The following is a 139,552-nucleotide window of genomic DNA, read 5'->3' as shown; positions in this document are numbered from 1 at the left end:
TATGTCCTTTACCCCCCCCCCCCCCAACACACACACATGAAAAAACATTGGAATTTGGGCGTTCGGGTGGCGTGGCGGTCTATTCTATTGCCTACCCAATACAGGGATCGCCGGTTCGAATCCCCATGTTACCTCCGGCTTGGTCGGACGTCCCTACAGACACAATTTGCCGTGTCTGCGGGTAAGAAGCTGGACGTGGGTATGTATCCTGTTCGCTGCACTAGCACCTCCTCTGGTTGGTTGGGGTGCCTGTTCGGGGGGGGGGGGGGGACTGTGGGGAATAGTGTGATCCTCCCACGCACTACGTCCCCCTGGTGAAACTCCTCACTGTCACGTGAAAAGAAGTGGCTGGCGACTCCACATGTATCAGAGGAGGCATGTGGTAGTCTGCAGCCCCCCCCCCCCCCGGATCGGCAGCGGGGGTGGAGCAGTGACCGGGACAGCTCGGAAAATACGGTTATTAGCCAAGTACAACTGGGGAGGAAAAAGAGGGGAAATGAAAAAAAAACAAAAAACATTGTAATTTAATATTTCCAGACAAAATGCAAAAATGTACAGAACCACCAACTGACTCACTGAATTTAGATGTTGTAAAACTACACTATGAAAGTTTTGCACAGTCACTGCACATTCTTGCTGCGAGCAGTACTTCTTCGATGCTTGCAATACACAATACACTGCAAGGCTGCAGTGGCATTCAGTAATAAGGCTTGTCTGAAATTATATATTTCCTTGAGATAATAAAGTATTATGTTGAATAAAAACTTAAAGAAGAGGCCAGAGCAAAGTTTGTAGCAAAACCATTTCAATATATTGATCAAGCGTGAGTACAACCCAAGGACTCCTGATCTAAAAGTTCTGGAAGTGTTTGCTATTAAATATCCTTAAGGATCAAACACAAATGTAAATTTGAGGGTTTTTCATTTTGTACGTGCTTCCGCTGCTTCGGCCTCATTTTCGTTGGTGGGTTTTCATTTTAACGTTTTTCTTAATCCTTGTGAATATCACCAGATTGTAGCAATTTATTTAGCCTAACGGTAGCTAGCAGCAGACCGGCGGCAACTGACGGTGTGTGTATGTGTGTGTGTGTATGTGTGTGTGTGTAGGAGCTTAGCACAGCCCGCCGTGAAACCCCGACACACACACAGCAGAGGACAGAAGCTGCAGCATGAGCTGCCTGCAGCAGCGCACCCTAACACCAAAACACAGTCGATTCTCAGCAGTTTTTTATTACGTGACTATTTTTGTACAAACATTTGCCGGCCATGTGGCAGATAGCCTTCCGAGATTTACTCGCCAAACCGAAAATCTACCGGCATTTGTAAGTGTTAATTTGGAGCCTTGCTGAAACGTCTATTTTTTTGTGTACCGCTATGAATCATTCATTATACATTGCAGAAGGCACATTAGTGCTTGTCCTTGCTCTCTCCCCCGCCCCTTTTCTCCCCAATTGTTCCTGGCCAATCACCCCGCTCTCCGAGCCATCCTGGTCACTGCTCCACCCCCCTTTGCCGATCCAGGGAGGGCTGCAGACTACCACATGCCTGCTCCGATACATGTGGAGTTGCCAGCCGCTTCTTTTCACCTGACAGTGAGGAGTTTCACCAGGGGAACGTAGCACATGGGAGGGATCATGCTATTCCCCCCCCCATTTCACCCTCCCCCCTGAACAGGCGCCCTGACTGACCAGAGGAGGCGCTAGTGTGGCGACCAGGACACATACCCACATCCGGCTTCCCACCCGCAGGCACGGCCAACTGTATCTGTAGGGACGCCCGCCCAATCTGGAGGTAACACAGGGATTCAAACAGGCGATCCCCGTGTTGGTAGGCAACAGAACAGACCGCCACGCCACCCAGATGCCCGTGCTTGTCCTTTCTCAGTGTGCGAGAGCCCTCGTCGTTTGTTATGGACAATATTGCGAGACCAAACATATATTCAATATGCCAGAGGGCTGAGAGAAGGCTGGTTGCACCAGACCAATCAAGGCTCCAGCAACAAAACTACTTTTGGTATTCAACTATCAGTGTGTGCAAAACGTTCTGTATAAACTCAAGAACAGTTTATTATAAAATAAATTGCATAGTGTGGCTTTAACGCAGGAAACTTACATACATTCAACCGAAACCTGGGACTTGGAAACCAAAGCAGGAAAAACATGTAACGGCCTCTAACCTTAAACCTCTTGTCCTGCAGGACCTTCTTGATGGCCACCAGCTCGCCGGAGTCACAGAGCTTTGCCTGGTACACCACGCCGAATGAGCCGTTGCCGATCACCTTGGTGTCTGTGTAGCTCACCTCCTGTGGCCTGTCGGGGCCTTGGCCTGGGGTGGCCATGACCGTCGTTACCTTGCTGCCATCCTTATCCCCTAGAAAGAAAGAGGAAAAGCCTTAGTGCATGGCTGGCTGTGTTTAAACTCGGCACTGTGCCGTACAGAAAAACACATCGTGGTAGAGCAGCAGTACGCTGGTTAATAAAGACAACGAGGGGAAGACAGAGAGAGAACTCGTTTCGCTGACACGAGCTTGACTAATTCTGACTCAGTCAGCTAGAGTAGGTAAGCCACAGAGATTTCAAATGTGATATGCCTATGACACACTAGGCATCATGCTGTCATTTAAACCACACTTCCACAGCTCATCAACATCTACTTGTGTCTTGCGAGTTACGGTGTACTGAAGCACAAAGCCCTCAATACGTCTAACGCTGCAAAATAAGCTTTGATGAAACTGGGAGCCGTGGCGACCTGCTCGCTAGATATACATCCTATTTAACGGAGGGCTGACGGTTCAAAACCTCATGGGAAAAAAATCTGGGCAGGGGTTAATGAGATCAGTTAGCAACCTCCGCTTCAGCCCCCGAATGCCCTGCTCGTCCAATTACCCCCACTCTTCCGAGCCGTCCTGGTTGCTGCTCCACTCCCTCTGCTGATCCGGGGAGGGCTGCAGACTACCACATGCCTCCTCCAATACGTGTGGAGTCGCCAGCCACTTCTTTTCACCTGACAGTGAGGAGTTTCACTAGGGGGAAGTAGCGCATGGGAGGATCACGCTATTCCCCCCACCCCCCCGAACAGGCGCCCCAACCGACCAAAGGAGGCACTAGTGCAGCAACCGGGACACATACCCACATCCGGCTTCCCCCCCGCAGACACAGTCAATTGTGTCCATAGTGACGCCCGACCAAGCCAGAGGTAACACGGGGATTCGAACTGGCGATCCCCGTGTCGGTAGGCAACGGAATAGACCGCCACGCTAACCGGACGCCCCCAAATGCTCTGTTGAAGCTGCTCAGTGGTCAGCAGCAGAGGACTGGTTGTACTGGGCAGCTCCCAATTGTGCATGTGCAGAGCTTGGCGAGTGGAAAGCAGAGCCTCTATACTTAACCAATAAATGAAAGGTTATAAAAACAAAACCGATTACGTTTCTTAGGTTAAAAACATTTTGACATTTTATATTGATTGTTGATCTATAAAAACCAGGTTAGGGACTTTTCACATGAGATACAGCTTTAGGGAGTTGTCGGAGGGCTCAGGAGACAAATGTTTGCCGTTGGTATTTGAGAGAGTTTTACTACAGGTAGCAGCATTAAAAATCTATCAGGATGTACTTGATTGTGCCTCCTTTCTTGGAGATTTGCTTATGGTAAAACGACATTTTATCATTACATCAAGGTACACAACACCTGTACACATCTAAAATGTGACCGTTTTGCTGATAACTAGGCTGATTATATCTTAAATCTGAACGTGTACGCCATTAACCAAGGCAATGGACCGAACTGTGGAGTTGAAGGTCTCAATCTCTGACACTGTCCCCCAATGGAAAATGAGACCTGACCTTGTAATGACAATTATCAAATAATTATCAAAGGTAATTACATATAACACCCAATATTATGACCAGGGAAAACCCCAGCATGCCCATGCCAAGACTGTATCTGAGATGCTAATGTAATTACAATAGATCTGAATCTCCTTTCACATGACTACCCCCCGGCTCTCACACACACACACACACACACACACACACACACACACACACACACACACACACACACACACACACACACACACACACACACACACACACACACACACACACACACACACACACCTCCTTTCAATCCTGTCAATCTAGAGCTAGGTCCTTTCTCTCACAGGATTATGGGGAGGCCTTCATCTATTTAAAAGGTCTCTCTCTCTCTCTCTCTCTCTCTCTCTCTCTCACACACACACACACACACATACAGCCTCGGGGGTTGGTTAAAGTCCATGTTACCTCGTGGTTAAAGGATAACCGGGCCACTGTGTGTGTGTCGCGTGCCACTGCCAGATACTGCCCGCATGCCTCCAGTCCCAAAACTTCTGAACCAACTCCGAAAGTCGTAACCAGACACATTCTTGCACAGAGTATCACAATTGCCGCCCACAATTATGGGCAAAAACCCTATGTGTTGCAAGGCTCCGGCTCTCTCCCAAACAGACCACGCCTCATTAGCATATCCCGCCCTTACACAAGTCATGGAGGAAGTGTTTTGTTGGTCAAAATGAGCAGCACCTGTCTTACTTACAGTATCTAGGTCTAAATCCGGTCGTAAAGCGGGCATTGGCAGAGTGGCAAAACACATTTTCCTGGAGTCCGCTCAAGTGGGTTCAGATTTTCATGAATGGAATAGTGTTGACTAAAAACCATGTTGGCTGGCTGGTATCGGCCATGGTACTATTACACCACGTACCGTCCCGACGTACCGCCCAGCTGAGCGCCGTATTGACAGACCGCAGCCGTCTGGACCTCGTCGGACGGGCCACGGTAACCCCATCTATCTAGAGGTGGGACGCATAATTCCATGCCGACTTGGCACACTGTGCACCTGCCTGTGACTTAGTACATGTGTGTGTGTGTGTGTGGGGGGGGTGTGTGTGTGGGAGTGATGATTCTCAACACAGCTAAAGTAGTGTTATCTCCAATATGTCGACATTTTTGTTGCACCAGAGAGACCTTATGGAGCAGTTCGCTGGTTTCTGTGCGCGCGGCGCACACACACACACACGCACACACACACAGACACAGACACACACACACGGACTGGTTTTCCAGCAGGGCTATTGATTACATTGCAAATTGTGTCAGCGTATGTGTTTGGGCACCCTGCATACGCATATGCTCATTCCCACACAGGCGCAAGAAATAAATTCAATCTAGCCCTGCTGTGTGTGTGTGTGTGTGTGTGTGTTGTGCCCCCCCACACACACACACACACACACACAAAACATGAAAACATGCATCCCCCCATGCATGTTTTCACACGCCAGTGTGTCACCGACATGTGACCTATTTGCTGTCAGATGCAACTGCCTGCCGAGTTGAAAGAGACGATAAGTACATTTAAAAAAAAAATTAAAATGAATTATACAGGGAGGCGGCGGAGGGAAGCCCAAGACACCCACAGTTCTCTCTCTTTTTTATCTCTCCGAGACACAGCTGTTAGGCGACTGCCACAGAAATAGACTTCCATGAAAAGGAGACGGAGCGGAAAAAAGGGAGACAAAGAGAAAGAGAGAGACGGACAGTCACAGAGAGAGAGAGACACGGACAGTCGGAGAGAGAGAGAGAGAGAGAGAGAGAGAGCGAGAGACAGACAGACACGGACAGTCGGACAGAGAGAGAGAGAGAGAGACACGGACAGTCGGGGAGAGAGAGAGAGAGAGACAGACAGACAGACAGACAGACACAGACAGTCGGGGAGAGAGAGAGACAGACAGACAGACAGACACGGACAGTCGGAGAGAGAGAGAGACAGACAGACAGACACGGACAGTCGGGGGGGGGGAGAGAGAGAGAGAGAGAGAGAGAGAGAGAGAGAGAGAGAGAGAGAGAGAGAGAGAGAGAGAGAGAGAGACGGACAGTCGGGGAGAGAGAGAGAGAGAGAGAGAGAGAGAGAGAGAGAGAGAGAGAGAGAGACGGACAGTCGGGGAGAGAGAGAGGGAGAGGGAGAGAGAGAGAGAGAGAGAGAGAGAGAGAGAGAGACGGACAGTCGGGGAGAGAGAGAGAGAGAGAGACAGACAGACACGGACATCCGGAGAGAGAGAGAGAGAGAGACAGACAGACAGACACGGACAGTCGGAGAGAGAGAGAGACAGACAGACAGACACGGACAGTCGGGGAGAGAGAGAGAGAGAGAGAGAGAGAGAGAGAGAGAGAGAGAGAGAGAGAGAGAGAGAGAGAGAGAGAGAGAGAGAGACGGACAGTCGGGGAGAGAGAGAGAGAGACGGACAGTCGGGGAGAGAGAGAGAGACAGACAGACAGACACGGACAGACGGACAGTCGGGGGGGGGGAGAGAGAGAGACGGACAGTCGGGGAGAGAGAGAGAGACAGACAGACAGACACGGACAGTCGGGGGGAGAGAGAGAGAGAGAGAGACAGACAGACACGGACAGTCCGGGGGAGAGAGAGAGAGAGAAAGAGAGAGAGAGAGAGACGGACAGTCGGGGAAAAAGAGAGAGAGAGAGAGACAGACAGACACGGACAGTCGGGGAGAGAGAGAGAGAGAGAGAGAGACAGACAGACACGGACAGTTCGGGGGAGAGAGAGAGAGAGAGAGACAGACAGACAGACAGACAGACAGACACGGACAGTCGGAGAGAGAGACAGACAGACAGACAGACAGACAGACACGGACAGTCGGGGGAGAGAGAGAGAGAGAGACAGACAGACAGACAGACAGACAGACACGGACAGTCGGAGAGAGAGAGAGACAGACAGACAGACAGACAGACAGACAGACAGACAGACAGACAGACACGGACAGTCGGGGAGAGAGAGAGAGAGACGGACAGTCGGGGAGAGAGAGAGAGAGACGGACAGTCGGGGAGAGAGAGAGAGAGAGAAATGGGACTCTGCCCACGTATTCCAGCAGGAGTGCTTGTGACGCCTCTGCACTTCCTCAAAGCGTGAGAAATGTTCACGCACGCACGCACGCACGCACACACACACACCGCATGCACACACCACACACACACACACACAGAGCAAGAAGTGACGCTACAAGTGTTGGAAATGAAATTATTTTCATTCGCGCTAATTGAATGAACCGCGATCTGTCAGCCGGACCTGGACAAGACAGACGCTGATCTGAACCAGCAGTAAAACCATCCAGCAGCGTGCTGTCACACAACTTTCCCCTCCCTTTTACTACTGATGAGAAAGAATCACCTTTGTGGTCGTTTTTGTTATTTACACGTTACATTCTCGCTAATTAACAGCTTGTTTGCGGTCACGTGATTCTGATGACGCGCAAGATTCAGATGGAGGGCAGGAATTGAAAAGCAGAATGGACGAGATGGAGCTAGTTTAGCCCAAACTGTGCTCGTTTAGACCAGTGTTTCTCAACCCAGTCCTCAAGGACCCCCTATCCTGCATATTTTCTTTGCAACCCTGAACAGGTGCCTGTTTGTAGTTATTCAACCACTCAGCAATGAATTTTGTCTGACGTCGCACACCTTGCATAATTAAGTGCTGCGAGATGATTGGTCGAGTAAGTACAAGCAGGGCTACCTATGCAGGGTTACAATGAAAATCTGCAGGATAGGGGGTCCTTGAGGACTGGGTTGAGAAACACTGGTTTAGACGATATTATGAGAGGAAGGGTATAAACAGGAAGTAAGACATGTTGGATGTGATCTTATGTTGGACATGTTGGACGTGATCTTATGTTGGACATGTTGGACGTGATCTTATGTTATGAAGAGTGTTTTTTTTGAGGAAGTGGTCGCGAGCCATTTTTCCGGCATTTTCGGTCAATTTCTTGCACCCCCCCCCCCCCCATGAACAACAACTTTGGTACTCAATAAAAACTCCTTGTGGTTTCTCAGTTAATGACGCCAAACATAGGCATTTCGAAAGTTTGTGATGGGCTTCCTATGTAGAAAATCACTTCCTGCTCTCCAGCTGTAGTTCGTGACGTCATATGCAACCATTAAGAGACACAGGCTCGAGCTTCTTTCACCTTGCTCATGGGACACTGGGACAGAAGACGGAGCAGTTCAGTGGGTCAGACCAGAGACCCTCTCTACTACAGCACGATGGTGTCTCTGAAAGCTAGACCCTGTCATCCAGTATTATTCACATATGTATAATAATGAAATAATCGTTTTGTAGTTTGCGTCTTTGTAAAAGAAAACTCGACCAAAGAAACTGTCTCGATCGTAATACCTTGGTGATGACCGATGTTCATTTGGAATAAATAGAAATAAAATGTAACGATCATGAATGAGTAGACTCGCTAGCCGGTTGGCTAACGCAGTGGTTCTCAACCTTTTTGGGGTCCTGGACCCCCTGCGTATTTTTGATCTACCCTGAGGACCCCCTCCACCTGATCTTGGGGGAGGGGGGTTGCAATTTGATAGAAACAGTAGAAACTGCATTTTAAATTGCATTATAGCATTTATTCACTCTTTGGGGCAAAAATAAGAGCTTTCAGTTGTAACTTAGATATAGTTAACAAAACAGAATTCTTATGCAGTAACTTTCAGATATATGTAACAACACAGAATATGTATTCAGTAACGTTCAGATATATGTAACAAAACAGAATATGTATTCAGTAACTTTCAGATATATGTAACAAGACAGAATATGTATTCAGTAACTTTCAGATATATATGTAACAACGGAATTTTTATGCAGTAACTTTTAACAATGCAAACGGGAGCGAGATCTCTTATTAAAATACAATAAATGACACTTGTGAAACAGATGTAATTAGAGAAAAAAGTCCTGTTACCCTTTATAGTTTAGGTAGGTAAAGGTCTCAGTCACATTTGAGTAAAATAATCCTATTTCTATAAATGTCATAGAATCTTTTTTTTAAAGATATTTTATTTTCACGGACCCCTTGCAATTACACCACGGACCACTTGGGGTCCGCGGACCCCCGGTTGAGAAACACTGGGCTAACGGATAGGACCCTTTAGTCGACTAGTTAACGTAGTCGCCCGTGGTGCGGGAGACCCGGGTTCGCGTCCCGGCTGCCCCCTGAATTCGCGACATTGGTGTCAGAAGTGGGATGGTGAGACCGCGAGGCCACCGGAAGCGTGTGCGCCCGGAGGTGTGAGAGGGAGGTGGTGTGCTGAAGCGCGGGGACACGCTTCCCGAAGGAGGGGGGGTACTGTGACGACCATTCGCTAGCCCTTGGCTAACGGGTCGGACCCCCAAATGTAACGAATTCAGGGGGCAGCCGGGACGCGAACCCGGGTCTCCCGCACCACAGGCGACTACGTTAACCAGTCGACTAAAGGGTCCGACCCGTTAGCCAACCGGCTAGCGAGTCTACTCATTCATGATCGTTACAAAAACAACAATCCAAATCAAACCATCCCTACATGACGGAGGAAGTCTTTGGCCTGATGCTCGGTTCGCCTGTAATAATATGTGCCAGTGGGGTTGCCTTGGTAAATATAAAGTCACATTAGACCACTGCAGTACTGACATACTAGATATCACGAATTCATTTACATATACTGCATATAGGGCTGGGCAATATTGACGCAATCAAATAGCACATTATTTTTGACTGAATACAACGATATTGATAATGTGACCTTATTTTGGGAAAACGATCATAAGATTTGTCGATATGATGATCAAGCAGGTGGAGGCATTTATCGTTCACTTTACTCAAGAAACCGCACTATAATGCAGCCTTTAAGACCAGGAAATGACAAACAATTAAGTTATATCATGATATTACGATAACCAAAAGCCCAGACGATAACTAGTCTCATATCATGATAGCAATATTATAATTGATATATTGCCCAGCTTTTACTACACGATTCAGCAGCAGCACACTGAGTTCAGCCATGGCGAGAGAGAAAAACCACAACCTGTGAAAGTTCAAAGTTCGGCTGTTCTCTGCACTCGATAACCTGTGGATTTACCAACATTCGTCAGAAGAATTTGAAAAGAACAGGCACACCGGGTTTTATGTTGGCCGAGCAATTTTGACAATTTGAAGCATTTTGGAATGAGAACAATTTTTCATCCGCTGGGTACATTCGATTTTTTTAATCCCAAGCCAAGAACAGTGACCCTGTAATGATGATGTAGGCTACGCCTGAGGGACAGAATGAGCCATTTTAAAAAGGGTGTGTACCCCACTTACGTTGACTGGCAATGAGATGAATTTTAAAAAATTCATTTCTAATCATATTTGTAATAACTCACTTTGCAGGATGACCCAGTCAGCATTGCAACTGCTAGAGGGTAAAGGCTCTCTTTCCAGTTATACCATCTACTACCGTCCCAATCAACCCCAATTTGGCGGCATGGTGTTGCAGTGGTTAGCGCGGTCACCTCAAAGCAAGAAGGTCCTGGGTTCGAACCCCGGGTTTGTCTAACCTTGGGGGTCAGCCCAGGTCATCCTCTGTGTGAAGTTTGCATGTTATCCCCTTGTCTGTGGTGGGTTTTCTCCAGGTGCTCCGGTTTCCCCCACCATCATCAAAAAAGACATGCATGGGGCGTCCGGGTAGCGTAGCGGTCTATTCCGTTACCTACTAACACGGGGATCGCCGGTTCCCGTGTTACCTCCGGCTTGGTCGGGCGTCCCTACAGACACAACTGGCCGTGTCTGCCAGTGGGAAGCCAGATGTGGGTGTGTCCTGGTCACTGCATTAGGACCTCCTCTGGTCGGTCGGGGCGCTTGTTCGGGGGGGAGGGGGAACTGGGGGGAATAGAGTGATCCTCCCAAGTGCTATGTCCCCCTGGCGAAACTCCTCACTGTCAGGTGAAAAGAAGTGGCTGGTGACTCCACATGTATGGGAGGAGGCATGTGGTAGTCTGCAGCCCTCCCCGCATCGGCAGAGGGGGTGGAGCAGCGACTGGGATGCCTCGGAAGAGTGGGGTAATTGGCCAAAAGGCAATTGGGGAGAAAAAGCCAGAACCCCCCCCCCCCCCCCCCCCACCAAAAAAAGACATGCACGTTAGAACGTTAGAGTTAATACTCCTGTCTGTGCCCTTGACCGAGGCATGGCAAGATGAACTGGAGTTGGTCCCCGGGTGCTGCACGGCAGTTGCCCACTGCTCCTAGCTACACAGCTAGGATGGGTTAAATGCAGAGAAGAATATTCCCACGGGGATCAATAAAGCATATATATATATAGATAGATAGATAGATAGATATATAAAAATCAAACTATGGAGCCATGGTATCTTCTCCTTCACTACCTGATATTTCAGCAGATGCTTGCACACAGGCGTTTATACACGGCGTCTCATAATTGTTAGATTATCACTGTGTGATTGGTAACCTGTCGCACAGCCAAACTGTAAAATCAAACACCGAGGCTCGTTATATTGTCACTCTGAACTGTGTTTGTCTTTTCAAACCATCAAATAGAGCATTGTTACTTGAGTTATTGCGGCAATATCAACATGGGGAAATCAATAGTTCATACAGCAGACAATGTAGACAGAATGTTAATGACACGGCTTTCAACGCGTGGCGACAACAGGCTGCAGCGCAGAGATGACTACGTGAGGAATGTGAGGAGAGATTTCCTTGACTAAATGGTGACACGGACGGCAAACGGGTACTCTGCCAGGTGCAAACACATGCAGGTGCACACGTCAATGTACTAATGTACACACACACACACACACACACACACACACACACACACACACACACACACACACACACGTACACAAGGTAAAGTGTTCAACTGTTGACGAGAGAATATGCTACTATACTGGAACATCTACTCACAGGAATGTCACCGCAGGCAGATACAGAGAGAAGGTGACAATGGCGAACCATAGGTCTTGCATACGTCAACTCAAAAACCTTCAGACAACGTTAACGGTTCCTTCTAAGTAATCGACCTATTCAAATAACACCATCAGCGAGATTAAAGACTGCAAATGCTAGGCTACCGGGTGGTGTGGCGGTCTATTCCGTTGCCTACCAACACGGGGATCGCCGGTTCGAATCCCCATGTCGCCTCCGGCTTGGTCAGGCGTCCCTACAGATACAATTGGCCATGTCTGCGGGTGGGTGCGGGTGAAACTCCTCGCTGTCAGGTGAAAAGAAGCAGCTGGCGACTCCACATGTATTCGGAGGAGGCATGTGGTAGTCTGCAGCCCTCCCCGGATTGGCAGAGGGGGTGGAGCAGCGACCGGGACGGCTCGGAAGTGGGGTAATTGGCTGGATACAAGTGGGGAGAAAAAGGGGGGCCCAGTTTAGCAACTTCCTCTGATGTACACATATCTAACCCCTCTTGTTTCTGACTGTGCCATATACTGAATGAAAATCATCACCTTTGTTCGATTTACTGACACCTATGGTGATACACAGTTAACTGCATTGGTGTTTGATCACTCCAAATCCCACTGATCCATTCAAAATGAAACAGATTCGTCAGTGCTGTTGCATCAGCAGGAGCACCCCCCCCCCCCACTGCCAAACAAAAACATGGTGGAACTGGATTTTAGCTATTGATGTTGTGGTACATCTTAGTCAAGGTTTTCTATGAACTTTGGTCAACCGCTTGTCAGCAACAACACCTCTTTTGTCTTCAAAACTCGCCACTACCTGCCTTATTCTTCCACATTTGGATGTCATGTGTCATTTTTCTGACAATACCCACTGAGCTACAGTGAAGATGTTTGTGGTTCGTTTCTCGAGTTCAATACAATATCATAAATACACCAGCAATAGAAAATAGCAAAATGGAAATTTGTAGGCCTGTTAATCATCAGGGTCATAGCGTTCAGTGTGCACGGCTTACTTTTTCCGTGTACGGTTCAACTAAGCCCAGCATCTTCCCTGAACGCACTTGTAACAATCTTCTCCCCTACATCCATAGATACCATGCATAATACGACTATTGGCTTCAGTGTGCCGAACCACAGCTGCCCAGTCATGTTAAAATGCCAACCACAGCGAGTCCCAAGGACCCCCCCCCCCCTTCTGTAAACCTGACCTTCTCCCAATCGCCGTGTGATTCTGTCCGCCCCTCTGCTGCTGGTTCATTTGCAACTGCTGATACACGTTAGATTAGTTCATTTCGTTCCCCCCCCATCATTAGTGTGATAAAAGTGTGTGTGTGTGTGTGTGTGTGTGTGTGTGTGTGTGGTGGACAGGAGAAGGTGGGGTGGGGTTGTTGTCAAGGCTTGGCATGGCGGGACTTTTGAAATGTTAAACAAAACGCCCATTGTTTTTGGTCAGCTGCCTCACTAAAAAAAAAAGAAGAAAAAAAGATAGGTGTCCAGGAGTGTGTGTGTGTGTGTGTGTGTGTGTGTGTGTGTGAATGTACATGTTGTGTACATATCTGTGTGTCTGTCTGACTGTGTAGGAGGGACAGCAGTGTTCGCTCAAGGATCATACACGTTGGCTACAGCTGCTTCAGATCATCTGCCAAGTCATTCACAAACGCATGAGTACGTGTGTGTGCGCGTGTCAGAGTGAGAGAGAGAGACAGAGAGAGAGACAGAGAGAGAGAGAGACACACAGAGAGAGACAGAATATGCGCTGGGACAGTGAAGTGGGGGTAATAGTTAAGTTACATGGGGAAGAGGAAGAGAAAAACAACCGAACAGTTCTCAGTAGATTCCCAAAATGCAGCTTGGTTTATTCATCTGCAAAGAAACTTCTAAACAACCTCAAGATTTACGGCCCAGAACCCACTCCCAAACGCCTCCCAAAAGCCACGTTACAAGTACGATCAAGTTTAAAAACAAAACACAAAAAAAAAGCTGCCATAGCCACTTCTTTAATGGGTATACCGCTCTTTCCCAACAGCTAGTCCCTGTGCTGCGGTTGTCACTGAAACTAGCACAGGGCCCACGGCGGCACCTCGCTGGGCTTCTACCAAGACTTCCAGGATGGTCGGCGGTCGGTCATGCCACCGACCATGCCAAATCACAAGCCTTGGTCACACAACCGACTGACCACTTCATGTTTCTTCGGTTTAGTAAGTTCAGTGTCTTGTGCCCTGCCGTAACCTCCCACTCGATGCAACTCAACACAACACGTGAATCTCCTGGTGGAGTTTGGCTTAACGTGTAAGCCAGTACACAGTATCAATGTCAAAGGTGTCATTTGTGCAAACAAAAACTAAGTCTTACCGGGGGGGGGGGGGGGGCCACAAAATGCTTCAGTTCTAAAATCTGATTATTCAGTAACCGATAAAGTAAGGCCATTCCATTCTGAGATATACAATTTAGGATACGAGTATCAACCTCAGCACATTTTTCGGGGCATTCTCTGGTTGGGAAACCAAAGAGACACTGTTGTAAAGCACATGCCGTGCTGACTACACTAAAGTCCACAAGGTTAGCTTCCCAGTCAGCGCTAATGGGAGCTGCTCTTATCTATAGGAAAGAGAAAAAGAGTAAGACTCCAAGCTGGGAGACTCGGTGGTAAAACCAGAGACAATTCCAAATCCACGTGGTTTTTCACTTTAACTGTCATATAGTAGCCACAAATAAACCACACATTGACAAGAACACACAAATAGCTACTACAACCAATATATCTGGGGCATGAGAAGTTTTGTTAAGGGTGTGTGTGTGTGTGTGTCTCCCCTAATCGAGTGGTTTCTAAATGCTGAGGCCCAGAGGAGAGCTTCAGCTCCAGGCCTCGCCCCACTAACACACATCAGAATTTAGAACCAGGAGATGTTCAGCTGCAAAGCTCGCAGGTCTGAGCACATTAATGTCACAGCTCACATTCTCCCTTGCTCCCCCCCCCCGCCTCTCACACCATTAACATAGACACACCTTTTCATTTAGTGATCAAGTCAAGCGAGTGTGGAAACTTGCATTAAAATAGTGTGGGACTTAGCACACAGGCACGCTTGCACATTACAAACCATAAGGCCGTGAGCATCAGTTTGCAAAATAAATTAAGCTGGGCACACCACCACCACCACCACCGCCAGCTGGGGTGGCGGTGGTGGTGGTGGTGTGCCCAGCTTAATTTATTTTCTTTGGGGGGGGGTGCTGTGCTATGAAATGGTACGTCTGCGTAGAGAAACGATTTAAACTTCTAACACACGTGGAGCTACAAGTGCAGAAGCGCAGCCAGAACTGTCGCTGGCGAATCAACGCAGGCCTGGCCGCGCTAATAACGCCCGCCAGTCAGCCGCATGGCCCGGCCCACATCCCCGCGTTGCAGCCAAGTCGCCAACGGCTCCGACAACTCTAAGCGCGATGATCCGCTGGTAAGTGTGTGACACGCTGTCCCGAGTCGTCACGACGTCCGACTTCCATACGTCAACTCCACATTTTTTTTTTAAGACGGCCCACAGAAAGAAAAACAAAAAAAACCTACAGCCGCTCCACAGCCAACCAACCACCGGCGTTTCTGGGCTCGGTTTTCGCCCCAGTCACGTTCTGAGCATGGGCGCACCTTTCCTCTGACAGTTGCGTAATAGGCCGATTTTGGTCGCTTCCACGCAATTAGCGTTTCGTCGCTCGGGAGGCGACATGGCCGTTAATATTCTCCACCATGAAGTAACAAGGGGGGGGTATATTGGGGCAGGATTGTTCGCTATAGTGAAGGTAAGGATGTTGACATGGTTCTGAAGCTAGCCCTTAGCCCCCCCCCCCACCCACCTTCCTCACCCTCCTCCTCTTCCTCCCCTCTGGCCCGGCGCGGCCTGCTAACCCTGGCGGCGGACCAGCACCGAGACACGCGTCACGGCGCAGCGGTCCCTCCTAGCGGAAAGCAGGGTGCCGCTCAACGCCGGCGACACAGACGCGACACGCCGCCGCCGTCCACATCGGCGCTCATTTGACGGACTCAATGTATCCAATGAGGACGCACAGCGCGTCGGGCCTAACGCAAACGCAAACGGCGCGTCACCGCTGGCCGGCAGACATGACGGTCGCGGTTGCGGGGTCTGTATACTTACTGCTGACTTTCATGCTGCCGAACGCCGATGGCTGCGGCACTGGTTTGCAGCTCTCCGCGAAGGAGGTGGTTCTGGGCCGACCCGACATCATCCAATCCCCTCGGGTTCTCTCGGTTAAGAGACCGTAACTCGCTAAAGTGGCAAGGCTGGAAAATCTCGCCGAACCTTTTCATCCAAAGCGGATGACAGTCCTGGGATTCGGTGTAATTCACCGGGAAGAAAACGGCTCCCTCGTATCCACGGTCTCTAACGGCGGATCGTCCCACCCGTCTACACACACACACACACACACACGACTACCCTTTCTTTTGCCAGCGGCGCTCCGATCAGAGCATCGTTTCTCCTTTACGTTCCTCGTTTTCTCTCAGCAGGCCTTCGGAGACGCGTCTTGGACTAAAATAGTCATGGATCTGGACTCTCCCCTCGGCTCCCCCGGAATAAAACCGCTGGCGATTGCTGCCTCGACGCGGATGGTGGGCACAATTGTGAGACCGGCGTGAGATACACAATTAAAACAAACCGATCCTGCGTGGGTCAGATTTCTGTGTGCGGGGGGGTTTTGGTTTTTTTCTTCCCTCAAGGATTCGGGGCTGTGCGGTTCCTCTTCATATCCCGATGTGGAGGCTCAGCGATCCGACTGCCATGGCGGCTCCCTCGCTATACCCTAGCCTGCTGACGATTCAGGGGGAAAAATCTGCCAATTGCTCAATCCTCAGCCGCCGACGATTTCCAGGTTCTCTCGGCACGGCTGAAATCCCGCTCTCGCCGCCGTCGAATTCCGCTCTTCCAGAAAGGGGGGCCCTCGGCGAGCTAAGGCGCGCTTCGAGAAATGACGGTCTTTGGGACGGGTGCGACGATTCTGAATTTCCTTTTTATTCCTTCCCCATAGGTCTTCGGCTCGCCGTCTTTGTCGCTACGCACGTTTGTTACGCCGCCCGCGTAAGCAGTCGGCCGCGGCTCCGTTCCCCTCGTCGCCCGGCGGCCGAGTTACGCCGCAACACTAGCCGCGCGTCGAGAATAGGACAGCTGTGGACGCGCAGGGGTGAATCCGGGATGGCCGAGTCAGCCAATCCGAACGCACGTCGTCTAAAAGTAGGCGTAGCGACGGGTGCCATGGACCAATCGGGCCACCGGGTCGTGAAGAACACATGGCATAATTTCGCTCGACCCCGCCCCAAAGTACTTCAAAGGGCTTTTTCTGCGCTGGCGACGGGGGAAGTGGGCGGAGCGGCCTTATGATTGATTACTCAGTTGACCAACTGGGCTCCGACTCAGACTGCCGGTTCAAAGGCGACCAGCTGTCACACAGAGCACCGGCGGTCATTCAACGCTGTTGCTATGTTAGTTAAAGCTGTATAATTTTACATTATTGTACAATTTATATTTGATTGTTTTTCCATTTCTTTTCTTTTTTGTTTTGTTTGGTACTCTGTTGACCTGTTTCGCAGTCACCTGCTTTGGCAACATTGTAATTAATGCAGTCACGCCAATAAAGCATTATTGAGTTGAATTAATTGGTTGTATCACTGCTGCAGAATGGAATAAAGTTTTTGAATTGGAAGAAAAAGTAAATCGTAAGACCCATAAAAACGAGTGCTATTGACCCATCCAGCTGCAGGCGCGCCCCCATCCCTCTTACATATTTGTTCATCGTGTGTGTGTGTGTGGGGGGGGGGGCTCAAGAGTTAGGGGTGTAGCGTGTTTAAAGACCATTGCTGGCTTGCCACAATTAGTGCTTTATAACCAATTACGTGTATAATCTGGTCCTGTACGTTCTTATAATTTATACTGTTCAAATTCACGCTATCTCTAATCCAGCGCCCACTTTCAGTTTAAATTTAAGGTCTTTCAGTACAAACCCCGATCCATCATTTTCTTCAGAGATGAAGGTCTTTAATCTCGCTAGGATGGAAATTGAGAATAAAATGAAAATTCTTTGATTTCTGTTTGATTGATACAGATTGCCTCGTACATTGTTAGTGTGTAAATATTTTGTTGCTTTTTTTTTTTAGTTTAGCACAATGCAGCAGCCATTCCATGTATGTGAAAATATACTTGGCAAAATGATAAAGAATTCTGATCTGCATCAGCAATCACTCAGTTGCTGATACTATTCAAGGATGTGCACGGTGAGTGGCTTGGAAACAGGCCATTTGGCCGTGAAGCCCAAAGGCATTGCAAGAATCCTAAACAGCAAACCTGTACCTATGTGAAGGCCATCATATGTGTAGTTGGTTATTACCTTACTCGCACGTGGGGGGAACCAAAGCTAATAAGCTTCTGTGGCCTTCTGTCACACCACTCATTCATCTCAGACTCGGGTTATGATAGTCATGCTGGTTTTTCATCTTGTACGCATTGATGTGGGCATTTTGTGGGGTTTTTTTTTGTGGGTTTTTTGTTTGTTTGTTTATTTGTACTCTTGTCTGTTATGCTGTGTATCAAAAGGAGATTCGGCCGGGCTGCCCTTCAACAGCTCTGATGCAGAATAAAGACCAGTAACATCTTTAAACACAAGCAGCGGAGCAGAAGTAACACCCAACCCTGCTTTCCCTTCACATCAACACATCCCTCCGGCCAGCAGGCATTGTGCCATTAGCCAAAATAAATAAATAAACAAACATTGTAATAAATGGGTAAAAATAGAAATAAAAGTAAAGCAATGGAGTGAAAGAAACAGTGGGAAAGGGTTCAGAGAGAGGAGACAGGGGAAGGGATTAGCATAAAGAAAGTGTTCCACTATTCTGGTGAGTGCTGTGGGATTACTCAACCACATTAAAATGGGTTCCATGTTTATGAATTATCTTGGTTTGCCCAAAAGTATTTTTAACTTGTGCATACATGACCAAATGAGTCATAAATACTCTTTCTTTTAAGAAACCTACACCGATCAGCCAAAACATTAAAACTACCTGCCTTATATTGTGTAGGCCCCCCTCGTGCCACCAAAACAGCTCTGACCCGTCGAGGCATGGACTCCACAAGACCTCTGAAGGTGTCCTCTGGGACCGGGACCAGGACATTATCAGCAGATCCTTTAAGTCCTGTAGGTTGAAAGGTGGGGCCTCCATGGATCGGACTTGTTTTTCCAGCACATCCCACGTGTGCTCGATCAGATTGAGATCTGGGGAATTTGGCAACACCTTGAACTCTTTGTCAAGTTCCTCAAACCCTTCCTGAATCCTTTTTGTAGCGTGACGGGGCGCATTATCCTGCTGAAAGAGGCCACTGACATCAGGGAATACCGTTGCCATGAAAGGGGGTGTACCTGGTCTGCAGTGATGTTTAGGTAGGTGGTACGTAGCAAAGCAACATCTGCATGAATATCAGGACCCAAGGTTTCCCAGCAGAGCATCACACTGCCTCCACCGGCCTGCCTTCTTCCCATGGTGCATCCTGGTGCCATCTCTTCCCCAGGTAAATGAGGCATAAGCACCCAGCCGTCCACATGATATAAAAGAAAACGTGATTCAGCAGACCAGGCCACCTTCTTCCATTGCTTTATGGTCCAGTTCTGATGCTCACGTGCCCATTGTAGGTGCTTTCGGTGGTGGACAGGGGTCATCATGGGCACCCTGACCGGTCTGTGGCTACGCAGCCCCATACACAGCAAGCTGTGATGCACTGTGTTCTGACACCTGTCTGTCACAGCCAGCATTAACTTTTTCAGCAATCTGAGCTACAATAGCTCTTCTGTGGGATTGGAGCCGACGGACTAACCTTTGTTCCCCATGCGCATCAATGAGCCTCGGGCGCCCATGACCCTGTCACCGGTTCACCACTTGTCCTTCCTTGGACCACTTTTAGTAGGTATTGACCACTGCATAGCGGGAACACCCCTACAAGACCTGCCGTTTTGGAGGTGCTCTGACCCAGTCGTCTAGCCATCACAATGTGGCCCTTGTCAAAGTCGCTCAGATCCTTATGGTTGCCCATTTTTCCTGCTTCCAACACGTCAACTTCAAGAACCGACTGTTCACTTGCTGCCCAATATATCCCACCCCTGACAGGTGACATTGAAATTAGATCCATCCATCCATTATCCAAACCGCTTATCCTGCTCTCAGGGCCGCAGGGATGCTGGAGCCTATCCCAGCAGTCATTGGGTGGCAGGTGGGGAGACACCCTGGACACGCCGCCAGGCCATCACAGGGCCTTGTAATGAGATAATCACTGTTATTCACTTCATTTAAAAGTTTTGACTGATCGGTGTATCTTGCTCATGGTGTTTTAAAAGCTGTCAAATTAGATAAATGTTTGCATTTGACATCAAAATAAGGGGTACCGTGCCCACCGTGATGTAAAACTAGCCAAAAATAAAAATACGTGTTTGCAGGGCAAAAAGTGATGCAATTGAAAAGGTAGGCGGTATACTTTTAAAAGGAGAGGGATGAGGGCTTACAGAGCAAAGGGATGTAGAGAGAGAGAGAGAGACAGAGAGAATGAATGAGCAGTTAGTAACTAAGACATGTAGTAACACAATACCGTTGTTGAGGTGACACATTGTAATGAGACAGAGAACATAACCAAGTGAACAGAAAACGAATCCGTCTTTTCTGGAGTGAACTGTTCCCACCAAATGTCGACTTGTTCCGACAGAGTCTTTGTAAGATCACCCAAACCACGTGCACTGGCTGAGTTTGTGATAAGAAATCCAGAACTTGCTCAGTCACCAGGATCCTACCAACACAACGTGTAGTACTTTGCATTTCTAGAAACAGAGTATGCCATCAAAAAAAAAAAAAAAAGACATTAAACTTGATCAAATTTCAAACAGAACGTCGAATGAATCAACGGGAACACCTAACAGGATGTGTGTAATCACATTTGACACAAAAAAGGAGAATAAAACATTTACAAATAAATATTCAAATAAATACGTGTGACGAAGGCTCTTTAGTGTGTGCTGATGTTGTCGTGTGGAAACCTTACGACTTGGCTCTCTTGAGTGTTTGTTTTTAAAAAGGGGACTGGAAAAGGGCGTCCGGGTAGCACAGCGGTCTGTTCCGTTGCCTACCAACATGGGGCTCGCCGGTTCGAATCCCCGTGTTGCCTCCGGCTTGATCAGGCATCCCTACAGACACAATTGGCCGAGTCTGCGGGTAGGAAGCTGGATGTGGGTTGTGTGTCCTGGTCGCTGCACTAGCGCCTCCTCTGGTCTGTCAAGGTGCCTGTTCAAGGGGGAGAGGGAACTGGGGGGAATAGCGTGATCCTTCCCCCTGGTGAAACTCCTCACTGTCAGGTGAAAAGAAGCGGCTGGTGACTCCTCATGTATCGGAGGAGGCATGTGGTAGTCTGCAGCCCTCCCCGGATGGGCAGAGGGGGTGGAGCAGAGACTGGGCTCGGAAGAGTGGGGTAATTGGCTGGATACAACTGGGGAGAAAAAGGGGGGGAGAAAATCCCACCCCCCCAAAAAAAACAAGGGGAGATGGGAAGTCTATTTTGTTCTGGTATTTTTTAGACAGTCGGGGAAAGCAGAGAGGAAAACCAGGCAGAGGAGACCCGAGAGAGACGAGGAGTCGGTATTAAACCCTAGGCCTGCACTTCATAGAAGTGTTTCCACGGGCCGAGCTCTTGACAACTTCATTACTTAAATTAAACATTCCCTAACTATTCAGCAAATCTAATGACCCCGGCCTTGCTCCACATCCCAGGATTCCCCGCCTTTTCAATAATGCATACGTACGCGCCAATTGGGAAATAAATTATTTGGCTCAATTCCTGTAAAGTAGGCTTTTAGTAGATATGAGATTTTCAACTGGCGGTAAAATATGCAACATTTTACAGCGTTATGTTTTGTTTTGTTAATGGAGGATAGTAAACAGCATGAGCGCTTGTGAGATAGTTTGGTTTTCACGATTCTAACAGTCGCATTAATAAAATGCCCCCTCCTTTTTTGGGGGGGATTTGTTTCCCCCTTTTTCTCCCCAATTGTACTTGGTCAATTACCCCACTCTTCCGAGCCGTCCCGCTCGCTGCTCCACCCCCTCTGCCGATCCGGGGAGGGCTGCAGACTACCACACGCCTCCTCCCATACATGTGGAGTCGCCAGCCGCTTCTTTTCACCTGACAGTGAGGAGTTTCACCAGGGGGACGTAGCGCATGGGGGGCGCCCCGACTGACCAGAGGAGGCGCTAGTGCAGCGACCAGGACACACACCCACATCCGGCTTCCCACCCGCAGACACGGCCAATTGTGTCTGCAGGGACGCCCGACCAAGCCAAAGGCAACACGGGGATTCGAACAGGCGACCTCCGTGTTGGTAGGCAACGGAATAGACCGCCATGCTACCCGGATGCCCTAAAATCAATCAATCAATCAATCCCCCTTTGTCTCATTTGTGTCCTTATGGTGCAAATGTAAAAATACAAGACAGTAAACTCTCTTCATATAGAATGCAAGAAAAACGACAACACATGAATATTGAAAGCTACGGACCATTTCCCTTCCAGCCTGCCATGATGGAAGCAGATTAGTATAGTCATCATGTATACGAGATTTTATTCCACTTCATGCCAACTCTGCACGGTTTTTTCCCCCCAGGACATACATATAAATTCAGTCAGTGGAAATATTCTGGCCACCTAAAGTCAAGTCAAGTTTATTTGTATAACCCAAAATCACAAGGCAGTCCCGAAGGGCTTTACAATCAGTGCAATATACGACAAAGTGCACTTACTGAAGAAACAACTGGGTTTACACATGATTTAGCCTCGTAGTCCTTAAACAACGCACATCCCGCTCACACAAAGGTGGGTTTGAGGTCCTCTTTGAAGACCACTGGGTGCGGGGAGCGGTAGAGGCCAGGGAGGTCTCCGTACTCGCTGTCGGAGGAGTCGGAGGAGCTGTCTGAGGACAGGAGGGAGCCCCGCTGCAGACAGGAGTCGCAGTAGGGGCGGTGGTAGTAGCAATAGTCTGTCGAGCTGCTGGAGTCGGAGTCCCAGGAACCGCAGGAGTCTCGAGCGGGCCTGCAAAATGGCCCGCGCTCCCCGGACGCTCCCGCATCTGATGGAGCCGCGGGGCTGCGCCTTGAGCACCTGCGAGGCCCTGAAACGCACCTCCTGCACCTCCTCATTGCTGGATGCTCCGCTGCGCCATCTTCCTCCTCCCCACTGTCTTCTTCCTCCTCTTTTATGTCAGCGTGGTCAAGGTGGAGGGGGGCGGCGGCGACCCTGTCAGGTTGTGGAGGCATTTTAGAAGGATGCTTGTCCGTCTTCTGGACTTCACCATTGCTCCTCCTCTCCACGCAGCTCAGGGTATCCGAACCCAGATAGAAGCAAGCCGAGGGGCCTCCTCTTGGTGAGTGGAAGGGGGGCCGCCGTTTCCTCATGGCGTAGGGGGAGATGCTGGGGTACTGGAAGAAGAGAGGTAGATGAGGGGAGCGTGGCGCACGGAGGGAGAGGGGTGAAATGGGGGAGGTGTCGGTGATGTTTAGTTGGGAGGGTCTCTGGGACACCCAGACCTGACCGGGAGAGCGGAGCGTCGATTCCACAGCGGCATCCACACTCAGCTCCTGCAGAATCTCCTGCAGCTGCTCACTGCTGACGAACCGCCGGTTGTTACGACAACCCAGTGTTTCCGCTGGCAGTTTGTTTCCGACATAGTTCGACGGGGATGTGGGGATGGTCTCTCCTGCTGCCATATACCCCGTCTTGGGTAAACCAGAGGACTGCGAGGACATGGGACGCAGGAAGCCGTGCTCCACCTCCCCGCACTCTCCCACATCAGGGCACATTGCGCTGCTGCCTGGGAGAGGAGGAGAGGAAGTGGGGATGGTGAATGTGGAGATCGGGGTGGGAGCAGGGGGAGGCTCGGGGATTGGTGGAGCAGTGGATCGAGTGGTAGCATCAGTGGGGTCGGGGGAGAGAAGAGGAGATGAGGCCAAGGAGGAGAGGAAAGATTGGGCTTCTCGCTGATGGAGAGGTGTTGAGGAGCCCTCGGACTGCACCGCTGTGGTCTGCGTGGAGCAGGAGTTGAGGTTGGTGGCAGAGGAGTCCGTCTCCTGGTCCTCGCTGGGTTGCATGGCTGACATGAGGTGCAGCAGCTTATCCTTGGCATTGTTCACCTGCTCCTGAAGACTGTCGATAACGGCGTTCTTCTAAGTAATGAAACAAACAAAAAACATGCACGCAAAAAAAACACACACCACGCATTAACACTTATGGATAGACAGAAAAATACTTAGATGTGGAGAAATTCTTTTGTCCTGTGGATTTATTTCTGTATTTATTTCCATCCACCCATCCATCCATTATCCAAACCGCTTATCCTGCTCTCAGGGTTGCGGGGATGCTGGAGCCTATCCCAGCAGTCATTGGTCGGCAGGCGAGGAGACACCCTGGACAGGCCGCCAGGCCAGCACAAGCCCCCCCCCCCCCCCCCCACACACACACACGTTCACACCTAAGGACAATTTAGTATGGTGTATTTATTTCATCTTTCGATTTGAGAATTCTTCTTTTTTGGGGGGGGGGGTTCTCCCCCTTTATCTCCCCAATTGTATCCGGCCAATTACTCCACTCTTCCTGAGCCATCCCGGTTGCTTCTCAACCCCCTCTTGTTGATCCGGGGAGGGCTGCAGACTACCACATGCTTCCTCCGATACATGTGGAGTCGCCAGCCGCTTATTTTCACCTGACAGTGAGGAGTTTCACCAGGGGGATGTAGCACGTGGGAGGATCACGCTGTTCCCCTCAGTTCCCCCCTCCCCCTTGAACAGGCGCCCCGATTGACCAGAGGAAGCGTTAGTGCAGCGACCAGGACACATACCCACATCCGGCTTTCCACCCGCAGACACAGCCAGTTGTGTCTGTAGGGATGCCCGACCAAGCCGGAGGTAACACAGGGATTCGAACCGGCGATCCCCGTGTTGGTAGGCAACAGAATAGACCGCTACGCTACCCGGACGCCCAATTTCATATTTCTGTGTGGAGCTCATTCTGCAGTTGTTCATGATTATGTTCACCTGATGACTTTGGAGGGTTGAATCTGGATTTACACAAACACACTCGCCCCCAGTGCTACAGATTAAATCATGTTTGGGAGAAAGCCGAACACGGCAATAATATTCACCAAACTTTTAAGACTAATCGACAACCCACAAATAACCTCTACATCTAGGAGAATGGGAACAGTGCATGAAAGGATTTCTCTTTACTGGCTATGCTGTGCAGCATAAAGGGGATGATACGAGTACAGGTTCATGATAGAGGGCAAATTTGGGGTATAGAATATTCTGGCAATGAAAATAATGTATCAGCTTGATATCTGGCCAGGATTGATCAGAGGGCAAGCTCTGTCAGCAAGGTCCTCGACATCAACCAAGCTGAGACAAGAAAATGGACCAGGTGACCTGTCCTCAGCCCAAAGTGCTTCGGAAGCGACTGCGGCTGGAGTGAGGTGGGTGACGGGAAACCACAATAATAATTTTTGACAGCTGTTAAATAGAAAACACAGCTAAGAAATCCTGCACATACTGGCTAGCTAGCCAACTGTTGGATGCAAGTAGCTTAGACTGTTGTTTTTGTTAGTGGACCACTTTCACCAAATGATTAAATCACCACCTTTTCAGCAAGCGGCCAAGGTGACGGTGATGGAAGAAGTATATGTTAGTCTATGTGTGTGTGTGTGTGTGTGTGTTCTTGTCCACAATTCAACTCTGTGTGTGGCTGCCCACAGGGTGTTGTGATGCGTCTAGTGCAGCAGTGAGTAGCTGGAGCCAAGGTGCATGTGTTATTCCAACCTGCTTGCAACCCTCCTGCTTTTAGCCCTCTGCTGCTGGCTAGCCCTTGTGGCGAATAGAGAAGCATCCTAGCGTGTAAGCCTTCCCTTGCCAGTACATAGGCTCTCCTTCACCAAGACCCCTGCCAGGCCTCCCCGCGGCCACACATGGTAACTGGGGTATTGCGGCCCCGAGCTAACTGGGCAGGGGCTCTTGGAGCAGCAGTGGGCCCCACAGATATGGTGTACAGGCCCACCCTGGTGGACGTGCCCTGGCACCTATCAACCACTGCCCTGCTGCCTTGTGGGTGAGTCTGGGGAGACGAAAGGCTAAGGGAGCTCACCCCAACAGAAAAGCAAGCTGTGGCGGCACGCTTTGAGGCAGTTTCTGAAAAACTGGATTTCCGGCAGCCTCCTGCGGTTGTGCGGAGGTGTCAGTCGTCCAGGGGTCCCCCTTGCCATCGGAACCATCTCCTCTACAATCAAGTCGGTGGCGTTGGGAGAAGCACGCCCCCCATGCCACTTTAAAAACCATCTCTGCACAAGTATCTTCTTCTGCCACCTGAGTCCTAAGTCCTCTATGTTAGTGATGTTTTTTTCATCCATTTTCAACCCTTCAACTGAAAAATGTGTCGGCTACAATTGCCCCCTTGTCGAATTGCCCTTACTTATTGCTCATTGCTGGCAGATTTTGCCCCAGATTTGCCCCCCGTGTATCATCTGCCCCTAAGGGCTGGGCAGTACCTCGGTGAGGAGCTTCTTCATGGAGTTGTTCTCCCCCAGCAGGTAGTAGATCTCATCCTGGCTGTAGATGGAGGGCTGGCTCTTACTGGGGCTGCTGAAATACTTGGCCATCTGACTGGGGTTGTTGTGCTCCTCCTCAAACTGCCTCCACTGGGTCAGCTGCGTGTGTGTGTGTGTGTGTAAAGGAAATTCAAGAAGTTTAATGGTGGTTAAGTTTTAATGGCGAACCCAACATTTGAAATATCACATGAACCCCCCCCCCCGCATCAATGTACCCAACAGCAGCCCTGGGTCGTATTCAAGTGCCATAATGTGACCCTCAAATTAGACCACAAACTTCTAGATCAACACGTGAGAACTGTGAGGAAAATGAGATCTACGATCAAAATGATCAAGTTAATACTAAAGTGAAAATACTTTATAGGTCCATCTGTACAAAAAGAAATTGCATCTTTTGGCACGCCTACATTGCCCAATTGGGCAACGCACAGAATAAATAGAATAAAAGAGCAGAGCATAATCACCCGGGGTAGTTGGGGGTGGAAGTGCCTTGCTCAAAAGCTGCATCTGGGACCAGCCACAAATGACCAAAGAAAGCTTGTGTGTGTGTGTGTGTGTGTGTGTGTGTGTGTGTGTGTGTGTGTGTGTGTGTGTGTGTGTGTGTGTGTGTGTGTGTGTGTGTGTGTGTGTGTGTGTGTGAGAAAGGGGAGCATGTTTGAACATGTTTTGTAAGTGGGTGGATGAGATGGGAAATGAAAGTCCTGCTACTAATGAGAAATACAGGAAATATATAATATACCATGTAATACTGTACAATGACAATAATACTGATATACTGTATCATCATACAATATATACTCCTCTCACCCTGGAGAGTATAGTGTGATACTGTATACTCTATCATATATCTTATGATAGAGTATACAGTATAGATAGATAGATAGATAGATAGATAGATAGATAGATAGATAGATAGATAGATAGATAGATAGATAGATAGATAGATAGATAGATAGATAGATAGATAGATAGTGGTTTTTTTTCCCGGAAACCTGTCAATGGTGTTGATAAGAGTGCTCAACTAATGAGGAGCGGAATGTCAATATAGATGTAGGAAAAAATTTTTTTAATACATGTATTAAAATTTTTTTCCTACATATATATATATATACTGTATATATATATACTCTATCATAAAAGTCTATATATACTCTCTCTCTCTCTCTCTCTCTCTCTCTCTCTCTCTATATATATGTATATATACTCTTTAAAAGTTTGTGTGTGTGTGTATATATATATATATATATATACACACACACATACATATAAATGGTAACAATACACCATACGATAGAATAACCTTGATTTCTAAGACCTTGGCGCAGGGAGCATATCGCCAGATGTGTGTTTCAGGGTGTTAATCATTGTCAAAATATTTCCCTCCCTCTATTCTAACCACGCTCACCAACCACTCACTTACATAGTCATTAAATGTTTGGCACAGCCTTTACTGTGTTGACTCACAAACCACCTATGCGTGAGTCACACTCCACCGTTAGATGAGAGACTCCCATACAGGCAGCGCTGCAGAAGAGTCACCAGGGGCAATATAGGTCGTAGACTTGACAAAACAGTGAGGAAAACTGATACGGCTGTATATCTGTCAAACATCTGCCTATCTGCGGTTCCTGTCCAGTAAATTAAACTCACGTCTGTTTATGGAATGCTGGCTGCCCGGCATAGTGGGGTCTTAATGAGTTGGCATGTGGCTGCAGCAGTTGCAGTAGACAGTGTCTCTGTTTCATGTAAAGATTGGCTCAATGTGAGAAATAAAATCCCTTTCGTCAGAGTTCCCAGCTCAAGGAACATAAAAAAAAACAAGGGCACATAGTGTAATAGATGTGAAACACAACCCTTTTTGCAAAATTGTGTGTACTGCTAGTAAAGAGTTGGAGATTTTGAGAGCTTTCCCGTGCATTCGCTGCCAGTTGTGTCATGCACACACATACATACACACCTAACACAATCCCAAACAGTGGCCTTGAGACGTTCTTGTGAACAGAGCGATAGAGGGTCACTGTCTTGAGTTTGTAATTGGAAGTGGGACTAGTATGACTGCACATTTTCCATTGAGTAGTTAACGTTCCATATTATTTACATCATATCCTGACTGGACTCTTAGCACTGACCCTGTCAGATAGATGCTTTTGCAGCGGTTCAACAGAGCTAAAGCTAGCTCATCTGAACTGTGTTTTTAGCGGGCTGACAAATCAGAAATGCTTAGAAATGTTTATCGAAAGATTAGTTTGTGTAAGCAGGTTAAAGGGGATAGAGCATGTCACCCACCCCCCACCAAATCTTTTTAAAAAAAATCCAGCCAGATGCTAAAGCTAAATGTGAGACTAAACGTGAGTCCGTTTGCGGGTGACTGGATTAGAGGCCAGCTTCTTAGGCATAAATGTAGTTGCTGGAAATATGAAGATATCAGGTGTCCCCCCCCCCCGCTTTTCTCTCCCAAATTGCGGGAGAGAAATCACCCCACTCTCACCCCATTCTTAAGAGCCATCCCGGTCACTGCTCCACCCCCTCCGCTGATCCGGGGAGGGATGCAGACTACCACATGCCTCCCCCCATACATGTAGTCACCAGCCGCTTCTTTTCACCTGAGAATGAGGAGTTTTGCCAGGGGGACGTAGCACGTAGGAGGATCATGCTATTCCCCCCAGTTCCCCCTCCCCCCTGAACAGGCACCCTGACTGACCAGAGGAGACGCTAGTGCAGTGACCAGGACACATACCCATATCCGGCTTCCCACCCGCAGACACGGCCAATTGTGTTTGTACGGATGCCCAACCAAGCCGGAGGTAACACGGGGATTCAAACCAGCAATCCCCATGTTTGTAGGCAACCGAATAGACCACCACGCCACCCGGACGCCCCAGCTGTCTTGTGCTTTAAATTTTTTCACTCACCTGAGGCACAAACAGCAAGCAGTTTGTGGCCAGTGTGCATATGAAGATGGCTCCGGCCACAGAGCTGTACACCAGGTTGGGCCAGGCCTGCAGGAAGACAGACACGGGGACGGCCACCGCCGTGGACAGAGTGACCAGACTGACTGCCGATATGATAGTGGGTGACTGGTTGACAGGAGGGTGGCTGACGTTACTCGTCAGCCCAGCTAAATAGGTCCCATAAAGGAGAAGACAGCCCTGTAAAGAGATGCAAGGACAGAAGAGACGCACAGGAGAAAACATTAAAGCCGGACAAAAACAGTAATCAGATTCAACTTTCCATGTCTAAAAACTTGGAACATGGCATACATAATAAACTATTCAACAACAATTTTTCACATGTAATCAGGTCATCAAAAAGCTAAAATTTACAGTTATACAGTTGAAGTTGAACTGTTGAATATTGAAAATGAATTCGAAATGACTTGCCTTTAATACGGCAATAAGGATAACCCACAAGTTTGAGTATACTGAAGAACAGGAGTCCAGCTGAGACAAAGAGTAGGAAACTTCTTTTCCCACCACCTAAATCAATTGAAACCACACAGTCAATAAGTGGCAAAGATTCCTATTCATATATGGACCAACAGTCACTTCCTGTAAAGGTCTTCACAATACCGAAGACTGTCAGTCCCTCAAGGAGTTTAGGGCTTTGCAATTCCAAGCTTTTGGACCAAATTAAATGTACAACCTTTTGATGCTCTCTATCGCTGGTGTTATTTAACATAATAATTAATCGATGAATATCTAAACCATGAGCACTTTTGAAATTGCCTTCAATGTTTACTGTCACTAAGAAACCAGCCGCTGAGGATGCACAAGCCAGTGCATTCTTAGTGCTGGTCCCAAGCACAGATGAATGGGGAGGGTTGCGTAAGGAAGGGCATCCGGCGCATCATAAATCAGATTTCCATACTGGATCGGTCGAGGCCCAAGTTACAAACGACTGCCACCGGAACTGTTGGCCAGCAGGGTGCCGGTGGAAACTATGCTACTGTTGAGCGAAGGAGAAGGAGAGGGGGAAAGCACGCCCAGAGGCAGTGGAAGAGGAGGAAGGGTAGGAGTGTGGAGGTGAGAGTCGGAACTTTGAATGTTGGCACTATAACTGGTAAAGGGGGAGAGCTGGCTGATATGATGGAGAGAAGGAAGGTAGATATGCTGTGTGTGCAAGAGACCAGGTGGAAGGGGAGTAAGGCCAGGAGCATCAGAGGTGGGTTCAAACCCTTCTACCATGGTGCGGATGGGAGGAGAAATAAGGTAGGGGTAATTCTCAAGGAAGAGTATGTCAAGAATGTGTTGGAGGTAAAGAGTGTCAGACAGAGTGATGACTATGAAGCTGGAAATCGAAGGTCTGTTGATGAATATTATCCGTGCATATGCCACGCAAGTTGGGTGTGAGATGGAAGATAAAGAAGAATTCTGGAGTGAGTTAGATGAAGTGGTGGAGAGTCTACCCAAGGAGGAGAGAGTGGTGATTGGAATGGACTTCAGTCGGCATGTTGGTGAAGGGAACAGAGGTGATGGGTAAGTATAGTGTCAAGGAGAGGAATGTGGAAGGACAAATGGTGGATTTTGTATAAAGGATGGAAATGGCTGCGGGGGATACATATTTCAAGAAGAGGGAGGAACACAGGGTGACGTATAAGAGTGGAGAAAAGTGCACACAGGTGGACTATATCTTATGTAGGGGGCGCGATCTGAAAGGGCTTGAAGACTTCGAGGTGGTAACAGGGGAGAACGTAGCTAGGCAGCATCGGTTGGTAGTGTGTAGGATGACTTTGGAGATCAAGAAGAGTGAAGGCAGAGCCAAGGATCAAATGGTGGAAGTTGGAAAAGGCAGACTGTTGTGTGGAGTTCATGGAGGAATTAAAACAGCCACTGGGTGGTAGTGAAGAGTTGCCGGTTGGCTGGGCAAGCACTGCAGGAATAGTGAGGGAGACAGCTAGGAAGGTACTTGGTGTGTCATCTGGACAGAGGAAGGAAGACAAGGAGACTTGGTGGTGGAATGAAGCACAGCAAAGTATACAGAGGAAGAGGTTGGCAAAGAAGAAGTGGGATAGTCAGAGAGATGAAGAAAGTAGACAGGAGTACAAGGAGATGCGGTGTAAAGCGAAGAGAGAGGTGGTGAAGGCAAAGGAAAAGGCGTATGGTGAGTTGTATGAGAGGTTAGACACTAAGGAAGGAGAAAAGGACTTGTACCGATTGGCTAGACAGAGGGGCCGAACTGGTAAGTGTGCAGCAGGTAAGGGCGATCAAGGATTTATGTAGATGGAAATGTGTTGACAAGCAAGGAGAGTCTGTTGAGAAGGTGGAAGGAGTACTTCGAAGGGCTGATGAGTGATGAAAATGAGAGAGAGAGCTGACTGGATGATGTGGGGACAGGGAATCGGGAAGTGCAGCGGATTAGCAAGGAGGAAGTGAGGGCAGCTATAAAGAGGATGAAGAGCGGAAAGGCGGTTGGTCTAAATGACATACCTGTGGAGGCATGGAGATGTTTAGGAGAGATGGCAGTGGAGTATTTAACTAAATTGTTTAACACAATCTTGGAAAGTGAGAGGATGCCTGAGGAGTGGAGAAGAAGCATACTGGTACCAATTTTCATGAATAAGGGTGGTGTGCAGAGCTGTAGTAACTACAGAGGTACAAAGTTGATCAGCCACAGCATGAAGATATGGGAAAGAGTAATAGAAGCTAGGTTAAGAGGAGTGGTGATGAGTAGCGAGCTGCAATATGGTTTCATGCGATGAAAGAGCGCCACAGATGTGATTTTTGCTCTGAGAATATTGATGGAGAAGTATAGAGAAGGTCAGAAAGAGTTACATTGTGTCTTTGTGGATTTAAAGAAAGCATATGACACGGTGCCAAGAGAGGAGGTGTGGTATTGTATGACAAAGTCGGGAGTGGCAGAGAAGTATGTAGGAGTGGTGCAGGATATGTACGAGGGCACTGTTACAGTGGTGAGGTGTGTAGTTGGAATGGCGGAGGGGTTTAAGGTGGAGGCAAAATTACATCAAGGATCGGCTCTGAGCCCTTTCTTGCTGCAATGGTGGTTGACAAGTTGAGAGACGAGATCAGGCAAGAGTCTCCTTGGACTATGATGTTCACGGATGATATTGTGATCTGTAGTGAGAGTAGGGTGCAGGTTGAGGAGAGCCTGGAGAGGTGGAGGAATGCACTGGAGAGAAGAGGAATGAAAGTAAGTAGGAACAAAATGGAATACCTATGCATGAATGAGAGGGAAAACAGCGGACTGATGAGGATGCAAGGAGTAGTGGTGACAAGGCATATGAGTTTAAATACTTGGGGTCAACTGTTAAAAGTAACGGGGAGTGCGCAAGAGAGGTGAAGTAGAGAGTGCGGGCAGGGTGGAGTAGGTGGAGAAGAGTGTCAGGAGTGATTTGTGACAGAAGGGTACCAGCAAGAGTTAAAGGGAAGGTTTACAAGATGGTCATGAGACCAGCTATGTTATATGGTTTGGAGACATTGGCACTGACAAAAAACAGGGGGTGGAGCTGGAGGTGGCAGAGATGAAGATGTTAAGATTTTCATTGGGAGTGATGAAGAAGGACACGATTAGGAATGAGTATATTAGAGGGACAGCTCAAGTTGGACGGTTTGGAGACAAAGCAAGAGAGACAAGACTGAGATGGTTTGGACATGTGTGGAGGAGAGATGCTGGGTATATAGGGAGAAGGATGGAGCTGCCAGGGAAGAGGAGAAGAGGAAGACCAAAGAGGAGGTTTATGCATGTGGTGAGGGAGGACATGCAGGTGGCTGGTGTGACAGAGGAAGATGCAGAGGACAGGAAGAGATGGAAATGGATGATCGACTGTGGCAACCCCTAACGGGAGCAGCCGAAGGTAGTAGTAGTAGTAGTAATAATAGTTTTCTGTCAGTAAGGAATTTAGCGTGAAAATTTATGCAGCACACAGCATTTTGTATCATCGGCATAGTGCTGAATGAATTTTACACAATATCAATATCAATATATATATATATATATATATATATATATATATATATATATATATCATGATATTTTCTTACATATGCAAAAAATACCATGTTGGAGAATCCAAATGAGGTTCATCACATTGAACTGTTTGGTAATGTTAAGTATAATATCAAACCAAAACTAGTTTTCGAATAATACTCCCTTAAATATTTCAGACCTCATTTTGGGAGAAATTTAGGTCGTAAATGATGATGATAGTAATCATGCCGTCATGAATTTAGACAGCAAAATTGTGGATCGTGATGCGACAATGTCTGAATTTCACCTTGACAACAGCTCCAATGGATCGGGAGCATCGGATCGGGTCGGTGAGGTTCCAGGCTGCGAGGAGCAACATGTCCACTGAGATCAGCAGGCCCACCATGCCCATCAGCTGGATATCTCTGATGATCTACACATAAACAGAGGACCGAGTCACACATTACAGATGTGTATATACCCAGACAAACACAACTCTTAGTGCCTCACATGTAACAGAGTCTGTATACTAGAAACTAGAGCTGGGAGTCAACAGGAACCTCTTGATTCGATATTATAATGATATTTCAGTGCTGATTCGATAGAATTGCTATTTCACAAAAATCGCATTATGAGGAATATTAAGATTATTTCCCCCCCCCACAAATTGTACCCAGCCAATTACCCTACTCTTCCAAGCCGTCCCGGTCACTGCTCCAACCCCTCTGCCGATCCGGGGAGGGCTGCAGACTACCACACGCCTCCTCTGATACATGTGGAGTCACCAGTCGCTTTTCACCTGACAGTGAGGAGTTTCGCCAGGGGGACGTAGCGCGTGGGAGGATCACGCTATTGTCCCCAGTTCCTCCTGCTCCCACACAGGCGCCCTAACTGACCAGAGGAGGCACTAGTGCAGCAACCGGGGCACATACCCACATCCAGCTTCCCACCCGCAGACAGGGCCAATGTGCTTTGTGCATAATTGTAGTCCACTGACTTCCGGGTCTACTGCAGCGGTTATACCAGTTTCCTGTTTGTTGGCATGCGCTATTGACAATGGCATATTTTCACGATGCCTGCAAGATTTACCATGGATAAATGTCAACGACATGCACAGAATTGTCGACAAACTTTCACCTGCACCTACCAGCAAACGGGTGAAAAGTTTCAAGTTGTACATATCAAGTTACGTCCTCAATTATGAGGGAAACTCGCATGACCGCTGCAGTAGACCCGGAAGTCAGTGGACTACAGTTATGCACAGAGTCGATTGTGTCTGTCGAGACGCCCGACCAAGCCGAAGGTAACACTGGGGTTCGAACCGGTGATCCCCGTGTTGGTAGGCAACGGAATAGACCGCCACGCTACCCGGACGTCCGGAATATTAAAATTTGATATTACGACTTCTTTTAAGGGTCCATCCCTTCTCATCAACAGTACATTGTAAAAACTGCAATAATCCAGAGAAAAATGTACAATAAAATGCATTGTGCAAAAGCCTAAAACACGAGCATGCACCCCTGAGTAAAACATGCAAACAGTTCAAATTCAAACATCCAGAGATATAGAAATCGTTACATCCACCAAACCTCTTCGTACCATCTGTTCATTGCATGTCAGATGCTACAGTATTAAAGTAATTTCGGTTTACCATCGTGATGGTGCACTGAATTCCTTTTTAAGGTTTTAAGTCTATGGGAGTCTGCCTACCACTCTCTTGTCAGGGACACGTTGTGTGAACACCCTGTACAGTCTCCACGTCTTCCCCAAGATGGGACCAAACACCAGCGTACTGCCAATACACAGAGTCCACATCCGAGCCTGGGACAAACCATCACAAAACATAGAATCAGAAATCAGAAACACTTTATCATAACATTGTCTACCCCAGCCCACGGCAGTGCAACACAAAGACAAAAACACATATCCAAAAACTACAAGAACACATATGTCCAAGTTAACACATATATCTAAACTAAGATAAACAAATTAATAAAATAAATCACTGTCCAGGAGAACGAACGCCAGCCAGGTGACTGTCAGAACTGCCGGTCTGCATGGGCTAGCAGTTAGCTTAGCCTGCCCGCTTCCGTGTCCTGTTAGACCGCCCTCGGTGTTTCCTCTTCAGGGCACAGCTCCAGGCAGGGCCGTGGTCCCTGGGCCGACAGGGCACAGCAGACCAAGCTCTCCCAGCCATCAAACGAAGACGGGACAAAGACTGCATGGACGGTACTGGGTGAGGCCGCTGCAAACGTGAATTCGCGCCGCCGTCTCCCCTCACCGTCTTCTCACAGACAATTTTTTTTTTCAATTTAATTTTTAAGTTTCCTTTGTTAATTCCCATGGGGAAATTCAATTACTGCAAATTAACCCATCCTAGCCGGGCTCTGTGTAGCTAGGAGCAGTGGGCTGCCGCCTTCATGCCGCGCCCGGGGACCAACTCCAGTTCTTCTTTCCATTGCCTTGTTTCAGGGGGACAGACAGGCGTATAATCCTGCATGTCTTTTTGATGGTGGAGGAAACTGGAGTATCCGCAGAAAACCCACCGCAGACGCGGGGAGAACATGCAAACTCCGATGACCTGGAGTGACCCCCAAGGTTGGAGAACTACTAACCACTGGGCCACCGTGACACACAATGCTAATTTCCCATTCAGTGCGTTTACATGACCAGATAAGTTGAGCTACGGTTACAGCTCGATTAGGCCATGTAATTTGACTACTGTCGTTGTCCCAGTATACAAGAACCGGAGGAGAATCGATTTATTAACGGACGTATGTCCAACCCCTGTACAGTAGGTGGCGATATGCAACCTTTCAACTGGTTGCTATTGGACCTTCTTCCAGTTGACCCATTGCATGACATACCAATCCATACATGTACTTCAGGATATTCAACTCCTTTAGCTGACGCAACACAAAGTTTGTCTCCTCGTCTGTCCAGAAATGCATGGTTTTCGCTCTAGCACTCGACTTCCGGATGAAAGACCGCCATGAGAACTATGGATCATGTGCAGGACGCCAAGGCCAGTTCGAGGCCGATTGAAGCGTATACATGCCAGAGTAAATCGATCCCCAACCGCATTGACTCGGTGTGTTAGTCCGACTCCGACAAATTCGATGTAGTACGATTTCAGTCAGACTAACACATTTACATGTATTTTAAAAGTCCAGTTTTAGTCGGACTAACACGGTAATCGACTTTCTCTAACATCATGTAAAGGCAGTCAGTGTGACGGTGGTTGCAGGGCGGAGGGGGCTGGTTACCTGTAGCACGGCCCTCGATTCGCCACCTTGTGAAAACGTTCGTTCGTCGATGGCGAAAAGGAAGCCGCTGCTGTACGTCAGTACACTTCCACAGAGAGTTAGCACGTTCAGGTTTGGACTGGACATCTTAACTATCCTGATACAGGACACACGCACACAGCAAGAGAGAGACACACACACACACACACACAAACATACAAGAACTTGATGCATTTTAAAGTATAGTGTCAACTGCGGGATATCAAGTCACTGCAGCATTACCAATATGAGCAGCATACACTGTCAGATTGTTGCTTGTTTAGTTTGATGTTTGTCATGATGATAAATGAGTTCACGTAACGGTTTGTTCTGATTTGGGGTACTTTAAATCTCGCTGGTCTGTCTCTAGCTGTTAGACTGGCTATGTTAGTATATGGTTTGGAGACAGTGGCACTGAAGAAAAGAGAGGAGGCCGAGCTGGAGGTGGCAGAGTTGAAGATGCTAAGATTTCCCCCCCCTCCTCCCTTTTCTCCCCGATTGTACCCGGCCAATTACCCCACTCTTCCGAGCCGTCCCGGTCGCTGCTCCACCCCCTCTGCCGTTCCGGGGAGGGCTGCAGACTACCACATGTCTCCTCCAATACACTCTCAGAAACTGAGGTACAGAAGAGGTACACTTCTGTGCTCATAGGTACATTACAGCAACAGAGCTACAATATTGTACTTTGCAGGATCAGATATGTATCGTTCCATAAGCTGAAAGGTAACAAAGGTACTTAAAAGACAATGAAGTACAATTACGTGGGTACATTATTGTACTTCAAAAAGGAACTGCCCCAGCGACAAGCATTTGTACCCACTTAAGTACACACTGGTACTTGTTTTTCTTAGTGTGTACATGTGGAGTCGCCAGCCGCTTCTTTTCGCCTGACAGTGAGGAGTTTCTCCAGGGGGGCATAGCGTATGGGAGGATCACGCTATTCCCCCCAGTCCCCCCCCCCGAACAGGTGCCCCGATCGACCTGAGGAGGCGCTAGTGCAGCGACCAGGACACATACCCACATCTGGCTTCCCACCCGCAGACACGGCCAATTTTGTCTGTAGGGACGCCCGACCAAGCCGGAGGTAGATGCTAAGATTTTCATTGGGAGTGATGAAGAAGGACAGGATTAGGAACGAGTACATTAGAGGGACAGCTCAGGTTGGACGGTTTGGAGGCAAAGCAAGAGAGGCAAGATTGAGATGGTTTGGACATGTGTGGAGGAGAGATACTGGGTATATTGGGAGAAGGATGCTGAATATGGAGCTGCCAGGGAAGAGGAGAAGAGGAAGAGCAAAGAGGAGGTTTATGGATGTGGTGAGAGAGGACATGCAGGTGGCTGGTGTGACAGAGGAAGATGCAGAGGACGGGAAGAGACAGAAACGGATGATCCGCTGTGGCGACCCCTAACGGGAGCAGCCAAAAGTCGTAGTCGTAGTAGTAGTAGTAGTAGTCATAGTAGTCGTAGTAAATCTTCTTGCTGGTGAGAGAAGCTGGACTTCTCCTGACACTGGATGTGAGTTTTCTCTACAAACCTTGCCTGCCTTACAGGATAGGAAATAGAGGTACGATATATATAAAGATCATTTCACCAAATAATCTTAACTGCAAAATTTCAATACTTTGCCCAACTTATTTCTCTGTGTGCATTTTGAATTTCCAATTGAACATGCAATACAGTAGTAGGACAGTATGCTCTCTATGAAGGATTAATAAACACCTTGGTAAAATGAGGTAAAAACAGCTTGGTAAAAAAAAAAAAAAAAATCAGTGAAATAAAAACCCAACAAAACACTGGCTTGCCACAGATCGCCACAGTACAGCATCTATTACCAAATAACATTCCCAGACAGCATCCGGATGTGAGCCACTTCAGGCGATGATGCGGCACTGTTGGCCTTCTTCTGGCCCTGACAAAATGGATGTGAGCCTGAAGTGGCCCACATGTATAATACCAAATATGGCCCAAATATGCCAAATCAAATGTGGGCCTTTTTTGGCAAAGATGCGGTGCTCTCGGCAACATGTGATCTGGATGTGACCCTGAAGTGGCCCGTGTGGTAAATGGTGAATATGGCCCAAATATCACAAAACAAATATGGGCCACCTTTGGCAAATATGTGGCACATGCGGCATTGCTATGGCTTGGTTCTGGCCCAGATCTGGCAAACAGGAGCGGACCGCTCAAGTGCCATCATTCCACACAGTATGTGGGCTGGATGAAAGTGTCAGGTGTGGGACGGGTTTGTATTTTTAATAAAAACATTTGTTTTCATTTGTTTCAGTCTGTTGGTGTGTGTGTGTGTGTGTGTGTGTGTGTGTGTATGTGTGTGTGTGTGTGTGTGTGTGTGTGTGTGTGTGTGTCACAGATGACGGTATCTCTTTGCACTCTACCTGTTGTTTTTGAAGCGTAGGGTAAAGAGGAGGAAGCACAATGCCAGGAGGATCCCACAGGACAGCAGAGTCCAGACCACTGCACACAACACGGGGGAGAGAGACCGCTTTGGTAGCTCCATTCTCATCTGCGCACACACACACACACACACACACACACACACACAATTATTACTCGAAAACTTTCGAATATGCCTTACAGCTTTACTCCAGGATTTTTCTCCGTTAATAAACAGTTATTTTATCTTTCTGGGCCATGGAGTCAGGTTACATAATATTAACTGGCATGGCTTTTCCATGGTTGGAGACACTCTATATACTGCTAATGGGATTTTTTGACCTGGCAGGTGAACGCTGGTGCAAAGGCAAACACGTTCCTACTCAAACAAGAAAAAGGATTGAAATATGATGAGTATGTGTTAGGCGGCACGGTGGTGCAGTGGTTAGTGCGGTCGCCTCACAGCAGGAAGGTCCTGGCTTCAAGCCCCGGGGTAGTCCAACCTTGGGGGTCGTCCCAGATCATCCTCTGTGTGGAGTTTGCATGTTCTCCCCGTGTCTGCGTGGGTTTGCTCCGGGTGCTCCAGTTTCCTCCCACAGTCCAAAGACATGTAGGTCAGGTGAATCGGCCGTACTAAACTGCCCGTAGGTATGAATTTGTGTGTGTGTGTGTGTGTGTGTGTGTGTGTGTGTGTGTGTATGTATGTCGACCCTGTGTGATGGCCTGGTGGCCTGTCCAGGGTGTCTCCCCACCTGCTGGCCAGTGACTGCTGGGATAGGCTCCAGCATCCCCGCCACCCTGAGAGCAGGATAAGCGGTTCAGATAATGGATGGATGGACTATGTGGCGATGTTTCTGTTGGGCATGTAATCCAGCTATTATGCAACCAACACTGCAGTACAACAGCGTTCCCGTATCGTTTCATGTAGTTCTGTTTTAGCTTTGGTCCCAGGATCCATTTTTACAAGGGTGGGAGCTGTTTACTGCTGAGCCGACAGCACACGAGCGGCAATGACAGCTACACCTTGTTGGTAGTTCTTTGTGCCGGAGTGAGGGATAGATCGCGGAAATTCGCGGATTTCAGCTTTGAGGTTGAAAGATTTACTTTTCCAATGGTGTGCTCAGGCAGAAATTAACATTTCGTGGCTACTGTCATTAATTGTAAAGCAGTTTTTCTGGACAGCAGTCTTGTTAACACTTGAGTACTACCAAATACTTGGTATCACCTGACGCTTAATGGGAAAACTTGTCAAACATCTCTACCAGCCCTGGCACAAATTCGCAGTATGTGATTCTGCCTAGAATGAATCTGAAGTTTTCTCTTACATATTTTGTCGTGAAACATTTTGCAAATGAAACGTTAAGTGTAAGTCATGTGGAAGAAGTGATCAGACTCCTTTTACATAAATGAAACTTTATTATGGAAATCACAGTAGACTACATCACAAAAGTATTTTCTAGCACTCATGTTAAATGGAAAATATGCCACTGACAACCAAATCAGTATAACGGGGGATTCAAACGACGAGTAGAGAGAAACTCGGACGTTAGATGCAGACAGGGGGGATAATGAGAGGTGTTGAGTTTATCCCGCCGTGGTTACGTCGGGGGTTGAAGTATGGAAACAGTCTTTCGCCGAATGAGCACCCCGTGAATGAGTAGATATGAGAACGAGCGTCCACGTTGTAAAAAGAGACCTGCCCGGCCTCCGTGTCCACATACACCCCTACTCTCTGGGGCTTCTCTTGCAGTGGCAGGGCGATCGGAGGGTTGGCGAGGGCCCAGTACTCCTTCCCACTCCTCATCCCCAACGTCCAGTATCCTCCCTCGGGGCTCAGTGTGTTCCCACCTTTCCGGTTGACAGATTGGCGTCCCACCCCGATATCCCACTCCGTCTTCCCTTTAACCTGAACCTCATAATAGAACCTGCCAGTAGAGAACCCTTCCTTTCCCAGGACGCTGATGCCGGGGTAAAATCTCTCCGGTTTGTCAGAGGGTCGGAGACAGACGTCGCCATGATGGACCTCTTTCCTGTTTTTCGACAGCACCAGTTTTGGGTGAGCTGTATCCGGGTCGAGAGTCACGTCCACAGTGCACCGACGAGCCCTCTCTAGCTCCATTTCACACAACCTCTTCACTTCAGATTTGAGTTTCTCCTCCAGATGAGAGCCCGTCCTCCTCACAGCTCTCCTCACTGTCCCCACGTACAAGATGCTTTCTGCACTGGTCCCAGACCAGTCCTTGGTGGCTGGTGGTTTGGGGTAGGACATAAAACTCTTTAAGAGGTGGAGGTGGTCCTCAGTGTGAGACAACTGCTCCAACTCGCGGCTTCTCTGCCTCAGCTTGGTGATCTCCTGCTCCAACTCCTCAATAACCTCCTTAACCCTCCTCTCATCCTCCTGTTGCCTCCCTTCGATGGCCTCAACCACTTCGGCTTGGCCTCTCTGGATTAAACGCAGAAAGGCAGCAAAGATTTGCAAGCTTTCCTCGATTTCTTGCTCCGTGTTTCTTCTGCTGAGTAGCATTGCGTGTGTCATCTCATCCACTTTCTGCATTCGGTCCTGTATCATCTGTTGTACCTCGGCCTCCATTCTGGTGATCAGCGTTCTCTTAACTTGACTCTCAGTCTCTATAGACACGGTACGGTGGCCGCGGTGGTGTCTCTTAAGACAGACCTGGCACACAAACTTCTGGTCCGTGTTGCAGAACGACTCCAGCAGCCTCTCGTGTCTCTTACATACTCTGTCCTGCATGCTCATCACAGGGTTGATGAGACGGTGTTTCTTAAAGGTGCCAAGGATCTGGTGGGGCTCGAGGTGAGTATGGCAGTACGAAGCCAGACAGTCGAGGCAGGATTTGAAAGCCCTGACTGTCTTTCCGCTGCACACGTCACACGGCACCTCGCCCAAATGCGACAAGGGTTGGTCCACGGTGGAACTGGAGGCTCCCTCATTTTCAGGTTTCATTTCCAGTGATCTCCTGAACTGCGCGGCCACCTCGGATATGAAGGTGTTGACTTTGAGCTCAGGTCTTTGGTAGAATGTGTGCTTGCACATGGGGCACTGGGTTAGTTCACTGCTTTCCCAGTAGCCTTTTATGCAGTCCCTGCAAAAGTTGTGACCGCAGGGAGTCGACACTGGTTGGGTGAACACATCCAGACAGATGGGGCACAGGAACTGGTCCTCAGAGAGCAGACTGCCAGCCGAGGCCATATCTGGGAACATATCCAGAAATAAAACAGATGGGATTTTATGGAATAAGTTGGCCCTTGTCCTTTTAAAATGGATATTTTCTTCCTTCCCAGGAAGTCATTAAGTGAAAAGTAATGCCTTGTGAACTGTCTACTTCTATGAATAGTAACACATATGGTATTAGATTTCATCAAAGGATGTAGCACTCTAGCAAACGAGAAATGGTTTGCATGACCGCTAACCAAATTTGACACACTAATAATAAAAAGGCGTCGGTGGGGATGTTTAGCAGCTGTCTCACTTCATCACTCATTCTCTACGCAGTCTTGCCCACACAGCGTATTAGCATTAGCGTGCTATAAAGAAGTCATCAATCTGAAACACAGTGCATGTCACTTTTTCCCCTCCCCTTGAAAGCTACTACATCTGAACTTTGGAAGGTGTGGATATATGAACACGCAAAACATGAGAGAAATCAAAGCATATCAACTCACCTTTAACCTACTTGGCGTAGCGTAGAGAGATATGGACAGTGTAGGAAGTTCTGTGAGAGATGGTGATTGTGTTCCCCCCACACCGTGCTGAGTTCTTCACTACTTTAGTTTCTATTTAGAAAGTGACATTAGACGGTTTGTCCCTGCCTGATATTTCTGGACTTGTTGCTAGCCCTTCTCTTAAAGGGAACTGCGACAGTGATGGGCCTATACATAGCGTAACCAGCCTTTACCTTTAACCCTTCGCTATCTCTAAAATTCAGCGGGTCCCTCATGGTGCAATCAAAGGTTGTTTTTTTTTTTGTAGTTTTGGTTTGGCGTACATGCTTAATGTGTTACTTTAAATTGCACAAGACCGATATGACCTTCACGTTGATGTTTACCGTCCAAAGTTTCAGAGGTTTTCAAACAGTGGCCAATAAAATGCACTGATGATTTCGAAACATACCTAGCCATGTCTGATTTGATTTTTTAAAACAACACAGATGAAAAATCCTATCCTCTCACCCTCCAATTCATTTAGAGGAACAAAAATATTTATGCTGTTGGTTTGGCCAACACCAGTTTGGCCGGACACCGATGCTGCAAGGAATTTTTACTTCAAAACTATATTACAGATACTCTTGGCCAAGTACCACTTGAGCCCCTAAAAAAATTGATGTGGAAACGTCCATTCCAGAGGAAACTTGGGATCTAGTAATTAAGATGATACAAAATAGGTATGCACGAGGCATGGTGTAATCCAGTTTAAAGTGGTACACCACCTTCACTGGTTGAAAGAGAAACTGGCTAAAATTAATCCAGATATAGACCCAACATTTGACAGGTGCAAACAAGACACTGCCAGTCTCTTACATACGTTCTGGGCCTGCCCGAAACTGACCCAGTTCTGGCGATCTGTTTTTGAAGCCTTAGCCACTGTTTTGCATTACCCACCTGAACCTTCACCTCTGAGTGCCATTTTTGGGGTGGTTCCAGCTGGTGCACACTAATAGCCCTTTTTCACCAACGCGGTGCCGGTGCCTAATCTAGAACCGGTTCCATGCATTTCCACCGAAAAAAGACTGGTTCTGGTGCCAAAAAGCTGGCACCGGCACGGCTCCACAAAATTGCTGGTCCAGAAGTTGGAACGTCTGATGCGAGTGGCTGTGGGAAGGGGCTACCGCAACAAACTCACTGCCGCTTTGACAAATCCTGAGCGAGAGCAGCAGCAGAAAGAGGCTTCTAGAAAGCAGTGAAATAAAAGTAAATTTATTTAAAAAAAAAAAAAAGGAAAGCAGATGCGTTCTGGCCATCATGATCTTTTTTCCCCCACGGAAATTACCCCAACTCCCACTATGTAACGTTCTCTTCTCAAATCTGTTGAAATGCGGGCCAGTTCTAAAAGGCACCAAGGCAGAACTGGCTCTGCACCGGCACCGGCGCCGGCACTGGCACTGGCACCGGCACCAGCACTGTCCTGGTGGAAAAGAGATGGTACTGCCCAGGCAAACTTGTTGGCCTACTCCACTTTACTACCTAGGAGATTGATCCTGTTTCAATGGAAGGAGGCTTCCCCTCCTACTTTTGCACGTTGGATTACAGCGGTGATGCAGTCGCTGAACCTAGAAAAGATCAGATACACCACGAGAGGATCTACACCCAAATTCCACTCTCCACAGAAGCCCTCTTCAGACTTTGTGGAGGAATTGGACGCTCGCTTAGTAGCCGAAATTGATCAACTTACAATCTAGATTTCAATCTTCTCTCTTCTATCCTCTTTCCTCTCTTTATTAAATTTTTTGTCCCTGTTCTTTCGTCCACTTAATTTACACTCATTTACTTCATTACTTTATCAATTTTATCATGGTTTGGTTTAATTCAACCTAATTGACATTATCTTGAATAGCATGCCCAACAGGGTGGGAATATGGTGGGGGATTTCGGAGGGGGTCTGTGGGGAGCGGTAGGGGTGTTGGAGTTGCGAGTTCATTATTCACTCCAGGGACTGCATTGTTTGTATCTTAAAACTTAAAAAAACTATATTACAGAACAGTGTGTCTGCTAACACATGTTAGCACGGTGTGCATGCAGTGCATGGGCACATGTACGTGTACATCAGAGATATATGTCTCTATATTGTAAACTTGTAAGTGTGCAAATGAGTGTGCATGTGTGTGTGTATGTGTGTGTGTGTTTACCGTGCTGACAGTGCATAATCTCTGCAGTATGTCCAGGCCTTCCTGCTTGTTGACTCCCGAGTGGACGAAGCAGAGTTGGGAGTCACATTGGGAGCTGCAGTTGAGTTCAGACTCCATTGTCATCCCTCCAAGTCTGCCCTCTCTCACACACGCATCCTAAGCAACAAATCAGTGAAATATATATATATATTAAACAGTATGAAACACACAACTCCTTGGTAAAGAAAGCTATGACAATCATATAATCTAAAGAACAATAGTCAACAAATGCCTTTAAGATTTCATCGATATAGATTTATCCCAAAGGGAATTGGTTATATATGTGGAGTCTGTCTAGGGCGAGGCAATAATCCAGTATTATCTTTTAACGGTGTTGTATCGGGTGGAAATTCCGTTATTGCCACATTGTGATACATAGTTCTGTTGCCTAAATTAATGATAATGACACTCTATAATGTAAAATTTCTGATAAAATGAAGTCGACTATTCCAGGGAGCATTCTTTGAAAACTAGATTTGGTTCGATATCACGCCTCACATTCACGAATAGTTCAGCGTGATGAACCTGAGCTGGATTTTTAGATGATGGTGTTTTTGTGTAAAAATTTCCACCGAGCATCATGTCCTGATGCTTTTTTTCCAGGTCTAAACTTGATTGAATATTTTGACGTGCAATGCTCGTTTCCACCACTGTGTGGCGCTGTTATAAATGTTCCAGCGAGGAGACGCTTGTGGAGGGCCTTATCTCGTATCACAGTGGTGATAATAACGCACAGAACAAAATAACATTCATATTTTACGTTGGACAAAATAATAAATAAATAAAGACACATTCCAGGAAACAGCAGACACCAGGTTAAAGTGAAACTTCCTAACTCAACGGCCCAGTCAGTCTGTTATTGTGTCAAGTGTGGCTCAACACAATGCAAAATGGGAGGCCAGGACTCGGACTGTGAGACAGGAAGCCTGTGTGCCTCTGCTTATCCTCAATTTCCACGAGAATGACATCACAGAGGCGAACCGGCCAACACATGATCACACTGTAGGGAGGCATATATCTGAGTCCGCTAATGGGACACAGAGAGAGAGAGAGAGAGAGAGAGAGAGAGAGAGAGAGAGAGAGAGAGAGAGAGAGAGAATAAAGCTAGTGGTTTTCACTGAGGGTCTTGGAATATCAGGAATCAGGAACACTTTATTTGCCATTTCACCTCATGTACTTGTGCACATGAAGTGAGAGGAAATGCCGTTTCGCCCAGCCCACAGCAGTGCAACATACAGACAAAAACACATTCAAGAGCTGCAAGAACACACATATCCAAACTGACACATATATCCGAACCAAATACGTAAATAAATCACTGTCCGAGGGAACAAACGCCAGCCAGGATGACTGTCGGACCCGCCGGTCTGCATGGGCTAGCAGTTAGCCTAGCCTGCCCCGCTTCCGCATCCTGTCAGACCGCCCTCTGTGTCTCCTCCTCGGACGCAGCTCCTGGCAGGGGCTGTGGTCCCTGTGGCAACCGGACGAAGCAGACCAAGCCCTCCCAGCCAGACACCCTTGACACGCCTCCCCGCACTCCACACGACGACGTCAAAAACACCAGTCAACGCCAGGCGAGGCCGCCGCCAGACCGCCCTCGGTGTTATCGGAACCGCCGGTCTGCATGCGCTAGCAGTTAGCTTAGCCTGCCCCGCTTCCGCGTCCTGTCAGACCGCCCTCGGCGTTACCTCCTCGGGTGCAGCTCCGGGCAAGGCCGCAGCCACTGGGCCCACAGCGCAGCAGACCGAGCTGTCGCAGCCGATCCAGCGCCAGCTCTCCCAGCCATCAAGCGAAGACGAAAATTTGGACGCAGACGCGGACAAAGACGCTGCACTGACGGTAGGCGAGGCCGCTGAGAACGGGAATCCGCGCTGCCATCTTCCCACACTGGAAGCGGCTCTGTATGTAATAAGTCATCCAAGACTAGACACTTGGTTTTTCAACAGCATCGCTAAACATCACTCGACACTCTCGCCGTAGACCCATGAAGAATTTTTATAAGGATGCGCGCGGTGTGCCGTGACATGTTGCTCGTTTAATTATCCACAATCCCATAGCATTATACTCCATTACTGTGTCCTCCACAGTCCCCAAGGGTCTGATTGCTTTGCACGATGTGCAGTGATTCATCCATGTGCTGCTGAGAGCGTGTAAGGCCTACATGAGCGTAGTCTGCATGGGGTTTCGATGCTGCTTTCCACACAGGTGTGTGTTTACACGAGTGGCGTGGCACTCGGCACCACACGCCTCGTCATTTTCTATGACTAAGACTAAAACTCCCTTAGGGCTTTGGGGTACATTGATGACTGAATCCATCAAATTAGTGGGAATCGTCAGCTGTGTCAGAATTACACAGGGCAAAATGAATGACCTTGGTAAATGCGGTTTCGGCCCCAGCTAGGAAATATATATTCCTCTAAACCTAAACATGAGACACAGCTGGTTCCCGTGTCGAGCCTCTCGGGGGGGGGGGGGGGCTGAGATCATCCAGGATCAGTTTGTACAGCCTTAGAGATGTAGGCAATGAAGTAAAGTGTATGACCTATTTCTCAAAATTCATTGCCTGATGGTGTCGATAGAACAATGAGAGCTTCTGGGCAGCATATATGGGAAATGTCTGGAGTTCCTGCCTCATGTCACTTACCAAGTTTAGATCACAGTTCGGCTGCTTCCCGCAGGAAAAAGAAACGGCGCAGAGAGGCATTTCCGCCTCCCCCCCCCCCCCTCCCCCCGAGGATCCTGTGTACATAGATTTCAACTTGAAAGAAATGCCCGCCACCCTGCAGAGGTCAACAAAGGTTGGCCTACAGGCAGCCGTGTGTGTGTGTGTGGGGGGGGGGGCACTTTGTGAGCGCAGTGTGAAGGCCTATGCCCGGCCCTGACTGTTTTACCGACATGTTTTGACGGTTCAGAAGAGTGATGAGGAGTGTCTCCGTCCTTTGAAGTCGAAACCACGAAGTAATTCCTGAGCCACGTACCCGTGGCCATGGGAGAAGACTGCAAACGGCCTGCACCTTAAGCCAGGGGCGGACGTAGAGCCAGCGTGGCCTTCACTCGCTGACGTGCCTGAGGGAACGAGTCAGGGTGGGGGAGCGAGTCATGGTGGGGAGGTGGTGGTGGTGGTGGTGGGGGGGGATGCTCTCTGGGGTCTCATTTCTACTTAAGTTCATTGAAATATCACGAGTATAGTGGCTATTACTGTCAGGCCCCGGGGCTTAAAGAGTCAGACTTTTGATCCACATGGTCTTTTCAAGACGTCTTTCATATGAAATGGAGTTTAATCCACTCATTGTCCTGTCAATCTCTCGCTCCCTCTTTCAAGATTAGAGCGGTGCAACGCCGGGCGCCGGCTCAACTGCACACCGAGGGCGAATGCGAAAGGGTCGGGGGGCCAATATTGAAACATTCCTCCTCAGCCAATAATCCCTTTAGCAGTTTATTCGATAAGCTGATCAGCAGTGAGAATGTTGGTTTTTTTTTAGGCCCTGGGCAACGCGTAGCCGCCGGTCTTCCCGCCCACATGGCACCCTGGTTACAAAATGTTCCTCGCTGACGTCACTGCCCTGTATATCCATTTGTATCGTTTTATCCATCGTTCGCTCGTCTGTATCTACTTCTGCCCACGTGTGAAGCACAATGTAACTTTTTGTTGTTGTCGTTATTGTTGTTATTGCAACAAAGACAACACCACCTGCAGTGTAGCGCAAAAGATGTTTTCTGCCCCCCCGTTCGAGTCTAAAATGCATCAGTGTGAAGAAACTGTCATTTAAACACGCGTCAAACAGGAGAAAGGTTGACACCGGAGAACGTTTTACGCTATGCCAGTCTTAGAAGAGAGGCTGGTACACAATAGATAATCCCGCTTCTCGTCTCGTGTCTGTTTAAAAATCTACTGAAGTTCTCTGCTGGTTCCTACCGAAACCAGCTCCGCGGAGAATCCGCTGGAACCGCTGCGCGTCTGACTCGACTAGGAAGCGCTTCGCAAATACAGCCGAAGCAGACCAGCAGAAGTTGACTGAAATCCCACTCGAGACGACGAAAAGCTGGAGGGGAACGTGGGAGGGGGGAGAGGGGGGGGGAGAAAGAAGGTAAAAAACGACAAACCTCGATCTCCGCTGCGCGCGGAGTGTCCCGACGCCTCCGCGTTCTCGCGCCATGGCGCAGACCTCCGGCGCGCTCAGCACGGAGCGAGCTGACCGCGTCCCGTGTCGTTCGCGCCGTCCGTAAGAAGTCCGGCAGGTGTCTGTCCTGTCCTGTCCTGTCCTATCTGTCCTGTCCTGTCCTATCTGTCCTGTCCTATCTGTCCTGTCCTATCTGTCCTGTCCTGTCCTATCTGTCCTGTCCTATCTGTCCTATCTGTCCTATCTGTGCTGTCTGTCCTGCGGCGTTCTGGTTTCTCCTCACGCGCAGGAGCCAGCTGTGCCGCCGCACTTTTCATACGTATGACGCGAGAGACACGGAGCCCGCGTGGAGGAGGAGGGAGGTGTGTGTCCGTGTGTGTGTGTGTGTGTGTGTGTGTGTGTGTGTGTGTGTCCGTGTGTGTGTGTGCGCGCGCGCGCGCGTGTCATCGACGGAAGGTGTTTTGTGTGTGTTCTCGTTTATTCCTATTTGTGAGGACCAATTACAGTTTTTAATGAGGACATTTTTACAAAGTGAGGGACATTCTGGCCGGTCCTCACTTCCAGGCTCTTTTCCAGGGTTCGGGTTTGTAGGCAACCCTATAATAACCACCCAAATGAAGCACTCGTTACGTATTAGTAACTACAGAATCCGTCGTCTGTAAAGCAAGACGTGCACCACTGGCTAGTGAGTGTGTTAATAGATGTTTATAAATACTTATTAATACCGCAACTCGTGATTAATTCAGGTAGTTACTAGTTGTTAGTGGAGTATTTTGTGGGACCTCATCTAAAGTGAGGACCAATGTGCCTTACAAAGCTTTACACGCGAGACTGAAGGACCAGCAGCACCCTGAGACTCACAAAAGTGTACAGCATCATCAGACCCTTTAGAAAGGGTAAGTACACGATTAACAAACCATTTAGATGTAGAGTTGTGCATGAATTAATCACGAATTACAGCATTAATAAGTATATATAAAACATCTATTAACACACTCAGATGCTTTACCAATGCTGAAGTCAGTAGTTACTGATACCTAGCTGACGCTTCGTTTGTGTGGTTATAACGTGTTACCGGGTTTGCGTTATGTTGAAAATGAGGATTAAAGTGGGGGTAGGGGTTAAGGTTAGGGGGGGGCTTCTGATCAGGCTGGTTTGGGCGGTCCGGAGGATGGATGCTGAAGCACCGGGTCCCAGTGGACAGGGTGGCGTATGGGACAGTGCGCCACCCAAGGGGGCGTCTGCCCTCGCTGTATAAATAAAACAGCAGTGAACAACAGAAAACATTTCAGTGGAAAGAGAAACATGTCCATTTTTTTTGTTTTTCAGCTTCGGGCTTCCATCGCGCCAGGCCCGAAAACACAGCAGGCCCGAAAACACAGCAGGCCCGAAAACACAGCAGGCCCGAAAACACAGCAGGCCCGAAAACACAGCAGGCCCGAAAACACAGCAGGCCTGAAAAGACAAAGAAGGGACCGCAGTCGAGTTTCCAGGTGCTGCGCACAATATGCCAACATACGTATTTCTGTCTTTATTCCATCGGGCATAAAGGTGTTATTAAAACGTCACGGGGATTTACGACGTGAGCCTACACACACGGTCATTCCTGACAAGGGAGTGTCACCGGTACTGACAGCTGCACATGGGGATAGAGAGGAGCAGTCTGCAACAGCAGGAAACCAGAAAATCATTTCTAACAAAAAAAACACAGAAATCAGTGATCAGGTCACTGGCCCAGACAGCATCCGGATGTGGGCCACTTCAGGCAACGATGCGGCACTGGTGGCCTTCTTCTGGCCCTGACCAAATGGATGTGAGCCTGAAGTGGCCCACATGTATAATAGCAGATATGGCCCAAATATGCCAAATCAAATGTGGGCCTTTTTTGGCAAAGATGCGGTGCTCTGGGCAACATGTGATCCGGATGTGACCCTGAAGTGGCCCGTGTGGTACATGGTGAATATGGCCCGAATATCACAGAACAATTATGGGCCAAAATATATGTGGCACATGCGGCATTGCTATGGCTTGGTTCTGGCCCAGATATGGCAGACAGGAGCGGACCGCCCAAGTGCCATCATTCCATGTGGGATGTGGGCCGGATGACTTGTCGGGTGTGGGACGGGTCCGGGCCACAGCAGTTTTGCTCTCTGGGGACGTCCCCAATCCACATATACATGCACACTCAGGCAAATATACAAATATAGGCTATCCTATATGTGCCACTGGTGGCCTAAAGGAATGTAGAGTAAGTGTGTGTGTGGGGGGTGGGGGGGGGTTGCAGAATCTACACACAGTCTCAATTAAGTGGACGTCGTGTAACTGTATCGTTGTGGTTTTTCAGTGGCTCAGAATGGGTTTGGCAACGTGTGCACGCTGGCGTGCTTCCTGTCGTTTCTTCAACCCGGAGCTTCGGCTGTTTTTCTAGCTGGAGAACAAAGGGGGGCACTGTGCAACCACTTGAACTCAGCTCCTCAGAGAGCAGGGCGGTGTGAGGTTATCCACCAGACGCAAGGAATTGGGCTCCTATTAGTAAAAAAAACAACTATTTTTTTAAGGGGAGGGGGGGGGGCAATTTTTTATTGAGCGCACAATGGACATAAGGACATAATGACCTAATGGCTGTTAGTCAACCGTGTCTTTCGCGTGTCCTTACCAGCCGAATGGATTCCCAAGTCACGTTTGGCAAGTGATTTTCAGGTCAGAGATCACAAATGATTGCTGATTTGTCTCAGGAGTAAGAAGACACTTTATTTTGTCTTTGTATTCTTACCATGAATGTGTTCTCTGTATTTAACCCATCCTATGGCACAGGAGAAGTGGGCAGCTGCAGCGTCCGGCCCAGAGAGCAAAATTGCTGTGGCCCGGACCCGTCCCACACCCGACACGTCATCCGGCCCACATACCCCGTGTAATGGTGGCACTTGGGCGGTCCGCTCCTATTTGCCAGATCTGGGCCAGAACCAAGCCATAGCAATACCGCATGTGCCACGTATTTGTCAAAGGTGGCCCATTTTTGTTCTGTGATATTCGGGCCATATTCACCATGTACCACACGGGCCACTTCAGGGTCACATCCAGATCACATGTTGCTCAGAGCACCACATCTTTACCAAAAAAGGCCCACATTTGATTTGGCATATTTGGGCCATATTTGATATTATACATGTGGGCCACTTCAGGCTCACATCCATTTTGTCAGGGCCAGAAGAAGGCCATCAGTGCCGCATCACTGCCTGAAGTGGCCCACACCCGGATGCTCTCTGGGGGGGTGGGGGGGTGGGTACCAACTCCAGTTCTTCTTCCCATTGCCTTGCTCAGGGGCACAGACAGATTCACAGATATTAACCCTAACATGCATGTCTCCCCCCCTTTTCTCCCCAATTGTACTCGACCAATTACCCCACTCTTCCGAGCCGCCCCGGTCGCTGCTCCTACACCCTCTGCCTATCTGGGGAGGGCTGCAGACTACCACATGCCTCCTCCCATACATGTGGAGTCGCCAGCCTCTTCTTTTCACCTGACAGTGAGGGGTTTCACCAGGGGGATGTAGCGCGTGGGAGGATCACTGTATTCCCCCCAGTTCCCCCTCCTCCCTGAACAGGCGCCCCGATCGACCAGAGGAGGCGCGATTGCAGCAACCAGGACACATACCCACATCCGGCTTCCCATCCGCGGACACGGCCAATTGTGTTTGTAGGGACGCCCGACCAAGCCGGAAGTAACACGGGGATTTGAACCGACGATCCCCATGTTGCTAGGCAACGGAATAGACCACTACGCTACTCGGACCCCCCCCCCCCCCCCCATGCATGTCTTTTTGATGTTGGGAGAAAACCGAAGCGCCTGGAGGAAACCCACGCAGACATGGGGAAAGCATGCAAACTCCACACGGAAATGACCTGGGACGGCATGGGGTTCGAACCCAGGACCGTCTTGCTGTGAGGCAACGGTGCTGATGGATAGACAATACCCCAGCACCCAGTTGTCCGTGTATCAAAGATATGAAATATTGATGCAGAGCTAGAGTACCATGCAATACAGCGCGTGAGCTCATCATTTGTTTTCTGGACTCTGATCAGATGTCACCATGTTTGCATCCTGTTGAAGTACTGAAGCTTTATTGTCAGCTCTGTTAGCGCCCAAAGCGTGTCGGTGGCTATCATGTTTCCTTAAGATCGGGTTCATGTCAGACTGATCCAAAGGCAGGGGGACTGCACCGATGCTCCTGTTACAAGAAGCCTAAATATTTCATGTGAGGACACAAGGAGGCCACTTAAAGAGCTGGAGTCAAAGATGAGCAGGTGGGAGCGAAAGAAAGGGGACACGTCGTTCTGCAGAGGTTACCACAGGTCAGCCTGGACCAGCACCACGGTAAAGTCGGTCAACAAGGTCAGTCAGTCAATCTTGGTTTACTGCAGTGTGTCACCACACAGTGCACTAATACACTGTGTGGTGTCGTGAAGGCTGTTGCTGCTTTTCCATACTTTTGTGTATTGTCGTAATTATGTAGTGATTTTTTTTTTTTGCTGTTGCTTTTGTTTTTGATGGATTTGTTGAACCCAGATAGCAAAATTGCTGTGGCCCGGTCCCATCCCACACTGACACTTTCATCTGGCCCACATACCGCGTGGAATGATGGCACTTAGGCGGTCCACTCCTGTTTGCCAGATCTGGGCCAGAACCAAGCCATAGCAATGCCGCATGAGCCACATATTTACCAAAGGTGGCCCATATTCGTTTTGTGATATTTGGGCCATATTCACCATTTACCACACGGGCCACTTCAGGGTCACATCCAGATTACATGTTACCGAGAGGACCGCATCTTTGCCAAAAAAAGGCCCACATTTGATTTGGCATATTTGGGCCACTTCAGGCTCACATCCATTTTGTCAGGGCCAGAAGAAGGCCATTAGTGCCGCATCATTGCCTGAAGTGGCCCACATCTGGATGCTATCTGGGGCTTCTTACCTTCCTTTTAAGCTCTGTACATCCCAATTTCAATTTACTGAACATGCAAATAAACACAAACTGAAATGTGCTGCTGCATACGATTCACATGCAAAAAGTGAGCCAGACCTAAAAGTTACTTTTACACCATTTACTATGTAGTTGTAATGGTAGCTGCTGTATAAATCACCACTGAAAGAGGCACAATTTCCTGCCCTGGCAGCTTAACTTCCTGTGGTTGGATCACAGATAAAAAAACTGCAGGCGAGTCTCGTTATTCTGTATATTATGAACTCTTGCGGGTAGAAACGGATTTTTTTCTTCTCTGTGCAAAGCATCATCGGCTATTTCCAACCCGGCCTTCTGCCACACCCGGTCCTTGCCAGAGCCTGGACTCTCCCTTAAGACATGCCCAGGGTTGCCCTGCTAATAAACCCAACCTTAAATCCCTCACTGAAACCCTGCAGCTCTTCCACTGGTGTTGCTATGGACCTGGATTAACTGTGCTGTGAAATTTCCCTTGTGGCCAGAAGCCACGGCGCTTCTGCCGGGGGCACATGTAAATCGTGGGAGGGAATAACCAAGGTGAATGAAGTGGAAAAGCAGCATCAGACTCGGACGACTTGTAAGTAAGTGGCAAGAGAAGAAAGGTAGGAGTGAGAAATCAAGGTTCATCCGGGATATTTCACCGCTTGTATCGGCTTCATCGTCATGGCAACCAAACCGAGCTACATGGGCGTATATAATTGACCATTTGCAAAAATAGTGACACAGCGATTCACCAATCAGAGCTCAGCATCTGTCCCGCCTTCCTCTGGCATTGAGCTGTGATACCACACAGAGCAACAGAGAGCAAGTTTGATGCTACACACAATAGATTATGCCAGATTATTGAACAGGTACATGGTAAAAACATATTGCTGGGGAAATATGAAAGGTATTGATGTTATCAGGAGCTATTGTGGGGCATCGTATTTATAACTCCTCTCTCCAAGTCTGACCTTCATGGGTATCTTCGACAGATTGAATTTGTGTAATACCACACTTTTTTACTTAATAAAGAAACCATTAACAGTAACATCAGCATCTGCTAATAGTCATCTACCATCAGATTAGTCTACGCATGGTGCTGAGTCTGCATGGTGCTGAGTCTATGCATGGTGCTGAGTCTGTGCATGGTGTTGAGTCAATGCATGGTGTTGAGTCTATGCATGGTGCTGAGTCTATGCATGGTGCTGAGTCTATGCATAGTGTTGAGTCTATGCATGGTGCTGAGTCTATGCATGGTGTTGAGTCTATGCATGGTGTTGAGTCTATGCATGGTGCTGAGTTTATGCATGGTGCTGAGTCTGTGCATGGTGTTGAGTCTATGCATGGTGCTGAGTCTATGCATGGTGCTGAGTCTATGCATGGTGCTGAGTTTATGCATGGTGTTGAGTCTGTGCATGGTGTTGAGTTTATGCATGGTGTTGAGTCTGTGCATGGTGTTGAGTCTATGCATGGTGCTGAGTTTATGCATGGTGTTGAGTCTATGCATGGTGCTGAGTCTATGCATGGTGTTGAGTCTATGCATGGTGCTGAGTCTATGCATGGTGCTGAGTCTATGCATGGTGCTGAGTCTATGCATGGTGCCGAGTCTATGCATGGTGCCGAGTCTATGCATGGTGTTGAGTCTGTGCATGGTGTTGAGTCCAGAGGAGGTTTCTATAAGACAACATGTGAAGCAGTGCTTCACCAAAAAACAAACAAAAAAACAAACATAACACACATATCACATAAAACGTCTTTAGAGGCCAACATTTCATTAGAATGACTTTCCTCTGTGAAGCAAACAAAAAAGTGTCACTGTTATAAAAAAAAAAGGTGTCGTGGGTACACAGCGTCCTCTTCAGGTGACACAGGGGAGTGTTCTGCTTCACCAACCCAGTGTAAGTTCAATTCAGTTGACGTAGTGCTTTACACGTTGTTGATTGGACAGTTATGGTTTATGTGAAAATGATTAACACCAGTCTAACCAACCAGAGAACACCGGTTCAGCCTTTCCGAGCCTATATTGATTTGTTCTCCAATCTTCGTCATACCTTGTGAAAGACAAGATAAGAAAGATAAGAAAAAGAGATTAACCCGAGACAAATTAGTGATTACTATAGTAGTTTCTGATTCTTATTATTTATTACTTAATCATCTAATTAATGTAACGTTGCCTTGGGCTAGCTGTGGACATTGCTGTCATGGTGGCACGGTCAGCGGAGGCACTCAACCGGAAACAGAAAACCGGCAAGCGGAAGTAGTCGCCTGTCATGTCGGCACCCGGTGGCTTCTTGAGAAACAAGTGGACGATGCATCAAAGCTCATACTTCATACCGGGTACTTACAAGATGGCGTCTCGGTGGGGAGTGGGCGAGGAAATTTTGACCGCTTACAATACGGATTGTTTTTTTTTTTTTGGCGGATACACGAGACGAGGTAATTAACACCTTCTATGAAATATTGGCTCGTGTGGCAGTGAGCTGTTACTTGTTTGGCCTTGAGTTCGTGTCTGTGAGCAAGAACAAGTGACACGTGGATACGGCCGCGGTGTAATCGGTAGATCTGGGAGAAACAACCAGTCGCGTTGTTGAGGTTAATACTCATCCCGCGTCTTTTGGTACCAGAAAGTCAAGCAGTTATGACTTATATAGTTGTAAAGTCGCGCTGATGGTAGCACGTGCCGGTCTACAACACTGCTGCAGTAGCGGCTCACTAGTCAGCGACGTCATCCATTCGTCAGTCTGCTGAGTGACAACCGATTTTTATGCACGCGGTTCGCCTGGCGTGCGCTGACGTGATTGAATCTATCCGATCAGTTACCATGGAGACCTAGTCGGCCGTGTTGATGTGCAAAGCCTGTGTGCTGTTCAGAGGCTCTGATTCGTTCCCGTGGGGTAATAGTGGACATGGGCACGTTAGGTGCAGGGAAATAGCTGAAGTTTCTGGTGACCATTCCGCTGCTGTCGACAGTCCATTAGCTGCATACCGACGAATGGGTCTGTCACCGGTCTGCTTAATGTCAGTAGTCTCCTATGGCACATCACATGTCAAATCTTTTTGTGGTACACGTGTGAGTAAGTTAATCGTTGTAAATCACATTTCGGTGGCCTTACGCATACGAAATAGGCAGCGACTGTGCAGAAAAACGGCCTGTGTTCTGTTATAACACGTGTCTGAAAGTCAGATTTGACCAGAAATGTAAAGCGCTATATAAAATGCAACTTGATTGAGTGATTGATTGATTCTTGTATATATATATATATATATATATATATATATATATATATTGGAAATTATATAATAATTAATCTGTTCAGATCTTTATTGTTCAACTTTATTGTTCATCTTTGTATTCGCAGCTTTGATCTTGACCTTGTGTAGTAGCCCTGTATTGTAGGCTAACGTTAGTTGTTCTAACTAGCTTAGCTTAGCTTGCTCCTGTCCTGTCTTTCACAGTTTTTGCAAAGAAGAATAATGGTGGATGCAAACATCGTGGACCGGATCCTACGGGAATCTTTTCACACTGTCTCCTATGAGGAAAAACTTGGGAGTGAAGACAGGGGAGACCAAAGCGCCCCCCCATCAAGCTGGTGCAGAGAGTGGGCTCGGTAAGTCGGAGTTTTAAGTGTTCTGACAAGGTTGCTAATGGGGAGTGTGCTATCAAACCACTTGTATGGCTGGCCTTGCATGATGTTTAAGTGTGCTGCTGCAGGAGATGGGTGTTCTTAAAAGTTTGCAAGAGACGGATTTGAGGATCTACGAAATTTTGACAGACCTGTTAAGCTTCATGAAAAATCAAAGGAGCATGTCATTGCAGACGTGCAATTATGTCTGTTGGGAAATGTGAGGATTGATACTCTGATTGATGAAGGCAAGCGTCTCCAGTTGGCAAAACGTGACGACACGGATTGATTGGGTGTTGTTATTGGGTCGTCAGGAGCAGGCATTTAGGGGGCATGATGAGAGTGAAAAATCCGATTATAAAGGGAACTACTGAAAGACAGTACAAGTGTTTTCCCGCTATGATGGTGTTCTGGCTGCTCATTTGAAATCAGTGAAGGATGTTTTAAAAAATATAATGGGGGGGGTTGGGTGGGTGGTTGCATCACCAAAAATTTTGGTCAGCAGCCACCACTGGTTGAGTCTGCATGGTGTTGAGTCTATGCATGGTGTTGAGTCTGCATGGTGTTGAGTCTGCGTAGTGTCTATTAATCTATGCATGGTGTTTATTAGTCTATCCATGGTGTTGAGTGTATGCATGGTGCTGAGTCTATGCATGGTGTTGAGTCTATGCATGGTGTTGATTAGTCTATGCATGGTATTGAGTCTATGCATGGTGTTGCACCTGCATGTTGAGTCCATGCATGGTGTTGAGTCTGCATGGTGTTGAGTCTCTGCATGGTTTTTAGTCTATGCATGGTGTTGAGTCTATGCAGGGTGTTGAGTCTGCGTGGTGTTGAGTCTCTGCATGGTTTTGAGTCTATGCATAGTGTTGAGTCTATGCATGGTTTTGAGTCTATGCAGGGTGTTGAGTCTGCGTGGTGTTGAGTCTCTGCATGGTTTTGAGTCTATGCATAGTGTTGAGTCTATGCATGGTTTTGAGTCTATGCATGGTGTTGAGTCTATGCATGGTGTTGAGTCTGCATGGTGTTGAGTCTATGCAGTGTTGAGTCTGCATGTTGAGTCTATGCATAGTGTTTAGTCTATGCATGGTGTTGATGCAAGTTTAAGCCATGGTAGCACTACTTATTTTAGAAGTTTGTTCGCCATTGCAATGGTAAACTGATGAAGGCTGGACTTGAGGAGGTGATTGATTTTTTTTTTTGTTGCTCATGTTGACCACTTCTGCTTTTATCCAGACTGACGTACAAAGGTTGTCCCGTATGCACATCTATGATTTCTGGCCTGTTAAAGGCCACATGGCTGGGCTCAAACTTCAAACTCTCTGCTTCTGGTGCAGCTTCTAACGCTGTCCTGTGTGGCCCTGGACCCCCTCCCCTCATCCCCTGGGCGGCTGGGCCCCAGCCAGACTCAGCGCTGGGGAGATTAGCGGCCTTACTTTGAGGTGGAGAACGTTTAATTGTTACGAGGGGGTCCGCAGTCTGTGTCTGTCGTGTGTTTAGGCTACGTTAAGCGAGTTGAGCGAGTGTAAATTTGAAGCTTGTCATGAGTGGCGCTGGGAATTGAGACACACTGAGCTTAGCGTGAGCTGATGAAGGGCCGATACGGTTGAATAGCCACGACGGAGAGTGAAAAAGAGGCTTACAGTATCAAAAACCCTGGCTGTAAAAGCACACTGCGCTGCTGCACTTCTGATTCGCTGATCTTGATCCATAGCACGCATTGTTCACCGTCACTGCTGAGGTCAGAGATTGGTGACCTCATGAAATTTAGCGAACAGAAAAACCGTTGAGATGGAATTAATCCTCAATCATTGTGTGCAGACGTATGTAGCGGGCACATTGTAAGAATATGACCACACACACACACACACACACACACACACACACACACACACACACACACATACATTTGTTTTTCTATACTTATGAGGACCATCTGTGACAACATTCATTCCTAACCGTAACCTAATTCTGATCTTAACCTCGTCCTAGCCCTAAAATAAAACCTTGAAGAAATGACATCCGGCTAAAATGGAAGGAGTCTCTGTCTGGTTGTATGTCTGTCCTTCGATTTACTCGACAACCGTTCATCCGATTGACTTGACACTTGGCGGGTGTATTGCTGAGGACCCAAGGAAGTGCAGTGTCGAGTGTTAAGTTGTCTGGATGAGCGGTTCTCGAGAAAGCTGCATGCAGCAATACCGGAGGCCAAGCAATCGGCCCATTCTGAACAGGCACCTTTTGAATGGGCACTGCACCAGTGTCCTTAAACTTGCAAAAAATGTCCTCACTTTTATGGTCAAGAGCTCAAATTGGTCCTCCAGCTGAATAAGAATACACACACACACACACATACGTACCTTGCACAGACGGTTGTATAAGGCTCACAAGGGGAAAGCTTTGTGGATGCAGCATCGATCGTGAGTCTCAGCCGGGCTCAGCCTATATGGATCCTGGCTTTTTTAGTTCAATATCACAAAGCTCAACAGTTCTCTGTTTGAATTTCTCAGTAAAGAAAATGTACGTTTTACGCCCGTAAGCATAACCCTCCGCGTTGGCGTTTTGACTCCACTAACTGTGACGGACTGCTCTCCTCGTCCGTCAGTCACAACTCACCGCCGGCTCCATTTCAACACGGATGCATCTCAGGTTGCAGCTGACGGCATCCTTTTGCTCCGTCATACAAAGCACGCCATATGTGTGTGAGGGTGCACACGCCGGCGTGAAACAATTCTGTACAGGCGACTGACGTGACGCACAGCACAGGTCCCCAGATACTGTCTGTTGGTGGGCCTATTCCTTATCCTTATTCTGTGTGTGTTTGGAAGAGAAAGTGCAGAGTGTGAAAAGAGAAACAGTGCAGCAGACAGGAACACAGCTTTACGCTTGAACATGGTCAAACAAACCACTAAAAAAGCAAACAAAAAAAGCACCTGAACCTCAAAAGAGCTGGGGGTCGCCAGCCCGCTTTGGCTGGAGACTGAAAAAAGTTGCTGAGGTAGGGGGAGAGAAGCTTTGAAAAGCGAGGAGCGAGGAGGGAAAGTGGTCATTGGTCCCTGGCTGCTGATGTAAAGAGATTAGCAGATTGAGAGACGCAGAATGCACTCACCCCGACATCTCTTAGTTCTGGTTAAAGAAGCGGCCTCGCTGCACCGGGCCTGGGGGGAATGAAATCACCTTCATATGCAAATTTAATCAGGACACATTCAAACTGCACAATGGCTTAGACTGGTCCCTGCCAACAGATACACACACACACACACACACACACACACACACACACCTCAAGCTCTCCAACAGTTTCAGAGTAACACATTGTCACTCACAAGTGCAATTTAAAAATCTTCCCAATTTTTCTTCAAGTATCTCCCACATCATTTACAGAAACAGTAAGGGGGGCGTCCGGGTAGCGTAGCAATGTATTCCGTTGCCTACCAACACAGGGATCGCCGATTCAAATCCCTGTGTTACCTCCGGCTTGGTCAGGCGTCCTTACAGACACAAATGGCCGTGTGTGCGGGTGGAAAGCCGGATGTGGGTATGTGTCCTGGTCGCTGCACTAGCCACTAGCGCCTCCTCTGGTCGGGAAACCTGTTTCGGGGGGGAGGGGGAACTGCGTGATCCTCCTACGCGTTATGTCCCCCCTGGCGAAACTCCTCACTGTCAGGTGAAAAGAAGCGGCTGGCGACTCCACACGTATCGGAGGAGGCATGTGGTAGTCTGCACCCAACTCCGATCAGCAGAGGGGGCGGCGCAGCGACCGGGGTGGCTCGGACGAGTGGGGTAATTGGATGGGTGCAATTGGGGGGGTGGGGGGGGCAATTTTGTTTTTGTTTTTTACATTTTTCCCCCTTTTTAATCCCAATTGTATCCGGCCAATTACCCCACTCTTCCAAGCCGCCCCGGTCACTGCTCCACCCCCTCTGCCAATACGGGGAGGGCTGCAGACTACCACATGCCTCCTCCGATACATGTGGACTTGCAGCTGCTTCTTTTCACCTGACAGTGAGGAGTTTCGCCAGGAGAACGTAGCACATGGGAGGATCACGCTATCCCCCCCCCCCCGAACAGGCGCCCCTACCGACCAGAGGAGGTGCTAGTGCAGCGACCAGGACACATACCCACAGCCAGCCTCCCACTCATAGACGACACAGCCAGCCCAGTTAGCATCTGGATGTGGGCCACTTCAGGCAATGATGCAGCACTTGATGGCCTTCTTCTGGCCCTGACAAAATGGATGTGAGCCTGAAGTGGCCCACATGTATAATACCAAATATGGCCCAAATATGCCAAATCAAATGTGGGCCTTTTTTGGCAAAGATACGGTGCTCTCGGCAACATGTAATCTGGATGTGACCCTGAAGTGGCCCGTGTGGTAAATGGTGAATATGGCCCAAATATCACAAAACAAATATGGGCCACCTTTGGTAAATATGTGGCACATGCGGTATTACTATGGCTCGGTTCTGGCCCATATCTGGCAAACAGGAGTGGACTGCTCAAGTGCCACCATTCCACGCGGTATGTGGGTCGGATGAAAGTGTTGATGTGGGACGAGTCCGGGCCATGGCGATTTTGCTATCTGGGAGTTGTGTCTGTACAATACATATTTCAAGAAGAAGGAAGAACACAGGGTGACGTACAAGAGTGGAGGAAAGTACACACAGGCGGACTATATCTTATGTAGAAGGCGCGATCTGAAAGGGACTGGAGACTGCAAGGTGGTGGCAGGTGAGAACGTAGCTAGGCAGCATCAGATGGTGGTCTGTACGATGACTTTGGAGACCAAGAAGAGGGAGCGAGTGAAGGCAGAGCCGATGATCAAATGGTGGAAGCTGAAGAAGGAAGACTGTTGTGTGGAGTTCAGGCAGGAGTTAAGACAGGCACTGGGTGGTAGTGAAGAGTTGCTGGATGGCTGGGCAGGCACTGCAGTAATAGTTAGGAAGACAGCTAGGAAGGTACTTGGTGTGTCATCAGGACACAGGAAGGAAGACAAGGAGACTTGGTGGTGGAATGAGGAAGTACAGCAAATTATACCGAGGAATAGGTTGGCAAAGAAGAAGTGGGATAGTCAGAGGGATGAAGAAAGTAGACAGGCGTACAACGAGATGCAGCGTAAAGCGAAGAGAGAGGTGGCAAAGGAAACAGAAAATGCGTATGGTGAGTTGTATGACAGATTAGACACTAAGGAAGGAGAAAAGGACCTGTACCGATTGGCTTGACAGAAGGACCGAGGTGGTAAGGATGTGCAGCAAGTTAGCGTGATCAAGGATAGAGATGGAAATGTGCTGACAAGCGAGGAGAGTGTGCTGAGAAGGTGGAAGGAGTACTTTGAGGGGCTGATGAATGAAGAAAATAAGAGAGAGAGAGAAGGTTGGATGATGTGGGAATAGTGAATCAGGAAGTGTAGTGGATGAGCAAGAAGGAAGTGAGGGACGCTATGAAGAAGATGAAGAGTGAAAAGGCAGTTGGTCCTGATGACATACCTGTGGAGGCATGGAGATGTTTAGGAGAGATGGCAGTGGAGTTTTTAACTAGACTGTTTAACACAATCTTGGAAAGTGAGAGGATGCCTGAGGAGTGGAGAAGAAGCATACTGGTACCGATTTTCAAGAATAAGGGTGATGGTAGAACTGTAGCAACTACAGAGGTATAAAGTTGATCAGCCACAGCATGAAGATATGGGAAAGAGTAATAGAAGCTAGGTTAAGAGGAGAGGTGATGATCAGCAGCAGCAGTAAGATTTCATGCTATGAAAGAGCACCACAGATGTGATGTTTGCTCTAAAAATGTTGATTGAGAAGTATAGAGAAGGCCAGAAGGAGTTACATTGTGTCTTTGTAGATTTAGAGAAAGCATACCACAGGGTGCCGAGAGAGGAGGTGTGGTATTGTATGAGCAAGTCGGGAGTTGCAGAGAAGTATATAGGAATGGTGCAGGATATGTATGAGGGAAGTGGGATAATGGTGAGGTGTGCGGTTGGAATGACAGATGGGTTCAAGGTGGAGGTGGGATTACATCAAGGATCAGCTCCGAGCCCTTTCTTGTTTGCAGTGGTGATGGACAGGTTGACGGACGAGATCAGGCAGGAGTCTCCGTGGACAATGATGTTTGTGGATGACATTGTGATCAGTGGCGAGAGTAGGGTGCAGGTTGAGGAGGGCCTGGAGAGGTGGAGGTATGCCCAGGAGAGAAGAGGAATGAAAGTCAGCAGGAGCAAGATGGAATACATAAGTGTGAATGAGAGGGAGGACAGTGGAATGGTGAGGATGCAAGGAGTGGAGGTGAAGAAGGCGTATGAGTTTAAATACTTGGGGTCAACTGTCCAAAGTAACGGGGAGTGCAGAAGAGAGGTGAAGAAGAGAGTGCAGGCAGGGTGGAGTGGGTGGAGAAGAGTGTCAGGAGTGATTTATGACAGAAGGGTACCAGCAAGAGTTAAAGGGAAGGTTTACAAGATGGTTGTGAGACCAGCTCTGTTATATGGTTTGGAGACAGTGGCACTGACGAAAAGACAGGAGGTGGAGCTGGAGGTGGCAGAGTTGAAGATGCTAAAATTTTCATTGGGAGTGATGAAGGACAGGGTTAGGAATGATTATATTAGAGGGACCGCTCAGGTTGGACGGTTTAGAGACAAAGCAAGAGAGGCAAGATTGAGATGGTGTGGACGTGTGGAGGAGAGATGCTGAGTATATTGGGAGAAGGATGCTGAATATGGAGTTGCCAGGAAAGAGGAAAAGAAGAAGGCCAAAGAGGAGGTTTATGGATGTGGTGAGGGAGGACATGCAGGTGGCTGGTGTGACGGAGGAAGATGCAGAAGACCGGAAGAAATGGAAACGGATGATCCGTTGTGGCGACCCCTAACAGGAGCAGCCAAAAGTAGTAGGAGCTGTGTCTGTAGGGGCGCCCGACCAAGCCGGAGGTAACATGGGGATTTGAACCAGCGATCCCCGTGTTGGTGAGCAACAGAATTGACCGCCACGCTATCCAGACACCCCAGAAACAATAAAAATTTAACATGATGTCAAACTGACCTAACCTCCAAATCAGGGATAATGGATATATTGAGCAAGTTTCCTACATTGTCCGTTGTCCTGCTGGACATGGACCTTTTCACACTAAATTCTTAATCAGTTCTGACAGACAAACAAGACACAAATGTTTTCAAGATGTTAAAAATCAATCTTTATTAGTTTTATTATATACTATACATTCTAATTACATTGTATGGGGTAGGGTAGAAATACATTTGTTTTGTATGTACCAACATCGTTTCGATTCTCCCCATTCTTGATGCAATTATCTAATTGCTTGACTGTAGGATTTTGTATAAAAGCAGAATATTTTGCTACAAAACAGGTTACATCATCTTCATTGTGTTTAAGCTCAAGTAAGCAAAATTACTTTCAAAAAAAAATATAAAGATGTAAAGCACAATCGCTAATCTCGTCACATTTAAGGGTGCAAATATCACATTTCTTTACAGTCTATTTCTTCTGGTTAGAAAAATCAATTTTATCAGTAAGGCACTTAGCAGACACAAAAAAAAAACCTCTGTGATGGGTGCTACTGTAACATTTAGGAGCTCCGTCCTGATATCCATCTAGCCTGTAGGTCTACATGGCAAGCCATCCAGCACTCATTGTGTGCGCCATTGGAAATATACCGAGTGAGAGGGTATTGGCCTCAAAAAGGCCGCCAAGAGATTTGAATCGGGTATACCCGGAACAGAGAAAACCCCAGGATCAAACCTCGGGAGTCGTAGGTCCAATATACAGCTATACAGCGGCCTCGAGCAGTAATGACACACAAATAGGCACCTTTGTGTTTTGCAGGCCATGTGTTATTTCTGTGCGGATCTGATGGGCCGAGGTGTTCAGTGCAGAGGGAGGAGGATCTTCAACATGACCCTCTCCACATCCACCCCCCATGAGGGAGATGGAGCCAAAACCATCCCAGTATTTTACAATGAATTTGCCACTTCCACCGTAAGACAAGACTGCAGTGATAATTTGTCTGAGCATTGAAAACCATTTCAAGCTATTACAAGGAGTTGTGGATTTAATGTTCCCCCCCTTTTTTCCCAAATTGTACCAATCACCCCGCTCTCTGAGCCGTCCTGGTCGCTGCTCCACCCCCTCTGCCGATCCGGGGAGGGCTGCAGACTACCACATGCCTCCTCCGATACACGTGGAGTCACCAGCCGCTTCTTTTCACCTGACAGTGAGGAGTTTCACCAGGGGGACGTAGTGCATGGCAGGATCACGCTATTCCCCCTAGTTCCCCCTCCCCCTCCGAACAGGCAACCCGACCGACCAGAAGAGCCACTAGTGCAGCAACCAGGACACATGCCCACATCCAGCTTCCCACCCACAGACATGTCTGTAGGGATGCCCGACCATTTTGTTGACTATTTTGTGACGTTGTCGTGACAGACGCAGACAGAATCCATCTGAGGACGCTCGACCTGATGATGCTGATGTATTGACAGATGCGGTAGTGTTTCATTGGAGAACTTCATTGTGCTAAGATCCACTTTTAAATTCTACATGTCAGCTAGTGCACTTGTTTTAAAGAGAAGAGAGCGATGTAGCGCCATTTTGTAAAAATAGGTGTGCGATAGACATTCAGCGATGAGAGGATGTGTCTTTAAGTATCCCGTGTGTGTGCCGTAAATCGTTTAGTCAGATTTCGTGAGGAATCCCGCCCGGAGACAAGCATTTGGAAACATATAGCAACATCTGATCTTCTTGCTGATGGTACCATCTGATTGTCATTCATATAGAGGCATCAGAACTAAACTGAGACGGATAGATGATCAGTGAAAGGCTCGTCATAGCAGCTTTAAAATGGATTTTTAATTTGATCTTTGAAAATGCTGCAGGGCTGCCTGGTTTAAGTTTTAAAACCTTGGTTTGACCAAAGTTAGCACCAATTAGGACCATCTCATATAACATGAAGTCATACACAGATGTAGAAGGATGCAATGAAAAACTGAGCCGGGGGAAATATTTTGTTTTACCGACATCCTTTCTGAGTCTGCCGACTCTTAAGACTTGGATGGGATGGCTGCTCTATTGCTTAATCAGTCAGAAAAAAAATTTCTCGAGAAATTGTGCACTGTCTTCAACCTTTGGGAGACGGAGCCCTTCGTTAACAATAGGTAGCAGACTTTGTGTGTTCAGACACTTGAGAGAAATCCCACCCCGGTCATATCCTGGCTTTCAGGAAAAGCAGATTAATCTGCTGCAGCACATAAAACACTCAGTCCTTATGCATGAAGGCGTCATGAACAGCCCTATAAAAAAAAAAAAGAGAGAATTGAGTTGTTCAGTGACCATTATAGTCCAACCAAAAAGCTCTGCTGCCCTCCTATGTCCACTGATGAGACCAGCACTCTCAGAAGGAGGAGGTCTGTTGGACTGAATGGAGAACCAAAGGTCGAGTCACATCACCTGGTTGGAGCTGGAACACAAGGCAGAGTCCTTCAATAAACCTGCACATATCAGCCAAAATGCCAAGGGAAAAAAGGAACTTGAGGCCTTCTTCACCGGTCTTACATTCTGTGTTTCTGAAGATGCGTGTATGTGTTCATGTCCATCCATATGTGTGTAGAGATGAGTGTGCCCAGGTATGCCGGTGAGCTGAAAGTGTTCAAACGGGAGGGAAAGACCAAAAAAAGGGGTTTGGGCATAACCTGAGGTGCAGTTGATTTTTCCCACCCTTGCTCCTATCCCAGCAGAACCCTCTGGAGGCGGTCGGCAGGCACGCTGCTCTCATCCTCCGACTCGGCGTCGCTCTGCGGGTTGGAGCTGCAGGGGGAGGTGCATTCTGGGGAGCACAGGTAGTGCATGAGGGGCAGCCGGTATTTGCCACAGAAGTCCACAAACTTGATGTGGCGCACGCACGAGTCAAAGTAGACCCCTGGAAAAGACACAGAGAGAGGGGGACAGGAAGTGACCATGTCACATAAAAAAGAGAGAAACATTATCCGTTGCGTCTTCAATTTCCACCCTACAAAGCATAATTGTGTGTGCATGTGCATTTGTTATCATTGCGATAAACAGGAATGTAATCAAGAAACACACAAAGACAGAAAAACATCAGAAAAAAGAAAACCGCATCTTTAGCAATGTGTTCACATTCATTACTACAAAAAGAAAAGTGTCGCTCTTGTCTCCCAGAATCTGTCATTTGTGGGTATATCCATGCTTCACTGTTGTAGTACTCGAGTCCAGGACTCAGACTCGAGTCCTGACTCTCAGGACTCATGGACTCGACTTGGACTTGAGCACTGATGACTCAAGCATTGGACTCAACTTGGACTCCAGCGATGACTGCATTCGGACTCGGAATGCAGTCGGAGTCCGAATGCAGTCAACGCTCGAGTCCAAGTCAAGTCCGATGCTCATGTCATCAGTGCTCAAGTCCAAGTCGAGTCCATGAGTCCTGAGAGTCAGGACTCGAGTCTGAGTCCTGGACTCGAGTACTACAACATTGAAGCATGGATATACCCACAAATGACTGATTCTGAGCAAGGTAACACGAGGATTCGAACCAGTGATCCCCGTGTTGGTAGGCAACGGAATAGACCGCTACGCCACCCAGACTCCCGTTGCTTAGCTTTTTATGCCAAAAACATAGCAGCACTGATGAATTCTCCATCCAGTCACCTGACATATCGACAATACCTGATATTTTTTCCTGTGCATCATTTTTCTTTGTCAAGTCACTGTACTGTAAGACAAACACTATAAAGCACCAGGAACCCGGAGACCGAGGTGATCAACTTTACACCATTTGGAATGAAAGTTGAGTAGGAACCAACACTGTGCATCCATTTCTTGTGGGAGTCATGGACAAGCACTCTAATGATTGCTTCACTTGAGTTGTCGCACCTATGTGTCATAGGACATTTGCATAAAGTTGAAGATTTCTAAACTTTCTTGTCACCTAGTAGGTCGGTGTCGCCAATGTCTGCTCGTGGCGCCAGCTGCCATTGCAAATGACTAACTTCCTGACATGTAATTGATGTGAACACTGGATGTTTTCTGAAATGTGAGCGTTGTATTCGAAAATTATGGAATCCTCAGACAAAACAGAGATGCAAAATCAATAAATTCACTTCAGCCGACCAACACTAAACTGGTTCTTACCCGCACACTTGGGGTTGGGGCACTTGCTGGCCAGGTCCAGATAATGGAGCAGATTCGAGGGAAGGTCGCAGGGTTGGTACGGAACATTCCGGCTCTTGATGGTACGCCCGGCCAGCTCCAGCAGCGACGGGGGGTCGTAGGTCATCTCTTTGACGAAACGCACCACCAGTGGGTTGCCGCGGAGACTGAGCTCCTGCAGTTGTACCAGGCTGAGGATCTCCCGGGGCAGGTAGGTCAGCAGGTTGTTATGAAGACTCAGAGATCGCAGCGAATTGAGCCTGAGGAGAGAGGCGTGTTTTTACACCGATATTAACATGGCTGGCACTGCTTTATTTGGTCAACATACAGAAGGGTGATAAATTTAAGGAAAAACCAACATAAAGTGTGTTGGGCCACCACGAGCATCCAGAACAGCTTCAGTGTTCCTTGTCATAGATTCTACAAGTGTCTGAACTCTACAGGAGGAATGGACCACCATTCTTCTAGAAGATATGCCCTCATTTGGTTTTTTGATGATGGTGGTGAAGGAGAGCACCGTCTAATACATCGACCCAAAATCTCCCATAGGTGTTCAACTGGGTTGAGATCTGGTGACTGTGAAGGCCATAGCATATGATTTACATCATTTTCTTTTTTTTTTTAAATTTATTTCTAGTTTTTCCCCTTATCCCACCCGATTTACATCATTTTCATACTCATCGAAACCATCCAGTGACCCCCTCGTGCCCTGTGGATGGGGGCATTATCATCCTGGAAGAGACCCCTCCCATCAGGATAGAGATGTTTCATCATAGGATAAAGGTGATCACTCAGAATAACTTTGTATATATCTGCAGTGACCCGTCCCTCTAAGGAGACAAGTGGATCCAAACCATACCAGGAAAATGACCCCCACAGCATAACGGAGCCCCTGGATCCCCTCACTGTCGGGGTCAAGCATTCAGGTTTTTCCCTTTAATTTGTCAGAAGAGGAAGTTCCTCTTCTGACAATTGGGAGCATTTCAGTGTGCAGTATTGGGAGCGTTTCGGTGTGCAGACCTCACTCATCTGTATGTGGCAATGCAAAAAAACTAAACATCAAACTTATTATAGAGGCAAAATTCCTGAATCCCTGCAAGTCACTGATGCATAACATCAAATCTGCAACTTTTCTGTTTGTCCCTCCTGTGAATTACAATGCTTTTCACGATAACTGCATTTCCATCTGTTTTTGTGCCAATTTTGTCTCTTTGAATCAAAATCATTTAATGGAGGGGCGTCCGGCGTAGCATGGCGGTCTATTCTGTTGCCTATCAACATGAGAATCGCCGGTTCGAATCCCTGTGTTACCTACGGCTTAGTCGGGCGTCCCTACAGACACAGTTGGCCGTGTCTGCGGGTGGGAAGCCGAAGATGTGGGTATGTGCCCTGGTTGCTGTACTAGCGCCTCCTCTGGTTGGAGGCACCTGTTCGGGGGGGGGGGGACTGAGGGGACTAGCGTGATCCTCCCACTCGCTATGTCCCCCTGGTGAAACTCCTCACTGTCAGGTGAAAAGAAGTGGCTGACGACTCCACATGTATCGGAGGAGGTGTGTGGTAGTCTGCAGCCCTCCCCAGATCGGCAGAGGCGGTGGAGCAGCGACCGGGACGGCTCGGAAAAAAATAGGGTAATTGGCCAAGTACAATTGGGGAGAAAAGGAGTGGGGAAATTAAAGCAAACAAAAAAAAAAAGGCTTTGTGGAAATGGAAAATATCAAATAAAATCCCCAAAATTCACAAAAGCTTTTACGCCTGCTTGAGGTGGACAATTTTTTTTTTTTTAATTCAGTAAAAAAACGTGATCAGTTGCCATGGAACTGCATTTGCCGGATAAAAAAGGAAGTGCAAACAGAAGTGAATCACATGATCAGCAGTTTCCTCATCTTAAGTTGAAATGGGCCATAGAGGATGGTAGCAGATAGAGCTGGGCGGAAATAAGAACCTTCCTTTATCTCTCACACACACACACACACACACACACACACACACACACCTGTATATTGGTATATAAAACATAACAGCAATATTACATGGGAATCAGCAGTGTAATGCAGCTAATTACCAGGATTTGTTAAAAGATATGCTAAGCAGAGTTCATGACAAACCTTGAACTAATGTGGCCATCCGCTAAAGTAAAACAGCAAAAGACTTGTTTGGTATGAACCGCTTCTTGGTAGACTCTCCCCATACATACAATGTCAGATGCATAGGCCTACAGTCAGGTTTTATTTGTGTCATCAGATCTGACAGAAAACTTAACTGACAAGATTTTTTTTTTTTTGCCACATTTAATTATTCACTAGAAATGACTAATGTGGTTTATTTCTCTGTATATGGCTTATCTTTTCTGTCATGAGACAGACCGTGACTCAGACGTTCCTAGAACAACTTCCTTTCATATCTTGTGTAGTTACTCTTCCCGTTTTTCGCCCACGGTGTCTGCGGGTTTGTGTGGTACTCACCTGGTGAGCTGTGGAGGAACGCTCTGGATGCGGTTGTCACACAGGACCAGGTAGCTGAGGTAGGGCAGGTTGGCCAGCTCTGGAGGAATGGCCGAGATGAAGTTGCCACCCAGATACAGCAGCTCCAGACTGAGAGAGAGATATTTACATAGATATGAGAGAGAGAGAGAGAGAGACAGAGAGAGAGACAGAGAGAGAGAGAGAGAGAGACAGAGAGAGAGAGAGAGACAGAGAGAGAGACAGAGAGAGAGAGAGAGAGAGACAGAGAGAGAGAGAGACAGAGAGAGAGACAGAGACAGAGACAGAGAGAGACAGAGAGACCAAATTAAAATCTCCCAACAATTTATCGACATTATTATCGTCACGACAATCAGAGTGAACTTTAAACATCGTCGATATACTATGTCCCAATATCTGCTTACATGTACAAAAATATCATATTTAAGAATCCAACTGAGGTCAGTTGAGGTGTTTGGCAATGTAAAGTATGATATCAAAGGTGTCCAGGTAGCGTAGCATTCTATTCCATTGCCTACCAACATGGGGATCGCCGGTTCGAATCCCCGTGTTACCTCCGGCTTGGTCAGGCGTTCCTACAGACACCATTGGCCGTGTCTGCGGGTGGGATGTGGGTATGTGTCCTAGTCGTTGCACTAGCGCCTCCTCTGGTCTGTCGGTGCGCCTGTTCGGGGGTGAGGGGGAACTGAGGGGAATAGCGTGGTCCTCCCACGCGCTACGTCCCCCTGGTGAAACTCCTCACTGTCAGGTGAAAAGAAGCAGCTGGCGACTCCACATGTATGGGAGGAGGCATGTGGTAGTCTGCAGCCCTCCCCAGATCGGCAGAGGGGGTGGAGCAGCGACCGGGACAGCTCGGAAGAGTGGGGTAATTGGCCAAACACAATTGGGGAGAAGAAAAAAAAAGGGAGGGGGGAGTATAATATCAAAGCAAAACTAATTTTCAGATAGTACTCCTCCAAATATTTCAGACCTCATTTTGTTAGAAGTTTTAGATTGCAGACCCTAATTATAATTAATTTGCACAAGAAAAGTGTATCTATCACAGTATGGCAATATCCGAATGTCATCCCCATGCAATGTGAGAAGGCGAGCAATGATAATAGTGAATTATCGCCCAGCCCTTGTATAGCCAACTCCAAGAAAAGGTTCACAGTGTTATGTTAAAAGGACGTTATTTCAACAAAAACAAAAAAAGGTGTAGCCAATCTGCCAGTTATTCCTTATCAAAAGGCCCATCTTTTGGAACATTGGTGCTATGCAGCTTCCACAAGACACATACAACACACAAACATGACATACACCGACCAGCCAAAACATTAAAACCACTGACAGTTAAGTGAATAACATTGATTATCTCGTTACAATGGCACCTGTTAAGGGGTGGAATATAGTATTAAACAAGAAGTGAGCAGGCAGTTCTTGAAGATGATGTGTTGGAAGGAAAAATGGACAAGCATAAGGATCTGAGTGACTTTGACAAGGGCCAAATTGTGATGGCTAGATGACTGGGTCAAAGCATCTGCAAAACGGGAGGTCTTTTGGGGTGTTCCAGGTATGCAGTGGTCAGTACCTACCAAAAGTGGTCAGAGCGAAGGCTGGCCCGTCCGGTCCAATCCCACAGAAGAGCTACTGTAGCTCAAACTGCTGAAAAAGTTAATGCTGGCTATGACAGACAGGTTACCAGGACACATAGTGCATCACAGCCTGCTGCGTATGGGGCTGCGTAGCCACAGATTGGTCAGAGTGCCCATGATAAACCCTGTCCACCGAAAGCACCTAAAATGGACATGTGAGCATCTGAACTGGACCATGAAACAATGGAAGAACGTGGCCTGGTCCGATGAATCATGTTTTCGTTTACATCATGTGGACGGCCAAGTGTGAGTGTGTCATTTTCCTGGGAAAGGGATAGCACAAGAATGCACTATGGGAAGAAGGCAAGCCAGCAGAGGCAGTGAGATGCTCTGGCCAATGTTCTGCTGGGAAACCTTGGGTCCTGGCATTCATGTGGATGTTACTTTGACACATACCACCTACCTAAATATCATTGCAGACCAGGTACACCCCTTCATGGCAACGGTATTTCCTGAAGGCAGTGGCCTCTTTCAGCAGGATAATGCGCCCTGCCACACTGCAAAAATTGTTCGGGAATGGTTTGAGGAACTTGACAAAGAGTTCAAGGTGTTGCCTTGGCCTCCAAATTCTCCAGATCTCAAGCCGATCGAGCATCTGTGGGATGTGCTGGAAAAAGAAGTACGATCCATCTAGGCTCCACCTTGCAATTTACAGGACTTAAAGGATCTACTGCTAACATCTTGATACCAGAGGACACCTTCAGAGGTCTTGTGGAGTCCATGCCTTGATGGGTCAGAGTTGTTTTGGCGGCACGAGGGGGACCTACACAATATTAGGCAGGTGGTTTCAATGTTTTGGCTGATCGGTATACAGGATATCCCCAAAACTCGCTGGAGGGACTACATATCCAATCTGGCCTGGGAAAGCCTTGGGATCCCCCAGGAGGAGCCGGAGGACGTTGCTGGGGAGAGGGACATCTAGAGTGCCCTACTTAGCTTGCTGCCACCACGACCCGACGCCGGAGAAGCAGATGATGATGATGTGTACATGATACATCTTGTGACAGTTACGTTCTAACCAGTTATGATGGCCTCGTAAAAACAGAAAGTCACGTTGGTTGTAAAAATTTATATGTGAACTCTATAAAAAGGGAAATGCTGACTGACGGTCAGGACAGAGGACAAAACACTGTTGGCCCACGCCACAAGGGGGTGTCAAAAAAGCATGGTTACTAGTTTCTATGCATGTGTGGTAGGGGCAAAGGTGACCAAGTATCCTAAAAGAAAAAAACATAAGAGAAATAACATTGAAGACTCTTGCGTGAGTCTTCTCAACCAAGATCATCTATAATTTCAACAAGACGGCGTGAACGCCACCTAGCTGCTGCTGCACACGGCGGTAGACTCAACCTGGAAGCATCTGCCGTGTGCCCTGCTGACAACATCCGCAGAAAGACAAAAATGAGAGAGGGGACAATGGAGTAATGGAGGTTTAGAGCAAATCAGAGGGAATATAGGGAGATAGTCGGACAGGAAGCGAGACAGCGACGGACGGCCGGTCAGTGAAAGCAAGCTGTCAGACTGTCGGCCTACTGGAACTGATGACACAGCGACTGGCAGGGAGGAGGCCATCATATTGTCCTTGGTGCCTGAATAAGCTACCTCTGTCTCTGTTGGGAGAAAGAAGCCATGCAGGATCTTCTCTGTGCCTTAGCCAGCATAAATTTCTCACAAAAGAGAGGAAATAACAAAAGAGAGAGGAAGAGCATAGATATTGACGCATGTTTTAATGTTGTCCGGACTGATCATAGGTTACACTTCCTCGTTCTAGGAGGAAGCTCTTTTTTTTTTCTTTTTTTTTCTTGGCTGACATTGCATCAATATTCACATCGCTATTGAGACAGTCAGTCCACCACAGTAAACGGACAATAATGGTGCAATCTAAGTTGGCAATGGCAGTCAACTTCTTAAATGTAATATTGCGAAAGGTAATTATTGCATAACTGTTTTACATGACCCATTTAAATATCTGTAGAACAAAAGCAAGGTTGCTTTTAAGGTTGGTACCCGATACTGATACATAAGGTACCACTACCAAAGTGGGAGGTACTGACCAGACCGATAAGGTCATTACTAACGGTGCTTATTTCTGGTGCCACTGGTCACATAAACATAAATGAGCTGAGAGAGGTCACAGAAAAACTGTTAAACACCTGCGTCATCCTATGACTGTAGTGCTTCAAAGCTGTCAAGTGACTTTGTATGTTCCAGCACAATACCAGGATGCTACTGTTAGGTTCCAGTACATTACCAGTATGCTGCCAATAGCTTCCAGAAAATCACCAGGAAGCTGCCATTAGGTTCCAGAACGTTACCAGGATGCTGCTGTTATCCATATTTTGATGATGTCTGGTTAACAGATCATTCCCAGTTTAAGAGTGGCAGGGACCAGGGACAGACATTTTTACATAGAACATATTTCCCATTTAATTCAGATCAGTGCCCCGTTTTTAAGTAGAAAAGACAGACAGAAATATTTTCACGTACTCTGGAAGCCAACGAACCCCGTGACCCCGAACTGGATTAGGCAGGTATAGATAATGGACAGATGGATGGACGGATGCCAACAAACACAACCGAAGAGGAGATTTGTTGTGCAGAAGGGCAAACGTCTAAGAACTTGTGTTGAATTTAGCATGCAGTCACCGATATGGCGAGAGAAGGAGAGAAGAGGTTGACGTGTAGGTGATATTTGATGAGAGCAAAAGGAGCGAGACAGAAGATGGGTCAGATTTCAGGACACAGATTTGACAGTGTCCACTCTGTAGTTTTAGGATTCGGCTGAGCTGGCAAGCTGAAAACTCAGCTGTAGAAACTTGCTCTGAAGCTCACAGGGAGAAGGTACAGACAGCTTACAAAACCAGTTGTCATTACATAAACGACTAACCGAAGAGAGCCTTGCCGTGGCGGCCAAAGAAGAGAGAGAGGATAAAAATGATACGATTTATGACCATGAAGTCAACAAACAAAAAAACACTTTGCCGCTTTGATTTGTTGTCAGACTACCGGGTCATGTTGACTTAGTACTGATAAAACCAGGGCAATGATGAGGACATACATGAACTCAATAAAGATGCCCCTTTCTGGCCCGGGTCAAACGAGCACGACTCCCCAAAACCAGCCCTCACTTGTTTTCCTCACAGGCTGTTTGCACAAGAGACACAAAAATGTTAATTTTGAAGTATTTGGATCAGTGTGTGTGTGTGTGTGTGTGTGTGTGTGTGCGCGCGCGTCTTGCATGCAGCCAGTCATGGTAGGGCTACTCATTTACAACCATGGGTTGTAGTAATCTGCCTCCTGATTGCATCAGCGATAGCTGATAGCAATCCAGAATAAACATTTTGAACCAGGGCTATAAATAAACATGCATGGTAACCCAGAAAATCAAATGCAAGTTGGAGCCCTGTATCACTTGAAAACAGAAATGGCAACAATAAGGACTGCACGTTTGTCTATTGTATGTTTCCATAAGGCTACAGCTAACAAAGGAGTTGAACTATGATTCATGTCAGTGTGCAAAAGGAACAAAAATTACTGGAAGGAACAGAAGTCCAGTTTGCAGCACCGGGACTACGTTTTCATTTCAGTGTGCAAAGGAACAAAAAAAAATCACTGGAAGGAACAAAAATCCAGTTGGCAAGACTGGGATTACGTTTGCATTTGAATTTTGTCCATTATCAGCTTCCATAAAGCTGCAGCTGACAAAGGAGTTATGTCAGTGTGTGCAAAGAAAAAAAAATCAGTGGGATCATTTTGAAATTGTGCAAAAAAAATCTCCTAAAGTACACTCCGCCAATATCGGGGACTTTAACCTTTAAAGTATCGGCACCAGGTTGCAGATTGCACGGAAAGACGTGCAGCCATCGACCAGGGTCCGAATGCTTAACGCAGCTTTCCTGAAATGGCATGTTTCTAAATTAGCATATCCCTCTTTTGCAACCCCACCTGGTAAGGTTCTCGATCTCCGGAGGCACGCTCTTCAGCCGGTTGCCGCCGAGCGACAGTGACTGCAGACGGTGCAGCTTGGTGCACTGCAGCGGGATCTCCTCGAACCGGTTCCCGCTGAAGTTGAGCACCTCCAGCGGCATGGCGCCGAACTCCTTGGGCAGGGAGAACTCGTCCAGGCGGTTGTTCTTGGCTATCAGCGTTTTCAACTTGACCAGCCTGGTTACGTCCTCGCAGATGACGGATAGCTGGTTGTTGCTGATGTCCAGGAACTCCAGGTTCGAGAAGAGGCATATGGATGGAGACAGCGAGGCCAGCCGGTTGTTGTTCAGATACAGCTGTTTGGTCTCGTTCCTCCTCTCCTCGCCCACGCTGTCAACACTCAGACTGTTCAGACCCAAACGGGAAAAGTCCAGCACACCGTCCCCTGGTCCAGACCCTTCCTGAACATCCATTTCCCCCCACCCCCTCCGGCTGCTCTCGCGGTCTGGTGGCTGTGTGATCAGAATAAGAGTTGCGCTGGGAATTACGCAGGAGGCGCAAATGGCTCCGCAAAAAACGGCCCTCGAGTGGAGCTCCAACCCAAGCGCGCGTTGGCCCTCCGGTCCTTCGTGTTTCCGGCTGTGGCGTGAAAGTCCGACGAGGAGACGGGAACCCTGGAAACCCCTTCACGTCTGCGTTCAGCGTTGAACCTCATGTCAATGGTAGAAGAGAAAAAAGAGGAGGGAGAGGAAGAAAAAAAAAAGCACCAAACTGGGTCACTACGGTTTCGAGCGGGGTCCAACTGGTCGTGGTTGGTCGATCGTAGACTCCGCCCGGCTCGGCGCTTGATTGGTCGACTCTCCCCCCGCATTCACAATGCACACCTTTTGTTTCTACACGTTTTAGCCGAATGGGAAACCGCTTCGGGAGTTTACTGTTTTTTTTTTTTTTTCTTTCTCCTCACCCCGGGACGTCCGCGCCGGATTTCAGCTGTAGTCTTTTCGGGAGGACGGGGGGGGGGTCGCGTTTTGGGGGGCTTTGCTGATCAAGTCGTTGCTGGCTCCTGCTGGGTTTGTCGCATCGGCGCAGGCGCTTACGCAATACGAACGCTCCTCTCGCGCAGAGGCCCCTCTGCCGGCGCGTGTGGGAATTAGAAGCTCTGCGGTTCGTTTCCTCGGAACGCGCGTGTGCGCGCGCGCGCGCGCAACCTGACGTCGATCGCTGGCCTTTCTAGCGAAGTGCGGTGGTTTTATTTCCCGGGAAGAGTGTGTCATGGGCAACGGATGACGAAAACAAAACTTTTTTTGGCATTTGATATTCCGGATAGATGACATTTAAAAAAAAAAAAAAAAAAACCTTATGTTGGCCATATTGTTTGTACTTGAGTGAAAAGTCTCTCGGGGAACTCTTTTAAGTCACGGCGGCGATATGGGATGAATGCACCCAGAAGTGCACAAATGACAACGACAGACAATTGGAACACAAGATGACAAAAGTGTGTTGTGGTTTATTGGGTTTATTGGCATACGTACATATACCTTACAGTCTCTGCACTTCTATTTGAATATAAAAAGACTAGCTTGAACCTAGTTATGCAACACCCACACAAGCGTTTAACGAGAGTACAGCCACAAAGAACGGGTTTACCACTGAACGTCTGCCAAAGCACACTCATTCTTACGTCACATATGGTATAACACGTGCAGACTGGGGTAGAGAGAAACCTATATAAGTTTGCAGGTATAAGGCACTGACTATTATTGAAGGTTCTTCAGTTTTAGAATAAGGGATTGTGAAAAATACATAACATAAAATAGAACTTTTATCCTTTTAACCATGCAGATAGTACACATTCACACACACGCACGGACACACACGCACACACACACACACACACGCACACACACAGACTGCGTTTCCTTGCACTCACTAATTGATGTGTCTAAGCTACTTAAACTGACAGTGAGGCTAGTCCTTCTGTTAGAGTGATTGTGAAAGCACAGGTATAGTGTTGTTGCTGGGTCCAGAGTAATGCTTACCTGGAGGGGTTTGTACATCATTCAAACATTCTCATCGACAGGCTTTGGTTTCAGCTCTCTCTCCGCTGTATAATTCACATCAGCACTCACCTCGGTGCGATAAGTGCTACTCCCACATTCAATAGCTGGACCACTACATCTCTTGTGTCAGACAACTTTTGCTCCGAAAGACTTCTGGCACAGATTACAAGACAGAAAATCTTTTTGAGGTTTTCAAAGCACCAGTGAGAGCTAACTGAGTATCACACAGGAGCCATGTGAATTCCAAATCAAACAAATTAACTTTGTGAATACAGATGCCAACATTTATGCAGCAAAAAAAAAATAAAAAAATTGCGGTAGGATACCAACTAAATTTGGGGCAGTGCTAAACTAAAGCCCAAAAAGCTAGACTACGGAGAGGACGAGAGAAGTGCATTGGTCAAGTAGTAGACTTTTGACGGCGGGACCGAAATCCGACCATATCCAACTCCAGAGTGGACATACCATCCCGTCTCATCTCATCTCACATCTGAATAGCAGTTTGACAGACATGCCAGATCTAAACATCATAAAGTGAAGAAACACATGGATGGACAAGTTGTCAGGCTGTACTGCTGAATTCCACTGAATGATTCTCCAAGTTCACCTTCTCCTACGACGACTTTCGTTATGTCAAACCACCAACTGCTTGCCATTTTTTTCTCATATTAACTATAAAACCATTAAGTATACCAGTAAAAAAAAAATTACCCCATTTCTAGTGCAGGGGCGCTGTAATACAATCAAACCATATGACAGTACTGAACAAAAGTCAATCTTATAATAATACAATTTGATAGCCCCTGAATCTAACAAACATCAACGCAAAGACACAAACAATGTAAAACAAAAACAAGTATAATAATTAACATAGGAGAGAAACATGAATATGCCAATTCAGTGACAGCACAGGGCCCCAAGTTGAATCAAGTATGGAAGAAGAAGGGTGGTGGTGTCCTCTCCTTTATTGCAACATTTGTTTAGACCTCCTTTGTGCTGGCCTTCATCCTCTCGACCGTTTCCTGTTGGTTCAACAGAGGAAAGCAAGTTGTTAAATGTTTGAGAAACGAGTCAGATATAATGGATATCAAAAGGGAAAAACTAAACCGCAAATATGCAAACACAGCCTTTGGGAGAGAACTGTTCTGTTTGAATTAAAGGTCACCATGACTAACATTCAAATATGTCAAGGCAGTTAGAGCTTTAACACAACAGAGAGCTCTATATCTGTCTGTGTTGACAAGAGTGCAGAGTACACAACCTCACTGACTTGCCCGCAATACAGAGCCACATTGTCTCATCACCCATCTGCATAGGTACAGGTATGTACACATAAACAGACATGCACGTACGCGTTTACACACCACAAAAAAAAAAAAAAACCGTGACACCGATTGCCAAGGTTATTAGAACAGGTTTTGGGCGTGATACAGCATTATTGGTCCCTCCCCTCAAAGCTGGCAAACTCACCTCAACAAACCAGCGTAAACCTGCTTTGTATGTGTATCCGAAGGCCTTAAAGCTGCAACATCTGTCTGGGAAAAGCTGGTTGATATTAGCGTTAATTTCTCTCATTCTGCCTTCTATTTCATGCCATTGATTGATACCTCCCATAACATCGTATTGTTTTGAAACTTGACATCAAGGTGGCTTTATTTTAAACATTCAGAACATAATTTTCCATTCATACAAGAGCTTGTAAACCAACATTTGGGTCACTGAGCTGTGTCTGACTGGTAAGCCATGTGAGTTTAAACCATACGAGTCAAATAAAAGTTCACAGCCACCAATTCCACCAGAAACTGGGCTGATCCATCCATCCCTCCATTATCCAAGCTGATTATCCCAATTGGGGTCGTGGGATGCTGGAGCCTATCCCAGCAGTCATTGGGCGGCAGGCGGGGAGACGCCCTGGATAGGCCGCCATTCCATCACAGGGCCGACACATTCACACCTAGGGATAATTTAGTACGACCAATTCACCTGACCTACATGTCTTTGGACTGTGGGAGGAAATGGGAGCACCCGGAGGAAACCCACGTCGACACGGGGAGAATATGGAGACCCTACACAGAGGATGACCTGGGATGACCCCCAAGGTTGGACAGCCCCGGGGTTCGAACCCTGGGCCTTCTTGCTCTGAGGCGACCGCAGTAACCACTGGGCCACCGTGCCACCGAGTTTAAACCACATGAGTCAAATAAAAGTTCACAGCCACCAATTTCACCATGAACTGGGCTGATCTTGGCAACCTGACCCTGGAGCAACGCCCTCCAGCTCCTCCTGGGGGATCCCAAGTCATTCTCAGGCCAGATTGGACATGTAGTCCCTCCAGCACGTTATGGGTCTAACCCGGGGTCTCTTCCCAGTTGTATATGCCCGGAAAACCTCCAAAGGAAGGTGCCCAGGGGGCATCCTAATCAGATGCCCAAACCACCTCAACTGGCTCCTTTCGATGCGAAGGAGCAGCGACTCTATTTCGAGCTCCCTCTGGATGTCCGAGCTTCTCACCCTATCTCTAAGGCTGAGCCCAGACACCCTACAGAGGAAACTCATTTCAGCCGCTTGTCTCCACGATCTCATCCTTTCAGTCACTACCCAAAGCTCATGACCATAGGTGAGGGTTGGAATGAAGATTGACTGGTAAATTGAGAGCTTTGCCTTCCGGCTCAGCTCCCTTTCCATCACAACATTCCAGTACAACGTCTGCATTCCTGATGATGCTGCACCAATCTGCCTGTCCATCTCCCGCTTCATCCTACCCTCACTCGTGAACAAGACCCCGAGATACTTGAACTCCTTCACTTGAGACAACAATTCATCCCCAACCCGGAGGGAGCAATCCACCATTTTCCGGTAGAGAACCATGGACTCAGACTTGGAGGCGCTGGCTCTCATCCTGGCCATTTCCCAGTCAGCTGCAAACCGCCCCAGTGCGTGCTGGAGGTCCCATTACGTTGAAGCCAACAAAATCACATCATCTGCAAAGAGCAGAGATGCAATTCTGAGGTTCCCAAAACTGACACACCCCTCACCCTGGCTGTGCCTTGAGATCCTGGCCATGAATAGCTTGTTTGCAGTCACGTGATTCTGATGACGCACGAGATTCAGATAGAGGGCAGGAAGTGAAAAGCAGAATGGACGAAATGGAGCTAGTTTAGCCCGAACTGTGCTAGTTTAGACGATATTATGAGAGGAAGGTATAAACAGGAAGTAAGACATGTTGGACATGATCCTTATGTTATGAAGAGTGATTTTTTTTTTGATGAAGTTGTCACTGCACACACGCGTTATCCAACTCCGCCCCTCCCGACCGCAGATGACGGTTCGCAAGCCATTTTTCCAGCGTTTTCGGTCAACTTCTTGGATTTTTTTCCCCCTCATGAACAACAACAACTTTTGGTACGCAATAAAAACTCCTTGTGGTTTCTCAGTTAATGACGCCAAACATAGGCATTTCAAAAGTTTGTGATAGTGCGTCCTATGTAGAAAATCACTTCCTGCCCTCCATCTGTAGTTCGTGACATCATATGCAAACAACATATATCACAAACAGAATCGGAGACAAGGGACAACCTTGGCGGAGTCCGACACCCACCGAAAACGTGTTTGACTTTGTGCCAAGAATGCGGACACAGCTGTCACTTTGGTTATACAAAGACTGGATGGCTTGTAGCAACTACTCCTGCAGTACCCCCCTCAGAGTGCCCCAGGGTACATCGTCGTAAGCCTTCTCCAAGTCCACATATAGACTGGCTGGTCAAACTCTCATGCCTCCCTCAGCACTTCCGCAAGGGTAAAGACTTGATCCGTTGTTCCACGGCCAGGATAGAATCCGCATTGTTCCTGCTGGATCCGAGGTTCAACAGTCGGTCGGGGCCTCCTTTCCAGCACTCTAGAGTAGACTTTCTCAGGTAGGCTGAGCAATGTGATGCCCCGATAATTGGAGCACACCCTCCGGTCATCAGATTTACTACCTCAAAATAAAGTTAGATTTACTTTGCAGATTTGCTACCTCAAAAGAAAGTTATTACCTTGTAGAAAATGGGCTACTCTTAATGACAAGAATAAAATATGGCTCATGATCAACGAATATGTCACAGAATGTTTTGTGGGACTTTGATTGAATGGTATCTTATGAGCAGTGGACAGACATGCACCTTGGAAATCCACTTCATTAAGCTTGTGGCCAAGCCAGTATGTGTGTGTGTGTGTGTGTGTGTGTGTGTGTGTGTGTGTGTGTGTGTGTGTGTGTGTGTGTGTGAGTAAAACATTACCAGAGAATCACATCACACACCATCCGCCTCAGTAATGGTTGCCGAACAGCTGACGCACCCATATGCACGTTACATTGTTGTGTTATTGTTATTCTATATTGTTTATATAATATATGAATTCATGTGTACATAGTCTATATAGGTATGTTTTTTTTGGGGGGGGGTGTCCTTGTGTCCCTTGTTTTAAAGGCACAGAGAGCCTGAGCACAAGAATTTCATCGTATTCCAATACACATGACAATAAAGTTGAACTTGAAGGGTGTGGTAGTGGGGTGTGGTTTAGCATCGGCTGGAAGCGGAGAGAGGGAGCAGTAGTTCACAGGAGAGCAGACATAATAGGGAGGCTGATTAGCAATCAGCCTCAGGTGTGCCGAATTAACAAACTGTGCTTGTATACCGCAGTGATGCTGGGTCCTGGATGGACACTGACACGGGCGCAACACAGGACTGGAGAATCAGAGAGAGAAGGGAGGCACATGCTACTCTGAATGTGAATGAAGAGAGTGAGGCAGCAGCTCCAGCACCAGAGCACATCGGCCTGTGCAGAGTGAGAGAGACATTATTAAATAAAAAACCCATGTTACCGCCTAAACTGTGTCCTCCTTGATCTGAACCTCTCCAGTGGCAACAGCGTTGTCACAGCTGTGGCCCATACAGGTGCATTGGATGGAAGGAACTCAGCCTACAGAGTCTCCACTAGGGTGAGCCCAGCACCGGATTGCTGAACTCCAAGATAGCCAGGCCAGGAAGCAGTACCAGCAATTGCAGGCCCTCCATTACCATACCCAAGCCCTGCAGGGAACGGCCACTCAGCAGGCTGAAGACCATGCTCTCCTGAGGGAGCTGCTGTGCTCCCCTCCGGCTGCCCACGGGGATGATCTGGCTGCTCTACCTACCCATCATCCCCTCGAGGCTTGTCTTGATATATTTGAAAGGACGGCATCAGCATGTGGGTGGTCAGAGGAGGAATGGGCAGTGCGTGTGCTCCCCCTGCTCACCAACAAAGCACAAGCTGCCACACACAGCCTACCAGCATCAAAGGAAAGCTTTGGTGAAGGCATTGGCGGAGGCATCGTGGGTGGAAGTGGAAATTTGGTGTGTGCATGGGGATATTCACAAGTATCCAGTGATGATCATTGAGATCAGACAACATAGGGAAAAGGCATAAAGTCAAGGCTGTGGTTAGTTCCCGCCTGTCGCGGCCCCTTTTATTAAGCTTGGATTTGCCAGGGTTTCATAGAGTGGTTAGGGAGATGGCAGGGCTGCGACAGCCAGTAGGGTGTGAGTGGTGCATGGTACTAAGTGGTGACGCAAGCTCTTCTGAGCCAAACCAGGGGGAGTCTACAGTGGCTGCAGTGGTCTGTCCGACAGAGGACTTCCCCCTTGAACAGACTTGAGATGATACACTGCACTTTGCCTTCAACCATATAATGACCATTGATGGTCAACAGGTGCACCCGAACACCACACTCCCTCACCCTATTTTGCACTCATTAGAGACTGGCTATACTGAGTTGCGACACTCAAACCGGGGTCGAAAACACTCAACTGTTAGTGCTGAAAACCTGTTGGGAACTGATCTTCCAGGTGGCTCATCGCAACCCCATGACAGGTCACCTCGGATATACACAATCGACCAGATAGTGGCTCGATTCAACTGGCCCGAGATTCATGGCGACGTGTTGGTGGTGTGCATCTTGCAATGAATGTCAATTGGTGAACCTACTGGCCACCCAAAAGTGCCATTGCACCATTAGTTGAGGTCCCGTTCAAGCATATTGGCATGGACCTCATCGGGCCATTAGACCGGAGTGCACAGGGATACCACAGTGCTAGTTATAGTAGGACACGCAAAGTGCTATCCCGAAGCTGTGCCATCGTGCAACATCTCAGCTAAAGTGTTGCGCAGGCACTGTTTCGTTTAATCGCCCACATCGTAATCCCAAAGAAATTCTGATGGACTAGGGCACCTCATTTGTCACACACTACGCAAACTGTATGAATTATTGGACATAAAATCAATCTGCATGAGTATGTATCACCTCCAGACAGATGGACTCGTGGGGAGATTTAATAAAATGATAAAAAACATGATTTGTAAGTTCGTGCACGAAGATAGTCATGATTGCGATAAATGGTTGGATCCTCTGTTATTTGCAGTGTGGGAGGTGCCCCAGACCTCCACGGGGTTTTCTTCCTTCGAACTGCTGTTTAGCAGACCACCAAGAGGTGTGTTGGACCTAATTAAAGAAAGCTGAGAGAGTGGTCCAAGCACCAGTAAAAACGAAGTACAATACTTCCTGAATCTGAGAGCAAAACTCCATACACTAGGGCGGTTATCACCAGAATTTGCTCCAGGAATGGCAGCAATGCCTGTATAACAGAGGAGCGCAGCACAACTATGTCAGTTTGTACCAGGAGATAAAGTTCTCATATTATTTCCAACATCTAGCTCCAAATTACTTGCCAAGTGGCAAGGACCCTTCGTGGTCACACGGCAGGCGGGTGGGGTATGTCATGTTGACTATGAGGTTTGGTGTAATGACAGGGGAGGGGCAACACAGATTTGCCACCTCAATCTACTGAAAACATGGAGAGAGGCAGTCCCAGTTTCTTTGGTCATGTAGGTATCGGAGAGTGATGAGTTGGGGACAAAGGAACAAAAATCAAGCAATCCTGCCTCCCTCCATTGTGAGAACCATCACCTGCCCTGCCAGAAAGTCGAGCTTGGCTAATTTTGCTGCGGTTTGCTGATGTGTTCTCCCCCCCTGCCAGGACACACAAACATTATACAACACCACATAGCAACATCACCAGGCATGAAAGTGCACTGCCCAAACAAAATAGAAAACTGTTCAGGCAGAAATAAAGGCCATGCTGGAGATGGGGGTAATAGAGGAGTCTAGTAGTGACTGGTGTAGCACCATCATCCTCGTGCATAAGTCTGATGGCTCTATAAGGTTCTGCGTAGACTACTGTAAGGTGAACGATGTGTCAAAGTTCGATGCCTATCCAATGCTGCGGATCAACAAACTCCAGGATTGGTTCAGCCCTGCTCACTTTTTTACAACACTGGACCTGACCAAGGGCCTGGCAGATTCCCTTGTCACCAGAGTACAGGGAAAAATAACTTTCTCTATGCCGGATCGTTTGTGCCAGTTCATGACACTGCCGTTCAAGCTGTTTGGCGCTCCAGCCATGTTTCAATGCCGTATGGACCAGGTGCTGCCGCCACACGTTACATATGCTGCTGCCTACTTGGATGATGTCATCCACAGTTGCAGCTGGTGCCAGCATATGTGGCAGGTGGCAGCAGTCAACTCCTTGAGGCGGGCAGGGCTCACGGCCAACCTGAAGAAGTGCGCGGTCGGTCGGTGGAATGTACAGTATCTGTGGTACAACTTGGGCGGCAGGCTAGATCATCGCCAGATAGATAAGACGACAGCAATTGCGGCCAGCCCAAAGCCTGAGACAAAAAAATCAGGTGAGGGCATTCCTGGGATTGGCCAGTTACTACAGGCGGTTCATCCCTGCCTTTGCAGAGCTGACTAGTCCCCAGACCGATCTCATCCGACAAGGTGCCTCAGATTCGGTCCATTGGACGGAGCAGTGTCAGGTGGCATTCAAGAGCGTTAAGCCCTCTGTGGGGAGCCGCTGCTCTACACCCCTAACTTCTCTCTCCCTTTTGTCTTGTAGACCGACGCATCAGACAGATGGCTGGGGGACGTTTTGTCCCAGGAGGTGGAGGGAGTCGATCGCCTGGTGCTGTACATTAGTGAAAAGTTAGCAGAGAGGGAGAGAAAGTACAGCACCGTGGAGAAGGAGTGTCTGGCCCTCAGATGGGCGATCAGTGCCCTCCGCTTCTACCTCCTGGGGCGCTCATTCACCCTCTGTTCAGACCATGCCCTGCTTCAGTGGTTCCACCACATGAACCAATGCACGAATTAAGCCTTTAAGTTCAAGGTGATCCATTGGCCAGAGGCACAGATGGTGGTGATCGACTTCCTCTCTCACTCGAGGGCCGGTTATTGGCCGGTGGAGGTATGTGGTAGTGGGGTGTGGTTTAGCACCGCAGTGACACTGGGTCCTGAATGAACACCGACTGACACAGGTGGAACACAGAGTTGGAGAATCACAGAGAGAAGGGAGCCTCATGCCACTCTGAATGAAGAGAGCAAGGCAGTGGCTCCAGCGCTAGAGCGCACGGGTCCACGCAGAGTGCTAGACATTATTAAATAAAAAGCTTGTGTTACCGCCTAAACTGTGTTCTTCATCTGAACCTCTCCAGTGGCAACAGCGTTGTCACAAGGGATAATACCCCATCAAGCCATAATTCTGAGCAGTCTTCAATGATATCTGAAACACTGAAAAGTAAACGCGGTGCGAACTGAAACTACTACTTCCTGGTTTGTTGCTACCTTTGGTGAGCTACATCATTGGCAAACAATCTGTCTATTTCCATTTTAGGATTGCATCCGTCGGTATTCTGTACACCAGCTATATTTAGCCCTGTTATTCTCATTTGCTCATTCAAATGAAACGAGGGAGGACATGCAGGTGGCTGGTGTGACAGAGGAAGATGCAGAGAACAGGAAAAAATGGAAACGGATGAGCGGCTTTGGTGTCCCCTAACAGGAGCAGCCAAAAGCAGTAGTAGTAGATTCTCATTTGCTCATATAATGTGGCTTATTTTGATGTAGCCCACTGAAGGTAGCAGCAAACCAGGGAGTAACGGTTGTATTTCTGCATTCACAAATTGTCCATCAGTGATGTCACCGGTGCACATTTTTCCACGCGATTTTGGCATCGTGTCAGAGACCTTTAACAAGCAGGTTCTCAAAATGGTTCCGTTTCCATCAAGAGATTCTACAAATGTTCTGCTATCTGTGTGACCAGAGAACTTCTACAGTGGCTCTGTCTGTCTGGAGCAGTTCTGTCGCTATTTGACCTGCCTTCAGTTCAAGATTTATTTTCCTGAGCTATCTGTTTGCTGCGACCTTGTGATCGATTGGACAGGCTGACCTGGTGCTTGTTGAGCTCGGCTACACGGAGATTCCATTCCTCCTCAGTCATCTCTGCCCCAGCGTCTGCTGATTCGTCCACAACTGCTGTCTTGTCTGGATGGAAAAACAAAACGAGCAAGCAGGGTGAGTTTATTGAGGGGCTTGTGTTTATTTGCAGGATGATGGAGAAGTTAATCTAACATGGTTCTCCTTACCAGCGCAGGTCATAGCAGTGCAGACCCAGTTGCCACATGCACACACACAGCGGTTGCACTCCACCTGTGTTTCGGCCCCATCCTCATAGGTTTCGTCTTCCAGAGCACATTCTGCAGAAACACACAAACACACACAACACATTTTTGTAAAAAGAAGACCATAAAGCGACAATTAACTTTTTCCAAAGAGCACTGGAACTCAAGACATATTTCAACTTCTATTTGCGGTGCCATTTTAAATGCTGCAGTGTTTATTTACAGCCCGGTTTAAGCATCCCATACTGTACCTAGGCTTGGCTAGCCACAACTATAATGTGAGACATATATAAATGTGTGGTAATTTGGTTATTAATTTTAAAAAAATTTCAAAAATAGACTGAAGTGGGGGGGGGGGGAGAGAGTTTGAGAAAATGCCATGAAAATTTCCAAAATTTTTCCGGATATCGTTATGCATGCTCAATAATCCAGGTAAGAAAATCCAAGACGGTTGAATCAATTCATCTGAGTGATGAAACGTATCTGTCAATAAACGTTGTATCCAGATGAACTGATTTAACCTTCTTTGATTTTCTGGATATATATCATTCTCCGTAACCTTTGCAATCTTCGGTCTATTGTGTGTGTGCGTGTGCGTGTTCAGTCCTTCATTTTGCCGAAGCCCCAAAGTTTGCTTTTCTAACATTGAATGTAGTTTACTTTTCACAGAGCCAAAACTCCTGTCCCTGATGAACTTTCACCCACATGTTTACTTTGCATGAACTGAGCAGGTACAACGAAGGGAATACAGAAACGCTAACATGCGTACACACCAGATCAGAAACAACTTAAGGGGATTCTTTCCGTACCTTGGGTGGGTTTTGATAAATGTGACATCAGTGCGAACATGTACAAACCCAAGAAGCTTTGATGAACAAGAATTCTGAGAAAAGACGCTGTTATTGTTAATTTTTTGCCACAATGGCTGCTGTCCAGTATGCTGCTGGTGTGTCATGGCCTGGTGCTGTGTTTAGGTTACTAAACATGATTGCGGTGCATTTTCAGCTCACTCTTCTCTGGTGGATTGAAGTCCGGCTTGAGGCAGTTGAAGAACTCATTGAAGCTCAGCTTCCAGTCAGCATTCTCATCAGAGAGCTCAATGAGGGCATCAACACACAGGCTCCTGCACGCGCACACACACACACACACACACACACACACACACACACACACACACACACACACACACACACACACACACACACACACACAAATAGACACATACGCAGGTTAAATACAGGTTGTTTCACAGAGATGAGCCCACAGTACAGGACTTACTTATGCAAAAAATAGCATTCTGCAGAGAGAAGCCCACCGATAAGGTTGGTTTTATTGTGTTTGGCACAGGTGTTTATGCAAATACACTTCCACAGAAGGCCCTGTGCGGTTTTTACCGGGGCCAGATCGGGTTCAGTGACTGCCAGAGCATTCCTTAATATAGCGCTGGTGGACTACAGCAGAAGGATATTGATAAGGAGAAAAGTTTAACATTCAGAGCGAAACGGAGAGGAAAAACTTACATACACTTTGCTCTTTACTTAAGTGCACTCAACTGCACTCCACTAGTCCAGCCACACACACACACACTACACTGACCTCAGCAGCTTGTTGCTCTCCTGATCAGCATAGGACTGCATGTCCACAGCCGACTCATTGTGCTGGATGAATTTGAGCAGCTCTGAGGAGTCCAGCTGGGAGTCACCATTATCATAGGTCTGCAAAAACACAGACGGACATGTTGAGGGGACAGGGACCTCCGTGTAGGCCTTGTTTTGTCTTGTCCGATAAACGGGTGTACATGGCGAGAATAATCTTTCACACTGAACTTTGAGACTGTCTGTTGTCTTCACAGGCGATCATCAGTCAACTTGAAACTCAGTTTGGCACATATCAGCCCCCCCCCCCGCATCTGACCCTATTCCATTCACATACATATTCAACACACAGGTTCTCACTGATATCCTATCACTACAACTGTGGAGTCCCAAGATACATCCCCGTCCCCGATTTCCATTCTACCTGTGTGTCCCCCTATTTGTTCTTGGCCCTGGTTGATACCTGCTTAAACATATCTAAAGGAATAAGACGTACCAGGGAAAGAGCTGAGACAAATTTTCTAACTGCACTGTTTTCAGAAACACAATCTTTATGTGTGCATGACACCGTGGCAATCTTATCAACACACCCTGGACCTGTAAAGATTTTCTCCTAGATTACAACCTTGTGCATGTCCTGCATAGGTCGGTGGTATATGTTACCGTGGCAAAAAAAAAAAAATCCCTGCAATTTCTGATTGATGCGTCAGCACAGCATGACTGAGTGAACAATTAACTCCACCTAAAAGATCAACACCAAACCTGAGCCTTTTGCTATGGCAACCATCGCCTCATTGATTTAGCGAGGAGAGATACAGCGCCACGATTCGGCCCTGTGAGCATTTTCTATTGCTTGTTCCATTACTTTCTTTAAAATTTTGCTGTGGCAGAACCAGATTTCCACAAAAAGTGGCCTAAAAAGTTTCATTTTTTGAAGTTATATGTTTAGGGCACATTGTGAGCTGTAGAAATGTACATTCATATTTTCTTCCACCGCCAACAACACGGTGATAGAAAAATGCCATGACCTTGCTGGTACGAATGTTTTGGGATTTGGATGCAGATTACAGTTGGAGACCTTTAGGCTCTGTAATCCTCTATCAATAAAGAGCACACTCTATCACTATTTTGTCTTCCTGCAGAAGACCGAAGAGAGATATAAGATTTATTAGACGCCATTAGAAGACAAAGAGGGCAAAAACTTTAATGGCCGCCCTCAAAGTTTTATAACACACCATTTGCAAATGAAAGGACCAAACAAAGAGGACGACATGGCTCTCGGAGACTGTACTGGAAAACATGTTCTTTTCCCCCTTTAAAGGCCCTTCTTCACAGTCGGTGAGAGAGTGGAGGGCATCCATCGCTACAGGAGAGTTATCTTCATTAGGCTGAATTATGACCCTCAGCTGACATGCCTGAAAAGGCTGTCACACGGACCCCCAGACACAGTAGGAGGCAGCTTTGTGGATTTGCGGAGAGGAGGGGGGCAGAGGATGGTTTGGACAATACACACATGTGCACACATAAAACACAGGAGTTCTACTAGCTCTACACTGCCTAAACCTATGTGGTAAAGACAGCTGGAACGGGTGGTATGGGATGACTGAAAGGGATGCTGGAAGGGCAAAATTCAATAGCAGCAGTAGGACCTTGAGGTGTGGCCCACCTTGAAGTATCCGAGGAGGATGTCGGAGAAGTTGGACCCCTTGACAAACCAGCCGTCTGGAACCACCTCAGTCTGCAGCCACTGGATCACGCGACTCCTAAGCTCGTTACGGTCCGCAACATAGCACACCACTGGCGGAGGGGTGAATACAATTAGGTTAGCAACTTTATCAAAATGTTAAGAAGCATAAAAACCTGGCTGATACTCTGGGAGCTATCTTGGGAGTTATTTCAGGGTCTGTCCTGGCATGATTGCATCAGCATTTCCATTCACAGTATATGCTCTTGAATAGACGGTGAGTTGTAGCCAGCACAAACCCACAAAGGCAAACACACACTAGCACAAACATGTGCACTCGAACACTTGTGTACACACACACACGCACACGCACACACACGCACACTCTACCTGGGCTGGCGGCAACTTGCTCTGTTTTCTTTGCTGCGTTGACAAAAGAAAGAGAGGCAGAGAGGAGAGATGAAGGACACAGGGGAAAATTGAGTCAATTGAGGACATTCTTTAAGGACATTTGAAATGAACAGTTTTGACTTGTTTTTAGAATAATGGTATCCAATCCCTGCCCTCACATGGTTCTTCTGACCGAAAGTGTAAATCGGAGGATATCACAGAAAAAGGGATGTAATTTCCATCCCTGACTAGATCTTTTTACACGTTTGATAACCATTCAGTCCAACTAACAGAGAAAAACAACGTGTCGTTAACAACTGCCAGAAGTGAAAGGCAACTTTAGATAAGATGCACTAATATTAGATGCATTAACAGATAAACCAAGGCAAAGTGTGAAAGTAGAAATGATAAGACGATCATATACGAAGTTGGCTTTCAGCCTGGTCACCCAAAGTTCAGAGAGTGCGAAGAGAGAGCGAGATAGAGAGAGATATAGAGGGAGAGAGAGAGAGAACTGGTGATATCATTCTGACTTTGTTTTGTCACATCAGCTCTGAGATAATGAAGTTGATGTAAGATATAAGATCAAACGTCCAATTAATATATTATCATTGAACTCAGTGATACGCCGGCTCGTTATCGCAAATAACGGCAATACTGGCTCTAACCAGTATAAGTGAGGTCTGGCGGGTGGCACTATAACAATGTGATCCTCTTTTTTTTTTAATCTATATAAACATATTTTATTATGTTGTGATGTGATACGTTGGCTCATACCTTGACAATGTCCGTCATGGGCAACCTGGATCTTCAGGCCGGTCAGACAGGCGTCCCTGTGGAGTTCACAGTGGTTCCTGTAGGTTTTACTGTTGCTGCCACACACTGACCTCTTGTGTGGCTTACAGCTCTGGAGAACGAGGTCCAGGAGAGAGGGATAACATTGAGAGAGAGTATAAGAGACAGAGGTATACAGACAGTGACTAACAGGTAATAAGGGATGAGGTAATGTTGTTTCCAGACATGGTTGTTTTTGTTAAGCAGTAGTTCAGATGGTTGTTTGTCTAAGCACAGGCAGGGCCGCAGCCAGGGCAAAAACAATTAACGGCGGTCCAGAAGCACAAGTAGAGCGGGTTTATTTTACAGCTGTACAATTTGTACTTTTTCATTTGCTTGTTTTTCTCAGGAAATTTTGAGTTTCAGACGTAATTTCCTGCATTCTGGTGAATGTTTAATGCGTGTGAATCACAATATAACCTATGAACAGAAAATTGCCCTCATGGGACAAATAGCTGATAATATTCTGCAATTATTATTATTTTTTTAATCTTAGCTGTTTTCTAAAATAGAGAAGTAAATAAAATAAGTAACTACAACACAATCTGACTGCCTATGACTATTAATCTACATCATTATCATTATTTCCGTCACACGCGTCACTTGAGGCAAGTGTTCTGATTAATTAGATCGTTGGCCTAATTGGAACAAAGGTTATAGCCGGACAGTTGGGAAATGTGTGAAAATTCAGATTAATGAAAGAGCCCATGTGGGTAAGTCCATATGGACCAGTTCAACAGATATGTGAGCATGTGTACATGTGTACATAATCCACCATAATAGGTTCTGGTCGCTTTAAGAGCAAGTGTTTCCGGGTTGACAGGGCGAGCTGCGGTGATGATTGGCTGGAGCAGCGCCATGTCGCTGGGGGGGGGGGGTTGTTGGTTTGCAGAGGAAGTAGAAGACGCGTTCGTGTGCTCCGTCTCTTATTTTCCCGCACTTTCCACATGGGTGACCCCGGCGTCCGCTGACGTTTTCCCCACGGGCGGGTGACCATATTTGGGTTTTCACAAAAAGAGGCCACGAGTTAATAAACGCTAAGATGTTACTCACTGCCGGCAGGCTCTCGTCGTTTCTATCCCTCCGACGAACAGGTGTGACAGAAACACGGTCGCTTATCACCAAGGAGTCAGTTCTAATCGGCTGAAACGAGTCCGGTATGGCGGATCGATACGACCTTGAGGCCTACAGAGAATCCGCTCAGATTAGCTGACTGTTCCGCCTAGGCTATGCTGTCGCCATGTTAATCGATGCGTCGGCAGGGGGGTTGATGGCGATGTGAAAACGCTTCCGTTTCACAAAATGAAATCGTGGTCATGGCAACCAAGGGCGTCGGAGTTGCGGGGGGGGCGGAGGGGACATGGTCCGCTCAATGTGGGGGTGTGTGTGAAAAAGTCCCCCTCCAATAAACGAGGCCATCCACTACACAGTGTTTCTCAACCGGGGGTCCGCGGACCCCTAGTGGTCCGTGGTGTAATTGCAAGGGGTCCGTGAAAATAAAATATCTAAAAAAAAGATCCTATGACATTTATAGAAATAGGATTATTTTACTCAAATGTGACTGAGACCTTTATGTACCTAAACCAGTGTTTCTCAACCGGGGGTCCGCGGACCCCTAGTGGTCCGTGGTGTAATTGCAAGGGGTTCGTGAAAATAAAATATCTTTAAAAAAAAGATCCTATGACATTTATAGAAATAGGATTATTTTACTCAAATGTGACTGAGACCTTTATCTACCTAAACTATAAAGGGTGACAGGACTTTTTTCTCTAATTACATCTGTTTCACAAGTGTAATTTGTTGTATTTTAATAAGAGATCTCGCTCCCGTTTGCGTTGTTAAAAGTTACTGCATAAAAATTCTGTTGTTACATATATCTGAAAGTTACTGAATACATATTCTGTTTTGTTACATATATCTGAAAGTTACTGAATACATATTCTGTTTTGTTACATATATCTGAAAGTTACTGCATAAGAATTCTGTTTTGTTACATATATCTGAAAGTTACTGAATACATATTCTGTTTTGTTACATATATCTGAAAGTTACTGCATAAGAATTCTGTTTTGTTACATATATCTGAAAGTTACTGCATAAGAATTCTGTTTTGTTAACTATATCTAAGTTACAACTGAAAGCTCTTATTTTTGCCCCAAAGAGTGAATAAATGCTATAATGCAATTTAAAATGCAGTTTCTACTGTTTCTATCAAATTGCAACCCCCCCTCCCCCAAGATCAGGTGGAGGGGTCCTCAGGGTAGATCAAAAATACGCAGGGGGTCCAGGACCCCAAAAAGGTTGAGAACCACTGACCTACTAGATATATGTATAAATATATATAATATGAACTTATACTCCCTGTATATGCCAGCATTCATGTCATTCCCATCCCACAGTATGTGAAAGTATGACGTTATTAACAACACCCCCGCTCCTCCTCCTCACCCTCACGGCTGGTACTGGCGGCGGCCCGCTGAGGCGTCACTGCGGTGACGTGGCGGTGGCGCTCACACCTGTTTCAGGGCGGCCGCCATGGGAACTTTTAAAGTTCACAACGTCACAGAAAAACTCCGTGATTCGTCATCGCTCACAGGTTCGTAAATTCCCTCACAAACAACGTGTACAGACCCATTTTTAAAAGACAGACGTGTCGTTCTTATAACGAAACCCGAGGCTGAAACGTGTTTAATTAAGTAAATGTATTTTGTTTGCTAGCTCCTGTCGGCGCTGGTGAGTGAGCGGGAAGGCTAACTTTAGCTAGCAAATACATCCGAAAGGCTATAACGTTAATGCAGAACGACTTACATTAACCGTATTGTGAATACGGTGTTTTATATGGCGTTTTTATTCATTTCAGAGTGGGACTGTGTTTTGGTAGTTTGGTAATTTCGTAATGTGTTACCAAGCTGTTGGGTAACTGCTAGCTAGTTAAGCTTAATATGAGAAGTGAAAACGTTGCATACAGTTAAGCAACCTGGCCTGACAAGGCTGTGCAGCATTTGCAGTATACATTATAGGCGGGTTAAATGCATAGTTTGTTGCACATTGCTTTCTTGCACTGTTCTATATTATCAATACAATCTTCTGGGGGGGGGGGGCCTTATCATATGGCCATGAAACATGGTTTCCTTTGCTGAAAACTCTTGTAAAATGGCAGTTTAAAACCGTTTTTAAAAACATTTTCCAGGGGAGCATGCCCCCGGACCCCCCTACAGGTTTTTGTCCCCCCCCCCCCCCCAATATAGAACTCTCTCCTATGCCCTTGATTACAACACACATGTTGTAGAAAACATCAGCCTGAGAGGGGACATTTTTTTTTACCAAGGTCCAGACCTCGGCGATGTCATAGTTGATGACTTCAAGTAGTCATTCCTCTCTTTCTTTCTTTCTCACTCATGATTCTCAGCTGATCAGCTCGCAGATGTGTGAAACCATGTGACTCGCCTATGGGACAAGATGTGCTGCACCAGGTTAGTCACATTGAGTTGGCAACGCCACCACATGTCCATAACCCACCTCTATACACAGACAGCTGGGCTCTCCCTTCTCATTAACAGCACACTCTCTGCCGGCCCCACAGAATACATTGGCGCACACTTTGCTTTTGCTCTGGATCTCCTGAAAAAGAGCACACACACAAAAAAAGCGTATTTCATCAGCACTTGTCTTTGTACGCTAGATGGCGCTGCTGTGCTCTTGTTAATTTGGCTCATTTACCGGCTGAGTGCCTGTCAGTTGTTCTCAAGGTGGCACCAAGCATATTCACTCCCATTTAAACACATCATGCGTGTACAAACACACCGTGTTAACTATTTCGTGGACGGATCCTCATCCCAAACGTGCTCCCGTCTTAGTTACCTTGCACGGACCTCACAAGATTAATTTTCCTGGACATAATATTCTTTTCCTCCTTTACCAGACCCAGTGATAAAACCTCTACGTTTGACTGACCCTGTTTGTTCCCCCCACATTTCACCGTCACCATGACAGCTGCGGTCAGGCTTGGCACAGGTTTGATAGTATTAGGCACACGGAAGCAGAACGAGGCAAATGGCTCGAGGTTCGGCAAACCACTGTTAAAACAAGTCTTTTTAAAAACTATTTTTACCTCAGTGCAAGCGTGCATCACTTGCACCCTTTTCACTCCTGCACATTTATTCTATCAGTAATGACCCATGACTGCTTTTCTGCACAACTGCACTACTTCCTTTTATTATGTTCTGCTACCATGCAACAAAATGTCTGTTGACCTGAGCATTGTTTGGATTGTTGGGGCGAGGGGGGGGGTAGGATTTTTTTTATAATTCCTGTGACTGATTAATGTTTCATTTGCTATATCTTATATGTTGTGTGCCACATTACTATATATTGTGCTGTTGCAGTACCAAACAATTTCACCCCAAGGATCAATAGTATCTATCTATCTATCTATCTATCTATCTATCTATCTATCTATCTATCTATCTATCTATCTATCTATCTATCTATATCTATCTAACTATCTATCTATCTATCTATCTATCTATCTATCTATCTATCTATCTATCTATCTATCTATCTATCTATCTATCTATCTATCTATCTATCTATCTATCTATCAAAACCAGTAGTCATATGTGCTTGAGAGCTTGGGTCTGTTTTGAAAGAAATAAAGAAGAGAAGAGACTGAAGCAGTTTAACACAGTCAGGATATGACCTCACTTGAACAAACCAAGATGTGTGCTTCAAAATTCCTCTGTTTAAATCCAATGTCTTTCTTTCCCTCCCTCCCTCGCTCTCTCGTTTTCTCTCTCTCTCTCTATTCAACTTTATTTTCTGTTGCATCCATTATCTGTCTCGCTTCTCCTCTCCCGCTGTCACTCCAAACCCCCTTTGTTTCTTTTTCTCTTGCTGCCTTCGTCTGTTGCTGAACAAGGCCGATGGACTTGCCAAATAGTCAGCCAATCACGAGTCGCCAAGCGGAGCTCCAAGAGCTGCTTTATGACCCTCATTACCTCCTCCCTCGCCTGTGTGTGTGTGTGTGTGTGTGTGTGTGTGTGTGTGTGTGTGTGTGTGTGTGTGTGTGTGTGTGCATACAGGGTGTTTCCACATCTGGAGACTGAATTCTGTTTTCCTCTGGGCTCGTTCCCATGGTCTGTGAAATCTCTTTCTCCTACAGCTCCTCGACTCCCCCCCCCCTCCCTAATCCCCTCTTTCCTGTGCGAGTGAGACGGAGGGTGTCGGCAAGCTGAATGTGAGCACACGTGAGTTGGCTTTTCGCGTCAGTGTGTGTGCTTGTTGTTTGTGTTTGTGTGGAACGGGGAATTGGAATGTGGGTTAAAGTGTGTCGGCTCTCCTCCTCGACACCCTCACTTAAGAGAGAGGGAGCAACAGTGACAGACAGAGACTTGAGAGACAGAGAAATGTAATAATCTGTGATGTTGTCTTAAGAGTCTGGACCACAGTTTGAAGTATGAGGGAGTTAGAGAGAGAGAGAGAGAGAGAGAGAGAGGGAGAGAGAGACAGACAGACAGACAGACAGACAGACAGACAGACAGACAGACAGACAGACAGACAGACAGACAGACAGACAGACAGACAGAGAGAGAGAGAGACAGACAGGGCCAGAGAGAGAGAGAGAGAAATACAACAATACCCGTTGCTGTCTTAAGAATATAAAGACATTTTTAAGTGGGAGGACGAGAGAGAGAGAGCGAGAGATGGAAAGAGAGAGCGACAGAGAGAAAAAATAATAAGAGGGAGAACCAGAAAAAGAGTCCGCTAGCTAAAGAAAGAAAATTAGACACAATTACTGAGAGTAAAATACAGAGAGAGAGAGAGAGAGAGAGAGAGAGAGAGAGAGAGAGAGAGAGAGAGAGAGAGAGAGAGAGAGAGAGAGAGAGAGAGCATGAGGGGGAGTGAGAGGAGGCGAAATCTGCGGGGAATAAGAGGTAGACTGTCTACTTCAACACAAGATTAAAACACACACACACACACACAGCAAAGCTGAGGTCATGGAATGGCTTCAAAGCGATCCCCGGGGCCTCGAGTGGGTCGGGCCGTTCAGCCTGTTAGACACAGATGGGCCAAAGAAAGCTGGCTGGAGAGCCGGCCCGTTAAAACCTGTACAGGCCTCCAATAAGGTCCTGAATAATAGATGCCATTCCTCGCCAAAATGTTTTATAAACATCCGCGCGTCTCCCGTCTCCAGATAGAACAAGGACAAGGATCCCTGACATTTAACTAATGGATTCACAGAGACCGGTCCCGCGTTCACCTGATTCAGATGGGAGGGTTGCTATGGTGATGGGAAGTAAGGTTTCGTGTTGTGGTTAGATCACAGAGCTGCCAATCAAAGGGGCGAATAGAAGTGTGGCCCGCACACACACACACACACACACACACACACACACACACACACAAAGACACACGGTGGTGCTGGGCGATATGTAAAGTATTAATATCACGATCACCGAAGGGAACGTCACCTGATGTGGATATGTCTGCTTCCGGCTTGCCTACATGTAGAAACACCAACAACTCTCCAACCCATACGACCACACAGGTCGTTTGTCCTCTCATACGACCCACAGGAGCGTGTCCCAAATTAGCGCCCCCTACCGGCGGCAGGAGATATGCCACAGATACTTTGGGCCTCTGTGCATTGTGGGTTTTTAAAACAGTTTGAGAACAAGAGAATATGTAGTCAGCTCGTTTTGTGTTGCTTGGCCGTCAAGTATAGTAGCTAAGATTGCCATTGGCAGTATGTTTACCTATGAATGACGTTATAAGAGCTAACTTAACGTTAGCCGAAAGTTAGCAAGTCAGCTAGCGTGGACATTATAACCGCTGTGTGACATAAACTTCGCTTTTATTAATATTCGTTCTCACGAGAGCTTATGGAAGGGGATGCTTATTGTGACAGGGAAAGTAACGTGTTATAATTACGGAGGACCGTGAGGAAGTAGCTTAAAACGTAACTGTAGGTCGTAATAAGCTGCCTGTACAGACGACCTATAGGAGGAGCTCGGACATCCGGAGGGAGCTCGGAGTAGAGCCGCTGCACCTTCGCGTCGAAAGGAGCCAGTTGAGGTGGTTCGGGCATCTGATCAGGATCCCTCCTGGGCGCCTTCCTTTGGAGGTTTACCGGGTACGGCCAACTGGGAGGAGACTCCGGGGTAGACCCAGAACTCGCTGGAGGGACTATATGTCCAATCTGGCCTGGGAACACCTTGGGATCCCCCAGGAAGAGCTGGAGGACGTTGCTGGGGAGAGGGACGTCTGGAGTGCCCTACTTAGCTTGCTGCCACCGCGACCCGACCCCGGAGAAGCAGCTGAAGAAGAATGAATGAATGACCTGTGGGGTCGTTTTTTGGTGGAGGACAGTCTCAGAAATACCACGATCCAGCACCCAGCTGAGGTCCATCCTAGTGAACTGTTTGGCAACGTGTCTGTGTTCAGTAGTTTTCAGATAATACTCTCTCAAATATTTCAGGCCTCATTTTGTAATAAATGTTGGGTAGTAGATTCTTGTTAGCATCAATTCAGACGTCAAATCACATGCACATCAAGGTATGACGATATCTGAAAATTCATCCTGATACGATACCATTATATCAGGATGAAATCTCACACACACGTACATATATTACATACATCCATATATACAATAAAATATATTTTGCGGTAATTAAATAAAACTAACCTCCCATCCTTCACCTCAACCAAAACACAGCCATAAGCTATCTGAAATCGGTAAATCATAGCAGCTGAAGTTGGGCCAATCACAGAAACGCCCGTCTTCATCAGGTCGATGATTTGGTTGTAAATGCTCAAAAATTCTCAAAAATTTACATGAGCCCATATCCCTCTTTCTCTCTTCCTCTTTCTCTCTCTCCATTTCAAGAGTCGCAGAGTTCAAAGGTTAGAGTTAGGGTCAGGGTTGGGAATCGCACCTCTCTACCTCTGTGCCTGTCAATCTTGACCCCTCCACCGTGGTTTGATCTCCCCTCAGCTGTGATTCTCTGGCTTGCTGTATCATCTGCCGTGTCCTGCCCTTTTATGGCTGCAGGAGGCGTCCCGGGGAACTAAGACCAGACCTGCAGCAATGCCTGACACCCAGGGAGCAACGGAAAGAAGAGGAGGAGAGAGAGAGAGCAAGAAAGAAAATGTGGAGAAAGAAAATGAGGTGAGGAAGAGGGAGTCCAGCTAACAGGAACAGGAGAGACGGTGGTCGAAGGAAAGGAGGAAGAGGTAGAAAAGCAGGACGCGTATCTAAAGTCAATTTCTCTCCGGCCTCAGGTTGATTAGCCTCACGCTGGAGCAGCGCCGAGTTAAAAAGTAGTGCTCTCTCTCTCTGTCTTTAACTTCCCTGTCTCAGACGTTCCTCTTTCACTTCCTAATGCTGATAAGGGACCTCATCAGACGCAGGTGTCAGCTGTCACGTACCCAACTAATAAGAAGACATGGCCTTCCCTCCGGCTCTCTGCCTTCCTTCTGCCCTCCCTTCTTCTTACATGCGCATACACACACATGCACACACATGCACACACACTTGCAAAGAGGGCTGTGTATTGGCGAGAATCTGGCGGTACGATACGTATCATGATACAGGTGGTTACGAGTCAATATATCGCGATACATTGTGATACCGTAAGAAAGGCGATATATTGCGGCTTCGTCGGCCTGTGTTCTTTGCGCTTATGCTACTTCCTGTCTCAGTTTACGTTGTTGGGTTGGGGTGGAAGAGTCAAATGCTGGAGATAGATGACAACACTGTTATCTAGCGGTCGTGGGGTTACACACAACACAAAATGTTTGTCACGAACCTTTACATGCAAACAATTAAGAATCGATAGAGTAGTAGTTTTGAGAATCGATGCAGTATCACAAAAGATCATATCGTGATACCCGAGTGTATCGGTATTTTCTTGCACCCCTACTTACAAATGCATGCTTGCTGCCTGCTACTCTGTGCACAATAATAAACAGGTAGGCAAAGCAGTAAGGTGGATGAGCTTTTCCTTCCTGCGTGGACGCTAACAAGTACTAGATACAGTACGTAGTTCCTGTATGAGTGTGTGTGTGTGTGTGTGTGTGTGTGTGTGTGTTCGTTCGTTCATGTGAATCCCTGTATATCAGTGATGCTCCATTGACTCGGCGGGCCAATCAATGCCTGCCTGCTGAGTTGGTCACTTTACAAGCATCACAGGACCCTTTCCTTCCCACAATAAATTATGCAGCACATTAGCATAAATAACATTGATTTCGCGATCGTGCACAACCCCCCCCCCCCCCCGTGCGGATGTGTTAGCTGATAATTGCGTATGAGACGTGGCACGAGGGGGAAAGGAAACGCAGCATACATCAGCTATCCCCTTTTAATTAATTTTGCATGGCGACAGTGTTTCTCTGTGTAAAGTAAGACGCCGCATTATAACTGAAACGAGTTCCGAGTCGCACGAAATAGGTTGGCTGTCATGTCTGGTGGTGCAGATGACTTCATTCAGCAAAATGTGTTTTGTCATTCTGCTTCATTTTATTCAGGCCATGTCTGCATTTGCAAAGGAAACGATTAACCAAAGTGACACCTTAAAATATTATGAGGGAAAAAAAGTACCAGGAAGGTTGATGAGGGAGAAGGAATAATGTCGCACCAGCGCCTCATGAAAAGGCGCTGAGGTGGCTGTGTTAAATGCTTAGGAGCAAAGCCGGGTCTTTGTTTCTGCATTGTGAAAGGAGAGAGAGAGAAAAAAAAAGGAAAAAAAGAACTGGGAAGCGTTCAACTGGATCATACAGAAAGTGTTGGAAAGAAAATCCTTCAGCAGCCCTCAAAAGCTACAGATTTTCATTCCACGAATGTTAGGAAGATGATATACCGGATCTCCCGGACTATGAATCGCCCCCCCCCCAACACATCTGGCTGGTTCTGTGACTTTAATACAAATCGATTTATACAATGTTACAATGTCATTATGTCAGACGAATACGCTGCATTTCAACTGAGGCCACTAGATGGCACTGTTTGCCGTAGTCGTTTGAGTTTCTTTTTTTCCCTTTTTTTCTCTATTTAACAAATTGTATTTATAAATTGCAGGATTACTCAACACCAATGTATACAGACATATATGCCACGGGGTTATGAGGTAAATACAATATAAAATGAGAGAAAAGGGAATTAAAAAGGGACAAAAAATAAATAAAATGAGAGGTTCAGCAGTTCAGACAATCACATCGTTTACACACGTCAAGAGTATTTAAGGGTTTGGGGTTTGTAGAGTGCACCATGACAACAACGATCGCTATTTTCTTTTGAATAACTCAGATGACCACAACACATACAAACTATTCGGCGCCCTACGTCATTTGAGTTATTCATAAGAAAATAGCGATTGTTGTTGTCATGGTGACAGCACACGTCAGTGGAGCCGTAAATGTTCGTTCTACTACACTGCTGGTTTGGTCGCTACTGCAAAACCTCGCTTCGGTGAGTCAACGACTTAAAAAAAATAAGATGAAAGAGTCCGCGACTTGCACCAAGTGAGTTTATACTGTCACGTGCATGGATAAGTAGACACGTTGGCCCTTGACTAACGGGTCGGACCCTTTAGTCGACTCGTTAACGTTGTCAACGTTGTCGCTCGCGGAGCGGGAGACACGGGTTCGCGTCCCGGCTGTGGCGGTTCCCGGACTGCCCCCCCCCGAATTCGCTACAATACGTTAGTTTATGCGGAAGGTGGCCCACTACAATGGTCACAGTTCTGTGCGATGCCAGCGGTTCAAATAAAAATGGCCGCCACTCTGACCATCCTGCTTTATTAATTGGAATGTCCGTTCTACTGTCATTCAGTTTCTGTGATACCACCATATAAATGCGACTTTTAAACGTTTTTGTTTTTTCTCCTCACAACAATGCGTTTTTGGCTGAGTGCGACTTATACTCCAGAACGACTTGTAGTCTGGGAAATACGGTAAGCATTAACGTGATTTGGCATCAATGGTTTTTTTTGCCATATCTTCATTTTCTTATGAATGGTGATGACTTAATCCTGTGCCAGAGCTATTGCAGTCTACAACTGTGACCTGTGACCTTTTGGGTATTTATTTACTTCCTCATGTTATTTTAATACTACAAAAATTCCAGTTATATAAAAAAATGGCAAAATAGACACTATTATAACAGAGTACCTTATTCAGCCAGATACATGTTGACCCAAGTGTATATAGCTACTAGCAGGGAAGAACTATTCTTTTCAAAATCATTTTCTGGCCTTTTCAGCCTTTTCTTGACTGAAAAACAAGAATAGACGAGAAACGTAGAATGGCGAGAGAACAGTAAGCCGTGCTTAAATGAGAAAGATTTCAACCACAGGACGCTGTGACCCAAACCTGAGCCTTCACGGTATGTGCTCATCTGTCTCAGCCACCACGACACCCAGAAACATTATTCTAGAAATCACAGACGGTAATTAATTCCCCCCTGCATTGGTAATAACACTCGTAACATGTGAGGCAGTCAATTAAAGATGGGCAGTGAAGCTGCCAACTGTGGCGTCTATTAACTGGCATGCCTCCATCTGCAGCAGCCTCTCCAATCTCTCACGCTACACTTACTGAAAACGGCTTTTTATCAGTTAAAGCCAAACATTTGTGGATGTCCTGGTTAACACAGAGTGATCTGAATATGCTTCATAACTACACACATTCGATTTAACATTTTTAAAAAAGAGCACTAATGATATTATTTGCTCCAGCAGAAATTGAATCCTGCACGCCGGCCAGAATATTAGACATTGCATGAATGAGCACCTCATTACATTTCTAAGAGCCAGCAGCTTTGCACGAGGCATCAAATCAAAGAAAACTTATCACGATGATCTTTGTCCCGTATCCAAAAAATAAGGCGGTTTTCCCCAAACGGTGTTAGTTCTCACTCGCTCGACAGAGAGAGAGACACACAGACCGACAGATGGACAGACAAATAAGGCAGACAGCAGGATGACTTCACACTCACAAACTCAAATTGAAACCCCAGGCTCCATGAGTGTGTTCCTGATTAAGTTTGGAGAATGTGTGTGTGTGTTCTTGTACTGCTGTCTTCGTGAGGACCAATTTTAGTTCTTTCTTAACCGTCATAGTGAGGACATTTTTGCAAAGTGAGGACATTTTGGCCAGGCGTTCAGGTTAGAATTAGGTTATGGTTAGGGTAAGGCTTAAGGTTAAATACAAGAGTCAAGAAGCTGTATTTTCTTTCACAATATGGTAGAAATCCTTCTTTGACATTACGTTTAGGCATGTAGCTCTGGTGGTTAATGTTAGGGTGAAGTGCTCGGGAATGAGTGTAGTCAATGAGGGGTCCTCACAAAGGTAGAAGTATGAGAACGTGTCTGTGTGTGTGTGTGTGGGGGGGGGGGTTGCAGATCACGTGGAAGTTAGCAGAGAGAGTGAGACAGATTGAGGAAAATGAGAAAAGAGGGGAAACATTCCTTGTCGATGTTGTGCCTCAGCTGGGGTCTGACAAGGTTTTTGTTTTAAGCCAAAACCTCATTGGTATCTGGGTCAGTATACTGCCCTGTTACATACGAACACCCCCCCCCACACACACACAAAAAAAAAACCTCATTCCTTTCCAGCTTTCCGCCCTTCCCCTTATTACTGTGACTCACTCCAGCATCGAGCCGGGCCTTCCAAGTGGTCCATACACATCTCTCTGCTCGCTCTGCTCCTTCAGATGTGGACCCGGGCCAAGGAGAGAGGAGAGCCAGGGCCGGGCTCAAACCAAACAAGCGCTCTTCTCCTCCTTTCAGCCGTAATGACCCCTGGATTTTTGCTCGCCTCTCTCTGTCCTCCTTCCAGCGGGGTCAGCCCTAACCAGGCGAGCGGAGGTGAGAAACACAAGTAGGGCACAGCAACAAAGAGGCACGGGCACGGCTGCCGGTTTGTGCACGGTACCGTTAACTCTGAACCAGTTTCCTCCATTTTGTGATGTGCAGTAGAGACTTTGTACGAGCACACGACTCGTCCCAAAGTGCACCGGGGATTAGCTTCACAGAGAATGACTATGAATGGGAGCTCCCATACCCAACCATTTAAGAAAGCTGCTACATTAGCCCTTAATAATGCAAGTACCCTATTCTCAAATCTCTAACATCTTTTTTTCTCTTTGAGTCTATTCAACTGTATCTTCAAATCAAATCAGATTCGGTCTTACTGTATTCCCCGGTCCTCCGAGATCAGACTTGCCTGCTGAGCAAGCAGGAGATTGTAGAAATTACTTTTACATGAATTAACCCCCAAAATGACAGACTCTACTGACAGTCTCTGTCAGTGCTCCCTTTCTACAGCAGTGTCTGGTTGATATTCTGTGGATTATATCACGATGACAAGATAGAGAAGTTGGCAGGACGTGTCCTTGGTATGATGAGGGCATGTTTTATACAGATAGGAGCTCTGAGGTAAAATTCTACAGGCGGTTTGGCAAGATGGTTGATTGATGGATTTGGGTTCGACTGATTGCTTTAAGATATGATATGACCTAAGATGCCCAGCCCTCAATGACTTCTGTAAACGAAAGTAGACACCAGTATGTGTGGTACTCGCAGAAAAACAAAAACTCATGCAGCAGTACATGTCCACATCACTATAAATATATACAGAATCCTACTCACAGCCATACTCATCTGAACACATTACACCATCCTGCCCAACTGATTACATACTCACTGCAGGTCACATTCAGGAAGACTCACATACACCAAGGATAGATGGCCTTTCTTGTTTTCCTGCATCATCTAATAGATGACAATATCCAAGGAAATATGTGCAGATATAGTACAAACAATGTAAATGTAAATATGGAGACACCAATCTCAGAACAACAGCCAATATTTCAGAGCTTCCTGTGCAGCTTTTTTTGTTTAAGTCTTTGGGGAAGCGGTAGATTACTTTTTGGTATTTGCTTTCTACATTTGTTTATTTGTTTAACAACACACAAAGAGGTATACAGGTCGACTAGCCGCCGAGTGAGAAAGTGTAGTAAACAAGAACATCCCTTCAGATGGAGATTACCACAAATCACCACTTGTTCCAGTACATAGAGGTAAGAAATGTAAGGTATATCAAGGTTCATAGGAAAAAAGGCACTTAATCATGTGAACAAAGGATGGATTACATCAAGAAAAGGTATAAGAACTGTACAGTCACACACAGACCACGTATCCCAAGAGGGGTCAGGGCTAGATGACATGGTTAGCAATGGTAGTAATGTCATTGTCGGCCGGGGCAGGGACATTCGGGTAGGGGTTGTTGGCAGCCCCACGCTGTTGGATATAGGCAGCAAGCCGCTGGTCAATGATGGGGCGTGTTGGGACTGTAACATTGTCCAGGTCCTGGTATCACCGCATTGCCATGTTTCCACCCACTTGGATGGTTAGTTTGATTGCTGCGTACAGCATATTGGCGATCGCAGGGTTGCAATGATGCCCCTTAGCCTGTTGCCTCATCGCAGACTCCCACCCAGCCCAGTGTCCACCAGGAGCTTGGGCTGCAGGCTGGCCATGGGCTTCATGAGCAGGAGGTGCCAGATCGATGTAATTAGTGAAGTCCACAACGAGTGCTGCCTCGTCTATGCCTGTCACACGCCGGATTGTCTTGGCCAGGTCCTGCCAGGGAAAGTCTCTGAAGCCACTGACAGCCCTGATAATAGTGACTTCCTGTCAGCATCTTGAACTCCGTTTGAGTTCCCATGAGGGCAAGGCGCAGGCTGATGGGGCCAGCAGCACAAGACAATACATCAGACATAGCCTGGAAATCACCACCTTGGCGGGAAGGGTCAAATAGTCCCAGCCGCGGATGACCATGTCACGGGTGAAGTCGATGTCGTCAATCATGATCTCTTTGGCGACAGCCTGGATCACTCCCCTCAACTGAGCATTGGTGATATTTCCTCAGCTGGTCACAATTGTCACTCTGAGGACAAGGAGGTTCATGACATCATTCCTGCATCTAACCCCGGCCGGCATGTTAGCAGCCATCAGTACAATCAACTCAATGATTGCGGGATGGTCACTGACCTGAGCGTTTACAGGTTGTCCATTTGCAACATTCAGATTGATGTAGCCAGCAAGTCCCCAGGGGTGTATCTCTCTGACAGATGGGGCGGGTGCCGCAGCTGGAGGTGGGTTCCCTGGCTGGTTGTTATTCAGTCTCCAGTTGGCTTGGTTAACAATGCCATCATACCCCACGACCCAGAGAGCAGGGTTGAAGGTGACGTTCCCAGCCTGATCACCTTGAATTGTAAATCCTCCTGGCCAAGCATGACGCAAGTCGGCCACGGCTACCACTAAGGGTTGAGCATCTATGACAGCTTGCCCAGCCAGTTCATGAAGGAGGACAGTAATCTGGGCATGCGTTATCACTCTTGTTCGTTAACCTAGACCCAGTCCGGTTGAGATGACACTCAAAGCTGCCACTGCATGTTGCATATCTTGATCCGGCATTACTTCCTCTCCTGGCCTGGATTTACTTGTGTGCCATGAGAGGCCTCATGGCACACAAGCAAAAAAAAAAGAAATAGGATGGATTCTATCTCCAGTGTGTGGACTGGTAGGAGGGAGGTGTCACATCCATTGACTTCTGGCACCCCCTCGAAAATCTGCCAATTCAGCTAGGTTGAATGCGAATGCCATTGTTCCACAGTGGGTTTTCTGGGAAACAGAAGGTTTTGGGCCTAGGAAAGGAATGAAACAATCTAGAAAGAACTAGCTTTTAAAACAGTATAATTTAGATTCGCATTTTACCGCTTCCTGTGTAGCTGCTGGCTGCTTACTCTGTTTCCTATGAAGACTTCCTCTTCCATGTGTCCGTCATTGTTTACGGTCGGATTAGCAACTTGAGACACGAGAATGGAGTTGGACTTGACCGGATTGGTTCACAAGTAGTCGACACGGGTCGAACATTTCTGCTCGCAATACATAAACACCGATACTTTTTGTGGGTGTTTTAGGTCCAGAAGGCATTTTGGCCAATGCGTTCCACCTCTTTCGCTCCCCACACAGACTGTTACCGACATGCAACCAAAGCAGTTTCCTGTAGAAATCACCACCTACTCAAACCTGATTGGTCAATACTACTCGGACTAAAATAGAAGTGGAAACCAGAATGCTTCTGTAACATAAATCTTGTCCTGTGCCTAGGGACAAGACACAGCAGTTCTGCTGCATATCGCAATTCAGTCTTAATAAAATCTTTACAGTAGTGCGTATCATTTAGTTTGTTGTATATGGGTATAAGATACCTTCTCCGCCATGGTCTTAGCATAGACTTGTCTAGAATCCACTACTACTTTCGGCTGCTCCTGTTAGGGGTCGCCACAGCAGATCATCCATTTCCATCTCTTCCTGTCCTCTGCATCTTCCTCTGTCACACCAGCCACCTGCATGTCCTCTCTCACCACATCCATAAACCTCTTCTTTGGCCTTCCTCTTTTCCTGTTCCCTGGCAGCTCCATATTCAGCATCCTTCTCCCAATATACCCAGCATCTCTCCTGCACACATGTCCAAACCATCAATCTTGTCTCTCTTGTCTAGAGTAAAACCTGAATTTGTTCCTTAAAGAGCCATTTTAACACATTCTCCTTGGTGGAATAAATTCTTTCAGAATTATTCACTTGTATTTCTCTCAAGTTGCAATACAGTGCAACGAAATAATCTGCCAACCTCAGTTGCCAAAGGTAAGGTGCCGCTCCTGAGCTGTGCACATGAAGACATTTTGCTTCTATCAGAAACTTACAGGTAATGTAGGGTTCTGGTCGGTACTCTGAATTAATTTAAGCCTTACTTCTGAACTTTATGATATTCTAAACTTTTGTCTCCCACTGCTAATTTAATTATACTACTATTGAATTACATTCAGCCTACAGCGCAAATGTTAAATGTATTGCTAAAAATGTAGTGGATGTCTGAATGAATGAATATGGAAGTGATTTTCTGTGACCATATATCGTATTCGGACTAAGCACGTCACTTTGCAACACAAGTTTTAGGAGAAAACTTGTGTTCACCAAGAAAGCACCTTACAGCTTGGTGTTGAATGGAGCTGCTTTATTGTGAATCCTTAACCCCCCCCACCCCACCCCCACCCCTGAGACCTTAAATAAAATGAAATAAAACGGGGCTTCCTCTTGCAGTACAGAGCTGAGAATAGATTAAAAAACCCAATTTTTACACTTTCATTCTATCTACCATGCAGCCCAGTGCTGTCCTGGGTGGATGGGCTACAGTCTTCATACCTTCCTTAAAACAAATATTTCCATCCCAACTGACATGTATAGTCGCTCGGTAGGTCACATTGCTCTCTAAAATGCATAATAATAATAATAATAATAATAATAATGAGTTTCCTCATTATTTCTGGTATCATCTCCGTTTCTTGCACCATAAACTCGTGATATTGAAGATTTCAACCAGTCCTGTAGATTACTCTCACTTCGACCAATTAAAACAGTTTTCATCAGAGTACAAAAGAACACTGATGTGTAAAATCATCAGTTGTCACTCCTAAACTGGCTTGATTGATTTCTTGTGCTAGATCATTTACATAAAGAACAAAGGGGGGGCGCTTCTCCCCTTGTGGATGGGGCAAAAACTAGTGTGGGTGGCTTTAGGAGGAGTGGGGGGGTATCAATTTGCAGAAACAAAGGATCCTGGGTAAAAGACGAGGCTGTATTGATCTGCCTTTTGAATGCCTGTCTTTATTTCTATTTCTTTCTTCTTCTTTTTTTGGTCAGTATAAATGAAAAGTCTCAACAGCCGGGGTGATGTCATCCCATTCCACAGCCTCTAATTCCACACCCATGAGCTGAAAGTCAACAGCAAGTAGAATGCACTCAGACCCGAACCCAGAGAAACAAAGAGGAGGAGGGGGAGAAAGAAAGAATAGATGAAAAAGAAAGAGAGAATGGATTAGAGAGGAGAAGATTGGGAAAGAAACAGATAGAGAGAGAGAGACGGACAGACAGAAAAAGACACAGAGAGAGACCAAGTAAAGCAGGAAGTAAGTCATAGTTTGGGCTGAGCCACATCTGCTAGCAGTTAGTGTCACTCGAGAAAATAAAATCGTATAAAGAGAGAATCTCCCCCCATCCTCCCCTGCTGTCACGCCGGTGGGACAGTGTCAGCCCCGTCCTATGTACTGCCAGGTGACCCAGAGAAGAGAAGAGAGATGTCTGTCCTCTCTTCTCTCTCTCCCGTTCCATCCATCTCTCCAACTGCCCTCTACTTTACTGTGCTCTCTCGCTCTCTCTCGCTCGCTCTCTCTCTCCCTCTCATTAGCTGCTTCTTTAATAGTATTGATTTTGTGATCTCTTCAGCTCATTTTAGTGCCATATGTTCTCGATGTTCATCGCTCTCTTTCTCGACCCAAGAGCCTCACCTCATTTTTCTCTCATCCTCTCTCTCTCTTCTCTCTCCGTCGCTCTCTCTCTGTCGCTCTACCTTTTCGTTTCTCTGGGCATTGTTCCAGTGGGTAGGAGGAGGGGCTAAACCAAGGCCCGGCCCAGGGGAGCGGGTAGATTCCCTGCCCAGTCTCTGCTCCCTCATTGAGGCCAGTATTGGGGCTAATGGTTAGAGAATGTTTGGAGAAGGAAAAGTCCTGTTTACAAACCTCTTCTGGGGAATGTGAAGCGTGCCACGGCCGTCTTAGGCCATGTCCACACTAATCCGGAGAAAATTGGAAAACGCCGCTTTAATGATGAAAACAGTCAAACGTTTTCCGTCCACACTAGCGTTAGGGGTGCAACTAACAATCATTCTCATAGTCAATTATTCTTTTTTCATTACATCGATCAGTCATTTAGTCTGTTAAAAGTAACAAATACTGACGAATACCCTTGCTAAGTTTCCAGAGTCCAAAGTCATGTCTTAAAGGTGCTTACTTAGCCTGTCCAACAGCCAAGAAAACCCCTGAAATATTCCTTTCATAATGACATAAATCAGAGGAAGGCGGGCAAATCTTAGCATTTATGAAACTGCAACCGAAAAATGTTGGGTTTCATTTACTTGATGAATGACTCAAATGATTCATCAACTAGACAAACTGTAATCGATTACATTTCTGTCGACTGACTAATCGATCAGTCGACACATCCTTTTAGCTCCAACTAGCATTTTCAGACCTCCCCCCCCTTTCTTTTTCTCCCCAATTGTATCCGGCCATTTACCCCACTCTTCCGAGCCGTCCCGGTCGCTGCTCCACCCCCTCTGTCGATCCGGGGAGGGCTGCAGACTACCACATGCCTCCTCCCATACACGTGGAGTCGCCAGCCACTTCTTTCCACCTGACAGTGAGGAGTTTCACCAGGGGGACGTAGCACGTGGGAGGATCACGCTGTTCTCCCCAGTCCCCCCCCCCCCGAACAGGCACCCCGACTGACCAGAGAAGGCGCTAGTGGTAAATCTTGCAGGCATCGCGAAAAATGTGCCATTGTCGATAGCACACGCCAACAGACAGGAAACTGGTATGACCGCTGCAGTAGAAACCGGAAGTCAGTGGACTACAGTTATGCACAGAGTCGATAGTGTCTGTAGGAACCCCCGACCAAGCCGGACATAACACGGGGATTCGAACCAGCAGTCCCCCTGTTGGTAGGCAACAGAATAGATCGCCACGCTACCCGGGCGCCCCGTCAGACCCTTTTTTTGAAAAGTTGTCCATCCACACTGAAACAGCAATTGGAGGATAATACAGTTGAAAACTTCTCAAATCAATCCGCACTATTCATGATAGCGTAATTTGGACATAAAATAAAGCGGACTCCATGTTGTCTGAGATGGATTACCCAACTCAAGCAAGTTTCAAGTCTCTGCAAGGTAAATTTCATTCTGTACTAAAACGAGTGGAAACCACGGCTGCTTGGACGGTAGGAAACCCCATTCACAATACCCGAAACATGGTAGCCTATACTTTGGAAAACGGTGGACACACCAGTTTGGTTCTTTAAGACGTGTTCGTGGGGACATGGCCTGTCCGGTGACCACAATGTTCAACAACAGTGCTGTGAGGCAATGGCGACAGACCCACCCCAGACAGCATCCGGATGTGGGCCACTTCAGGCAATGATGCGGCACTGATGGCCTTCTGGCTCTGACAAAATAGATGTGAGTCTGAAGTGGCCCACATGTATAATAGCAAATATGACCCAAATATGCCAAATCCAATGTGGGCCTTTTTTGGCAAAGATGCGGTGCTCTGGGCAACATGTGATCTGGATGTGACCCTGAAGTGGCCCGTGTGGTAAATGGTGAATATGGCCCAAATATCACACAACACATATGGGCCACCTTTGGCAAATATGCGGCACATGCGGCATTGCTATGGCTTGGCTCTGGCCCAGATCTGGCAGACAGGAGCGGACCGCCCAGGTGCCATCATTCCATGCGGTATGTGGGCCGGATGAAAGTGTCGGGTGTGGGACGGGTCCGGGCCACAGCAATTTTGCCGTCTGGGACGGGGCTTCAGCTGGAATACAGACCAGACGTACCGTCTTGACAAAAACAACACAACTTGGCACCTTTGCTCCGAAGAAAAACTTGTATGGCTGCCCCGCATGCTATCTTTTATCTGGCAGAGCCCGTTTGTCTGTGGTCTTAAACGTCTGGTTCGGCCCAGAACATTAAATAAACCCCAAAAAGTTAAAATAAAAAGTACAAATATGCGACTATGCCGAGCCTGAGGACTAGTCCTGAACTTCCCAGGGAGGCTCAGACTGCAAATAGTGATGATGTTGGGATTTTAGTCTCATATAATTATTACAGGAGCTGCCGTCCTTTGGATTTGAGCCTTGGAACAACACAGCACGTTCAGGACCACGCAGGTTTCTCACGCATGCTGAAACAACAACCAGGGTGTGCCGAAACTGGCTTTTTTTTTATGCCAATTTAGCTGAAATTGTGACGTAGTGGCCATAATTCTAACCGCCGAAGGAAAACCAAATATCAGCGGCAACCAAACAGACGTCTCAGATGACGACCAAACCTGCCGCTTCTGGCTGGGAGTTGAAAAGGAGGGAAAGTAGAGGAATATTCCTTTTGTTACTCTTTTTTTTTTTGCCCTCAAGGACCATCTGAATCCCCTTTGCAGCGAAGGGCGGAGGAGATGAAACCCCCTTATTATTATTTGGAGCCCTTATTTATGTAGCGTGCACGACTAGTTCACATGTTCATTAACCGTGAGTCACAAAGGCTTTGATGCAGCGACAATTAAATCCCGGTGTTTGTCATTAAACCTGTTTGTGTGTGTGTGATGTACGTTTGCCTGCCTGTGTGTATATATATGTATATATATATATGTGTGTGTGTGTGTGTGTGTGTGTGTGTTGTGCCTCAGAGTGCAGAGTGGCAGTAATGATAAGACAGCAGTACAGCTGGTTTGCTAAATGAGGACTCCTTTCAAGCCTTGTCAGTAGAGAGGGGCTCACACTACAGGGCCATGAATTACAGTCCCCTCTCTCTCTCTCTCCCTCTCTCTCCCCATCTCTCACTTCTTTCTTCTCTCTTCCCGAAACCCCATAGCCAGGTGTTCCCTCACTCCCAATCTCCCGTTGCTCAGATTGCATATCTATGGCTTCATCTCACTGCTGTTTTGCATCACTCCCCCCCCCCCCCGATCCCTGCACAGGCTCCGTGGCTGGGTGTTAGAAGCTACAGTAATTAGAGCAGGCTGATACAGACAAAGGACACAGCGTCCCCCCCCCCCCTCTCGCGCTCCTGTTCTCTCCACCTGGGCAGATATTTTTAGGCCACCTTTGAGTGAGAGACAAGAGCACAGAAAGAGCAGGCGTCAACACACACACACACACACACGCACACACACACACACAACACAAAACACAGGAGGGTGTCTGAACGGCTGCACCTCTATCAGCATTGCCAGGCCACCCCATCACAGGTCCGGGGGGTTGGGGTTGGGGTTGGTGGGGTGGGGTGGGGGGACACAGCAGCAGGAGGAGGCGGCCTCCCGACCGGAAACGAGGCCTGCTATCGGCAACAGCGCTGCTTCTTTCATTCTCTCCGACTGTTCCATTGTTTGTCGAACCATGTGAGGGGAGGAGAGGTTCATCCAAGACCCCCCCCCACCTCCCTCCCTCCCTCCGCATCCCACCCCTTTTCTCCCCCGATATCTGCGTTTCCCCAAAGCCAGATCCAGCCGCAGTGCTGATAAGGAAGTTATTCGGTGTGTCGTTACCCCGCCGGCCCCATGGAGAGAGCAGGGCAACACAACAGCAACAACGCAGACGCCGGATGTCTTGAGGAAGAAAAGAAACACTGTTTTCTCTCTCTTTCGTCCTCTGTGTGTGTCTGTTACCGAGTGTGCGTCGGTGCGCGTGCGTGTGCGTGTGTGTGTGTGTGTGTGTGTGTGTGTGTTTCCCAAGGCTGCAAACTCTTGGGACTTTTCAGCTGTGTGTTTATCTCGATTGCCGTGCATATCAAGCTCGCCCTGTGTTTGAGTAAAAACATTAACATCTTATTCAGCCGATGCTTATCTACCCCCCAGCCCCCCCCCCCACACACACACAGAGTCCTCCCCCCCCCCCAAGCCCCGGCACACTATCTCTGAGCAGCCCTATCTCCAAACACGGCAATTTACCACCTCGGGAAGCACACTGGCATTCTCCTTTGTAATAAACTGGCAGCCGGTGTCCATGTTTTAATAACCTATCATCACTGTAGGCAAATCAACAACACCAAACACAACGACATCGAATCAACACTGTCACGGCCCTCACACACACACACACACATACACACACACACACACACACACACACACACACAAAGAACTGTACACACTGACAGTCTGCTGTTGTGTTATTTAACCTCTCGTGCTTTCCCTTGCCGTCTGTTTGCGGGGCGTAACTGGATAAGAATCAGCCCAGCGCACCTCCGGCCGCAAACGCACAACCAAGGCCGCAGGCTCCCATTTGTCTGCTCATTTTGGTGCACTTCCGAGAGGCTCTTATACTCCAGATCGTCGACCCCTCTTCGGACACCACATTCCCATGCCCGGTTCAAGACCCCTCCCGCGAGCCAGTCAACACGCCGTACATTATCAGGGCAATTACCTGTGCAGAATAGATGCCTTTCTAATGCCCCCCCCCCCCATTGGCTTCAGCGGGTACACGCAGCAGACACCGAGCCGTGTTGTTTTCGCCATGCCATCCTCACAGACGAGGCAGGGCAGGAATCTAATAAACGCACTAACAATGGGGCTTTTTTTTGTCCTGCAGGCAGCAGCAGGGACAGCACTGAGGTCAGATCGGGGCGTAGATGTGAGGCGATATCGTTTATGTGTAACGCCGCGGTGATGGAGGCGCTAACATCCGGGCTGCTAAAGCTGTGAAGACGGCGTAAAGGGCAGCGGACTACTTTTTTTTACCGCGACTTTTCCCATTTGAAGCCAAACTTTTGCCCCTTTTCCGCTACACGGTACCGGCTCGGCTCGGCTCGCTTCTGTGTCGCTTTCCGTTACCGTAACAGTACCCCCTCAGCGTAGCTGGTCGTCATAGCGACGCCTGGTTTTCAGTTTCAAAAACGTACTTTTAAGATAACTCCGCTTCGGTATTTAAAAATGGCCGGGTGAGATCCCAGCGTGACGCGCATTGATGACGCAGTGACGCGCTTATCTGACCAATCAGAGGCCTGCGTTGATTTTGGTTCCCGCTCGTTTTTTTTTAACCACGACAAAGGGGGTACCAGAAAAGTGGTAACAGTTACCAAAATGCCGGTACTTTCCAGTAACGGACAACGAAAAGAGGGCGAGTCGAGTTGAGCCGGTACCACGTAGTGGAAAAGGGGCATTTGATGTGTGGCCAAACGAGAACCGGTCCGCCATGCCCCCCTTGAACTGCACCGCTCACACTGTGCTGTAAGTCATGCGCACTGCACAGTCATTGCTGGAAAGTACCGGCATTTTGGTAACTGTTACCACTTTCCTGGTACCGCCTTTGTCGAGGTTCCAACAAAACTGGAGCGGGTACCAAAATCAATGCGGACCTCCGATTGGTCAGAGAAAGGCGTCACTACGTCATTTTGCGTCACCGTCTCTGTCATCAATGCGCGCATGGGATATCGCCCGGCATTTTGAAACGGTAGAGGCTAGTTCCCATCGATGCAGAGAACGGTCAACTGAGCATGCGCGAGTACTCGTTGCCCCCGTTGTTTGGGTAGGTTAAGGTTAGGGTTAGGGCGGGGTTAGGGTTAAAGTTAGCTAATCAGACGCAGAGTAGGGGTGGGTCTTCCTAGAATCCTAGTGCCTGGCATTTCGCGCATGCTCAGTTGACCGTTCTCTACTCCATTCTACATCCGTTCTCTGCATCGATGGGAACCAGCCCCTGCCGTTTTGAAATACCGAAGCGGCGTTATCTTAAAAGTACATTTAGAAATTGAAAGCCAGGCGTCGCTATGACGACCAGCTACGCTGAGGCGGTACCATTACGGTAATGGAAATGGACACAGAAGCGAGTCGAGTCGGGTCGAGCCGGTACCATGTAGTGGAAAAGGGGCATAGGGCAGCAGACTGTTATTTCTATCTTGACTTTTCACGTTTGACGCAAAACTTTGGTGTGTGCCAGAACAAGAAGCGGTCCACCATTACCCCCCCCCCCTGGAATGGCGGACCGCTCACACTGCGCTGTTTGTCATTCGCACAGCACAGCCATTAGCATTTGTGTGTAGGTCAACAGAGAAGTCAACACAAAACCAGGTGTTCAGCAGCTGCCTCCAGTGAGGTAAGGCCATGACACACCGTCTGTTGTGTGTGGTGCGTGCGCGCGTGTGCGTGATGTTTCCATTTCGTAAGAGGGCAACGCATATGGCTCACCCTGCTTTACCCCAGCAATTTACCAAGTGAAGTATCTAGACAACACTCGGAGGTCTGCGCCCTCTTTTCTTTGGGCGCCCTGACGCGCCGGCGGGCCAGCTAAAGTAACGCCGCGTCAGCTGCGTTTGCTCAGCGGTTAGACTACTTAGCACCGCGGAGCCTGAGACCCCAGGAGGGTGAGAAGTACCCGGAACCCCTCACCACACTCTAAACGCGCAGACACGTAACACGTCTAACTCCGGAGAGACCGCTCAAAACAACCGCTGCACAACGGAACAAACATTTGCCTCAGCGTGTGCACGGCTACCGCCTTCTCTGTGCAGCCGAGGCGGCGGCGGCGGCGGCTTCTACAGCAGACGCCTACCTCTATTCTGCAAGAACTGAGAACTACAGGCGTGCGCGCGCGCGCGCGTGTGGTCTAAACGGGCATAGTTAAGGGTTTAACATCCTGTTATAGCGGGTTTTTTTTTTTTGCTGCACTTTAAAGAATAGAAAACAAACCAGGCACCAAATCCGGTGCCCGAACTCCCCACTGATTTGGTACAGTACAGGAACGGAGCGTGACGGTCCCGTTATTAACACAACCGGTCCCAGTTGCAGCTGGATTGAACTGGGGGGGTGGGGGTGACTGGGGGGGGGGGTAATTGCAGCCATTAATGAAGTCTCATAACGCGCAGCGTGCCCGGGATTATTACGCCATACCTGCTTAAAGACCGTAGGCTCGGTGTAACCTTGGGAGGGGGGGGGGCTAATTCCAACCGTCCAGATGTGTTGTTGTTGTCGCCGTTGGGGTTTTGCGACACAACTCTCCCGCATTCCTATTGATACTTTCATAGACAGCGACCGATTGCGCCGACGCTTTTCCCGCGGTTTTGTTTTTTTGCAGAGGAAAATTCCAACGCTTTTAAGACTCAACAATTAAGAAAATAAAACCCCCCCCAAACATCTTATAACCAACAAAAAGCCCCGTGAGACAAACTCACCTCCGCGTTAGCGAGCGCGGCGGCGGCGAGCAGCAGCAGCAGCGCGGGGACACTCCGGAACATCTGGAGGAGAGCAAATACACAACAAGTCAGCTTCGAGGAGCACGGGAGAGAGAGAGGAGGAGGGGGGGGGACAACCATGGAAGTTCATCAGTTAACTAGCAGCCACCGGACGACACGCATACTACCCTCGTGTAGGACTTGGAGGACATGCCGAGTAGGTTACTTTTGTGTGAGAGGGGGAAAAGAGAGCGTCGTTTACCATTGTGGAGGGCTTTTCCGCTGCAGGGAGGAGGAGGAGGAGGAGGAGGTGGTCGCTGGATGTGTGTCGGTGCGAAGGCGAAGTGGAGCTCCGTGATTTCAGGAAATTTGAGGCGCGCCGAGGAATTCGTGCTCGCCATGACGTGGCTGACTGGGTGTGGGTGGGGGTGGGGGATTTGACCCCCTCTCCCTCCCTCCCTACACACACACACACACACACACATACATACACATACACACACACCGCGACGGGACTCGTTTCAGCGTTACTGTGTTACAACGTCAGTGGACAAACGTTACTTATTTGTCCTCAGTCCTGTGACGTAGTGCTGAATACAGAGCAGGTCAAAGTCAGGGATCACCATGAAGACGACCAGCGAACAAGACGGGCTCTAATTTCAGGAAACTAAAACGTTATTTTACGCGTTTTGCCAATGAAATACACGATATACTCTAAATTAGAGACTGTCCTCCATCAAAAAAAAAAGACCCCATAGGTCGTTTGAACAGGCAGCTTATTACGACCTATAGTTCCGTTTTGAGCTACTTCCTGGCGGTCCTCCGTAATTATAACACGTTACTTTCCCTGTCACGAGAAACATCTCCTTCCATAAGCTATCGCGAGAACGAACATTGACAAAAGAAAAGTTTCATGTCACAGAGTGGTTATAATGTCCACGCTAGCTGACTTGCTAACTTTTGGCTAACGTTAATTTAGCCCTTATGACGTCATTCATAGGTAAACATACTGCCAATAGCAAGCTTAGTTACAACAACAACACAACAACGCACCGACTACATATTCTATTGTTCTCAATTTGTTTTAAAAACCCACAATGCACAGAGCCTAAAAGTATCTGTGGCATATCTCCTGCCGCCGGTAGGGGCGCTAATTTAGGAAACGCTCCTGTGGGTCGTATTAGAGGACAAACGACCTGTGTGGTCGTATGGGTTGGAGGACTTGTTGGTAAATTAACATCAGGTTGATACTATTTGCTTAGATTTGCGTCCTGTGCATTAATGTACTGAGGATTGATGCCAGACCCATAAAAGGTGGGTAAACAAACCAGTGACCATCATTAGGCAAACAACTACCCATACGAGCAATGTTTTTAGGAAAGCATTAATCCTATGTATTTTCCCACTGAAATAAACCATAGCTATTGTTAAAAATAGGTTTGATGCTTTTTCTATTTGGTGCATGCTATTCATTGATTTAATTAAGATTTATGTCTGCCTTAAAAAAAAGGTAGGTAAACGATGAGTCTGCAAGTAAAAAGATGGATTAAGCACATTTAGGTGCTTTCCCCCTCCACCACACCACCATTCCAGTCTCTGCACACTGGTCCACAGCTGCCATGTTCACTCAGCAAGAGGATGTGTCGAGATAATTTGGTGAATTAAATGACAAATAAATACACAGGAATCAGAATCAGAATGTTATTTATTCATCCCCGAGGGGAAATTGGGTCCTATTACAGACACTCACGCTCTAGTAAAAACTAACAGGATAACAAGAAAATAGAAACAAATAGAAACAAGAAAAACAGAAACAAATAGAAATAAAAGATGAAATAAGAACTAGAAATAAGAACAAAATATTCAAACATATGTGCACCATGCATATGTTTATATATTTTAAGTATGATTTTACACTTGCAAGGAATTTGTCTTGGTTTGCCAGAACTCATGATGTAGTTTACATACATACATACATACATATACATACATATATATGTATATACATATATATGTATATATGTATGTATTTACATATAACTCTACTAGAATAAGACACCTATTTTAAGCCACAGAGAATAGAAACTGTTGTGCAGAAGCTCTCTTTGCAGTCTCGTTACTGTACAGTGATCGCGGTGTTCACAGTCAGCAAAATGGTGGAGTCAGTCACATACACTGCCTCCAAAATCCTTGGCCCCTCCCCCCCCCCAACCTCTGAGACCTCAACAGCAAAGCCGTCGCATGCAAAGCACTTCTTAGAGCACACAACCCCAGGCACCTCATCAACCCATTCTTCCCTTTCCTCCCATCTGGTCACAGATACAGGTCGATAGCCTGGAAAGAAAAGTCGGGGAAGTTTTGTCCGCTCTGCCGTGGCAGCTTTAAATGAAGTACCCCAGCCAATGCCATTGTCCGTGCATACCCTTGCCCCATCAAATGTCATGCATGTATGTGCTATCTGGTAGGACTTGTGTAACTGTCTTAAGTATATGGATTTATACATGTATATGTATACACATATATATGTAACTATATGTGTAGATGAATTTGTTTTCTGATGTGATGAACTTACATATGGATGTTTAGAGGTGAACTTGTAGTTTGATGTTCAGGCTATGGCAACAAATTTCCTCCTTTAGGAAAATAAAGACTATCTATCTATCTATCATGAATGATAAGGTGTTTATCGAGGAGGGCCACCTCCTAGAGCCACCCCAGTCATCTATCTGGGCTAAGAACACTGATGCCCTCTGCAGAAGGGACAGAGCCATCTCTACTTTTTGAGGAGGCTGAGGTCCTTCAACATCTACCAGACAATGCTCAGGATGCGGTATGAGTCCGTGGTGGCCAGTGCTCTCCTGTTTGCTGTTGTGTGTTGAGGCAGCAGATTGAGGGTAGCGGATGCAAACAGGCTCAGTAAACTGATCTGCTAGGCTGGTGATGTTGTGGGGGTGGAACTGGATTCTCCGGTGGCAGTTTCTGAGAGGAGGACGCTGTTGAAATTATGTGCCATCATGGACAATGTCTCCCACCCACTCCATGTCATGCTGGTTGGGCACAGGAGTACTTTTAGTAATAGACTCATTCTGCCGAAAAGCACCACAGAACACCACAGGACGTCATCCCTGCATGTGGCCATCAAACTTTACAACTCCTCCCTCAGAGTGTGTCAGACACTCTGGACTAAATGGTCATTGGACTGGCCCTTCTGACTTGTTTTACCCTGTCGGGTTTTGTTTGTGCTGGTTGTTGTGTGCTGCGGTAGTGCAGTATAGATAGGGTGTTATGTGCATCATGCTTGTTGATATATTTTGTTCTTATTTCTATTTCTTATTTAGATTTTATTTCTATTTTCTGTTTGTTTCTATTTTCTTGTTATCTTGTATCGTGTTAGTTTTTAGTTCTTTCTTACTAGAGCATGAGTGTCTGTAATAGAACCCAATTTCCCCCCTCGGGGATGAATGAAGTAGTCTGATTCTGATTCTGATCATGTAACCTATCACATAACCAGGGTTCCCTCTCTTTTTTAAAAAGTAATTTTCCACGACTTTTCAAGGACATTTTTGCCAGGGCACTTTGTTTTCCAGGACTCTTTGCTTGGACATACATGATAGCCATTGGTAATGGAAGGTGATATTATCCCGTTTTGGATGTCAGAGGAGGCTCAACAGTCATACTGCTGCTTGCTACTCATCACCTCTCCTCTTAACCTAGCTTCTATTACTCTTTCCCATATCTTCATGCTGTGGCTGATCAACTTTATACCTCTGTAGTTGCAACAGTTCTGCGCATCGCCCTTATTCTTGAAAATCGGTACCAGTATGCTTCTTCTCCACTCCTCAGGCATCCTCTCACTTTCTAAATTTGTGTTAAACAATCTAGTTAAAAAAAAACCCACTGCCATCTCTCCTAAACACCTCCATGCCTCCACAGGTACGTCATCAGGACCAACTGCCTTTCCACTCTTCATCCTCTTCATAGCTGCCCTCACTTCCTCCTTACTAATCCACTGAACTTCCTGATTCACTATCCCTACATCATCCAACCTTCTCTCTCTCATTTTCTTCATTCATCAGCCCTTCAAAGTGTTCCTTCCACCTTCTCAGCACACTCTCCTCAGTTGTCAGCACATTTCCATCTCTATCCTTGATCGCCCTAACCTGCTGCATATCCTTCCCGGCTCGGTCCCTCTGTCAAGCCAATCGGTACAAGTCCTTTTCTCCTTCCTTAGTGTCTAACCTCTCACACAACTCACCATACACACTTTCCTTTGCCACCTCTCTCTTTGCTTTATACTGCATCCCCATGTACTCCTGTCTACTTTCCTCTTCTCTGACTATCCCACTTCTTCTTTGCCAACCTCTTCTTCTGTATACTTTGCGGTACTTCCTCGTTCCACCACCAAGTCTCCTTGTCTTCCTTCCTCTGTCCTGATGACACACCAAGTACCTTCCTAGCCTTCTCCCTCACTATTTCTGCAGTGCCTGCCCAGCCATCTGGTAACTCTTCACTACCACCCAGTGCCTGTCTTAACTCCTGCCTGAACTCCACACAAACAGTCTTCCTTCTTCAACTTCCACCATTTGATCCTTGGCTCTGCCTTCACTGTTCCTCTTCTTGGTCTCCAAAGTCATCCTACAGACCACCATCCTATGCTGCCTAGCTACGTTCTCCCCCTGTCAACACCTTGCAGTCTCCAATCCCTTTCAGATCGCGCCTTCTACATAAGATATAGTCCACCTGTGTGCACTTTCCTCCACTCGTATACGTCACCCTGTGTTCCTCCCTATTCTGGAAATATGTATTCACCACAGCCATTTCCATCCTTTTTTGTAAAATCCACCACCATCTGTCCTTCCACATTCCTCTCCTTGACACCATACCTGCCCATCACCTCTGTTTCCTTCACCAACATGTCCATTGAAGTCCACTCCTTCGATTTCCAGCTTCATCCTCATGACTGTCTGACACTCTCTTCACCTCCAGCACACTCTTGACATACTCTTCCTTCAGAATTACCCCTACCCCATTTCTCCTCCCATTCACACCATGGTGGAAGAGTTTGAACTCACCTCCAATACTCCTGGCCTTACTCCCCTTCCACCTGGTCTCTTGCACACACAGTATACCTACCTTTCCTCTTTCCATCATATCAGCCAGCTCTCTCTCCCTTTACCAGTCATAGTGCCAACATTCAAGGTTCCAACTCTCACTTCCACACTACTACCCTTCCTCCTCTTCCGCTGCCTCTGGACATGCCTTCCCCTGCTCCTTCTCACTTCGCCCAACAGTAGCATAGTTTCCACCGGCACCCTGCTGGGCAACAGTACCAGTGGCGGTTGTTGGTAACCCGGGCCTTGACCGATCCGGGTATGGAAATCTGACTTATGATCCGCATATTAGATTTGGCAAAGATTTTACGCCGGATGCCCTTCCTGACACAACCCTCCCCATTTATCCGGGCTTGGGACCGGCACTAAGGATGCACTGGCTTGTGCATCCTCAGTGGCTGGGATCCTCAGTGGCCTCAGCGGCCAAAATATGGCTAGGAATTAAAAAAGGGTGTCCAGGTAGTGCAGCGGTCTGTTCCATTGCCTACCAACATGGTGATCGCTTGTTCAAATTCCCCATGTTACCCCTGGCTTGGTTGGGTGTCCCTACAGACACAATTAGCCGTGTCTGGGGGTGGGGATCCGGATGTGAGTATGTGTCCTGGTCGCTGCACTAGCGCCCCCTCTGGTCGGGTCGGGGAGCGCCTGTTCGGGAGGGGAGGGGGAACTGGGGGGAATAGCGTGATCCTCCCACACTCCCCTGGCGAGGCTCCTCACTGTCAGGTGAAAAGAAGCGGCTGGTGACTCCACATGTATCGGAGGAGGCATGTGGTAGTCTGCAGCCCTCCCCCGGATTGGCAGAGGGGGTGGAGCAGTGAACGGAATGGCTGGGAAGACTAGGGTAATTAGTAATTAGCCAAGTACAATTGGGGAGAAAAGGGGGGAAAATCCAAAATAAAAAATGGCTAGGAATATGCAGTCTAGCTAATAATTATGCAACAAAAAAAGTGCAATTTTTGCGGATAAAAAATACAATTTTAGAACTTAGCTTGACAATTTTACAAGGCCTCCATAATATTTCCAGGACATTTGCTCAATTTCATAAATTTCCAGGTGTTATCCATGATCAGAAAAATAACCTGTACATTTCCACATTTTCCAGGAAACGTGGGAACCTTGAAAACTGCGATGGCTGGCTTTTCATCAGAATGTGGGGTGTTTTGCCTTTCAGTAGGTAGAACTAGATTAATTTGACCCTATCCTAATTCAAATTCACATTGAACAACCACCGTGATGAAGTTACTGAATTAGCACATTACAAAAGCACCCCAGTAGCCTATAGCTTTGAGACCTTTAGTCGTCGGCCTTCAGATTAGACAGTATGTTAATTATAAAATGGGGAACGCAGGCAGTGATAGATCTGTAGTATAAAAAATATACGACAATGTTCTCAACTGCACATTGACCCTTTTTTTTCTCTTGTTCTTGAAATTTAAACTGAAATGAGGCTCTAACTGTGTGGCTACATCAAGAGACATTTTGTATGCATTTCCAGCTGTCTCCTGCCTCTGCACCCCCTATAGAGATCCCTCCCCGTGCTGAAAGATTTATGCTCATAAATTCTCATGCTTTAAGTATTCCAAGATAAACAATACCCAGTGGTGTGTGTGCGCGTTCCAGCTTAGAGTAATTAAATAGTGATTACGGAGGACAGCCTACCCCGCCACACTTAGCCACTGTACATCACAAGTGTGATGAATTTTGAATGAAAATGAGAGAAGGGATGAATTTCTCCCACTGTAAGTCATCAATTATACATGATTCTATTCCCCTCTGAGGAAATCTACCTGTTTCAATAGATGCAGTGACAATTTTATCCCCTGGGGTGCCCTGTATGTACGTGTACGTGTGCGCGCGTGTGTGTGTGTGTGTGTGTGTGCTTGCATGAATGCATGAATGCATGTGTGCATGCTTCTTTGTATGCACTGCCCTGTATGCATGTATGTGTATGCTCCCAGTGGGTCCGTATTCCCATCCTGCCTGCATTGCTTATTTGCTGAAGTATGAAGATGCACATAGTAATGAGCACGATCGAACCCTTACAAATAGCCAAATATTTTTAGTTTTTAATGCGTTTATATTTTCGTTTTGCTTTGTGTGTTCAAATAGCCTCATACATCCCGGAGTTTGGTTGCACCACTTTTCCTCCTATTTCCCCCCCCATTCTCTCACGAAGAGAATGACCTTTGTCTGGGTATTTTTGCAGGCATGCAGGAAGCAGGGGGAGAGGAAACAAAAAAGGGAGGTCTTTTAAACCTTAACGGCACAGATTTTATTTTCGCATCTTCTGGGATGTGGGGGGAACAAACAAGGCTGAAACCTTCAACTGTGAAATGCCACGGACAAGAACATGACTCAGAAAAATTGGCCTCATCACTGAATATGTGACACTCTCACCCTCCAAGGGTAAAGCTACAATCCTGAAGATTTACATGCTAACAAATGTCCCTTTTAATATTTTGCATAGATGCCCTTTTGAAGGCAATACCGAACCCAATAATTTCATATTCGCTCACTTTAATGGTTTACCGTCAGGTAGGACTTCCCTGTGCTGCATGGCCTCTTAAGTCTTCACAGGGCTGTCACATGCAAAAGAGGGAGGTAAGTAGTGGTGAGGTTTGAAAACGTAGTGACATTGTTGTGGCTACGGTGGAACAAGGTTATAAAACACTTTTACCAACAGGTAGTGCAGCATCAGTAAGTAAACCTCAGGCGCAACCATGTTTTTTTATTTTTTATTTTTTGGAAGTGGAGACCGGTACTGACACAACAGCACCGGTGACTCTGGTTCATTTCAAATGGATCTCTGGATTTGGAGTGGTCAAATAACCACGCTGTTGTGTTCTGTTTTTATTGATATTCATGTTACCCTCTTGCACCACTAGGTGGCGCTATGTTAATATGCTGTTTCCTGTTTTGACGTGAAGAAGAGAATGTAACGATGGCTGCCTACATGATCCTTGAGTTAGGTAAACGCCCGTTCTAATCCGACCTGCCTCCTCGTGATCGTGCACCATCCAACACAACACATGCAATCACCAGTATCACCACAGGTGTTAGTAAAATACGCAAAAAATAACGGTCTTCAGGATTGTTGCCTAATTTCTAGCACTGTCGCATAGCTGTGGAATTAACACCATAATGTTTATTTTTAAAAGGCAGATTAACAGAACAATCCTGTTTTACAGACCACCTGCAGACTCATCACTTGTACACTAGTGATAACTTGTGTATGTATGTATGTATGGCTCTATGTGGATGAGTATGTCCACTAATGTGGACACATTAACCCACATTAGGCCTTAGGACCGCACACCTCAGGGCTTCTGTCTCAGTCCCCTATTGTATAGTCTGTTTACACAACAGCATCATTACATTTGCAGATGATACCATAGTGATTGAACTAGTAAGTGAGTGACCAGAGGGCCTATGGCAGGAAAGTTGAAGATTTAACCATATGGTGCCATGATAACAAACTCTCTCTAAAGACAAAAGAAATCATTGTTGACTTTAGAAAGATGACAGGAAATCACATTCCTATTGCCATCAATGGGTCATCTGCTGAAGTTGTGCACGGTTTTTGATTTCTGGGTTTACACATCAGAGACACCCTCACGCGGTCTCTCAACCCCAGTTGCATACCGAAGAAGGCACAGCAGAGAGTACCAAAACTCTTATGAACTTTTATCACAGTTTTAACAGGATGTATCACGGTGTGGTTTGACAACCTAGTAGCTCAAAACTGCAGATTGCTTCAAAGGACTGTAAAGACAGCAAAAAGTAATTACTGGTGTGAAACTACCAGTTTCATAAAATTTACACCACTCCCTGCAAAAGGAAAGCCCAAAACGTCATTAAGAACACCAGCCACCCCGCACGTGTTCTATTCTTGCTCCTTTCACCTACAAAAACATTAGTGTAGCGTCAAATCAAGCACCACCCATCTCAGTTTCTTTCCGCAGGCAGCCAGGTTGCCGAACAGCTGACACACCCATATGTACCTCACTTTGTTGTGTTATCATGCACTGTATATTGTGTATATAATGTATGATTTCACTGCACATAGTCTGTTTTATTTTGGGGGGTTTTTTTTGGGGGGGGGGTTGGCATGTCCTTGTGTCCTTTGTTTTAAGGTACAGAGAGCCAGAGCACAAGAATTGCATTGTATTCTAAATACACATGATCACAAAGTTGAACTTGAACCGGAACTTGGTGGGCATTGTTTTTAGTGAGCCAGATCACTTGGCTAAGCTCAGCAGTGGCTCTTTCAGCTCCCAAACAGCTCCTCATTTACTATCACTTCTGGCTTTACACAATTCAGCCAAAGTCAGCAATGTTTTGACCTGTGACTGGTATGTGTGCACATATAGCACTTAAATTATTCAATATAATTATACTAAACCTTATAACTTCCAGGATACCATAATTTTACAATAAATAATTCAAAAACATCAAACACTATTTTATTTTCGCTGAACTCTGTTTTGTAGGATGGCGACTGGCGCAACATACAAAAAAGACTCACCATGCTTGGCTCTTGATGCTATTACCAAAATGAGGTTTGTCTGGATTGTATTTAACAAATCTGATATAGGATCATCCTATTATTCTGTCTTGTATTAATTTACAAAGAAGAAAAAAAAAGGATCATCTCTCAGACGCACATAAAGGAGCCAACTCCTTCACGACCGGCGTAACTTATTCTACACATCACATGCACACACGTGGAACCGTTCACGTATAACCACATCAGCAGAGCAATGCAGACGGGCACAATGAGGCTGTTTTGTCCTATAGGTAGATGGTACCTGACAGTGAAGGTCATGGACATGGAAACAATGCCTCATTCGTCAATCGTTTTGTACGTACAAATTTGTTCTTACACGCCCATGGAATTATCTATCCCCGAGGTTTGTCTCAGAGACCAACGGAGAACTTGGGAACCCCTGAATTTAGACACCGGTTGTCTGACACTGATGTCTTTGCCAGCCCGGCTGATAGAGGCAGACAATAGGTGTCAGGGGGAAGGAATTACAGATAATCATAGGGCTTTGCCATCGACTCTCAGACATCCCCCCCCTTTTTCTACCCAATTGTATCCGGCCAATTACCCCACTCAAGCTGTTCCCGGTCGTTGCTCCACCCCCCTCTGCCGATCCGGGGAGGGCTGCAGACTACCACATGCCTCCTTCGATACATGTGGAGTTGCCAGCCGCTTCTTTTCACCTGACAGTGAGGAGTTTCGCCAGGGGGACATAGCGCGTGGGAGGATCATGCTATTCCCCCCAGCCCCGTCCCCCCCTCGAACAGGCGCCCCAACCGACCAGAGGAGGCGCTAGTGCAGCAACCAGGACACATACCTACATCCGGCTTCCCACCCGCAGACACGGCCAATTGTGTCTGTAGGGACGCCCAACCAAGCCGGAGGTAACACGAGGATTCAAACTGGCTAGCAGACACATTTGGGCCTAATCTGGGGCACTTTTGGTACTTACGGCTCAATTACAGCGCTGGCAACTGTTTTGTGGGCCAGACGTGGCCCAAATGTAATGAACCGGGCTTAACTTGGTTACAGCACATACTACGTGGGCCCGATGTGGCCCAAGTGTGGCTGGGTTGATGCAGCCACGCTCACCCTGAGTCAACGCTGTCATTCAAGGCCAAATGTGGGCCGTAAGATAACTGCAGATGTGAGCCGTATTTGGGCCAAAGAGTCTTTGCCATCCGGTAGACAACGGAATAGACCGCTAGGCTACCCGGATGCCCCTCAGACAGTCTTGAGGGCTAAAAAAAGATTCCATGGGTTGCGTAAGAGCACATTTGTATGTACAACAACTGACGAGTGAGTTCTTCATCCTCATCACCCAGATCCTTTCCTGAACAACAACCAACAATTGCCAAACACAATAACACAAAGTTGACTTCTGCTTCTCTCTTGCAAGTGTAGTGCACGCACACAACACACACACACACACGCACACGCACAGGTAGTCATGAAACACTGAAAACCCATTCTGTACACAACTCATAACCAGACACATGTTTACGACAGACTTGCTCTCGTCGTGTCCTGTAAGCAACCGCAGGGAGATGAATACTTCATCAGATAAGCTGCACACTGCTGCTGTGTCCGGTGGAAACAGACTTCTGCTCTCTGTGCAACATGCAGACAGGTTTCTGTTGTTATTGAGCGTTAATAAATTAGCGCAAGCAGCGGCGAAACCGTCAGCGCTCAATGAAGATGGTTGAGCTGCTCTGATGTGTCTGTGGACTCTGCTACAGGCTCTCCAAGAGGCGTCTCGCATATTCACAAGCATCCATCAGAGTCTCACAGGGTCAAAGACGAAGATCTCACACACACACACACACACACACACACACACACGCTTGCATGCACGCACCCCTGCACAAACGCGCGTGCACACACACACACACACACACACACACACAACATCGTTTCTGTCTCTCGTCTTGCAGTTTTATTCCACCATGATTTTGTTTCATGTCGCCCTCTGAAGCCTGCATGAGAACCACGAGGGTCTGATTTAGAGATACACAACCTGAGGAACAGCCGCCTGTGCGTGGCTGCTCCTCGGGGACCGGGTCCCCGTAGTTCGACACGAGATGTCAGACCTCTGCAATATGCGCACGTATACGTATTTGTGTGCGTTTTGCAAGAGCCGGTAATAGGACCGTGATTGAGGACCCTGTTCCTCGCATTTTGTTCTGCCCTGCTAATTTCCCAGCCGCGGTTATCGGAGGGCAGAGAGGAGGGGTAATAAATGCAAGCCAATTCCGCCGCATTAGCATGTCTATTCTAATGCAGACAACAAATCTTTGCCTAAAAGCGTCCCGAGCTCGGGGGTGTTTTAGTTTGCTTGATGGGAAGGAGTCATTACTGCACAGATTCAGACGTCGCCCTTCAGAAATGAACATTTCTGGACTGATGAAAAGCACCTCTCTCTCTCTCCTCTCTCTCTCTCTCTCTCTCTCTCTCTCTCTCTCTCTCTCTCTCTCTCTCTCTCTCTCTCTCTCTCTCTCTCTCTCTCTCTCTCTCTCTCCTCTCTCTCTCTCTCTCTCTCTCTCTCTCTCTCTCGTCTCTCTCTCTCTCTCTCTCTCTCTCTCTCTCTCTCTCTCTCTCTCTCTCTCTCTCTCTCTCTCTCTCTCTCTCTCTCTCTCTCCTCTCTCTCTCTCTCTCTCTCTCTCTCTCTCCTCTCTCTCTCTCTCTCTCTCCCTCACTTGTTAGCCGGTTCCCTCTTTACACCGTCTCCGCTGAGTGCGGCCAAGGGCGCCCGCCGGCTGCCATTACTGAAGGTACTCATTTATTACCCCGGCAGTCGGGACAAAAAAGCCCCCCTCCAGTGTCACAACACTGAGGTACACACACGTCAGCGGTGGGGACACACACATGCACACGAGCGCACACATGCGCGCACAGGGCAGTGGGCGTGAAATGGGTTATGACCGTGAACAAGGGCGCGTGCATCTTTGGCCCTGTTTACACTTGGTTTTGAAATGCGTTTTGGTGCGATCGGATCACAACTGGACACACCGCCGTTTACACCCGTGTCTAGCATGCGTCTCCAATGCGTCCTGCTGACCACTTGTGATCAGATTTCGTTACTCCGAAGAAGAAGAAGAAGATTTCGTTACTGTCTACGTCACTTCCGCTACAAGGTAAAAGGGGATCAGTGCCGACTAGCTGTGAAAACATTAGCTAGTGTTGGAAGATGTTTCAAGCGCTAATCTACATGTACGGACTGTTGCAGCTGTTGAGACTGACAGGATTGATTCTTCTGCCCAAATGGAGATCGGGCGTCTCCTTTCACCTGTACTCCAACCACGTACACGCTCCTCTCTCCCCGTTGTGTTTTTTTTCTTTCTTTTTTCGAAAGTTGGCGCGCTGTTACCAAAACAACCACCACATCCTGCATTGATGACGTATTTTCCTGTTACGTCCTTGTCGGGGGACGCATCAGGACGCATCGGCGTTTACACTACAACAGATATGTGGTCAAATGCCTCCCAGACCACCTCGGCAAGTGGTCTGAGTAACCGGCTCCAGGTAGCGCTCTGTCCACTTGTGATCCGATCGCAAAAAAAAAAAAAAAAACGCATTTTAAAAACAAGTGTAAACGGGGTCTTAGAGTTATTCATCAGAGGTATGCCACCTACAGAGCACCGACTCACACACACACACACACACACACACACACACACACACACACACACACACACACACACACATGCGAGTTTGTTTGTGTTTTGAGACTGTCACCAGAAATAAGGAAGCTTTCTTTTGTTGTCTCCTGAGGTCCTGCCGGTCCGGGCCCTCTGCAGCCCGCTATGTCAACCTGTGCCATCTAAATGGATGTTCCAGCCTACAATCAGACGTATCTCCACCAGACCTCTGCATTATGAGGGAGGAGAGCTGGGGGGGAAGGGGGGGGGGGAGGAAGACGTAAAATAACAGCGGCGTGTAACTTGTCATGAAGTTCCATTAATTGATTTTATTGCCTCCTTGACGGAGCCCTGTGGTTGTTCCAATGGGCAGAAATCAATCACACACACACACACACACACACATCGCATATGTTGATTCACAGTGTATCTTTCCTGTTGTCTGGAGTCAGAAATTTAACACTAGAGCGACCAAGGCCGCCATTTTGACGGTTTTGTATTTTCAAAGTTTAATAACTGCGAGAGGAAAAAAAAGATAAAGAGACCTGCCGCTCCGCGAGTGCTCCTAAAATTGCACATACACTACCGTTCAAAAGTTTGGGATCACCCAAACAATTTCGTGTTTTCCATGAAAAGTCACACTTATTCACCACCATATGTTGTGAAATGAATAGAAAATAGAGTCAAGACATTGACAAGGTTAGAAATAATGATTTGTATTTGAAATAAGATTTTTTTTACATCAAACTTTGCTTTCGTCAAAGAATCCTCCATTTGCAGCAATTACAGCATTGCAGACCTTTGGCATTCTAGCTGTTAATTTGTTGAGGTAATCTGGAGAAATTGCACCCCACGCTTCCAGAAGCAGCTCCCACAAGTTGGATTGGTTGGATGGGCACTTCTTTGAGCAGATTGAGTTTCTGGAGCATCACATTTGTGGGGTCAATTAAACGCTCAAAATGGCCAGAAAAAGAGAACTTTCATCTGAAACTCGACAGTCTATTCTTGTTCTTAGAAATGAAGGCTATTCCATGCGAGAAATTGCTAAGAAATTGAAGATTTCCTACACCGGTGTGTACTACTCCCTTCAGAGGACAGCACAAACAGGCTCTAACAGGTACTATTTAATGAAGATGCCAGTTGGGGACCTGTGAGGCGTCTGTTTCTCAAACTAGAGACTCTAATGTACTTATCTTCTTGCTCAGTTGTGCAACGCGGCCTCCCACTTCTTTTTCTACTCTGGTTAGAGCCTGTTTGTGCTGTCCTCTGAAGGGAGTAGTACACACCGGTGTAGGAAATCTTCAATTTCTTAGCAATTTCTCGCATGGAATAGCCTTCATTTCTAAAAACAAGAATAGACTGTCGAGTTTCAGATGAAAGTTCTCTTTTTCTGGCCATTTTGAGCGTTTAATTGACCCCACAAATGTGATGCTCCAGAAACTCAATCTGCTCAAAGAAGTGCCCATCCAACCAATCCAACTTGTGGGAGCTGCTTCTGGAAGCGTGGGGTGCAATTTCTCCAGATTACCTCAACAGATTAACAGCTAGAATGCCAAAGGTCTGCAATGCTGTAATTGCTGCAAATGGAGGATTCTTTGACGAAAGCAAAGTTTGATGTAAAAAAAATCTTATTTCAAATACAAATCATTTCTAACCTTGTCAATGTCTTGACTCTATTTTCTATTCATTTCACAACATATGGTGGTGAATAAGTGTGACTTTTCATGGAAAACACAAAATTGTTTGGGTGATCCCAAACTTTTGAACGGTAGTGTATTTGCACTACAATGAGTTTTACATCAATTGCACAAAAAAGTTATGATATGATCTACCTAAAACGACCACGAGCCGTCAAAAAGACGGCTCGTAACTTGCGCATCATGGCACTGTTTATGACGCGTGTTGGTGGCGTCATTTCCTCCGTGAAGTTCACTGCTCTGTCCTAGAAACACACTGGCGTCCTCCAGTGCAGAGAAATAGTCTAAACTTGATGTTTGATTATGGCCAACGTGTCTGGTTACAGACGCACCATGACTACCGGCGAGGCGCTGCAGTATTTACAGGCGTTGTTAAATGGTTTGAAAAATAGTATTGAAGTTGTTAACATTTTAATTTTAGTGTCAGTCGTTTCTTAACAGACATACTAACATATGCAGCGCATTAATTTGGGTATTTACCTTGACAGAATATAGAGTTTAAAAAAAGGTGGGCGGTCGTTTTGACGGCTCGTGGTCGCTTTAGTAGTTTTTAAGTTCCGGTCGGTGTTTGGGATTGTTTCAATGTTTATTTTATTTTTTTTAACATTTCACATTTTATAGGCTTTGTTGCGTTTGTTAGATCAGCAATATGTGTTTTCCGTTGTGTTTTTCAGGTAATATTTTCACTTTTTCAATTTTGCTATTCAAGTTCGACCATGTCTCGCTGAAGTTTAAATTGTTTAAGAATAGTATTATAGTTGTTAAAATGTTAATTTTGGTGTCAGTCGTTTCCTAACAGACATACTAACATATGCAATGCATTCATATCTCAATTGGGTATTTATCTTGACAGAATATAGAGTTTAAAAACCGGCCGTCATTTTGACCGCCCATGGTCTTTTTAGGTAGGAGAGAAATCCCGGTCGTTCTAGTGGGAAAGGATATTATAGCACCTCCTGCTGGACGCCTCCTCCTCCGTCTTCGTTGCTCTGATTTCTTCTCAGTTCTGGCTCTTTAACCAACGCCACTTCTCTTACCGCAGCGTCACGATACAGTGCCACAGTCCAAGCACCCAGACCTGAATCCGATTCCCTGGCAACGTGAACGTGAACAGTAGGTGAAGAAAGCACTCCTGACTGCAGAGCGTGTCGTTACAATCCCCTAAAAATTGACTTTGTAATAATTTTCAATGGAGGGCTTTCACAACCACTGCCCAAGAGACTACTCGACCAGGCCGCATGCTAACTCGTGAATAACTAGTCAGAACATCTCCCGGATGAAACGTCGGCGGCAGGCTGAGCAGTTCAGCTCATGAGTTTGTTTGTTTTTTGGAAAAAAAAAAGTCCTCCTTTTTTCTTCCAATCGACCCTTTGTTGGCCTTCTGATTGGTCGGCTTTTCCCACCAACCAGAGGGCTCCTACCCATGGTTACCGTTGCTAACGTGCTTAGGGTTAGACAAACAAATCGAGTGGATAAACTCTGATGTGTTCTGATGGTAAGTGAATTTGAGAGCGAAAACAGGAGGAATTGAGATTGAACGGGAAAATGGTTAAAAGGTGTGCGTGGGGTACCTGTAACAGCGACTCACGATATCCAGGACGCCATCCTGGAGTTGGTTTTATTCCTTTCAGCAAACCCAACACAAATACTGAGAGATGTCGCCACTGGGTTCGGCGGGGTGGACGACCACACGGGCAGTTCAACCCTGCCACTGTCAGCAGAAATACCTACATATGGTCAAAGGTACGAGAAAACAATATGGTTTTCACTATATTGACAATATTCCAAACGTTCCAGTAATGCTCGCTACCTATACTGAATAACGTTAAAAGCATGCTGGTAACGTCGCCATTTCTGTCTTCTAATATCAACAACTAAGTGCTAGCCTACCAAGCCGGATAGAAACCAGTAGCACATGTTGTTTGTTCCCTTCAAAATAAGCATTTTGTTGATGGCACCCCAAGCGAACAGTATCCTTATCCTATGGCTGCAGCAGGAACAGCTGCCAGACCGAGTCGAACAAGGTAAAGTAGGAAATTTTGTTTGCTAACGTCAGCTAAGCAGCTTGCTGTCTGATGTTACTTAGGCTAACACAACCAGCTGTGGGCTAATGTTGATTAGTGTGGGTGTGTTTTGGTGAAAGAATGATACTTTAACTTTTCATTATTATGTTTCTGACATACAGTGTCTCAAATAATTTGTCGGGGTTCGCGTCCCGGTCTCGTCAGATCCGACTATGGCCGGACTCGATGAAGCAGCAATAATTGGCAGCGCTGTCTTCGGGAGGGGGGCGGAGTCGGCTTGTGTTCGTCACATGAATGCGTCTCTGGGTTTGTCAGAAAAAGCAGTGGTTCGGCCTGGAGTCGACTCCTTCGAGACTGCCGGCCGGAGAGTTGCAGTTGGAGAACTCATGCAGTACGAGGGTGGGTGTTTGAACTAAGAATAGGGATCAATTGGCCATTAAATTGGGAGACAAAGGGAATAATCAGAAACAAATTTATAGATAAAAAAATGAAAAACTCTTTCTCCTCTTTTAAATTATTTAGACGAAGGTTAGATTAACAAAGAGAGAACAGCACATTTATTAGCATTATATTTAGTATTTGTATTTCTATGCTATCATTATCATTATTTTATTAAGCCTAGGTCTTTTTTTTGTTATTGTATTTGAATGATTATCTTAATGGTGTTGTTGATGTGTTGATGTATGCTGTACATCGCTTTGGATAAAAGTGTCTGCTAAGCACACTAACCACAACCATGACCTATATGACATTACAGTCATTTAGCAGATGATTTTATCCAAAGCGACATAATAAGTTCATTTAATGTAGGCAGGCCTAGTCAAGAGACCTGCTAGTCATGTGTCTCCTTACTAAACAAGCATCCAAGAGCCTAACCAGCGCTGAAGTACCAGTGCAAGAACTACAAATACAACACAATATCTGCTAGGAGGAAGGATCAGGGCAGTACACATTCTTTGCTATAAAAACCTGATATAATATTGTTTGCTACTTACCCAGCAGTACACGAGCAGTTCTACCCTGTGACAGGCCCGTTGGCCATCACTTCCACAGACAGCAAATGAGGCTTCTCTCTTTCTTTCATTGAGCGGTAGCGTTTTGCATTTATGGATGGAGCTGTGAATGTCACATCGGGAACGTAACGCTCCGCAGCATGTTGAAGTCCCTGTTGTCTGGCTTTAGAAGATATTTGAGACCCCTGGCTCCAGAAATGCTGGCTGATAGAGTCTAGACTAGCTAACGTCAAGTCTGTGGAGGCTAGACAGCTAACGTTAGCAGCCATGCTAACGTTGGCAGCCATTGGTAAAAATACCCAATTTTAATCCGTTTTCAGATTTTATGTGCTGGCTATTCCCTCCACCGTACACACACTTGTTCACTGTACGCATTTTACGTTTTTTAAGAATCAAAATTATGAGTTTTAATGTTAACTACATGTACAAGTTTTCAATGTTTTTCTATGGGAATGGACCCTCTCAGAGATTTGTTTGTCTAACCTAGCAACAGTAACATGGGAAAGCAGGACATGGGTGGGACTTGACAAAGGGTCAGTTGTACTTGGCCGATTGCCCCACTCTCCCGAGCCGTCCCGGTCGCTGCTCCACCCCCTCTGCCGATCCGGGGAGGGCTGCAGACTACCACATGCCTCCTCCGATACATGTGGAGTCACCAGCCGCATCTTTTCACCTGACAGTGAGGAGTTTCAACAGGGGGATGTAGCGCGTGGGAGGATCACGCTATTCCCCCCAGTTCCCCCTCCCCCCCGAACAAGCGCCCCGACCGACCAGGGGAGGCACTAGTGCAGCAACCAGGCAGTGGCGTTGTAGTGGTGGGGACAAATGGGAAGGACCTACCAGGGCCCAGAAGGGGGGGGGGGGGCTCGAGAAGGCTGGAATTAAAAGTTTGTTTTGGTTTACAAATGTTTATTTCTAACTAATTAGTGTCATAACTTCAGTTAAAATTGGCTCAATACATCAGCTGAGGGACTTAAAGAAAATAGGGGAGGCTCTCTGAGGCCCCTCTCACCCCTCTCTGAGGCCCCTCTCACCCCTTACAAAAGGTGCAAAATGGTTTAGCATGTCTCAGTGCAGCTCATCTAGTCCTGTTGCGAGTGACTGCTGATACAAACACAAGCACAAAGCCATGTCTTTCCCAAAGAAAGCAAAATCTGGGTTCCAGAAAATGAAAGGAAAAAAAAGGAGAAGGAGAGAAGGCAAAATGACTTAGTGACTTAACAAACGAGAAGTCCCGTCAGTGGACATTGACTGTGGAATAAACATCATGGGCATCAGCTTCAGTGTCCTAAGATGCATCAAAGTTTGAAGTCATACTATACATTTTTTCAGTCACTGCGAGATGACTGTTAGGTTAAGTTAGGTTAATTTAGGTTGAAATAGATTAATGTACTGCGATTATAAATAATATACAGTATGCTAGAACTCAAAAAGTGACGCGTGAGAGACAAAAGAGGAAAAGGGCCCACCAAGACTGCTGATGTACAGGGCCCAGAATTTTGTGCTACACCCCTGGACCATGACACATACTCACATCCGGCTTCCCACCCGCATGACACGGCCAATTGTGACTGCAAGGACGCCCGACCAAGCCGGAGGTAACACGGCGACCCCCCGCGTTGGTAGGCAACGGAATAGACTGCCACACACTCAGCTCATGAATTATGACCTCAGTTTTACTTCTTTTGTAGAAGGAAGTAAATGAGCGGTAGCACTTAACCTTAAGGTTTGGAGTTTTCAGCAGCCACAGTGTTTTCGATATGTATTTTTTTGAATGATACAGTAACACACAGGATGACACATAGGACTCCCGCTCTGTCCGGCACATGTCCTGCACAACATAGCACTCTGCAGCCATTATGTTCATTGGTTCATATTTGTATTCTGTGCGTTGCATACGGATTGGACGGTGTGTTTGCTGGTTAGATCTTACTCGTTCTTCTCGCTGAAGCTCAAGCCTCCATGCAAACCTCGATAGTAACAATCTGAGGAATAATCTCTTGCCCTTATAGGAGAGCTAATGCAGTTGTATGTTGGCTAAAACAACTACATAAGAACATTTTATAATGTGGAAAAATGCTGTAATGTGGTGTGTTGTGGCTTTGACCTCGCAAAAGCGTGACGTGGCTGCTTCCTGTTGTCTTACATCTACACTATTTAGTGATAGTTGCAGGAACAGACCATCAGTACTTCTCTGTTTCTGCAAGACCAGCAGTCATGTTCAGTGTGCTGCAGACAACTCGGCTCTGCGGACATTTGGTACTCATGGTCATCCTGATGATCAACGCCCATGCCGGTAAAGTGGCCTATTTTTTTTGTGTGCATGTCTTTGAGATGCACACATCTCTGTGGCTTTGTGTTTTCCTGTCCCGTTGATTGTTTTCTTCCACATTAGGGTCTGAGCCCACGATGGAGCATAGAAACCAAACGGCATCCATTGGAGATTTTGTTCGTCTCTCCTGCAACCAGTCCAACATGAACACTACACAAGTTGTTTGGGCAAAAAATGGACTCGGGATTTTTACTCGTGATTTTGCACTGAATAAGACTAGTACAAATTTAACCTCAAATACTATCTCTGTCGGTCATGCAGAGCTTAATATTTCTAACTTTCGACACGAGGACCTGGGGATCTACAGCTGTAAAGTGACTGCTGTCCAACAAGGTGTCAGGATTACTGAATGGAATTTAACCATTAATGACAGTGGCA

General features: G+C 47.1%; 4 protein-coding genes across 7 annotated transcripts in view; all 4 read right to left on the bottom strand.

Moving 5' to 3' along the window:
• gsk3ba (glycogen synthase kinase 3 beta, genome duplicate a) overlaps positions 1–17,021 on the bottom strand; it is a 43,755-nt gene extending 26,734 nt beyond the window's left edge. Inside the window, exons 1-2 of the mRNA XM_056289091.1 lie at positions 15,919–17,021; positions 2,176–2,369 (exon numbers count right to left, since the gene is read on the bottom strand). Coding sequence (XP_056145066.1) covers positions 2,176–2,369; positions 15,919–16,009 — 285 coding nt within the window. The 5' untranslated portion in view covers positions 16,010–17,021. The remainder of the gene's footprint in view (positions 1–2,175; positions 2,370–15,918) is intronic.
• Positions 17,022–22,224: 5,203 nt separating this feature from the next.
• Positions 22,225–49,262, bottom strand: gpr156 (G protein-coupled receptor 156). 3 transcript variants are annotated; one of them, XM_056289774.1, is made up of 10 exons: positions 49,049–49,262; positions 44,906–45,061; positions 39,044–39,171; positions 36,633–36,768; positions 35,077–35,187; positions 33,674–33,799; positions 29,823–29,918; positions 29,355–29,591; positions 26,383–26,541; positions 22,225–24,016 (listed from the first exon to the last, which is right to left on the bottom strand). In XM_056289774.1, exons 2-10 carry the CDS (start codon positions 45,026–45,028, stop codon positions 22,661–22,663), a joined length of 2,472 nt encoding a protein of 823 aa, XP_056145749.1. In that variant the 5' UTR covers positions 45,029–45,061; positions 49,049–49,262; the 3' UTR covers positions 22,225–22,660. The 3 variants fall into 3 exon arrangements, with proteins under 3 accessions (XP_056145749.1, XP_056145751.1, XP_056145750.1); XM_056289776.1 differs by lacking the exons at positions 22,225–24,016; positions 26,383–26,541; positions 29,355–29,591; ... (5 more) ...; positions 44,906–45,061; positions 49,049–49,262 and adding exons at positions 40,481–42,254; positions 42,726–42,836; positions 43,662–43,927; XM_056289775.1 differs by lacking the exons at positions 22,225–24,016; positions 26,383–26,541; positions 29,355–29,591; ... (4 more) ...; positions 39,044–39,171; positions 49,049–49,262 and adding an exon at positions 40,481–42,254 and having other exon boundaries at positions 44,906–45,055.
• Positions 49,263–65,172: 15,910 nt separating this feature from the next.
• LOC130120946 (leucine-rich repeat-containing protein 58-like) lies at positions 65,173–77,759 on the bottom strand. The gene is made up of 4 exons (XM_056289771.1): positions 76,902–77,759; positions 71,305–71,433; positions 68,825–69,102; positions 65,173–67,592 (listed from the first exon to the last, which is right to left on the bottom strand). Exons 1-4 carry the CDS (start codon positions 77,354–77,356, stop codon positions 67,399–67,401), a joined length of 1,056 nt encoding a protein of 351 aa, XP_056145746.1. The 5' UTR covers positions 77,357–77,759; the 3' UTR covers positions 65,173–67,398.
• A 617-nt stretch (positions 77,760–78,376) lies between these two features.
• LOC130120947 (follistatin-related protein 1-like) lies at positions 78,377–119,229 on the bottom strand. Of its 2 annotated transcripts, none has more exons than XM_056289773.1 (11): positions 119,079–119,229; positions 118,817–118,879; positions 96,497–96,598; positions 92,921–93,050; positions 92,144–92,176; positions 91,736–91,866; positions 90,071–90,189; positions 89,485–89,597; positions 88,439–88,549; positions 88,243–88,337; positions 78,377–79,965 (listed from the first exon to the last, which is right to left on the bottom strand). In XM_056289773.1, exons 1-11 carry the CDS (start codon positions 119,079–119,081, stop codon positions 79,924–79,926), a joined length of 942 nt encoding a protein of 313 aa, XP_056145748.1. In that variant the 5' UTR covers positions 119,082–119,229; the 3' UTR covers positions 78,377–79,923. The 2 variants fall into 2 exon arrangements, with proteins under 2 accessions (XP_056145748.1, XP_056145747.1); XM_056289772.1 differs by lacking the exon at positions 119,079–119,229 and adding an exon at positions 119,005–119,054.
• Positions 119,230–139,552: the final 20,323 nt, after the last annotated feature.

The sequence above is a fragment of the Lampris incognitus genome, chromosome 11 (assembly GCF_029633865.1).
Source record: "Lampris incognitus isolate fLamInc1 chromosome 11, fLamInc1.hap2, whole genome shotgun sequence".
Taxonomy (NCBI): domain Eukaryota; kingdom Metazoa; phylum Chordata; class Actinopteri; order Lampriformes; family Lampridae; genus Lampris; species Lampris incognitus.
This window is presented reverse-complemented; position numbering and strand designations above follow the sequence as displayed.

Excerpts from the sequence above, each read along its gene's own strand:
- gpr156 (XM_056289774.1), bottom strand. The coding sequence starts at position 45,028 with ATGACAATGGAGTCTGAACTCAACTGCAGCTCCCAATGTGACTCCCAA. Across the intron at positions 39,172-44,905 it reads GATTATGCACTGTCAGCACG|ATGAGAATGGAGCTACCAAA; the intron begins GTAAACACACAC and ends GTGTGTGCGCAG. Across the intron at positions 33,800-35,076 it reads GTGTCCCTGACAAGAGAGTG|ATCATCAGAGATATCCAGCT; the intron begins GTAGGCAGACTC and ends GTTTATGTGTAG.
- LOC130120946 (XM_056289771.1), bottom strand. The coding sequence starts at position 77,356 with ATGGATGTTCAGGAAGGGTCTGGACCAGGGGACGGTGTGCTGGACTTT. Across the intron at positions 71,434-76,901 it reads GAGATCGAGAACCTTACCAG|TCTGGAGCTGCTGTATCTGG; the intron begins GTGGGGTTGCAA and ends TCTCTCTCTCAG. Across the intron at positions 69,103-71,304 it reads GTTCCTCCACAGCTCACCAG|GCTCAATTCGCTGCGATCTC; the intron begins GTGAGTACCACA and ends CTCTCTCCTCAG.
- LOC130120947 (XM_056289772.1), bottom strand. The coding sequence starts at position 119,028 with ATGTCCTCCAAGTCCTACACGAGG. Across the intron at positions 96,599-118,816 it reads CCGCGCTCGCTAACGCGGAG|GAGATCCAGAGCAAAAGCAA; the intron begins GTGAGTTTGTCT and ends GCTCTTTTTCAG. Across the intron at positions 88,550-89,484 it reads CTTCAATCCACCAGAGAAGA|AATGTGCTCTGGAAGACGAA; the intron begins GTGAGCTGAAAA and ends GTGTTTCTGCAG.